This window comes from Amphiura filiformis, chromosome 15, assembly GCF_039555335.1.
Source record: "Amphiura filiformis chromosome 15, Afil_fr2py, whole genome shotgun sequence".
Classification (NCBI taxonomy): Eukaryota; Metazoa; Echinodermata; class Ophiuroidea; order Amphilepidida; family Amphiuridae; genus Amphiura; species Amphiura filiformis.
The window spans coordinates 44,804,734-44,948,912 of NC_092642.1; the positions used below are offsets into that span (position 1 = coordinate 44,804,734).

General features: G+C 36.8%; 2 protein-coding genes across 3 annotated transcripts; one reads left to right on the top strand and one right to left on the bottom strand.

The window, feature by feature from the left end:
• Positions 1–659: 659 nt before the first annotated feature.
• LOC140171710 (coiled-coil domain-containing protein 6-like) lies at positions 660–48,003 on the bottom strand. 2 transcript variants are annotated; one of them, XM_072195008.1, is made up of 9 exons: positions 47,781–48,003; positions 30,369–30,518; positions 21,788–21,844; positions 21,217–21,345; positions 20,041–20,144; positions 16,433–16,590; positions 12,949–13,200; positions 4,832–4,972; positions 660–1,880 (listed from the first exon to the last, which is right to left on the bottom strand). In XM_072195008.1, the coding sequence occupies exons 1-9, from the start codon at positions 47,991–47,993 to the stop codon at positions 1,870–1,872; spliced, it is 1,215 nt and encodes a 404-aa protein (XP_072051109.1). In that variant the 5' UTR covers positions 47,994–48,003; the 3' UTR covers positions 660–1,869. The 2 variants fall into 2 exon arrangements, with proteins under 2 accessions (XP_072051109.1, XP_072051110.1); XM_072195009.1 differs by lacking the exon at positions 21,788–21,844.
• A 2,308-nt stretch (positions 48,004–50,311) lies between these two features.
• Positions 50,312–72,687, top strand: LOC140171712 (alcohol dehydrogenase class-3-like). Its single transcript, XM_072195012.1, has 10 exons — positions 50,312–50,674; positions 56,374–56,475; positions 57,341–57,570; positions 59,177–59,309; positions 60,492–60,578; positions 61,309–61,438; positions 61,773–61,909; positions 68,333–68,468; positions 69,412–69,550; positions 70,509–72,687. Exons 1-10 carry the CDS (start codon positions 50,654–50,656, stop codon positions 70,531–70,533), a joined length of 1,140 nt encoding a protein of 379 aa, XP_072051113.1. The 5' UTR covers positions 50,312–50,653; the 3' UTR covers positions 70,534–72,687.
• The last annotated feature ends 71,492 nt before the right edge of the window (positions 72,688–144,179 follow it).

Below are 144,179 nucleotides of genomic sequence, written 5' to 3' on the forward strand. Positions count from 1 at the left end.
CTCAACAATCTTTATGTCACAAAAAGACCTTCAACTGGAGGTTTTTGAAATTATGTTCCCTTTTAGCCACAGTGTAACCTATGGTAGATATTCACATTGATGAATCTATCAATATATGCACTTTAGAGGGAAATATTCATGGGAGAAACACATTGCACTTTTATAACCATAATCCAATTTGTCTCATCACAGTTTTACAAAACTCATGCTCCAATACATGTTACCTTATTTTTAGTGCCAATAACGCTATTATTGCACCGCTGGGAATGGTAATGTTTCAACTGGTGATAGAGCAAGCCAAAAGACTCAAACAAGATTAAACTCTGCAAACTACCAGATTCCTATTGTTGCATTCCCAAAGGTACACTGCGGCTTCATTGATACTAGAGTACACATATCAGAATCACACATACAGTACACACATGGGTACTGGACTGGTACTTTTTTAGAGTAGCCACCTGGGCAGCAGTGCACCTCTAGGGTCGGCAGCAATAGGAATCTGATAGTGATGGTTTACATCTTGTTCAGGGTGTAACACCATTTTGAACCCATCTGGCTTGCTGCGTCATCAGTTATAGTTTTTCGCAAGGTTCTTCAGCGATCTGCTGATTAGGCAGTGCTGTTCACATTGAATCATGTCATCATCTGATTACTGCGTGACCTAGTTCTTTTTACGCAGTAATCAGGAACAGCAGGCGGACCCCGCTGAAGGACCTTGCCACATACTATATAACATTATCGTTCCCACCAGTACACCAATACCTGTATCAGCGCTAATTGGATGTCTTGGATAACTGTGAAAAGACACTGAAATAATGGCACCTTTAGTTCTCTCATGCATTACCACTAAAATACATACATCATATTATAAAGATCCAGCCATAAACTTTTCACCTTAGCTTGCTTCCTTTCAAAGACAGCACCTACTGTAACAGTCCTCCGCACGTTTCATCTTCTAAAGCAATGCCGTTCCTTATAATACCTCCTTTACCAGCAAATGGACATCTTCAATAAAGAGGGTTCCTCTTAAAACAATTTCAAGTTAAGTATCAATCTTTTCATCACGGTTTCCCTCGAGACATATTCCAGAGGCGTTATACGTGCTGGTTGTGCCAATTTGGTAACTTTCCGCATCTATTCATACAGAAGATAGGGTCCACTGTTTTTCATGAGTAGCTTTCATATTATACAGCAACCCTTCATCGTTCCTCCTCCATTTCCCGTATTTTTATAATCATGACATTTATCCAATCAGAACTTGTTAATATCGTAAAAAGCACACTTGGCAATAAATTGGCTCATGATCAAGGCGGCTCAAATTTTTTTATATCGATTTTCCCGCAATTCGATAAAATTTCATCTCTTGGCAGAGATGGTAATTGAGAACCTAGAAGAGCCTAAATCATGCATTGCGCTATTCCAATAGAAATCCATACACCTCTATCTATTAATCTTCCACACAGGGAGTGTGAATTTCAAATGGGATTACCTAAATGGGCGACTTCATTTGAAATCTACACTCTCTGTGTGGGAGTGTAAGGTTATGTCTTCCATAGGGGTGAATGCACTTCAACTAGAATAGCGCATTATCAGGTGAAGGAATCAATCAAATCAATTGACCTGCGTGTCAATTTGGCAACACTATTCGGCATATAATAGTCAACCATTTCCATCAATCAAACAGTCTGTGAGTCAGTCCGTCACAGGCGCTGTTTCTTTCTTGGCTATGACATCCCCTGGGGAGAGGGCACTGAAGATGAGCTGTGTGGAGAGGGCACTTGTCCACTGTAAGGGGAGGGGACAGACCCATGCGGGGAGGGCGCAGATGGCTTCACAAACTTCTCTGGCGTGGCTCCCACTGGTGGAGTTCTATGGTGTCTCTGTTAATAGAGGAAAAATAGAACAAAAGGAATACATCAGTGTTTTTTTTCTTTCAGCTATAATTTCTCCAAATTTTAGTTAACTTACAGGATGCCTACTATGGTTGCATAACTAAGTCGCCAATAGTCGTGACTTTCCAATATGGGCGATCTTTTCTTTTAGATCACCCGAGCTATATGAGGTTAAAATTACGAATTTGAGCTCTACTCTAGATACCTTAAATAAGACAATTATAATACAAAGAGTTTGGCAAATTGATTGTTTGACATCCATACAAATGTTGCTGAAATTGTTTTTATGTGCAAGGCAGACCTGTTGTATTTTCACTGTCTCGTGATCGTCTGTTGCATTGCCGCAGTTGCTGGCAGTTCAATTAATCCCCCAGTGCATCAAGATCCATGCATGTCGTGTGGTCAGTGAGCAGTTTGCAAAAGCAGGTTTTGTAATGTCCGTTTCAATACATTGTGTCTTTGTATGATATATTGCCAGCGTCATTCATTCTTTAAACATACCTTACACATGATTTTGATTTAAACTTTTGATCCAAACACAAAGAATTAATTCCTACCTGGTCAAAATCATGATTTATACCAACACAGATGAACTTTCATGAACATACCTCCACATGTTAATTTGTGCATTTTGGGCATGAAAGTGACTTGAGTACTCAATTTTTGACCTTGAAACAGTCAACAATAGTCTACTAGTCATGACTAATTGGTGCTGACTAGTAGACTACTAACAATGTTAATAGTCAGCAAAAGTCTACTAGTCGTGACTAATTGGTGCTGACTAGTAGACAACTAACAATGTTTAATAATAGTCAGCAATAGTCTACTAGTCATGACTAATTGGTGCTGACTAGTAGACTACTAACAATGTTAATAGTCAGCAAAAGTCTACTAGTCGTGACTAATTGGTGCTGACTGGTAGACTACTAACAATGTTTAATAATAGTCAGCAATAGTCTACTAGTCATGACTAATTGGTGCTGACTAGTAGACTACTAACAATGTTAATAGTCAGCAAAAGTCTACTAGTCGTGAATAATTGGTGCTGACTAGTAGACTACTAACAATGTTTAATAATAGTCAGCAATAGTCTACTAGTCATGACTAATTGGTGCTGACTAGTAGACTACTAACAATGTTAAAGTTGCACAATCTTAATGCATACTAGTACTTGTTTTATTTTACATTAATTTAACTTCATTTTTTCATTTTCAAAAGTGATATCCTTATTCAACAAACTGCTACACTACAACCTTTGACCCTATGGCAGCGGTTCCCAAACTGTGGGGTCACAACTCTTTTTGGGGTTGTGTCTTCTTCCAAAAGGGGTTGCGGGACTTGCCAAAAAAAAAAAATTTAAATACATCTCCGTGATTTAAGTGCATGGTACCATCCTATTGGTCATATCGCCCCATTGCGGCACATTTTAGCATTAAAAATTGCAATTGATTTGGACGTTTTGGAAATTGGGCCCCCTTTCGAAATTTTGCCCGGTAGGCCGCTAATATTTTGTAAAGTGACAGCACTTGTATTATGCTGTGGATTGCTCCAGCATTTTCTTCTGAAATATGGGTCATGGGAAAAAAGTTTAGGAAACACTGTCCTATGGCCTTTTGACATCTACAAGAGTAGACTGGAACCACACTCTATTCACACTATGACCCACAATGGCCTCATCCCAATGGCATAGTTCAATAACCTCAATTAAACAATCATAGTGCAAAATATGACCTCAAGTTTCAAGAGTATGAGCTTTTTGTACCCAAATTTTCAAAGGTCATTCAATGAATGTGCAAATGTATTAGGATTAAAGAACTGTGCCTTGATAGATGAGCATGTTGTGGATCCTAGTGTCACTGTCAAACTGTGATCACAGGAAGTGATTAAAATCATTATCAGTTAATTAATTAGCTGCCCTATAGACATATGACAATTGTGATGTGATCAAGTTTAATGAGTTTGTCGCTAATATTGATTTTCAGATACCGTAAAAACTTGGAAGTTAGCATGTGCTTACTATCGAGGGCTTGTAAAACATGCAAACAGGAAGAGCCCCATCCACATAGGCCTAAGTGTAAAGGGTTTTGAGCAAGTCATTGATACACATAGTTAGTTATATATGAACAAACCTGAAAATGTGTGTCGTAACCCCATTAGCTCGATTGGTAAAGTGCCGGACTTTGGTACAATTTCATGTTTTCAAAAGCGCTCGATAGTAAGCACATATGGCAACTATCGAGTTTTTACGGTATAGCCAATAATAATGCTCTTCCTTTGTATTTTCTTGTTCAGAGCAACACTAAAATGACCGTATCTCTGGAATCGTAAGTAAATAAAGCTCTGAAAATGGCACATATATTGAACTTTATTTTGGATTTGCTTGACAACGACTCATTTAGCGATCATGTCACAATGCTGGCATTTTAATAATATAACACCTGGCAGCGCCCCAGATGATGCCTTCCCTTTTCTAACCCCTCAATGGGCTCTTCCATTTAAATGCCATACTCCCCCTGTGGAAGATTTTGGAAATATCTTCCACAGGGTGAGTATGAATTTCAAATGGAATGAACACATTAGGCAGTTCCATTTGAATTTCATCCACCCTCAGAGAAAGATTCAACCTGAATCTTCCACAGAGGGAGGGTGAGTTTCAAATGGAGCTGCCTAATGTGTCATTCCATTTGAAATTATACTCCCCTGTGGAAGGTATTTCCAAAATCTTCCACAGGGACAGTTCCATTTGAATTTTATCCACCCTTGGAGAAAGATTCAACCTGAATCTTCCACAGAGGGAGGGTGAGTTTCAAATGGAGCTGCCTAATGTGTTCATTCCATTTGAAATTCATACTCCCCCTGTGGAAGATATTTCCAAAATCTTCCACAGGGGAGTGTGGCTTTTAAATGGAATAGCCAAATGGATGCATAAACTGACTTACCACTTGGTGTTGCTGGTGCGTTATCATGCTGACAGGTGGCGACGTTCCGTACGGATTGATTGGCGATGGATGTCCGCCGGAGCTTAGATAAGACGATATTCCTACTGGCTAGTGGAGATGGTGGAGAGAACATGGGCATGGCTATGAGTATGTAGTCAATCAATCAATCAATCAATCAATCAAGCAGTCAGGTGACAGGTACATATGCAGAAAGAAAGCAAAAAACAGAAAAAAAAAAACACAGCAAAAAGCGTGCTATCAGTCAATGAGAACATGCACACACTAAGCACAATGCATTGAATATGGGTGTTTTTTTAAAAGCCATAATATATGATTCCATCAAATTTTTAGTTTTATTTATGAAATATCAAGGTGAAAGTGAAAGAAACCCCATTGGCTATTTTGGCCATTTATAACATGGAGTTCTATCTGGGACTTAATGTATGAATATGACATCATGTCAAAATTGCTCTGCTGACCTGACAAACCCAACAAATTTGGCTAATTCCATTTAGGTGTAAGTTTGGACATGTGTAACCATTACTAATCTGCCAAAAAAAATCAGGTTAGAAATAACCCATTTCATATTAAGATCGTACATTATGGCTTTAACTTAAAGGAGTATTTCGTGATCCTAGCATCCTCTTTTTATGACATTTTTCAGTACATATCCACGAAAAAAGCATATTCCCAAAATTTCAGTTGATTCCGATTTTATGCGTTTGCGAGTTATGCATGATTATGTGTATTACACTGCTCCATAGACAATACGTTGTAATTTCGGTCTGGTGCGAAATTCAAATTTCGCGATATCTTTGCTAAATGAATTAATCTGCAAGAAATATTTTGTACATAAACATTATGTAGCCAGAGTATTCCAGTAATATAAAATCCTCAACTTTTTTTGAGAAAAGTGGGGGGATGTGGCTGTGGATCACAAAATGCCCTTTTAAGCGAATACAACAATGTAACGCAATCTGATCCACCATGACTTAAGGTAGCAATTTACCTTTTCGGTAAATCCCATAAGCTTTTGTGGGTAGACCTGAGATGTCGTCACGCACGAATGTGCATATAGGGAATGCGCACTTCATGGCTTTGAATTACGCAGTAACGATGTTTGCTAAATTATGCGGACATCGGCGTGGCATCAAATGACAACGTCTCAGGTCTACCCGCAAAGGCTTATGGGATTTACCGAAAAGGTCAATTATGAAACTGCGAAACAAGCAAAAAATATGGAGCAAAAATACATATGAAACCCGACATTCTAAAAGCTCATACCACTGCAACTAAGTATGTATGCTAAAATAGCCCCTGTAAAATGAGCTGGACATGGGATAGTGTGATTTGTCGCGGTACATAAATGCTGAAAATGAAAAGCAGTGGCATAGCCAAGGGGGCAAGGGACAGCCCCCCGGAACATCTTGTCTCCTTCCCCCTTGTGAACGCCATCATACATTTAGGCCTTTTTTGACAAGTTTTCACAATTTTCATCAAATCCCCCCTCCAATCCAATAAAGTCACCTTTCCCCCCTCCCTTTACCCCCTCCTTGGCTATGCCACTGCTGAAAAGTCACAAGTGCAGTTGGAAGGTGGTTTACTTTCAATGCGCAGCAAACTGATTTCCAATTGTTTGATTAAAATCACTTTACAGAGTAGCAAACACCATTTTATTTCAGAGTGAGCCACATGGACAAAGTTCTCACACAAAATAAAATAATCTTAGGAGTTATTTGCTTTGCCAGACTTCTGTTTGACTCTTGGTTCACCAAATCAGCAAATACTTCATAACTTTAAATTCACTGAACTTGCACACTTTCTTTTAATACTGATAGTCATACAGAATAGACAGTAATTTTGTTATACATTCATGCACACTCAATTACTGTAAGATATAAGTCACTTTTTGTCTTTCCAATTTTCCATGTTTTAATCGAAACAGTTATTTGCAGAAGGGGAAAAACACAAACTAACATGCACCGACACTTTACTCAGAGAAAATATCTTACACTTCCCACAATGCATTTCTTCCATTTCAATTTTCTGTACTGATTTGCTATGATCTAGTCGATAGAGACAAAATGTATCTGAATGAACGGAGCACATTCAGATCTTGCAAAGTATGTTTATTTCTTGACTATCAACCCATGTTTAGCCAGTCTATTCTCAACATGAAAACAAAGGGAACCTGTACAAAGTAACAGAAGTGTCATTTGATGTAAGGCTAATGAAAGTTGACTCCCAGTTTCCCGTTACCCGACTCCGGTCAGAAAAAAATTCCGATCAAATATTTCATTATTTTCCATTATTTCATTATTTCACATTTTTCAAGTTTTTAAGAAAAAAGGATAGTTTTAATGTCATCTTTCACGTATTTTAAGCACTTTTACGCCGACCCTGACCGGCCCGAATAGTCTTTGCAAACGCTGGGTTAAACTACCACGGGTAAAATGGCGATATCGTGAGGCGCATTTACTGGAGACTAGGAATTCCCTGCATCTAAGTTTCTCCTACCACTAAATGGATAGACCGAACACAAAGAGAGGCAGCCAAGTTCAAGGGAACCAGCGTATGAACAAATATGAAAGCATTTCTACCGTGCACTATGTAGCGCGCTATATAATATAGACAACATCAAAATAAATAAAATAAACAAAATTTGAAGTCAAATTTATTCTGCTTTTCTTACAAATATTTATGTATTTAATAAAATATACTTATAAATAAAATGATTTATTTGTCAATTTCTTGCATGGTTGTTTTATTATTAACACGTGCACCCTGTGATGATTTTTACCAGCAACCTCCAGTTTGTGCAAGTAGACAAACTAATTTCCGTATAAATATTGCTTCCAAAGATGTGCTAGTGGAGAGTAAGTTTGGTTTGTAAAAGTAGTGTGCAATAGAACACACAGACACCGTGTATTTATATGGAAAAGTGGTTCTCCAAAGACTATCATGGACTTCTGGTGCTTTCATATGTTGCACAACCTATAGGTTAATTTGAAGATTCCAAAGAAGATGTGCTTAATTAAAATTTATTTTGAAGTGAAGCATGGTCATTACTAACTATACTTTATTATTTTATTTGGGCCTCAAAACATAGCATTCCGTAATTAACTTTGCAATCGATAACTAAAGTTTGAAAATAATGAATAATGAATAATGAAACAGTCACCTACCCAGTCATGAAAAACTATGTAACGGGAAACTGGGGATCAACTTTCATTAGCCTAATGAAGTGATGCAGCATGTTGCAAAGGATTCTGGGAAGGGTAAGATATCTTGTATTATATGACAACAATGTGATGACACATTAAGTCAGGAATGTCTGACACATGTTTCACACTGGATGTTTCATCTAGCCATATTACATCATAATTGCATATTTAATAATAAATAACTCTGCCTCAATGAAATTGTAGCACGATAATCTTTGCTGTGACTAAAGGTCTGTTCATACTACCACCGCATTTGCGATGTGTTGCTTTGCGATGCCGATATCGATTACTTTTGCCGCAACTCGTCGCATTTCAGCTCATTTCCAAGTTGAAATGTATTTAACTTTATTAGCTTTTATTGCGATATCGCAATGCAGTAGTTTGTAGTACGATGCAGTGCAACAACGTACCACATCGCAAAGCAACGCATATGCGGTGACGGTGGTAGTATGAACGGACCTTAATACTGTCAGGTGCCAATTCCAGGCATGAAAACTGGTCTTAAAAAAACAAACACTGAAAACCATGTTTTTGTACCATTTTCTGTGAATTTGATTCAGAAATAGGCTGAAAAACACTGAAAACAATAACAACAAAAAAATGCTGAAATCAGCTAATAAATATGCTGAAAATTTTCCAAATTTTCCATTTTTGTACCATTTTTTTCAGCTTTGACGATTTGAACTCAATTTACTGGTTTGTATCTTGGTTAAAATTTTCTTCACCATACTTAAAACCTAGTGGGCTATTCCACTTGAAATTCATACACCTCCTATGGAAGACATGACCTTAATCTCCCACACAGACACTCCATCTGTAATCTACACCCCCTGTGTGGGAGATTAAGGCCATGTATTCCATAGGGGGTGTATGAATTTCAACTGGAATAGCCCATTTTACAGCAGACGACACTAAATGGGTGACTCCATTTGAAATCTACATCCCCTGTGTGAGACAATAATGTCATGTCTTCCATAGGGCGTGTATTAATTCCAACTGGAATAGCCCTGGACCTGAAGCAAACCACATTTACAATGCAAAACAAATAGTTTTGCAATTCAAGATGTAATTAAAGGACCTGGATAAATTGCCAAGATGGATTTCCTTAGTTTTAATTAACAGGCATGACCCAATTTCATATGTAAGTATGTAAAGTGAAGGGGATGTATTGAATCAGGTGCACATTAAAATGTCCGTAAGGGTGTTAATTAGGCAAGAGTGATAATTAATTCAATCAAATACAGCACTTGAAAAAAACTATGTAGACAATATGTGACACGGTCAAGGGAAATGAGTCGGATGTCGCTAATATTGATTTTGAGATATTGGCAAAGACAGTGTTAAAATTCTTTTGTTTTATATTGTTTTCAGCGATTGATAAATTGACGTAACTTCACAAAGAAAAGTCGTATCAACATGAGGTTTTCAGTTTCTGAAATGGCTAAGGCTAAATGTCCGCTTTAGAAACGTGTGTAAAACTCATTTTCGACCAGGGCCGACATGTGACTCATTCCCCTTGATCATGTCACATATTTAAGGTGTGGTCCAATTTGTATCATGTTGTTTGAGGTCTACCATTAAAACAATGTTTCCAAATTTTGAGTTGTATTACTCCAGCAGTTTTGATATGTGAATCAAAAATGTTAAACAAAACATATCCCAGGCGTTAAAATGTTACTGCAGTAATGAAAACCATTTGAGCTTTCTTCTGATACCAAAATCTCAATTCTGACAAAGAAAAATGGGGGACGAGACGGTCAATTGGGTCGCACCCTTTCAAGACAATCAAAATAATACAAAATTGTTTAGTAAAAAAAATATTGTTCATTTAGCATTCAACACACATTGATTTAATTCATAGGCCTTAAAATCATTCAGTGAATATGTATGTATGACTGTATGTGGTTTTGTTAATGGGTATATTATGCAATCATGTCTGTTCAAGTGCATTAATGTGAAGTTGCCTGGATGCATGCTGATGGGGCACATGACCCGTTACCTAGGGAAGTTACACAAGCTACAGAATCACACTAACAGAAATGTGTCAACTGATTGGCTAATCATTAGGCAAGTGTTAGACAATTTTAAGTGCAGAATTAATGGCTGAAAAAAAATTAGTTGTGCTGCCCTCAGCAACCAACCCTAAATCCTGAAAAATCAGGGTCACAATTTTTTTTGAATGCTGATTTTTACAGATATTTCAAAAAAATCAATGTTTTTCACTTAAAATTAATAATTTATTGAAAGACTAATTCTGAAATTGATTATCTAACAAGTATCCAGTAGAGGGTAACGCAAAATTTTTTGGGCCTAATTATGCTACAAAAAAAGCTTTGATTCTTAACCCTAGCTACCTTTTTGTTTTTTGCCTAAGAGGAAGTAAACGATTAAGCCGGAAGAAAAAAGATGGAAGAGAAATTTTGTTTTGATCGGTGCCCTTTTGAGCCACCTACAATTTTACTGGCATTGTAAGAAAATAATGAGCTTTCCTCTGTCAAAGTCTCTATTTTGATGGGGCGAATGGAGGGAGGGGGGTGAGGCTCTCGATCAGGTCACGCACCTTTAAGATCGGGTCATGCACCTTTAAGTAATACAACAGCTGAACACCAAACATGCTTTTAATTACATGATGAAACATAATACAACACCACTCAAAATTGCTTGGCATGCAGCACTTCCACAAAAACAAAATTACATTTTGCATTTCTACGGATTGAACAGATGGAAGTGAATATCCAATGGAAAGAAAGAAAGAAAGGAGCGATTGCCGAATAAGGTGCAACTCTACTAGACTTATTACCAGACTGCCCTACCCCAACCCTAACCCTAAACTCTGTAAACGAGGACTGGACTCAAGTCTAGCAAGTTGCACCCTATTTGGTAATTGTACCGAAAGAAAGAACAACCCAAGATCAATGACGCCCTCCCTTTAAATAAAACTAATTTAGTTTCTAGGCTGACCCCTATAGCCTGCCAGAACCGTAATCCTGAAATGTTGAAAATTCCCTTCTTCACACCGATATTTTTCACATAAGTAATTGATATTTAGAAAAAACCCTCCCCGGGTCAATCCATGTCAATTCACCCAATGAGTTAAACCTGACCTCCTTCAAATTTGTTCTAATTTGGTATACAAGTTGATTTTGGCTGCCAAAGCTGATATTTCAAGTTTGAGCTTAATCGGACTTATGGTTCTCCCCTTCGGCCGGCCCAATTTTTGCGATTTCTGCGAAAAATGGTAGCGGCTGACAGAGTTTCAATGACCATATCTCCGTAACCGTTTGTCCAAATGAGCTGAAATTGGTGTCATTGGAAAGCTAATGTCATAAAGAATCCAAATCTGTCATTATTTAATAAATATGAGCAAGTTAAAATTGTATAACATTTTGCCCTTTACTTTGACCTTGAATTTGACCTTGTGGATCACGCGACTCCGAAACAAAAGTGTGCTCAAATTACACCCCCATATGTTTTCTACAAAATATATAAAAATTAGAGGTATAATATGTTTTGTTTTCATACAAGCTTCTCTCAAAGTTAGGCAAAAATGTGATTTTCCATTGAAGCACACAGTAAACCACAATACTGAACTTAGCACTGAATAGTCAGTATGCAAAGTTCAGTATTGTAGTTCACTGTGTGTTTCAATAGGAAATCACAGTTTTGCATAACTTTGAGAGAAGCTGGGAGGACAACAGAAAATATTATATATCTAATTTGTTTATATTTTGTAGAAAACATATGGGGGTGTAATTTGAACACACTTTCGTTTCCGTGTCACGTGATCCACACGGTCAAATTCAAGGTCAAATTCAAGGGCAAAAGGTTTTACAATTTCAACTTGCTCGTATTTATTAAATACTGACAGATTTGGATTCTTTATGACATTAGCTTTCCAATGACACCAATTTCAGCTCATTTGGTCATACGGTTGCGGAGATATGGTCGGTGAAAAATCTGCCACCGCGCCATTTTTCGCAGAAATCGCAATAAATGGGCCGCCCGTAGCGGGATAACCATAAGTCTGATTAAGCTCAAACTTGAAATTTCAGCTTTGTCAGCCAAAATCACCTTGTATACCAAATTAGGACAAATTTGAAGGAGGTCAGGTTTAAAATTACATTTTATGGGTGATTTGACATGGAATGAGCCCCCCTGAAAAAAAAATGTTTGTCTCAAAGCTCACAAGTGGTTTGAAAAGAAATGCTAAATGCGATTTTTTTTTATTCCTGACTTTTTTGGTGCTATGACTATGAGAATAAAAATCAGATTTTCGCCGAATTTTTCCGGGAAAAAATCAAAATTCAAAAATAAAAAAATAAAAATTTTGAAATAAAAAAAAAATTTGCATTTCTTTTTTTTCCAAATGCATGCACGAGCTTTGAGACAAACCTTTTTTTTTGGCCTTATAGGACATCATTGATCATTTGGGTTGTTCCCTAACAAATTTACTTGAAAAAAAAAATAACAATCATTACATGCATGCCATATGTCACATTGATTGCAAAGTCAGTACATTGAACCGAGCCACAAATCAGCTTTTTAATATCGCATATCAACAGTTATACAAAATGCTGGTATGTTTTATTACACTGCCAAATATTTGCAAATTTACAATTGTCATTAACATCTAATTATCGTCTGCAAACAAAAAAATCATACATTTCTTCCAAGTTAAATTTTTTAACAGATTTGTAGAGGAGACAATGTTTTGAGAAACTATTACAACCAGTATCACAACCAGTATACCTTTTCCATGTATTGGACTATTCCATTTAAAAATCCACACTACCCCTGTGGAAGAATTTGGAAATATCTTCCACAGGGAGAGTATGAATTTTAAATGGAATGAATTCTAACCAGACTTGCGGTAGAGACTAACAATACACTTACCAGGCGAGATGGGTCTATTCGGATTAGGCGAGTAAGGAATAGGACTTGATATAGTCCTTGGACGTATTCCATGCGCCGTCATCTCATTAAACTGCCTCTCATCGTCCATCTCTAAGCTGGACTCGCTCTCGGACAAATGGCGGCTCAGCGCTTCCCTTCTTTCCTGTTCTAGGAGAAGCCTTCGCTGGAGTCTAAGGTTTTCTTCCTTGATTTCTTTCTCTTCTTGTGTGAACTGAGCTAGTTTTTGTTGGTCTGGAGAAAAAAATGTAAATTAGCACATTTGGTTAAGTTTTTACTATCTATAACAATGGGCAGGTCTCGCATACTATAGCGTGTCTTCCATATTCCGGGGAGTCACCGTCACCCAGGGTATGGTATTTTTTGGAATTTGATAGCATTTTTGGCAAAATCTCACTTACTGAAGTTTGCCGAATTTGGCATGAGACCACAAATTGTGAAAATTCATGCTCACAAAATAGTTGTCTTTCATTCCTATTATGACCTTGCCTATATCTTCCACAACTCGAGTGAGTATTTCAAATGGAAGTTACCCAATCGTCTATTCTATTCAAAACTCAATACTCCCTCTGTAGAAAATTTTAGCTAAATCTTCCACAGGGGTAGTGTAGATTTTAAATGGAATAGCTCATTACCAATATCATCAGACATTCTTGTGTTTAATGAATAACTGCTTTTGTCTACACGCCTGGCATATTACATTGTAGATGCTGACCTTTTTGTAGGCATTTGAAAAGTATGTCTGGATCCAGTTTATACTGATCGTAAAATATAATACCCTTCACCCTGTTGCTTGAGGGATGGGGTATGAACGTTTGGACATTATTTATTGTGGGACATTAGAGCACATCAGACATATCGAATTGCGTTCTGAATACAAAGAATGTCCTTCTGACGTCAAATAATTTTGATTTTTTGAAATTTTTCAATGTAATACACATTTTATGGCAAATGATTAAAAATTGATATTTTTGATATTTAACAGTACTCAAAGTAAACTTTATAAATCTGTAGGTGAAATGAAAAGCCGACGATCAATTGAAGATATGGATTTTTATCCCAAAACACAAAAAAAAAGGAAAATCCATATCTTCAGTATGAAAGGTCAAAATTTTCAATTGATCGTCGGCTTTTTCTCCCAGCTACATACACTTTAAGAATATATCATTAGATATATAAAATTTACTTCGAGGACTCTTATATATCAAAATGTGAAAAATATCAAATTTTAATAATTTGTCATAAAATTTGTATTATATCGTGAATTTCAAAAATGAAAATTATTTGACATTAAATAAATAAATAATAAATTTCAATGACATTAGAAAGACATTCTTCGTTTTCAGAATGAAATTCGGTATGTCTGATGTACTCTCTCATGTCCCACAAAAAATACTGTCGAAACACTCAAAACGCTTATTCCAGATCCCTTAACTTGCTTTAACATAAGTATTTAAGAAAAAAGTTAACTTGTTATTTTAATTATAATCCTAGCCCATTCATTAATATTACTATATTTTTGGGGTATTTTTTCGGAACACCAGCCGCACATCCAAAATCAAGACCCACCCCCCCCACCCCCGCTTCAAATCATAAAATCGATGATACAAAGGGACTTTTGGAAATGATGCCCATATGACTGGATAAATATTTTCCTTCGGTAGGTATGTTTGTAATCACAGAAATGGGTTACTTGAGTTGAAATCCATACACCCCCTGTGGAAGACATGACATTAATCTTCCACACAGGGAGTGTGAATTTCAAATGGGGTTACTTGAATTGGTGATTCATTTGAAATCCACATCCCCTGTGTGGAAGGTTAAGGTCATGTCTTCCATAGGGGGTGTACAGATTTCAACTGGGACAGCCAAATGCATCCTTGGGTACAATTACTGAATAAGGTGCAACTTAAAAGTCCAGTTCTCGTTTACGGAGTTTAGGGTTAGGGTTTAGGGTTGGGGTAGGGCGGTCTTGCAACAAGCCTCTAGAGTTGCACCCTATCCGGTAATCGCTCCTATCCATGAGTATGGAGCACTGATGGTTCAGATATATAAGTCTGTGATTTTGACATGCAGTGTCAACTGTGATGAACATATAGCATAATTTATTACATGGGGTGAGGGAGACAATTATGTCTACAATGTTTTCATGGGGTATGTGAAGCATGTCTATGAGCAGTGTGGTTGAAAGGCTGACAGAAACATAACACATTTTCAGAAAAAATTGATTTTTGCATCGTCTCAAGTTTCTGACACATCTATCCATTGGTCCCTTAGACAACCTTGCAATTTTTGATTTTTTATAAGTTGCATTGTAATTTCATGCAGAGAATACTGCAAAAACTTGCAACATTATTTTTGTCAATGCCAAAAGTAAACTTCACAGTGAGGTAAGGACTTTTTTGTATTATTTTTTTTACTTTTCAAGGTGTAAATTGCATTTGATAAAGGCCTTGGAACTTTTTTTTTTTTTTTTTTTTTTTTTTTTTTTTTTATTTTTTTTTTTTTTTTTATTTTTTTTTTTTTTTTTAAGTCTAGGGTCTGGCCTACTTTTAGGGTCAGTCAGGTTACGCCAATCAAACAATTTTTTTAAGGCCTAAGTTTGCAAACATTTTTGAACACCTCAAAATCAGGGGTGCATTTCACCAAACTTTACAATGCATCGCGAATCTCAAAATCTATCTTTAGTTGAAAATGTATTGTGAAGTCCATTAGCTTGTACCAGATTCACAATCTTAACTGTAAAACCTCATTTCCCAGGGAAAGATTCGACAGCAGGCCAGATCATGGCCAGATGGTAACAAGAGTAGGTTTATTTCACCTTGAAGACATGGATAGTCTTGCACATACCTGGCTTACTTTCACTGGGTAATTTGTGCCATGAATATAGGAGTACAACTGGTTGCTACTGGTCATAAGTCAAAACCTTAGGGGTGGTGCAATAATTATGTGTACCCCAGGGTGGTGAATTATAGGGGGGTAAAGATTTTTGGAAGGCCAAAGAGGGGGCAAGCATTTTTGGCAGGTCGAAAGGGGGTCAAGCAATTTTGGCAGGTCGAAGGGGGGGTTTATTTTTGGCACAAATATTTTGGGCACCGATTCTATATTACGCCCTTAAAAGGTGTAGGAAAACGTTAGGAACACGTTCAAATATGCACAATTTCCTGCTCGCTTCGCTCGCAAATATATGATAAAACAATTTAAGGGTTTAAATTCAGGTTCTCAAAAATCTTGCATGTGTAGGGGGAGGGCAAAGGTTTTTTGGCACGTCGAAAGGGGGGGGCAAAGATTTTTTGGCACGGCCAAAGAGGGGGACCATTTGAGAATTCACCACCCGGGGTACACATAATTATTGCACCACCCCTTACCCATTAGGCCACAATGCTCCTGGGGGCCTAAGAAGTACACTAAAATGGGTTAAATATTTAGTGAAACAAACCTGGCTGACTAATGCCACTGAACTTACGTTCTGATTTAGTGGTGCTCAAGATGTTTTTGAGTTTGTGTACTTCGCTGCGTAGCTGCGCTATGTAGATTGTCAGGTTCTGTGTGGTGTCGCCGTTCTTGATGTCTCTTGGAGACGCTGGCGCAGACACCGGTTCATCCAACTTCTCTTGAAGCATCCTGAAACAAATTCAGCAAAATGTTATTGTAATTCATTTCAATCACATTTGGAATAACCTGTATTTCTTTACAAGTGTTATTTTTAATATCAATTGAAAACGCCACACTATGGGTCTTTTTATCTTTTCAGTTTTTGTAAGTCTATTGTTCAGAAATGAAAATAAAGGGATTAAGTGAGTTGGTATGTAATTTGACTTCATTATGTTATGCTTCTCATTTCAATAGGTTATAATAGGGGCTGTCAATCACACTCGTGTCTGTCAATAAAGGCTGAATAAGTCAATTATATGAAACACCGGTGCTTCAAGTGGCAATCTTACTCATGTCTAGGCCTACATCAGGTCCGAATGCAGATTTGATGTCAGTCTGGTCTATGTTAATGTGACATTTAAAACAAAAAGACCCCCCCCCCTCCTCTCGCTTTCTTTTCTTTCTAGTCTTTCAGTCTCTCCCCCTCCCTAACTCTCACTTGTGTAATCTTTTGAATTATGTGGATATCTGAATTTTATTGGTTGTTGTATTTGAAGTCTCTATTTTGTTAAGTTCCCCTTTTATTTACCCTTCTCCCTCTCTCATTGTCATATGTTGGTTTTTTTGTGTGTGTTTTTGTCGTTTTTTTTTAATTTTAGGGCTTTCTTTATTTATCTGTTTTTTGCTTGTGGTATTTTACCCTGCTATGCAATTTGTTAACTTTAGCAGTAGGCCTATGCTCAACATGGAAAAATTTAAATAAACTGAATAGAATAAATTGAATTCCTCCCTCCTCTACTCACCCTCCGGTTCTCTCCTCTCCTCTACTCTCCTTTCCTCTCCTCTCTCATCCCCTCCACCCAATCATCTCCTCCTCTCTTCCCCCTCTCTCCTACTTCACAATTTGCAATCTTTAACATGTTTAACAGCCTAGTCAATGAATGAAAAATAATATACATTTAAAATAGATTTGAGTCTGGCAATTTTACCTGAAGCAATCATCAGATTACCAATTCCAATTGTTAGGCCAATGAATGAAATCAATAAGTTTCGCTTCAACACAATTCTTTGGTGTTGCGTGACACACAAGTTTTAAGGTGTATTTGGGCGAAATAATTCCCTGTTTCATCTCTGGTACATAATCATATGACCGTTTTTTGCGTGATTGCACAAACAAGTACACCCACAAGGCCACATGCCTAAAGCCACCCAATACTTTTTGTCAACACTGATTAATATATATTTTGATGCTAGACTATTTTCGAGAAAGTCACACGTAAGTACACATAAGTAAATGAAGCTGTGCAATTTCTCGTGAATTTTGGACTGTAAAATTTAGAAACTTCTTTTGTCTAAATGAGCACGTACCCACTTGCCTGGAGTTTTGAAGTCAGAAATTTACGTAACTTACGAAAACAAATCTGAATATTCAATTGCTTCAAGTTATTAGTAAGTGACAAAAGGCTAGAATAAAAGATTGGTCACATCTGGGAGGCTAACACTTCAGAATAACAATGACATACGAAAACGGAAACAAATATGGAAACAGAAACTGAAAAGATAAAAAGACCCATGTTGTAGTTCAATCATGCACTACAAAGTTGAACTGATCACCTATTTCAGCCAAAGTGGCCAAGGTCCAATGTCTAAAAACGTTCTTAAAATATTGTATTCTATTACAAAATGTACAGTACAGACATGACCAACCATAAACAGACAAGTTTTCCCCCATTTTCTGTGAATTTGATGCAGAAAGAGGCTGTAAAACACTGGGAAAGTGACAAAAAACCATGACCCTCACATGGTGCAAATGTTATATGGTGACTGGCCAGAGGTGCTCAGATGATACAAATATGGTGTACAAGAAGTCATCTGTTTATCTCTGCATCACGTCTAAAGGAGGTATCATACTTGTTTTCTACTGGAAATCACTCTAAACCTCCATTATGATATGACCCTATCTTTTGTGGAATTACACAAGTGAATTTCAAGAATATTAATTGAGATGGTCACTACTTTACTTTGTGTTTTTAAATTTCCAGAAAATCGGACTTGCCCTTGGCCAGATGGACGAGCCCTTGTGCACATCATCAAGTAATTACAGGAGCTTGTCCGGGGAATAGACCAGAGGGTATAACCCCTCTCCCTACAAACATATGCTTGCTCTTTTTATGATGAAATGTCATTATCCAATTCCGGAAAAGTAACAAAAATATATGCATCCCTGTTAGACGGTTCCACATAAAAAGTTCAAACTTGCAGGAAAGAAGCAGAAAATTGATCAGATTAAATGACTGCACTGAATAGTAACTTCCTCCATAGTTATTATTAGTTATCATAATCATTAAGTCAACTTTTCTTTTCAAATTCCTATTTCACTCCACCCAACTAGACATGACACGCCTTACAGCATGTAATTAAAAACAATAATGCTACTTGTTTTTCAAATGGTTGAAATACTTAGCGGAACAGAAACCAGAGTAATTGACTACATTGTTTGCTAATTCATGCTTTCCACCATGAAGTCCCTGTCCTTCTATTTGTATACCTGTGACATGATCTGGTCAACTCAGGCAAAGGTTGGAAATATTGAAACTTTAGTTATTATCATTTCTAACTTGCTCAGTACGTACCCTTACTGATGTTGAAATACACACTTACCGTATTTCCTCGAATAGTCGCCCCCACGGGCGTTGCATTTTCAAGTAGAATTTTGCGGTTCTCGACCTGCACGGTTCTCGATGCAAAGTGTGGGGGACGTTTATTTGAAGGGGGCGACTATTCGAAGAAATACGGTAGTTGCAAGTTATGAACATTATACATGTTCATTTTCATGTTTTGATTGTATTTTTGTCACTTTTTTTCTATATTTCAATATCATTATTACTGACTTTTGGTCTGATTGACTGAATAGATTATCAGGTTTGTAGGTAAACAGACTGAATATATTTCTTTTGCACAAAACCAGAATTTTACTCCCCATTGATGGTTTTGTCTATCATGGTCGATAGATATCTTCAGAATGATGGTGGTAGCTCTAGTATAGCCTCTGCCACTACCCATAAATACACAAGCAAATATTATGAGGTGCGCTACTAGTACCATATCCACAATCTGGGGCACTGGGCAGATGTTGGCGCTACGTGCCTCTTATCACCTCGGCGCGCACGGTAATGGCACTATACGCCTCTGCTCGGCTCCCATCCCAGTTGGACATCACAATCCGAGGGAACTGGATCGGCCTCGATGTCGGCTCTGCTCGCGCTAACATGCTCGCTGCCCAGTTGGACATCACAATCCGAGGGTATTGATCAAGTTCTAAGATGGCGGTTGATCATCACTTCCGGTTTGCCGGATCCTGACTGTAGATGGTGAATTTTGAACAGGCAAGGGATCCTATTTGGTCTGATTTGAATCAGATCATGCCACACGTCTAAATTCCAAGCGTTTATTTTCATTCCACTAATATTTATTTCTTACCTCTTCTCCGCCTCTAATCTGTCCATTCTCTTCCACAGTCTGTTCACCAAGCCTTCTTGTTCTTGCTCAAGAGCATTCTCCAAATCCACCTTCTCTCGTCTTAACTGCATTCAAATAAACCAAACAAAAGGAATGTACATTACATGTATAAAATCAACTTCCCTATATACTACTTCATTTTTAAAACTACCTCCCCCCCTGGCAATATTACAGATATAGTGGATTGAAAATGCACTAGCCACATGCATAAATTTTGCAGGGGGCTCAATCCAGATTTTCTATAACAAATTTCAAAAATATTTTCCCCATAGAAAACCAATGAGCACAGAAGCTTCAGTGTTTACGATAGCAGCGTGGCTTACAGATGAAAACGTGTAGAAACGATTCCAGCTGTGAAGGTACCAAAGCTCGAGTGCATTAAACTTGGTAATCCCAAACTGGCGGTGTAGTTGAAGCAAGCATACCGAGATGTTATTAGTGAAGTAGTCGACTCTCAATAATGTTTGCTAATGGTATGGTTACTTTTGAACAGGTGCGAAAATTAGGCTGTTCAGTCGATATCCATACACCCCTGTGGAAGACATGACCTTAATCTTCCATGCAGGGGGTGTCAATTTCAAATGGAGTTACCCATACAGGTATTCCCCCATTTGAAATTCACACCCCCTGTGTGGGAGATTTTAGATCATGTCTTCCACAGGGGGTGTATGGACTTCAACTGGAAAACCCCAGACTACCAGTCGTACAGCAGGTAAATTCAGGACATACAAGCCAAGTGACATTATTGAATACAACGTCACGCTCAAGTTGACCTACATTTCGTTTCAACCTACTTCTGGTTTTATTTACCGCACAGCAATCAAGAAGTCTAAACATGTCAATAGGCATACATTTACATTTAGCAGACTGAAGGAAATCAAGCCAGGTTGCCGACAGAAAGCTACTCCGACTAGTATGTGCTCATCAAAGGTTTACAGCAGAGAGTAACCAACTTCTTACCCAGGCATGAGAATAATCATCCATGAAAAAACCTGAAAAGTTTAAAAAAGCCTGAAAAGGCATGTAAAATAAAAATAAAAAGGCCAAAAACGGGCTGAAATTAAAAGAAATGGCGGAAATTTGGACCAAAAAAGCCTGATTTCAGGCTTAAGTCTGAAAATTCTCATGCCTGTTTACCTCTTCGAGTTTTCTTTGCTTTGATCCTGTGTCATTTTCCAGTTTTTCTATTTTCCTCATGAGTTTGTTGACCTGGTACTCCTGCTCCTGCTCGAGTGTCCTCTCCAATTGAATCTTCTCCTGTCTCAGCTGAAATAAAAACAAAAATACAGGGTGTGTCAAATACATACAGGGTGTGTCAAATATTTCTAGCTCAATAAAGTCTTGGATAATTATGGATAATGGTTCAACTGCATGTATAAGCCAGACATAATTTATTGCTTCCGCTATGCAAATAAGATACATTCCCTTGTCAAATATTTGCCATGCACTTCTAGTAAAAGACTAGTAAAAGCATTCATATGGCAAAACTGTAAAAAAAAATCACACTGTGTTAGAAATGTACAGGGTTGTATTAATGTATACAGGGTGCATCAACAAACTGTGCAGGGAGTTTATAGTTAACACATGTCTAATACCAACACATGTGCATTTTAGAAACATGTCAGAAACTGCTTTCACAAGGCATGTCATAATACTACTAGTATTAAGAGCTAGTAAAGAAAAGATGGTGTTCTTTTAGTATATCGACCTGTTGGTCCTGAGTCTCCTTTATGGTTTTCTCCAATTGAGTCTTCTCATCTCTCAGCTGGATACAGAAATAGATAAAAGGTGTGTGTGTGTGTCAGAGAGAAAATTATGTCAGACAGCATAAAAATAAAGGTACCAGTTATTTTCAGCCCTGCATATCCTACACAAAACAGCAGCCAATAGCTACATCTTTTAGCTTGGATTTAAGACCTCGTTCATTGAAATCCAAAGTTCCAAGGAAGATGCAAATTCAAAAGTTGCAGTTTGCTCTAGATATTGGATGCTCTATTGATTTGTACACAAAGTGATGTTGAAAAAGAGAACTAGTGCTATGTTTTCCATTGATTAGAACATTAAAATGCAAGTTTTGATTTTGTTCCTTCCTTGGGTTTTAGACCACCGTTTTTTCTTTAATTCACAACCGATTAAAAAAAAATGAGATCTTAAATCAGAGCTAAAGGGTACATATGTATTGGCTGTTGGTTTTAATTTTGACTTTTTTTTCTTGTTTAGGATCTAGAGGGGTGAATATAACTTGTACCTTAATTATTTTGTGGTCTGTAGTCTACAGGTGTTAAGGCTGGGATTTTCGGGTAATTTTGTGCCCTTGTAACCTATGTAATTTACTGGCAGATACCCTGGGCGCCAGTATCACCTAGGATCAAATGAAAGTGGAGTGCGAAATTTGCACAATTTTATAAATGGTCCCCAAACAGTTGTGTGTGAGTAGCATTTATATTTGGTGAAAATATATATTTGCAAAATATTTTAATGTGAACAACAGCTTTGTTTGACATGGTTCAATTTATGCTTTAGTTTATCCCATGAATTGGACTCTGGCCTCATGTGACTGAAATGATTTTGTGGCTAGGGACCAAGTTTATCAACTTGTCCGCTGCCATTGTATTTTTCCACCCAAACTTATCTTCCGGTAACCCGTATCAGAAATTCAGAATCCAATAACTTTAATAGAGACGGGCGCATCGGGCGGGTACCCGAGAGCCCGCCCGAATATCCCAGCCTTAGTATGTGTTAGAACAGAAGTTAAGAGGCAAGTGTACTAGCCTTAAGGTTAGGACATTCATCTTTGGTGCATAAAGTTCTGGGTTTAATTCCCAGTGTTGGCAACTTGATGGAGAAATACATGTAAAGTCCAAATTTAACTGGCAACATAGATACATCTGTAGATAAAAATGTAGGAGTCTCTCGCAATAATATTGTTGATTTAGAAAATGGATAAATGAACCATGAGAATACTGTGTCCTTCAGGGTTTGGTCTCATGTACATTACAATCATACCTCAGGCCTAGAAATCTGTGGCCGTACGAGTGAATCCATTTGGATTCTCGCAAGAGAATTTTGCGAGATTCCTTGATTCTCGCAAATCTACCTCCGGCTCTCACTGCACAATGATTGAAACAAATACGGCCCTCATAAGTCTGATTTAGTCATCCAAGATGGCGGCTTTAGCAAATGAAAGATTGGCATACAACCAATGGCCGTTTTTGCTGTGAAAATGCATGCTCAAATCAGTATTATTGTACAAATTAGTAATGATTTAAGTAAATTTTACCATAATTCATCATTTTGGGGGTTCATCAGTTGCTTTTAAGAATTTAGTCAAACCGGGAGTCAAGCTTAGAACATATTTTTGTCTTTCTGTAAACTGCCAATTCATTAAAATGCATTATGCAAATGGATTCGTCCGGTTGATGTTTAACAAGAATCTTTGCACGAATCGATTCGCATCGGATTTCTGAGCCCGAGCCTATTATAATATATGTATCACACTCAATCTACCTGTATCATTCGGAAAATACCCATTTCTTGGCAAAATCTGACACCAAAGAAGGTGCATGTAACTTAAAGGTCAACTTACATTGGGCAATTCCAGTTCAAATCTCTCCACCTGGTATATAGAAGACATGAATTTAATCTCCCATACAGGGAGTGTGAGTTTCAAATGGGATTACCTTAATGGGTAACTCCATAAGAAATCTACACCCCCTATGTTAGAGATTAAGGTAATGTTTTCCATACGGGGGTGTATGGATTTCAACTGGAATAGCCTATATATTCATCAGATAAAACAACACGAGTTATCTGTTCTTATCATGCATCTATAGATAACTGTATGACATTGTATTCAGTCATTCGTTTTAAGTACACTTCATTAAATCAGATAAAATTTATTTAATACAACAGATGATATCACCCATATTATCGCTGGTATGTGTCATGCATAAATTATGGACAATTATAAAATATTGCAGACTCCGAGTGATGTACTTATAGTAGGAATTTCAATTGAATGAACACAAGCGGTACTTGATCCAACCGTGATCGTATATCGCGTATTTGAAACTACAACACGAACGCATGACCTTGGATACAATACTAACCAATCACGAGTGTGTTGGTATGTTGGATTCGCTTCCGCATTCCTTACATACAGTCGCACTCGCTGGTGTCCATCGCGCAGTGTACGCAAAAAATCATCACGCTATGTCAGGCTGCGTTCATTCAATTGAAATTTCCACTATAGTTGGTCTTTTGTACCAATTATGATAAGGTAAAAAAAAGATTTGTATTAGCACAGGTTTTTAAATTCACATTTTAGCACTTTATTTTTTTTCATATTTTTGAATATTTTTTGGTTTATCTTAATCGTCAGCAAAAAATTAAAAAGAGACCACATGGCCACAAACCAGCCAAAAAATATGAGCCAAAAATACAATAACAAATAAAAACACATTTGCATGGCCTTTTTTTTTTTAAACATATCGCTTGCAGCATAACAAATTATAAACTGCCTTTTTTACATCAACAACTTTGTTCTTGTTTGTATCAGTCTATTCACCAAAACACCTTACATTGATTACTTCAAATTAGACCACAATCTGCTCACGCACCTTTAATTAAGGGAGTACTACACCCCTGGCCAATTTTGTGCCTATTTTTGCATTTTTCTCCAAAATTATAGCACATTGGTGGCAAGTAATATATGTATATTATAAGGGCAAGGACTACAACTACTGCACTGAAAATTCAGCAGCTCAAGGCAAGTAGTTATTGATTTATTGATCAAATATTGGTTTTCCCTCATTTTTGACTGTAACTCCACAACTATTGTCTGTGTTGAAATAAAATTTCCACTGCAGTAGTTGTAGTCCTTGCCCCTATAATATACATATCTTACTTGTCACTAATGCGCTATAATTTTGGAGAAAAATGCAAAAAAAGGCACAAATTGGCCAGGGTGTAGTACATAAAAAGATACTACCTTACTCCATAGGGCAGATGTACTTCCACAAAACAACAAATTATTCATTACCAGTATTTATCTAGCTATATTGATCATGGCTCACAGAAGTGTGTCAAACAAATAATGAAACCATGTATCTCACAAAATACAGTCCACTGAAGTATTAAATAAACAATGAAATCATGTATCTCACAAAATACAGTCCACTGAAGTATTAAATAAACAATGTCACAACTAAAAAGAGCTCGATCGCTGAATTAATAGTGATAATTGGGAAATATGTGTCTGATTTGTATGGACAAGTGTCGGCGCATATTATGTCTTGTTTCTGCATTTACCCATTTTATACATACGTATGTGTACCAAAAAAACCATGTATCTCACAAAATACAGTCCGCTGAAGTATTAAATAAACAATGTCACATCTAAAAAGACCTCACATTGGATTTTTGAATAATAAGTGATTGGGAAATATGTGTCTGATTTGTATGGAGAAGTGTCTGCGCATATTATGTCTTGTTTCTGCATTAGATAAGACCCGTTTTATATGTGCCACAAAAACCATTTATCTCACAAAATGCAATCCGCTGAAGTAAAAATAAACAATGTCACAACTAAAAGGAGCTCACATTGGATTTCCGAATAATAAGTGATTGAGAAATATGAGTCCGACCTGTATGGAGAAGTGTTAGAGCATGCCGTTTCAGCATTTATGTTTTATGTACATACATCCAATAATGGGGGGGGGGGGGTCTGGCTCCTTTTGGTGCAAGTCCTCCTGCTGAAGCTGAAATTTTAAAACCAGTATGGTCCACATATTGTTTTTTGATGGAATCTATTATCTACTGATTCAGAATCTGCATGATGCCACTGTGATACAGGGGTCAAAAATTAATCCAATTTCAGTGCAAAATATATCAAATTATACATGTCTTATATTTGTTTTTACTCAATGCAACCTACATACAGTACCTACATTCAGCAGCTATGTTACGCTGCTACCATGGGCGGCAATCCCGGGGTTGGGGTGGGGGGCAGAGGGGGATGTGTAGGGCAGAGGGGGATGTGTAGGGCAGATTGTCCCCCCCCCCACATTGCAAGCCGGATTGCCGCTAATGGCTGCTACACATGTACCGTACATAAGTAGGGTTCATATTTTGAGTTACACCCGGTGTAAGCTAACATTGATCAAAATTCCGCAAATATTTTCCCTACTCATACCGCATGTCCACACCTAGCCTACTTGTAGCACTACACCAACCAGTTCCACCAAGCATTCACTTCTGATCGGCGTAAACATCGGCTACCACTTACAGTGCTTCTGTGACCTTTTTTCAACCATGCGATAAGTAATTTCTTAGTTCCGATCAGAAAAAGGTCACAAATTTACATCGGGTGCCAGGAGTAGCAGCATTCACATTACTACATCTGGTGGAGATTACACCAGCTCGCTACTCCTGACTTTTGTCAGGAATAAATCATTTGACATACGTTTTACGCTGACCATCGTTCACACTGCCACTACTCCTGGCAGCGCCGACCGCTACTCATAGAAACTTGTGCCGACCAAGTTCTGCCGGGCGTACATCCAACAATGTGAACACAGCTATACATGGTTAACCAACTGAAAATGGTGTTATATCGTTTAGGCCTAAACAAAACAAACACAGACATATGGACAAACAAAAACATCTTCTCAAACAAAATTCCACGGGGCGAACGTCCAACAATGTGGACACAGCTATACATCATATACATAGTTAACCAGTGCATCTGATAATGGTGCTATCGTCTAGGCCTAATGTAGCTCTGTATTATTGCCCTTTAAACATAAACAAAACAAACATAGAAATATGGACATTAACATCTTCTCAAACAGATCTGAGGAATGCCCTTCGAACATACAACATGTCAGATATTTACAGTGACACAGCTGTTTATCAAAATAGAGATCAGCACTCTGCATGTATTGTATGCATGTTCAGGTTTCAATTTCTACCTTTACAAATCAACAGATTTTAAATGAAGTTTATAGGAAGGGAAGTAGTTTTGTTAGTGTAGAAAAGGATTTAATAATGTTGATTACATGTAGGCCAACATAATTTCCATTTTGTAAGAATAGCAAATCTGTATCAGGCTGTGTATGCCCGGCTGTATGGTCCAGTTTCAACATCTAGAAGGTAGTAAGGGAACAAACCAAAAGATCGATGACGTCCTATTAATAACTAGTTTAGTTTCTCAGCCAACCCCCTCCCTCCCTGCCAGAAACGTAATAATGAAATGTTGAAAATTTTGACATAATAATAATAATGACACATTCTTCAGACCTATATGTTTTTGTACAAATGTAATCAAGTATTTTACCAGGACATCATCGACCATTTGGTTTGTTCCCTAAGGCAACAAACCAAAAGATGGATGAAGTCCTATGAACGGAACTTGTATGTTAGGGAAGGAGAGGATTAAAAATACAGATTACATTTCTCCTATGTAGATGCTCATATAAAACATTGCATGGACTGCCTTTTGAGGAGAGCAAGAGCAATTGCTCTCTACTGCTCTCCTTAAATCTGATATAGGAGAGTGATTTTTAGCTCTCCTTAAATTACCATTCTCTCCTTACATTCTATTATAATTGCTCTAAACAGGTCTCCTTGAAGGCTCCAGAAGAGCTTTTTAATGCTCTCCTGCAAATTTCAAAAGACAGTCCCTGCATTGATGTTATTTGGACCCACTTCAGTTTTGTTACAGGGGTCAGCTATAAAATGAAATTATAATACATCACAGACCCTAGAAATATGAACACAAAAAGTTACATCTTTTGGTTGATGATAACACCCTGCACAATGAACATTAAAACTAGATTTGTTAGGGACGGTGGAGATCAGTTTGTTAGTTAGGTTTTATTTTTTTAGACACATCTGTTTATTATCTTGAGCTCCACAATCAATCTGTAGTCGGGTTTCAACATCTATGTAAATTGTAAAGCAACTGAAAGTTGATGTCCAGTTTCCTGTTACATATTTCTTGTCGCGTGATGAGGTGACTTTTTCATCATTCATTATCATTAGCAGTGGCGGCACCAGGAATTTTTTTCTGGGGCGGCAGGGGGGAAAAGTGAATTTCAGGGGGGGGCAAAATCAACAAATTTTGCGCAAAATTGCAGCAAAAAGTGCAAATTTTAAGTAATTTTGAGGGTTTCACCTCAAAAGTAGGGGGAAAACTGGGGAAAGAAAAATATTGGGAGGGGGGGGGTGAAATGCTCCTACTTGCCCCCCCCTAGTGCTGCCACTGATCATTAGCCTAAACTGGCAGAAACAAACCAAAATGTTGATGAGGCCCTATAACACCACTAGCTTTCATTTGGGAAGGAGGAGAACTTCAAAAGAAATTATACAGGTGGAGAGGAAGGTTTTATAACGATGAAAATTATGTTTATTGTTTTATGTTGATCTGTCGATTTGTTCCTAATAAGCATGATAGACAAAACATTAAAATGTCTAACATAACATGTAACCACCTCATGATGTGATCAATAAGTATCATCAGTATCACACTAGCCACAGGATGACTATAAAACAAATGTCAATTTCATACACAGCTTGTGAGTACACTCACAACATTAGTACACTCAAGTTCCAACATCTGACTTTATGGCACCCGTGATAGACGTACGTACGTAACATTTGCGTGATGATACCGCATGAAATAGATGCAAGTTCAAACGTGGAGACACAGTTTACAAACAAGTAGACTTCATGATAGACGTAGGTTACATTTTACGGATGGTCGAGTGCAACGATGTCGTAAATACTTTTGTTTAATAGTATGCACTTGCGACCTACTCGAATTCTACTGGCGTGCTAACATAGCATGACAATGCGCAACATAATTTGAAGTCATGATGTCATCTCTTGCCATCATCAACGTCATCATCATCACCATTGTCATCATCATCTATAGAGGCCAAGGTCATTAACGCAAATGACAAGTTGGGCTATTCCAGTTGAAATCCATACACCCCCTATGGAAGACACTTGAGACAGGTCCCACACAGACGGTGTGCATTTCAAATGGGGTTGTAAACCTGAATAGTTGATTCCCATTTGAAATCTACACCCCCTGTATGGGAGATTAAGGTCATGTCTTCCACAGGGGGTGATGGATATCAACTGGAATGGCCCAATGTCATGGATACCTTACTCATCTGATAGACATTGATAACATTTGTGTAACCTCATATCTGAAATATACTTTGATCATCAGTCTGACAGAAATGGCAGGCCTCATAATAATAATGCAGTAATTGCACACTGATGTTTTAGTAGGCCGTTGATATCTCGAGGCGCAATGTATTCAATTTGGAGGCTGTATACACGTTTTGATGCTCCCACGAGGTAGGATTTCTTAGATAGGTGATACAGTAGGATAAAATAACTCATGCTTATTTAGAACTGATCAGAGTATACAAGTTGACAAGTTCAGGTGAAGTTTAAAAGTTACACAAGTTTGTGATAAGACATTCTGAGATGTTTATGTTATGGCATTTTTATTGATTCATGTACTATCAAAAAATGTACTGAATCTAATCTTTGGTGTAAACAAATTGGGGTGGATAAAAATGTCACTTTCCCTCGTTTGAACTCTGAGAGATGTAAGAGTTGGCCACTAATTTTGTTTCACAGGCGTATGTATGAAACAGTGTGAAAACCATACACAAAAAAATATATAGACCATTTATTTACCAACAGTCTCACAGACGAAGTCCCCCTGCTTTGTATGCTGAGAATTTTATCATATTCATGAGGGCTGATCATTCGAACGCTTGTGTTGGGACAAATCATGTACACGCTGTTTATGGCTATCATTAAGCTGTATTATTGTTTATTATCAGCTCTATCTATGGTGCATATGTACATTTATGTGAAAGATGTCAAAACTGTGCTTTGAAAAAATATGGAGTAGCAGGCGCACAATGGGTGTGGCGTTTTTGTGTGCGCGCTTCATAAAATGACTGGCCCTCTTAAAACAGATAACACTGGACTTTGCCTGTTGGTGAATGGTCTGTATATTTCTTAGTCTATTGTGAAGCATCTCAAACATGACAATCTCTAGGACACAGTTCCTTAACCCCAATATGCTTACACACACTAGGATCTCAAACATTATAATCTCCAGGACACAGTTCCTTAACCCCAACAAGTTTCTACACTCAAAGAATGACCTTTGGATGTGTTGGGTACAAAAACTGAGCTTTGCTTGTAATGGGAGGTCATTGAACTGTGCCACTTGTATGAGGCCATTGTGGCCATCTTACCTGCATTAATTTTCTAGAGAGATCATTGGTGAGAAACTCTTCTTCCTGCTCATAGTTGACGGCAAGCTTCTCTTTCTCTTTCTTCAGGGCTTGGATTTTCTTCAGTAGAGTGTTGCTAATGAACTCTTCTTCTTGTTCTGCTTGTGCTTGCTGAAAAGACAGTCAAATGATATGTGCTGGATGAGTAAATTGGAAAATTATCATGGGGTGTTTGGTAAACTAAAGCAATAAAGTGTGATTTCCATAAAGAAAAGACTCTTATTTGTTTTCCACAAAATGTTACTTTTCATTATGACATCCTGGTGGCCCTTTAAGCAATAAAGTGCGATTTCCATAAAGAGGAGATTCTCTATATTTGTTTTCCACAAAATCACATCCCCTTTTAATTTTGAGCTGAACAAATGAGATAAAACAAATAAAATTGCCATTTCATTTCATTGAGACTCTTTTCCACATTGAACAGCCTCTTTCTTGTCTTTTCCACATTGAACAGCCTCTTTCTTGTCAACTTGTTTAAAACACTATGGACCACAATAGCCTCATCCCAATGGCAAAGTCCAATAACCTCAATTACATAATCATAGTGCAACTTTTGACCTCAATTTGTAGAGTATGAGTTTTTGTACCCAAATCTTCAAAGGTCATTCAATGAATGTACAAATGTATTGGGGTTTAATAACTGTGCCCTGATAGATGAGCATGTTGTGGATCCTAGTGAAACTAGCCACAGTTTGTGACCCTCACAGATATTGACTTGGACCAGCCCAAGTTCAGCTGGACTGAGCACAACATGCTATCAAAGGCTCAGTGCAACAAAGCCTCATCTCCATTATGTAGTTGGGCAGGAAAAACATCTTATGTGTCATTGGCCCTTGAACATGTTCAAAGTAAAACCTCCCATGTAAGCTATTGGCAGTTTTGTTTTAAACATGTTCAGGGGCCACAAGCACATACATGTAGGAGGTTTTTCCTGCCCAATGATGCAGTTCCCCTGGGTAACTTTATTCATAAGCACAATAATGCATTTAATACACAACATTGGAAGCTGTTATGGAGATTGAGATTTAGTTGCACTGATCCCTCGACATACTCTCCTTCTATGTTTGAATAGTGGACATTTTCGCACAATTAAGTTGTTGCGCCTTTGCTAATTTTGTACCGTTTCCCTTGTTTTTGAATTTGCGATTCTACATTGACCTATACACAAAAAGAAAATATTTGCGGTTTGTTATTTTCGCGGTAGCACCTGAAGTTAGTACTACTTATTACTAATCAACACCATCACTTGTATTGGTGACAATATTGGTGACAATTTAATATGACTATGTCGCAGGAAATTGGGTGGGCAATTCCCGCTAGCTCTTCGGCTAGAACGTGCGCAACATGCTATACGCTCTCTGCCTTGATGGTATGTTTACATGTATGCCTGGATAGTAGATAATTAATAAAGCGACATGGCCTAAAAAGTAGTGCTACTTATCAACACCAGTGCTTGTATTTAGAGTAGGTATCTTACACTTCCCATAATGCATTTCTTCCCATTTTAATTTCCTGTACTGATTTGCTATCTAGTGTAACATGGGTCGATAGTGACGAAATGTACCTTGGTGAACGGAGCACAACTAGATCTTGCAAAACATGCTTGAACATTGGTAGAATAAGAAAGTACTTAAGTCCTCATGCTACTGAACAAATTGTTCACAGTTTTGTAACCTCCCGGCTTGATATGGGCAACTCCTACTTGTTTGGCCTTCCTCAAGATCAGATTGCACATCTACAGCGTATTCAGAACAATGCTGCGCGCTTGGTCACTTTAACTAGAAAGAGATCTCACATCACTCCAGTTTTAAGAGAGTTACATTGGCTGCCGGTTGGTTACAGAATTGTTTACAAACTGTTGCTCATTGTTTTAAAATCACTAAATGATCTTGAACCAGAATATATCAAAAGTCTCCTCCAACCATATAACCCTCCTCGTATGCTCCGTTCTAGTGACAAATCGCTTCTCTACGAACCCCGTTCACACCATTCATGGGGGGATAGGGCTTTTTCAATTGCTTCACCACGTCTCTGGAATACTCTGCCAACCCACATTAAACTAAGTACATCTTTAACACAGTTTAAAAGTTCTTTAAAAACTCACTTAATGAAAGAAGCATTTTACTGATGTGCATCACCATATTTTGTTCACCTATTGATTGTTGTTCATGTGTAGATTAAGTTGTAATGAAAATTAATTTGTATTTTGTAGTTTAAGTTAATCTTTGTATCGCGCCTTGAGCGCCATTGATTTGGTGGAGATGTGCGCATTAGAAATTCACATTATTATTATTATTATTATTATTTCTTGACTATCAACCCATGTTTAACCAGTCTAATCTCAAAATCTACACAAAAGGAACATAAAGTAATGGGAGCATCATTTGATGAAATGAGGTGATATCATGTTGCAAAGGATTCTGGGAAGGGTAAGATTTCTTCTCTGACTTGTATTGGTGGCAATTCAATACAACTACAGGAAATTGGGTGGGCAATTCCCAATGCAATGATAACAACACACTTCCACGCTAACCTACTTCAAATTATCCTGACACACAGATAATTCGGGACTGTCAATTTGTCCAATATGTACTATGCAGACTTGATCAAATTTATACAAAGTTGGCTGTGAATTTTAAATTTCAACCAGAGAACAACTTCTCTACTGCGATGGAGTGACAGAGTCAATATAAGATGTGATTATTCAAGCAAAATAAGTCAATTTGTTGAGCAAGATGAATTATACTCTATATATTTTTTTCCTATTTTTTGTCCATTCAATAACTTTTTAATTTGATTTGGAGCACTGGTTAAACTATCTTTGTGTGTTGCTTGTGGAGTATCAATGGCTCAGTGCTGTCAGATAGTATTTGGGAACAGGTACGTTGCAAGGTGACAAAAAGTGGGGCACCCAAAGTTACACGAAGATGCAAAATAAAGTCTGCACAAAAGGTAACGCAGCTGTTATAAATACGCCTAGAGATTCAGAACTAATAATTGTTTCCACAATATTTCTACATAGAAAAGAGGAGGATTTATTTACGTGCATTTTGATACCCCATTGTCAAATGTCGTTCAATATCAACAGCACAGTAGTGCTTTTAAAGAAAAATACCCGAATTTAAAAGTTGCAGTTTACAGCGATCAATGGTTATTATGCAAGCATTGTGGTACGTAAAACCCTCCATGATCTTCGCGCTGCAGACTTCAAATAAATACAAATAGCTGCAACTGTTAAATTAGAGTATTTTTCTTTAAAAACACTGCTGTGTTGTTCATATTGAACAAAAATGGACAAATTGGGTACTGTATTTAGTGGTCATTTTCGCGTACAGTTATTATCTTGATTTGGAGTGAGAGACACATTTTCGCGAATGTTATTTTCGTGATTGCCCAGTCCTTCCCTATACTTGTAATACATTATTGCATACATTCGCGAAGTGTTATTTTCGCGGTTGGAGCTCTAATCGCGAAAATCGCGCGTAAATAAATCATCCTTCATTCTATGTTGAAATATTATGAACACAATTATTAGTTCTGACGGTATAGGCGTATTTATAACAGCTGCATTACTTTTTGTGCAGTCTTTAGCTCAAAACAGTGCAAAAAAGTGGGGTGCCCTTGGACGTATTTGGGATACTGAACAGTGGTGGTGCCATTAAGGCCGTTGTCGACATGCCTTATGTCGACATAATGTCGACATCAGCACATATCCCGACATGTCGACATAAAAAATTCTTTTTAATTTTCAAAAATATATTTTTAGCCAAAAAAGCAAGTTATAGGCCCTAAATTACTTGTTATTCAAGGTTGGAAACCGTAGAAATACTGCTACTAAAAAAACTTGTTTGCGGGTTAAAAGCAGTCATTAATTTGGTAATAAAATACATGTCTTTTGACTGATTTTGCAATTATAATTCATCAGGTTAATTTAAATAAATGGGAGCATACCCTGGAAAGAGCTTTTTCCAGGGTCTATAATGGGAGTGTTGTACTATGCATGAATGAAAAGGCGGTAAAAATTCATATTACTGTGCGGCTACTTAATTACGTATTACGCAGCTGTGCCGCATTAAATAAATAACCAGCATGTTTGTGACCACTTAAATTTCACCAGTTAATATAAAAAAATTTCAATGTCATGTAAGTCAAGTTTAGAATTTAAGGTTAAATTTATTTATTTTAAACAACTCTTTGAACAGCATCCTTGCAAGATACCCCTCCATAACAGGTACCGAACATTGTAGGCATATATAGTTTTGCCATGTTAGTCTGCTCTATTAGGTCAAAGGGGGAGTTTTGTTTGAAAATATTCTTAACCCCCCTGTCAAAGGGGTAGATGCAATTATATCACTCATACATAAATTCTAGACAGTTCATTGGTTGATAACCATTTATCATTTTTACCATCGGCCTCTCTGTGTGATAGTTTTTACCATCAGAGTGCTGCGCTGTAGTGCGCCTGCGCCAAGCCGTGTGCTGACTCTTAGACTCGCCGATTAAGTTATAATGGGGTGGACACCAAAATGTTAAATCACGAGGTGAAAGATGTATTGTTCCATTCCACTCGCCGGTCCGGCTCGTGGAATGGAACAATCCATCTTTCACCTTGTGATTATATTTCGACCATCACACACGTAGACAGTTAATAATATTTGTATACCATATCATTTTGGTGCACTAACATTAAACATGGTGGGATTTACCAGCAAATGGCTATAATTGTGAGACCATCCTTTGCACTAAGCTGAACAAAAACGTAACCAACCTCTAATTTACCCATGGGTAAGGCTGACCGTCAAACTTTTAAAAATATGTAGTGAGGTAAGGATTTCTTGAAAAGTGACCGAGGGCACACTTGACATCATAGCGACATTACGTGGGGACTGGGGAGTGTTGATACCTATTGGTATCACTGCATAGAGGAGACACAGAGAGCTTGATAGCAAATCTGAGCATACAGAAAATTCAGAGGGGGTTGCATGCCAACCCCCCCCCCTTGGTAGACATGTTTTTTTAATGCCCTGGTACTCGGTGGCTTTTTAAAACTCACACAAATATTTGAAAACAGACAATTTCTGGAAACTGTTATTGTGAACCCTGTTATCTATTTTCAGTACATCCTCCCTTCACCCATTTTAGTTGCTCAGTCTAGACAAGAGATGTCAATCACAAATAATCTACCCTGAAAACACAATTCACATTTTTGTTCACACCATCTAAACAAAATATATTTCTCCAGCGTGGCATTTAATTTTACTGGCCAATATAAAAAAATGAGCTTTCTTTTGATACTTTAGTCTCTGTTTCCATTACGAAAACTGGGAGATGAGGCTATTAATCAGGTCACACCCCTTTAAAATACATTGGTTTTGTGTGCATGTCTTAATTTTTGTGTGTATTTCTTAATAATACTAATATTAATAGATTTAATATGAAGTTTCCTTCGAAAATATGCAAGTTGCAGCGCAAAATTTTTTTTTTTTTTTTTTTACAAGTGGTAAAAGTTTAGATGTTTGTTTTTCAAAAAAAACTCAATTCCCCCTGGAGGCTGGAAATCAAGTGGTGCACCCTTAATCATTCCTATTATCACACACCCAAGTACAAGTTCATCGACCTAAAAAGTGACCACTCATACAAACTGCCATTAACTGAACATCACCCTCTGGAGATGGGCACATCATAGATCAAAGAGATACAGCAACCAAAGTGACAGTTAATCAAACCACAATCTGACCCTTTCACACCGGGCTATTCCAGTTGAAAACCACACACCCCCTATAGAACACATGACCTTAACCTCCCACAAAGGGGTATAGATTTCAAATGGAGTCACCCATTCAAGTAACCTCATTTGAAATTCATACTGATGAATGGGTGACTCCATTTGAAATCTACACCCCCTGTGTGGATATTAAGATCATGTCTTCCATAGGGGTTATGGATTTTAAGTGGAATAACACATTCTACCTGAGCTGCTGACTATATAGTTACCAATGACTCATTTTTGTTTTCCATCAAAAGAAGTTGGTGAATAATGATTTCAATCTTTGATATGAACTACAGAAACTACCCCACCTCTCTCAGTTTCACATAGTTTCACCACTACCCACTACCTCAAGTTTTAGTCACTATTGTAAATTGTAGCTTTTTAATAATTGTTTTTTTAAGTGTTTAAAAAAACTTTTCAGAATATTTGTAACGCAAATCTTTCACTCTAAGTTCCCACCATTCTGGCCACCAAACGTAAGTCAAAGCTTGAACGCTATCTTATGCCTATTTTGAAAGCAAAAAAAAACAATTTGTGCATTTTATAATCTTCACAATAATATTTCACCTGCCCTATTTGTTTTCATTGTCCTGTTCAATTTCCAAGAAAAAAAGGTCTCAACTTCAATTTCACCCTGACTGGCTGGGAACTTGAATAAATGTGAACTATTTACCCCACCACATTCATGTCAAGTAAACACGTCATGTTGAAATGTATGCCAGTCACAGCAAAGTGATTTCACGCCTCATGAATGACAGGACCCAGATCTGAGTTGAGCTGAATATGTACAGAGAACTTTCTCCCATATTGATCAGCGGCGGCTGCGGCAATGTTACCCAATTATATTAACAACGTTCACACTACCCAGAAAGCTGATTTGTCAATTTCCTTATTCCAAGTACATGTAGCATCAGGAAGGTCAACTTTGTCAGGAAATTGAGGCTAATATCACAATTGGAAAATATCAACAAGCAACTGCCTCCAGATTCAACCCTAATCACTGAAGTCACGTCTATAGCTAGAAGGGACTGGATGAAGGCATTCCCCAAAGCCTTTGCAGAAAAAAATGCTGCAAGTTCCCTTCATGCTCATCAAAATAATATAGAGCCTAGTTTTAGAGACATGACAAAATTCCAACCAGCAAGTATCAATCAGAGATGCCACTCAGTTTCACTCAAAATTTGAAACTGGTGAGAAAAACCTGAAAAAGCACATAAACATGATAAATGCAGGCCAAAAAGCGCCAAAACGGGCTGATAATAAATAAAAACATGGGAATTGGACTCACAAAAAACCTGAATTCAGGCTAAAACCTGAAGAGTGGCATATATCTGATCAATAGCCAATAGTATAACACACATAGGTTTCGCACTGCTCACAATTCGGACATCACAATCAGAGGTAAATGGGCCATTTCCAGCTCCTCAATAAAGTAAACTTGCAAACATTTGAGGGGGAACTTGCTAAGCCGACCAAGATATCCTGAATTTTGGAGTCGTCATTGGTTATGAATATTTGACACACAATTCTAAAATGTGCGATATGTTCTGAAACAATGTTTTTTTATTCTAAATTTGTTGCGGTTAAAAATAATTGTGTGCCCAAATGGGCTATTTCCATTTAAAATCCACAATATCCCTGTGGAAGATTTTGGAAATACATTGTATCTGCCACAGGGGGAGTATGAATTTCAAATGGAGTCAACACATTAGCAGCTCTATTTGAAACTCACCCAGGCCTGTAACCAGGATTTATTTGGGGCCGGATTTTGAAAAATTTGACCTTTTTTTTTACAAAATGTGGATCTTTTTGACCAAAAAGGCATAAAAAACTCTTATTTTATCGCTAGCTACACTCACAAATGGGACTTTTGGGGTCAAAAGGGGGCTATTAAGGTTAAAAGATTCAGGATGAATCTTCCTCATCAGAGTGTGTATGAAATTCAAATTAAGCTGCCTATAATGTGTTGATTCCATTTGAAATTCATACGCCCCTATGGAAGATATTTCCAAAATCTTCCACAGAGGTAGTGTGGATTTTAGATGGAATAGCCTAATACACACCTGGCCTGTCAGGAGCCGGATCCCTGCCAGGGTTTTAGAGGTAAGAGGTCCATATATTTTGTAAGGGTCCAACAATGAGGCTACCATCATCTGCTTATTCTGCTAATTAACAGGCAGTATCAACAAACAATTTTTGTCTCCGTCCTAGCGCCTCACCCTTGTTGGAAAACACCCAGGGAATTATCCTTGTAGCATCAGTTACCAAGTACAAAAGTTTGCGTTGTTTAGCTACACCCTGAACTCGGTGTGGAAACTTACGAAGTGACAAAATTTTTATCTTGAGGTATTTACATGTAGCTACTCTACCTCACAACAAACCCAGCTCAAAAAATTACCACTAAGGTTTATGGGAAGGCTTGCAAATATTACGTCAGCGTTTCTATTCCGGCCAGGGTTGCCAGACCTGCAATTTGGTAGCCCAATTGGGCAACTTTTGAAGATTTTCCACACAAGTTTGGACAATTTCCTGTCCCATAGAAACCCATGGAAAGAAAACAATTAGGCAACTTTTCAACATTGGCTCCCGCAACTGGTAGTTTCCTAATAGAAAGCAATTATTAAGAGAATAATTAGATGACTTTTTGATTACAAAACACGTGATTCATTCAGGCAGAAATATTTAGGCAATCCTCATGCCTCCACACAGAGCAAGCAAGCTTACAAGTTAGCATGTGGTACAATACATTAGACATGACGCATCTCCATCCCCACATGAGGGTAATTGTGCTTGATAAATGTCATGGTCGCAAACTCTCTCTGCCCTTTGATGACTGCATTTGTTATTGTTTATGGACGATCCTGAAACGTGATAATTCTGATTTGATGATCTATGATATTGCATTCAGGTAAATGAGAGATTCAAGTTGGTCATCAACAAGAAAATGTGCACCATACTAAAAAGGCAGTGATAAAGGTCACCCCCCCCCATGCTAACTACAACAGGCTCACCGCTCACAGCCAATGTGTTGGGCCTTCTCATTTACAGTTCTCCAAGTGCTGACTGTGAATGATGCTTTTTTTCCATCACAGCATTGTACAAATGATTGATGAAATTGGAAAGCGTAGCCGTATTGTTTGTATTAAACGATCCCCCTCTAATAAATGCCCCCCCCCATTTTTCAATGAAAAAATGACAAAAATGCAAAAAATGTCCATGCCATATCGTGTGAGTTATCTTAAACTTGCATCAGTCATGTCGATGACGATTGCTAAATTGCATGGACTCAAACTATTATCACTCAAACTTCCACCCAGTGCATTGTCTAATAATGGTAGAATTTCACTAATTTCATCAGATTCTTTTATGCACTTACGGATGTAATTTAGTTGTATTTACCGGTCCCCGACTCCCCGTACCACGAAAATGTCATGTTCCCATGTACCGGGCGACTCTGTGGGCACCGCCATATCAGTAGCAGTTAAAGCAGTATTAGTATAGTTGCAAATCCCTCCTTTCTACAGGAGTACCATCCGGTATTTTAGTTTTTCCCTGAAAATTCATTTCTAATAAACACCCCCCCCCCCCCCTTTTTGGAAAAACAATATGGTATAATACTCAATGCAACAGCAATGTGTGTAAATAAATTGCCAATTAATTTGGCCTTTCATTTCATCCCTTTAATTAATAAGGCGCTAATTAATAATGTTGGTTGAAAATTGTAATGTACTGCCTGGTGTGCATATAGGGGTAGCGGAGGCTGAATCCTGTCCAAGAATTTCCCAAGAAACTTAGAGTCATTTTTACGATGAGATCACATTGTAAGTTAGTAGGCCGTAAGTTATGCTTGCATAAAACTTGGAATATAAACAATCATAACTTGACGGTAAATAATCCATTTGGCAGATCCATTGAGCAGTCCAATTTTTAAGAACGCATGATTTTTATTTACTTGCAATTACTCATGTTGATTGCCCTCATGACACACACCTTTAACTTGATGAGGTGAGGTGAGGTGAGGTGAGGTGACCAATTGAACTAAACCTCATTAATGTTTGTGCATGTCATCAGTATCATGTAAACATTATCTACAAATAATTATGTAAGTACCCAGTGCCCAAACCATGCATGCCTGAAAAAAAATGTGGAAATCAGGAAGCTCTAACTATCCTGGGAAATGTTGGTGTTTAAAGGGAATTTAATTAAAGGGAAAAGATTCCATATGCTCACAGGGTTGTAGCTAGCCCAAGTTGATAATTATTTTTTATGCCAGGCAGTCAGCGTCAGTCCTGGGCTGGGCCGCCCAGCACCGCCATCGTAGCTACAACCCTGTGAGAATAAAATGAAACCCTAAACATATACTTTTTGGGCCTGGCAAAAAATGCAGAAGATACAAAAAAAATAAAAAAATTTGAATCAACCACAAATAAATAGCAATTGTCTTTACATGTAACAGGCTCAAAAAAAAAAAAAAAAAAAAATCTTGGAACCCAAATGCACGATTTGTGTTGTGCTGTTGTGCAACAGCAAAGCGCAAATTATGCATTTTTTGCTGGGCCTTGCCTATTTAAGTATTGATCCATACATTTAGGTATTTAAATTTCCTGTTTTTCATGCCTGTAGTTTTGCTAAACTTTTGATGCATTTCAATGATGCCCCTGGATGTTTTAGTAGTATTATGTTTCACAAATTCATTGTTACATTCATTCAATGTAACTTCCAGGTATTACATTTTGCCTGATGAATTTAATTATATTGAATACTCCCTGAAAATCTTTTCTGATCAATTTGTATGCACTAGTAATTAGGGTTGCACAACTGAGTAGCCAATAGTTGTAATCGCAGTACATGTAGTTATAGTCGTCACAGTCGTGACTGTTTAGGGTTTGGTGCAACTAGTCAATTTATAAAAAAAGTTGTGCACTCCCGAGTCCCTATTCCAGAAAATACAAAATTATCTAGTATCAGAAAGAAACGTTTGCACACTATTTTTTGTGGGACCTGAGAGCACATCATCTGTGTTGGTATAAATCATGATTTTGATTCAAACTTTTGATCCAAACACAAAGAAATAATTCCTACCTCTGAATTTTCAGATGGTACTCCATCTTTCATCTGCAATTCCACATACTCAACAGAGACAGTACATGTACAAATGTAGGTGGTTCCAACTTCCAACGTGGAGTCAAAGAAGCAGTTCACATCAAAGCCAACCAACCATCTCTCAACAAAGACGGGGGGGGGGCCGGTTCAAACTTTCAGGTGTCTACGAGTCTGTTATCAGGTCAAAGGTCAAGAAAATCGCGACCTGATACAGTCACTCACTCGCTGATGAAAGATGGAAATGTGAACTTAGATTGGACAAAAATCGTCAAACCAAAGGCAGGGCTGCAGGGACTGTCTTTTGGAATTTGCAGGAGCGCATTCTGGAATCTTCAAGGAGAGCTGAAAAAGCATTTACAATTACCGTATGTAAGGAGAGAATGGTAAGGAGAGCTAAAAATCACTCTCCTATATCAGATTGAAGGAGAGCAGTTAGAGAGCGATTGCTGCTCTGCTCTCGCTCTCCTCAAAAGGCAATCCCTGGGGCAACAGAAAAATAAACTCCAAGAACCAATCTCAAATCGTGCATGTTGTGGAACATGAACAGCAGTTTGTAATACTTTCTACGAGCGTGGAGGCAGAGCACAAGTATGAACAGGAAAGGTCCAGGCAAAGCCCCACATTCATGATTCATTTACTTAACCCTAACCCTACCCGAGGTTTTTTGGCTATCGGAAGGGAAAGAAGGAACGAAAAAGGAGAGAAGATGAAGAGGAAAGTCACTTGGCACCCCGGGATTCAACCTCGGACCCTCGCATGCCACGCAGAAGATCCCCAGCATGTAGCTACACAGGTGACGTTGGCCCGCCAGCGATTCCCTGGGTATATATACTTGGTCTGATTGCGTCATCAAGTCCCGTGGAATGCATGCACGCAGAGCGGTTTTAATAGTGAGCTTTAGTGAGTCCTAGTTCTGTTAGGGTTAAGAAGACATATAGGGAAAATATGCATGGTCATTAACCCTAACCCTACCCGAGGTTTTTTGGTTATCGGAAGGGAAAGAAGGAGCGAAAAGGGAGAGCAGATGAAGAGGAAAGTCACTTGGCACCCCGGATTCGAACCTCGGACCCCTCGCATGCCACGCAGAAGATCCCCAGCATGTAGCTACACAGGTGGCGTTGGCCCGCCAGCGATTCCCTGGGTATATATGACTTGGTCTGATTGCGTCATCAAGTCCCGTGGAATGCATGCACGCAGAGCGGTTTTAATAGTGAGCTTTAGTGAGTCCTAGTTCTGTTAGGGTTAATTCTAAATGAACCATGGGGAGAGCGGAAGCCAACATCTCATCAAACCGCCGCCAGGAATTTAACCTGCCACAAGCACAACCTCTCCGTATTTCTGACACTGTGTCCAAGTTTGATCAAAAAGTCTATCCTCAATCCTGGCCACTGATAACCGACGATGGATATGAGGATAGAGCTTGGAGCTATCTCAAAACGCGTCAGATTCAGTGTCAAAGCATTTGCCTCCCTCCCCCACCCAATATTTTTCTTTCCCCCAAGTTTGCCCCCCCCCCCAAGGGTGAAAATAAGAGAGCTTCGCCTTGTACCACAAGCCACTTTGGCAAAGAAGTGGCCCCTGGTTCACCAAGATTTGGAGGAACCAGGGACTAATTCAATATGTTTAAATGAGAAAAATAGGATCTCTCATTTGATATCAATTTATTACATGATCGTGATGATTATCATTTTAAATAAAAACACTATACTACCAGTATTACACTGTATAAATTAGTAATTCCATAATGAATTAGTCACATTTACAAGGAACTTTAAAAATTTGATGAAAGGAACGACAATCACATTTTATGATAAACATAAGTTTTAAAGAATTTTATTTTTTCAAATATATCACATCACCTTCCTTTACATACATGTGTATTTCCATTTATACTACATCCTCTACCCCTACAACTAAGAATAACTGCTGACTATGATCAGCAGGGGATGTCAGATATTTTGAGAGTTTGAATTTTGATTATTTCCATCTCAATTTTCAGATAATTGACTTTTTCATGAAAATAATGAAAGTTTCAAAAAATGGTCAAATTGAAAAGATGATGCAGGCAGGTGATGGGAAACTTGGAATCAACTTTCAATAGCCTAGCCTCAGGTTTATATTATAAAGTCAACCTAGACAGTTAGGGTTGGGATTTTTCGGGTAATTTTGTGCCCGGGTACCCGTTTATTTTTCGGGCGGGTACCCGGGTACCCAAAATTAATGATTTCAAAATGCATTGAATTTGAATGCATTTTGAAATCATTAATACAGTATGACATGAATACAAATGATCAATTTTCATATTAAAAATACAAAACATCTTAAATTTTTTATTTTTTTGTTGGAATTTCGGGTATCCGGGCATGGAATTCCTGCCCGGGTACTCGGCTACCCGGGCACTCGGCTACCCGGGCGGGACTCGAATTCCCGGGACTCGGTCCCTACCTTATAGACAGTCATGATATATTGTTGATTCAACATCTCTTCATATACGGTACCTTTATACAGGAGTCAACCGTTGTTAATCCGTGATGAATCCACACTTGTACAGTTGTGTATGCGAACGCAAGCGAGAATACATGTTATGCATGAGCAGCGAGCGCATAAATTCGTCATGACTGGAACCAATGTGTACTGTCAGGGCCGTGACACTCGTATTCAATCCCTGTACAAAAAGCGAAGTTACTTTACCGCAGTTTGATTGACATATCGGCAGTTTGAGTGACGGTTGTTAGGGAGTTTGGTACCAAGTTTGGTACCGTAGTAACTGATTGACAGTTTTGGTAGTTTGGTACCCTAAATTTTTCCAAGATGGCGCATATCGACTGCCAATTATTCAACCCTTTCCAGCAAAAAATACAGCTTATTTAGCCAGTCTCGTCATGGGGTCATCGGTTATAATATTTTCCTAGCATATTGAGCTAACTCCTCAGCTATTTGGTTTTTCATGATATGATAGTAATGGAAAGATTCAACCAAATGTTCGCTGTTTTTCGCCATTTAATTTTTTTTTTAAACGATGACGTAAACCTGCATCATCTCTTCCACAGGTTATACACTCCTACACGTACAGGGGTACAGCTAGGCCATCACATGCATGATTGCGCATTGGCTGTGTGTGACCGACTTCATTTACGCAAACGAGTGGCTTATCCTATTATTATAGTACCGTATATAATTAGTACTCGAGAATCCTTGGTACTGTGTGTAACGGCATACCATCGATATTAATTGACTTCGGTAGCGTTCCGCATATAATGGCTGTATACATGTGGACATATCAAATGTTAACAAATAACACAGAAAGCTCATAAACAGTCAAATTCGGCAACCTACACGATGGCACAACACGCTGCGGGAATACCATGAAAGCGATACGAACTGGCAATGAACATGCATGAGATTTTTCCTAAAATATGACCCCCGAGATCAATGTGAATCCGGTGAAACATTGGGGGCGTAGGATGTGCCTATTATGAATCATCAGGCAATGTTTACGAAAATGAAATTGATGAAAATAAAATACCCCTAAAAATTAAAGCGATAAACACGAGTCCAGATTTGCGTCTCCTTCTCTGATTTCGTTTTGGCGCTCGCTAGAATTTAATATTATTTATGCTATCGTATGTTGCGAATGTACAGTAGTTGGTACAGAATCAGATACAGAGAAAGGTCAAATCGCAAATAAACAGCGTCTGTGATTGGCTCATATTTTACCCATTTCGCATAAATACCCAATCAGTGTGCTTGTTTCAATAAATAATGACATCATCAGTTGATCATCAGGGACTTTCCTGTTTGCCAATGTTAACGTGACAGCGAAAATGGCGACTGCCGAGTGAAAGAATTGGATGCTACCAGCGTGCGATAGATCGAAAAAGTCACCATGAAAACGCTAAAGAAACACGATGAGAACGTCAGGAAATCGACAAAGATATAAAGAATAAGAGATCCCGAAAATACCTTGGTAAATTTTTGTTATGATGTTAAACTTTTCGAGCATCCTCAGCCAAAGTTTTTGCTTACTTTTTGTCGATACATGCAGACCTCTTGTCGACAATCGGCAAAAGTGCTTTTGTCGACAAAGCCTTGTCGATACCAGCACTAAAAGTAAAACATACAATCATTCAACATATTTCTTTGTCTCATCAATTCCGTAAAATGAAAAAGTTTTGAATTTGATTATGATATGCCACATTTCAGTTAGACTTCTAGCAAAAACTGGCAAAAACTGTTTTTGCCAAGCGGATAAAACCACGGTTTAACTGCAGGTTTTCCCCCTGCATCAAAAACCTGAACAAGTTGAATTGCATAGTTTGGAAGTACTCAAGTAGGTAGTGGCTAAACATTGGCACTTTAAAAATCACCAATCTTTTTGTAAGGCTAAGTACGAGTGGCAATGATTTTAGTTAACTGACATTCACATTCCTCATGAAATAATCCTTTGAATTATACGGAATTTAGATTGTTTTTGTTGTTGAAAGGGCTTCAATCATGTTTCACTGTTATTCATCGCCATTTTACAACTCGCGTCTGGCACGCGTCTGCATGGTTTGCTTCGCTCCCGGGGCGGCAGCTAAGCGAAGTTTGCTCGAGAGGTCTAGCCAAGAATTTGCTCACCGATAGCTTCACATTCTAGGCTAGAGACCATTGCCTTCAAAATCTAGTCGGATTCACTGAAGCATGACACCGTGTAAAGCAATGGAAGTTGACAAGTAAATACAGCCGATTACGACAGGCGATCGCATCAAAAATGTTGCTAAAATTACACTTCAGCAAAATTTTAGACTGTCCAAAATAGGTAAATCTTGCTCGAAAGATACAGTCGACTCACGATCGAAATAACTTTCATCCAAATTTCAACATTAACAGAATAAATAACCTCCGGTGCAAAAAACTACACCGCTGTCTGACCGAAAAACCATAGCACATCACTCTAGCATCGAATGCGTAACTATCGTGGGCACATTCGAAGCCACCCTGAGTAAGGATAAACACTTGTGCTTAACGTCTAATTGGTCACTTATCGCTCACTGTTCAAAATGTGACATCTACACCAATTACAGTCCCCGAAACGGTCTACTTTTTAGCCGACCTCAATTCCGAAACATTTAGTGATCTAGTTAAAAATGCGATCCCCAACCCTTTGGTTACCTTTGGACGAATTTGTAGAAATCTCCGCGGAGTCTCTGTGTCTAAAATTTCCCGGTACAAACATCGAAAATGTCGCATTTCTCAGTCCTGGTGATGATACTATATCCGCATCGCTGTTTTCATAAATGAATATGCATATCTCTGACCCCTGTAAGCAGTGTCCGAAATAAGGAAAATATGGAGGTTGTCCCGAGGACAAGTAAAGCATGAATTCTGCTTGTCCTCAAAACATTTTGGTTGTCCCGAAAATATATATATCATGTTTTTAAGTGCAAAGAATCCAAATAGTGGTTGTCTAGGGGATAAGTACATAAATACCTCAATATGGTTGTTCCCAGTGATTTTTGGACAAGAGGACAAGAGGATAAGTGCTTATTTCAACACTGCCTGTAAGGTCAAAAACATGGCGTTGATTTCAACCAATCCGATCCACCGATTGTGACCACATGGTCGGTTTCATGAATATTTAATAAGCAGCTTGATACTGACGTCATATGAGGTGAGGTGACAGGAGATACCATTTTGGTCAACTGAACTCGACTCGTGCCGAGAAAGTCGTATGCGTTCTTTTGATTGACATAAATCGAACAAAATTTTCAATATTAAACAGGTATTAAATAGTAGGATTTCAATTTTTTATTAATGAAGTTACTTGTAGTTTTGAGGAATAACAAAGTTGCTTTTGGAAACTTAGATGTTTGTTTCAACTGATGATGTAGGATCGCAAGGTGAGTGAATTCGTGAAGAGATTTGCTTGTTTGAGTGATAGTAGGATACGGGATGTAGGCTAGTCCTGTGTTTGACCTGCTCCGACATCTCAATTCACACGGAATTATTCGTACCTGCTTACCAGACAGCAATACTGCGTATTGCTGTGGAACCAGACATAATTCGAACTTAGAAGCTAGAGTTCTCGAGCAAAGCGAAGTAAACCATGCATGCATGCAGACGACGTGCATGGACGCATCGTTGTTAAACGTTAGTTGATGAACAATGTTGAAACATGATTTAAATTATTTCAATCATGAACTGAGTTTCAGAGGTAATTGCCTTTTCCATGCTTCTCTATCTCATCAATGCTGATGGGATTCATGATCATCTTGCCAGTCTCAATCATCATGCCAGTCATGCCAGTTGTTTTCCTTGCATTTTCGAGTTTTTACAGAGTACAAACTGCCGTTGTCGACTCAGTTAAGAATTGTCCATATCTATCCAAGCACGGAGTTAACAATGCAGCAGCCTTTGAACTAAATACAAAACACAAAGCAAGTTGAGCAAAAAAAAAAAATACAAGACACATGTCCGTAAAAAAATGACATTCAGTTTTCACATTCACATTGACTTACAATGGTGACGCTGGCCTTCCTCAGATCGCGATTTTCATTCTGCAAAGACTTGCACCGCATTTTATACGTCTCCAACTCAATCTTGAGCACTTTATTTTCCTGCTCCAAGGATGCAATTCTATTTAACAGCTCCTCTTTACGAGGAACGATAGGCATTTTGTTAATGCTATCCGTATCACTTTCTATCTCGCTGGCACTCGCACTGTCTGCCATGTCGGAGGCCATTTTGAAACTGATGTTTTTCTCCCAGGCCCTCATTAACATAAATTACCATAATATACGGGGGGCTCCAGGGTATTATATCACGGGTATTAATCATATTACATTATAAACCGTCCCCCTGACACTATTCTTATTAAAACTTCAGATAAAAATATTTAAGATTCAAAATTTGATTTCATATTTAATTTGCACATGGTGATATTTAAAAATTTCCATTCGAGAGTGAGAAGTAGAAACCTGAAAATATAAAACAAATTTGTCCTGTCAAATAAAACAGACAGAGGCTGCTGTATAAAGTTTCTGACAGGTTTCTCCCAGGCCAGGGTTTCTGCACCAACCGTGTCATTTTCTGCAGAATAGTGAAATAGGATATTTCAGAAAATTGGGAAATGCTCTGAGCATGTAAGGCCGTATAAAATTAATGTTTTGGTTCTCGTCCCCTCCCTCCTCAATTTCTGGGATTTGTCAGATTTTTTTTGATTTTTTAGATTTTTCAATTATTTTTGACTTTGGAATGATTTATGAATTTTTCATACATATAAATAAGTTTATTAGAGAACAAGGACCACTTCCAAGTCTTTTTGTAGTACTCTAGGGGGTTTATCCCTCAGAATCTAAAAAAAAAAAAAAAAAAAAAGTGCCTCATCGTTTCCTCGAGCACTGTTGGAAAAGACCGAAAACTATACAGACAATGCTGATTTTACACTGAAAAAAAAAAAAAAAAAAAAACACCTCCCTCCCTCATCAATTCATCTCTGAAGACAGAGTCTATGGTTAATTACAGAGCTTTTTAAGTAGAGCAAAGTACATTCAATTATACCTCTTGTTTGAAGCAATATTTTCTTTGCCAGCAAGTTCAGGGTAATGCAAAATAAAAAGGTTTGGACATATACATTGATTTTGAGCAAAATATTGGCAAAAAATTACATATTTAGTATTAAATGGACATTTCTTAATCCACAGCCTCATCCCCCACTTTTTGTTTAAGTTGAGATTTTTATACCACTACATTGATTTGTTATATAAAAAGGAAATAGGCCTATCAATTATGAAAACCATATGTCCGATTTGCTTCATTGGTGTACTTTGGCCTCTCAAAACTTAAAACATGCTCAGAGCAGGCCCGTAACCCCCCCCAAAAACAAATCCCCAAATGCCCAAAAGTTCCCCTTTAGACCGACCCAAAAAGTCCCTTCTTGACCCACAAAAGTCCCATTTGCGAGCAGCGCGATCGAAATTAAGGTCTTTTTGGTCAAAAAGTCCACATTTTGAAAAAAAGGTCCACTTTTCAAAATCCGACCCACCATAGTACACTTTTTCAAAATCAGCCACCAAAAATCCTGGTTAGGCCAAAAAATAAATAAATTGTTTGGTTGCCCTTCAGTCCATCCACTTTATGTATGGGCTCCATTCCTCCATTTTGAAAAGGCTACCGGGTACCGTACCGTACTATTGACAAATTCTTGATCATTTTACATTGTGTGCTTTTGGACAGAATTTTTAAATTTTTAAAACTATTTTTCAATTTAAAATGGAAATACTTCTTATTTTTAATCAAATATGCATTTAATAAATAAAATGAGTGAATTTCAAAATATAAAATGTCCTTGATACTGTCCAAATTTTAAGGTTTCTTCTTAAAAAGTAATTGGAAAAAACCCGACCCAAGATTTTGGGTCGGTCTCTGAGAGCTTCTGAGGGCAACCAAACTTTTTTTTTTGCCTTATACACATATAAATATATATAATTTTGATTTTTTTTTTAATCGCGATATAAAATACACATTTTTAATGGCAAACGATTTATGATATTTTAACAATCCTCGAAATAACTCTAAACTTTATAAATTTAATAATAATTAATATGTACTTAAAGTGTAGGCCTATGTAGCTGGGATGAAAAGCCGACAATCAATTGAAAATGTTGATCTTCCGAATTGAAGCTATGGATTTTCCCAGAAACACCAAAAGAATTACCGGGGTACCGTAGGTCTTTTGGGGAAACCGGTAGGCCTACGGTAGGCCCTATATCTTCTATGCAAGGTCAAAATTTTCAAATTGATCGTTGGCTTTAAATATCAAATTTTAATAATTTGTCATACAATTTGCCCGACAATTTGTACCGGTATAATATATCGAGAATTTCAAAAAATCAAAAAAAATCAGAATTCAACTTATCTCGTGGACTATCCCTTTAATGTGACCTATATGTACATGTGTTTGACCTCAACCCATGTGTTACATCCACGTGCACTCGCTGTACCACGCTATGCACACATACATCAGGGGTGCACATGTGATATAGAGCATGGGCCCAATGCCCTTTGGTCGATTCTTGAAAGAATTAAATTCCTAACCGGAATATAATCGTCTTTATTGATACAGATTAGTTTTACTGTAAAATGTAAATGTGGTAAAAGTCAGTAAACTGTATAAAAATGATATAATCATCCCTATGTGGAAATTCAAAATGTCCATGCTTGTAGCCCCCGGGATTTCTCCAGGACCAGTTCCAGCCAGCAGTACTCGACTCCACGCCATCCACAGCAAGTTTGCTCCGCTTATATCACTTTTTGAGGTCTTTCATACCTGTTTTAAAGGTAGTTTGGAGAAGTTTTAGCAAAAGGCTGACAAGGAAACGACTGGAGAAAAATGTCTGATACTGCAGGAAAGGTATGTACAGTAAACTAACTTTTTAAATAAGCTTACCCACACTAGACTCGCTGAGTCTCATGGACGCCGTTCCTATGTCCATCAGACTCGTATTTCCCATTTTGGATGTCAATGGGAAATACACACTTAACGATTTGCGCCAGTTAGAAACTTGAAAAAAATCTTAAAAATTTTATCAATGTATATAAAAGTGGTACCAACCTTATTGTGCTTGCTAATTTAAGACTCGGTTGAAACAAAATTAAGGATCGAATGCATTTTAGTGTCAAAAAAGTAGGTATAAGGCCATATAAAATTAATGTTTTGGTTCTCGTCCAGAGGCTTTTCATGAATTGATGAGGGAGGGAGGTGTTTTTTTTTTTTTTTTGTTTTTTTTTTTTCAATGTAAAATTAGCATTGTCAGTTTTTTTTTTTTTTTTTTTTTTTTTTGAGGAAACGATGAGGTCCTTTTTTTTTTTTTTTTTTTCAAATGTGAGATTCTGAGGGATAAACCCCCTAGAGTACCACAAAAAGACTTGGAAGTGATGCTTGTTCTCTAATAAACTTATTTATATGTATGAAGATTTCATAAATCATTCCAAAGTCTAAAAAATTGAAAAATCTAAAAAAAAAAAAAAAAATCTGACAAATCCCAGAAATTGAGGAGGGAGGGACGAGAACCAAAATATTAATTTTACACGGCCTAATACAAAAAAAATTTGAACTTTTTTGATTCTCATCAAAGTAATCTCATATTAAAGAGCTAAATGAAAGAAAACTGATGAGGCATAAATGAATGTCATACGACATGTGGTTGCGGAGATATGCTAATTTAAATGTCTCAATTTTTCAGCCAATTTCCTGTACAAACTTTTTGTGCATGCACATATTAAAATGCTTATAGACCTATACTGTGCATTGTGAGTACACAATTTTAAGAAACAAGCACTTGTCATTTACCGATACTGAACTGTAAATGTAATCCTAGATTGATTGAATTTGTATTGATGTGAACATAAGGGCCTGGATCATTTTCCTTGGAGGCGAGGGGGGGGGGGCCCAAATATACACAGGGGGGCGGGGGTCCTTTCTTTTGGAAAGAAAAATAGGGGGGTCATACAATTTTTGATGACCAAAATGTAGGCAGTCTCAAGATGACCACAGATAGTGTGTTTATCTTATTCAAAAAGACTGAATACAATTTTAGCCTCTTCATGGGGTACATAGGCCCTAAGGTGTATCAGTGGGTGGTGGGGGAGGGGGTCATAAAATTTTGTTGCCGAAATAGGGGGGTCGCAATTTTGTTGATGCTGACTTTTTGTAAATTTGGGAGTCCCCTTCCGCAGAATATGATATTTCCCTGATATACAAATGAACATGTATGAGTAACATTTTGTTTTATTTCTGTTTTCTGATGCAGATTCCAGCTTTGACAGAGGATGGTAACCAGGGACTGTCTTTTGGAATTTGCAGGAGAGCATGAATTAAAGAGCAGTAGAGAGTGATTGCTCTCGCTCTCCTCAAAAGGCAGTCCCTGGGAAACCACAGAGAGGGCCAACATCATGCAAAAATAAAGAAAAACTGAAATTTGTGTTCAAGTGTCTTATTTTGTTTTGTCATTGAAAAACTCACGGTTTCTATACTACCCACCCGAGTACACCTTTTCACTGATACAAGGGGGGGGGGGTAATTAATTATTATAAGCATTAGCTGATGCATTCACCCCCCCCCCTCCCCCAGGAAAATGTTTTGAGCAGGCACCCTTTGGAGCACTGGCTGGCGATGCTCCCTATTCCGAAGACCATTGCGGAAACTCAAGGGCCAGTTCACTTGATCATCAGAATGGGGTCACTCCTGCTCAAGTATGAACCCCACTGCCCCCTTCCCCCAGCTTAAGTTTTGTCTTTGAGCAGGCACCCTTTGGAGCACTGGCTGGCGCATGCTCCCTATTCCGAAGATCATTGCGGAAACTCGAGGGCCAGTTCACTTGATCATCAGAATGGGGTCACTCCTGCTCAAGTATGAACCCCCTGCCCCTTCCCCAGCTTTAAGTTTTGTCTTTGAGCAGGTACCCTTTGGAGCACTGGCTGGCGCATGCTCCCTATTCCGAAGATCATTGCGGAAACTCGAGGGCCAGTTCACTTGATCATCAGAATGGGGTCACTCCTGCTCAAGTATGAACCCCCCGTCCTTGCCCCCCGTGGAAGTTTTGTCTTTGAGCAGGCACCCTTTGGAGCACTGTCTGGCGCATGCTCCCTATTCCGAAGATCATTGCGGAACCTCGAGGGCCAGTTCACTTGATCATCAGAATGGGGTCACTCCTGCTCAAGTATGAACCCCCCTGCCCCTTCCCCCAGCTTTAAGTTTTGTCTTTGAGCAGGCACCCTTTGGAGCACTGGCTGGCGCATGCTCCCTATTCCGAAGATCATTGCGGAAACTCGAGGGCCAGTTCACTTGATCATCAGAATGGGGTCACTCCTGCTCAAGTATGAACCCCCCTACCCCTTCCCCCCAGCTTTAAGTTTTGTCTTTGAGCAGGCACCCTTTGGAGCACTGGCTGGCGATGCTCCCTATTCCGAAGATCATTATTGCGAAACTCGAGGGCCAGTTCACTTGATCATCAGAATGGGGTCACTCCTGCTCAAGTATGAACCCCCCCTACCCCTTCCCCCCCAGCTTTAAGTTTTGTCTTTGAGCAGGCACCCTTTGGAGCACTGGCTGGCGATGCTCCCTATTCAAGATCATTGCGGAAACTTCGAGGGCCAGTTCACTTGATCATCAGAATGGGGTCACTCCTGCTCAAGTTACCCCCCCCCCCATGACGTAGCGTCATAGGAGTACGTCCCCCCCATCAATTTGAACATTTAGAAAATCAAATAGGAAAATGGCCAAAAATGGCCTCCCCGGCCATCATACCCGATGTGCCCACCCCAGTCATTCAGCATCTATCATAGCAAAAATCTGCTAGCGCTATGCATGATGGGATAGGAATAGGAAAGGTCCAAATTTGCTTCTTCCCCCTACTCATAGTCGGCACAGAATGAGAATCTATCCCAGCATTCACAGCATGAGCCCATTCAATTAGTATACATAAACCATGCCGGGTTAAACATGTTCACTCACTGGCAAAAGTCGCCGAATTAATTACTACACAAAGTCCCCAGTTCACTCACTTTTTGCGCAAGGCATCCATCAAATCTCATCAAACCAACCTTTTATATGTACAAAAAATACCTTTATTCACCGCGTGCTCCATTTAACTTACCGCTCAATTCCGTTATTTAGATATTTGGAGAGTAATTTCCGAAAAAAATTAGATCGAAATCGTCACTTTCAAACCCACTAGAAAGTCGCCAAAATTTGCCTCGACCACGCAATGAATCATCTGACCTCTTCCGGTTATGATCAAGTTTAACCTTTTGACTTGGCCTTGTAAGCTTTGGAACTGTTTCTAACTCGATCTAATTCCAAAAAAAAAATATTTTCAAAAACATCGCCGTCAAATTTACTACCGGTAATGAATTTCCAAAATGGCGCCGGGGGCGCGATTTCCCCTATGCTGAGAGAGGCTGAATATTATGCGCATGCTCAGGTAAGGAATGCTCACATACCTAAAAAAGGCAAAATTATCGTCAAAGTTCTGCGAAATCGGCACCCTTGCGAAGGGTTCAGAATTCGAATCGGAAACGAAAATATCCGATCTTTGCGATCAAAACCACAAAATTACAACTTTAAACATACTATTGGCAAAAGACATTATTACCAAACAATATAGAATAGAAAATTTGACATCATTTTCTCAAAATATTGAAGAAATTTGCTCACTAGACATCGAAAAAGTACGCAATCCAATTCCCGTTCAAACGCGTGAGAAACTGAAAGTGCATAATCCCGACTAACCCACACTGTCATGACAGTGTGACTGAATGTACAGGCTACAGCCACCAGGCCACAGGCCACAGCACTGCCCCGGGCAGCACTGCAGTTTCAATGAGTTTGTTCTGGTTCTGGTTCTGGTACAATACTCCAACAAAACGGGTTCCCGCATCACGTCGGAGGTGGATGACCTGTAGTTAACTTGTAGTGTCGGTGTCGTCAAAAAGGGCGCGGAGCCTTGATTTAAAGATTGTTGGTATTCATGGAATCATGGTATAAATTCAGCATGTTTTAGGGGTTCATTCATGATATATTTTCATGACTAAAGGGTTGTTTATGCCCGAGGCGCCATTATGCCCAATGAACCCGTTCATACATACCAGAACATTTTGTGATTCTTATTTCATCAAAATAATTAACAAAAGATAACAAGGAACATCATAAAAAACGATGAATTTCCTTCGTTTTCATTACCCCGAGATCGCACATCCGGGCCACCGGGCATAAACGCTGTTTATGCCCAGCTCTCGACCAATCCCGCGCGCCGTTATATAGCGAGTAGGTATGAACACATGTTCAGGTGGTATTGCATTGGGAAGCTGGCATGATTGAGTACTTGCTCAATTGAGGGTGGTGCAATAATTATGCGTAATATGTAATTATTAGGGGGGGCAAAGATTGTTTGGCAGTCAAAAAAAAAGGGGTGGGGGCGAGCATATAATTATAAATGTATAAAGGGAACCCCCAATAACTTTAAAAAGTAGGCCTATACCATATGTATACTTACTGGGGTACTTTTTTGTGTAGAATTCAAATCTGGCATCAGAAAACTTGTAACTCCTTTACTTAAAAAGATATAGGGCCCTCAAAATGCAACTTCGTACATCCAGGACCAACTTCGGGGTGTCAGAACTCCAAAAGTAAAAATAATTTTATTGTCCATTTTTTGCCAGTCAGAGCCCTTTGGTAGCATTATATATTATTCTTATCCAATAATTGAGCCTATTGGAATACTTTTAGCTGAGATATTACCCATGCAAAACTCCAATTGTACATTTTTTGTACATTTTGACCCCCCTGAAAAGCAATGTCAGACATTTTGCCCCACCATCAACTTCAGGTATGTTGAAAATATGTTCTTGGACAAAATTTCTGAGAGATATTGGCTTTGGGTCTCGATGACTTTGCTTTAAAATGATGGATTTTAGCAAAAATATATGAAGAAGAAGAAAAAAATTTTTGGAAAATGTGACAGCTCCACCTTTTTTGGGGGCCCACCTCAGAAAACATGACCACAGAATGATTTTTCATATATACACTGTGCCAAAGAAAATTACAGCCCCTTCAGGCTTTGAGTTTTTCAATTTTTTTAAACTCAAAAGCCTGGCCCGTACTCGTATGTTAAATAATATGTTTTGTATCTTTGTGTCATGAGTGGTACTACTACTGTCAAATGATATGAATACTGCTGTCAAGTAAAAGTAATAAAACATGTTAGTGATGCTGCTACAGAAACCTATTTTGTTTATAATTATGTGTGTCTGATTATGGATGCAGTAAGCAAAGTCAATGACACACATTTCATGGGTGTAAACAGGCCCGTAACAGGGGCTGGGCTGAGGGGCGGATGCCCCATCCCAAAATGCCCCCATCCCAAAATGCCCCCAAAGTTCCCTTTTTTGACCCAAAAGTCCCATTTATGCGAGCATGCCTTTTTGGTCAAAAAGGTTCAAATTTTGGGATAAAAGTCCTGGTTACGGGCCTGGGTGTACATGTTTATGTAATAGCAATACCAAGCATGCCAAATACTGATATTTAATGTGAAATGTTTGATTTACTTTCAGCCCATCAAATGTCGTGCTGCTGTTGCTTGGGAACCAAAGAAGCCACTCAGCCTTGAAGAAATCGAGGTTGGCACACCCAAGGCAGGCGAGGTTCGAATTAAGGTAAGACTAAACTGTAAGATTTTTGTGCGTATGTGTTTACCGACAAACAAGGACATGCACATGACATTTCACATTCAAACCGTGGACCACTCTGCAAAGGGGACCGTTTTCAGTTTCGAGGTCTGCAAACCGACCACAATTGCATGTATAATATGCATTTGCGAGATACGCCCTCTATTGTGCATTAAATATACCATCTGCAGTTGCTACATGTAGGTAAAATGTCCGCGTTTGCATAGTCCTAAACTGTGTCCCCCGTTTGGAGGCGAACACCCGTAGGGGTGAACTTGTGAGTGCACATAATGATGGAGGACCATCATGAGAAGTTAAGTCGCTGAGTGGGCGCTGAAATCATAGGGCGTGTATGGTCAATGGAACAGATGTGGTACAATATTGCATGGGGATACATACATGTACATATTGTACTAGAAAACTTGAAGCTGATTGTAACAATTCCATAAAATTAGATTAAGTAATTCTTTTCAATAAATGTTAGCTTTTACTGTCACTATCAGATATGTCCCCTTTTAATTTTGAGCAGAACAACTGTGCTAAAGCAAAGAAAATTGGATTTTACTACCAGCGCCTATGTCACTCACCAATGTATGTACTGTGTTATGAACATCGCACATGCATTCAACTAATGTTTCCATCATAATAATTCAATGACGGTTCCTGCGCTTTATTCAAAATATCAGATTTTGACAAAACTACAGCACCTAAAGTCTTGATTTTTGCAGGGTATGTTAGTTTACTAAAGTACATTACAATCGTGTAAAAAACAGAATTTTGAAAAATATTGAGGGCGTGCTCCTCAGCAAATGTAACAATATGGCTTTAAAACCTGATTGCTGTTGCTTTACAGATCCTAGCCACAGGGGTATGCCACACCGATGCCTACACATTGGGTGGCCTCGATTCTGAAGGCAAGTTCCCATGTGTCCTCGGCCACGAAGGAGGTGGAATCGTAGAGAGCGTCGGAGAAGGAGTGACTTCACTGAAAACCGGGGATCATGTGATCCCACTGTACATACCACAGTGCAAGGAATGCAAGTTCTGCAAGCATCCTAAGACAAACCTATGTGGTAAAATCAGGTAAGGTTATTCCAGTTGACATCCACACACACACCCTATAGACCACTTGACATCATTGTTTATCAACAAAGGCGAGGGACTGGTCTATCGATATGCTTGAACGAACCGCTACTCTGTTCAATGACTTTCTTGTACTATATGAAATGTGGTGGGTGATTTAAAATGCACGTGCCCTGAGCAAACTACAACACATAGGCACACTGCAAGGCAAAGAAGAATGAAAATTGCCATACTGCCGGGCAATGACATCACATGTCAAGTGGTCTATAGAAGACATGGCCGTAATCTTCCACACATTTAGTGTGAGTTACAAAGGGGAGGGGTTCCTGAATGGGCAATTCTATTCTCTCGGTCGGGGCCACGTCACATCCATTCATGCATTGGAGTGAAAACTTATTGCATATTTTTATTTGCAGAGAGTTGAACCTGGCACAATAGTGTGATAGCTTGTGATACACTCCAGAGTTCAGTGAATGCGAGTGTTGTTTTCACTCCAGTGCTATTGTCAGCCGGTTCATGCCCGGATGTCCGACCGACAGAATTTGAAATCTACACCCCCTGTAGGGGATTAAGGTCATGTCTTCCATAGGGAGTGTATAGATTTTAAATTATGGAATTGCCCAATTTGTGTAAGGGCTTAGCCAGCGACCTGTCAAATAAAACTCCCAGATGAGATCAATTTATAGTAGAATTTCCTTCAAAAAAATGTGTAAAGCCACTCATTGAAAAAATAACATACGAGGAATGGGAGTATAATACTGACCCCTGGCCCCTAAACATTTGTAAAACAAAACCTCCTATGTAACCTCTTGGCAGTTTTGTTTTAAACTTGTTCAAGGGTCACAAGTACATAGGAGGTTTTTCCTGCCCAACAATGCTATGTTTCATTGATTAATTGTTATATATTGTTGCTATTTGAAGAAATTGCATTCAAGGATGTCCCCCTCATCAAGCCACCATAAAAGGGTAAAATACCAATGTTAACCCCCCTGAGCACTACCTGCCGATCTAACATTGCCTCTGATTGGTCAATTACGTGATTTCTTCACTTTAATCACCAATCAGAATGGAGCTTTGCAAATAATTCACCCCAATTTTTTGTGTGGTGAAATTATTCTAACAATGTTGCTGATTGGTCCAATTGATAATGAAAACTTCTTTTTGGCCAATCGGCAGGTAGTTCTTATGGAGTTAAGCTTGTTGGATCACCACTCTATAGACACTTGATTGCCAGGAGCTCACGCAGTGATGTGCTCAACTCCTTTTGTTTGCTAGATAGTGCCATATTTAGTTTGGAATCTTATGGTATAAGATGCAGGACATATTGCAGGTTAAAATATTGAAGTTGAAGCGTATCTTTTTAGTGAACGCTAGGGATCGGGGAATAGGCTTTGAGGGTACCACCCACCTAAAAGTATTTTTTGCTCTTTTTATGATGAAATATCATCATCCACTTCCGGAGATGTTTTTAAAAAAATATTAAAAAAATAATTAAAATGTTGTTTTTTGTGAGTGCCGGATGGCCCTGTCCAGCGCCGTCTGGCGTAGTGACAACCCTAATATTGGCATGAAATTCCATTCACCATTTTTATTTGCTTTTCTTCAGATCTACCCAAGGAGCGGGTGTTATGCCAGATGGCACTTCAAGATTCACGTGCAAAGGAAAGGAACTTGCTCATTTTATGGGGACGTCAACTTTCTCCGAGTTCACTGTGGTACCAGAGATTGCTGTAGCAAAGGTAGATGTATTCCGTAAAATATCTGTGCGGGTGTGGTTGGGTATTTGAAAAGACATGCAATCAAGGATGCACACCCGTAATTAGATGAGAATGTCTGCGGTTCCTTCTACCTAACAGCGTATCACAAACAACGTAAAAATGGCATTATAGGAACATGTCTCGTTTGCCGTTGAAAAGTCAGGTAACGGTTGGATAGTAAAAAGTCAAGTGGCTCCATGGAATGGAGCGTACATGTAGCTTCTGGTATGCAAGGTCCTCGGTTAGGTACGAAAAAGTTGAAGGTCCTTGTTTGCCGGTTTTTACAAGTAGGGGTGTGTAAGAGTGGTTATCATACCACTAAGGGAAACATCAAAGAACACCGCTAACCTGATATATTTTCAGTATCTAGTCAGTGAGTGCGTATTTTACGCTTTATATCTAGGAAGTGAGAGCGTATTTCGCATGGCCGATACTCGTGTACGGCGAGGTACGCGTATAAGCGATTCGTGTAAAACGGGCGCGTAAAATGCACGCAATCTGTAATACGCGGAACAGTCATCTATTTTTTGTAATGTTTTTCCTATTTAAGCTTATTTAGCAGCAATTAAAATGTTTAAAACGTAATTATTTCAATATTTAGAATGACTTAGTGGTATGATAAATTAGTTATTAGGTTCAGCGTCGGTATGGTGCGGAAATTATCGTGCGCTCAGTGTCATACTGGGTTCAGCCTTCGGCTTCACCCAGTATGACACTTCACGCACGATAATTTCCCGTACCATACCGACGCTGAACCTAATAACTAATAGTATGTGGATGCCTGTGTGGGTGTGGTTTGATACGGGTATAATGAATATGAATGTGACTTATGCATCGTGAAGAAATAATATGCTACCGTCAGAATATTTGACATATTTCAAAAGACAAAATAGTGATTAAACCAAATCAGAAGACCAGATACCAACCAATCAGGAGTGAGTTGGATTCACTTTTGCGTCACGCAGCGAACACGAGCATTCGTCACGCTGTATTCATCCACTGGCCATTCTAAGTGCAAGTCTAACTAGAAACTGTTTGCAGTGGTTGTTATTGCCGCAAAGTGGCTTTAATAACAGCCGGCCGTTATGTTGTGCCATTGATATTCTACATTGAGTACCAAGTGTTTGTAAACTAATTAATGATAATGTTGTTTTTCTGCTGTAGGTTGCAGAGAGTGCCCCATTAGATAAGGTGTGTCTGCTAGGGTGTGGTATTTCTACTGGATACGGAGCTGTCATGAACACCGCAAAGGTAATATTATTAGTTATCCTCTGTTTGTTTATTCATGCAATAGGGGCACGGTGGCGCAGCGTAGCAGTTTTGTATGTCACACTTCATGGAAAGATCAGCCCTCATTAATGGGTGATACTGAGACTTAGGCTGTTTGCAAATAGTCTGTAGTAGTCTGTGATGTCAGTACTTTGATTGTAAATAAGTAGCACTGGTACAAATAAGCCTTTGCGAGTACGTTTGAGATGTTGTCATTTGACGTCCCGCCGACTTGCAATGCGCAGTAATGATGTTCGATAAACGATGTGCACATCAGCACAGATCGGCGTGACATCAAATGATGATATCTCCGGTATACTCGCAAATGCTTATGAGATTTTCCGTAAAGGTCAATTGGGACAATCCATGGTGCAAAGCATTATGGGAATGATGAGATATCCCCATGGACACTACTGCATTTCTTACAGTGCTCCTGATTGGTTCATTACATGATATTATCACTTGAGTAACCAATGAAAATAGAGCTTTTATTACATGTACTATCATCTGGGTAACGAATAAAATAGAGGTTTTATTACATATTATCATCTGACTATACCTTACCTCATCTCCGGCTCAATATAACCCTCTTTGTAACCAATGAAAACAGTTCTTAGAGGCCGATAATTCTACCATTTTGCGCACATTATGAGCAGACTGTGATATCTCCTCAACTTTCTTGCAATAATTGTCAGTTTTGTGTTTCCGCTAGGTTGAGGCTGGGTCTACCTGTGCTGTGTGGGGTCTTGGTGCTGTAGGCTTGGCTGTTATTATGGGTTGCAAGGTGGTAGGAGCTTCACGCATCATTGCTATCGATATCAATCCAGCAAAGGCAGAAGTTGGTAAGATATAAACATGTGGTGTATTATTAAGACATGTATCATATGACATCAGTGTGATATTGATGCAAGGATTAGATTCCGAGGAGAAAAGAGCATAATTATAGGACTCATTTTCGTATTTTATTTCAACATGTATATCATGTATACTGTTCAAGGTTTTGACTATCTGGAATAACTGCCCTATACACATTTGGATAATTTCAGATTGACAGATGACGTCAGACGCAAACTAGTCTTTTTATCTCTGTCTTCCAGTATATATGGCAGCTATTGCAGATAGGGCCCATCTGGCACTAATTTCTCTATTTTATATATTGTTTTGTGTACACCCCAGCCAAGCAGTTTGGTGCCACAGAGTTCTTCAATCCCAAAGATCTTAAAGACGGCAAGACTACCACACAAGCCCTGGTTGAGATGACCGATGGGGGACTTGATTATACATTTGAATGTATTGGCAATGTTAACACTATGGTAGGTACATGGATTACAGGTATCTTAAAAGATCTTGAAGATAAGACCAGTGGCGTAGCGTGGCCGCTTCTTCCCGGGGGGCTACATAAAGGTCAATTTTGCCGCCCACTTCAGCAACAGCCCAAAAAGGTTGACCAAGTTTTTTTCCAGTCAGGACGGCGCTCAAGAATCTACAAATTGGGGATGTGGGGTTAGTAGATAAAGAGTTAGAGGTGTTACCCCCCCTAACCCCCACCACCTTGAGCGGTGACATTAGATACGCAACTTTTTTTATACCTTTACCATAATTTTCCACCCTTTTTTCATTAATAATTCTTCTTGCTGCCCCTTTTGCCACTCCTTTTTTTCAAATAATTATTCTTTCTGCCCCTTCATCTTCCGCCACCCCTCGTTTTTTCTCGCCCATCTGCTTTTAAGCAGACTATCACGCAAGTCCTTCAATCCCAGATCATGTCACATTATAGGACTTGTAAAATTGCAAACTTTACAATCCTGATCCAGAATTTTGGTTAGGGGAAAGTTACTGTTGATCTGGTAACTTTTATTGGTCTCCTACCTGACTGGCTACAGTCAGAATAGCAAATAAATGTACACCCCAGCAAAGTAAACATGTTACAGAAAATGTTTAAATGTTGGGTTATGTAAAGGATATATAATGGGTAAAAATATTTTAGAAATATTCAAAAATATTGAGTAAAACTTACTGCAAAGCATTTTAACATGTTACTTCAGCATTGCCCAAATATTTTGCCAAACTGTTTGTTAAAAACATTTTCGCAACATTTTAACTGCTGTTGTTCTGTTTTGACCAAAACCAAAGTTTGTGTTTAGTGGAATGTGCTATTTTAGACATGGGTGTAATTGCATGTGTCTCCTGCGTCCCTGTGGATGCATTGTCATGGCAGAGCTGCCAATCCTCCTTGATCCTGCAGAATACTTCCTTATTTGCTGACAATCTTCTCTCTTCTGCAAAACATATTAGATCTTCTGCATTTGCAGCCATCTGGCTAAAAAATCAAAACAAAATCAATTGAATACCTGAGTGGAAGAAGGGCCCAACTCCATCAAAATTGTTTTTGAGATATTAAGAAAAAACTTAATATTTGGAAAAGTTTTATAGACAGAATGTTTTCATCTTCAGGGGACCTTTAATACATGAACGTACAATATTACATACATTCGAAATTATATATGATGTTTCCATGGCAACGGTACAGGTCTTAATCTGAGCTGGAGTTGGGCCCTTCTTCCACTAATATACTGAAAGTGCCAGTTTAGTGTTATAAATAGCTACAGAAATTAGGTAATCACCAATAAATGCACAAGTAGAACTCATGTAATATGTTAGCAAGAAAGTTTATAGTAGTGAAAAGCAGATTTCATGGATAAACAACATTCCTCTTTAACCCTATATTTGTGGAAGAAGGGCCCAACTCCACGGAGTTGGGCCTTTCTTCCATGAAAACCATGATTAAGTGTACATGCAAGACTATTTAGAGAGTGGATTTTGGCTTATCTTTCACACATACGGAAGAACAGTCTGCTGGCAATAAAATGCTGGGTCTAACTCATTTTTGTAAAAAAATGGAGTTGGGCCCTTCTTCCACTCAGGTATTCAATTATACGCCCACTGTCCTGTCCTTTTGCGAGAGCACCACATCCTAAGCTTTTTTTACACTTCACAGAAATCTTCTGCATTTACAAATTCCAATGTTGTCAGCTCGGTCATGGACGTGCGGCAGGAATACAAGTGTCCGTTATGCTGCGTTCATTCAATTACCATTCTCACTTTAGTGTCAAAAAAACATAAGTTACACCCTGGGTATTCAGATATTAATAACACCACTTTCTACTCATATCTTTGCTAAAATTGTTTATTGTTTAAAAACCATTGTTTTTTTGTTTAATATTGATTTAATCTTTATTATTATTGCATTTTCATTGTATGTTATTAACAGGGATTCAAGTTCCTTAAGAGATCAGATAGCAACATTTGCACAGTAGTTTTTGTGGGACCTGAGAGCACATCAGACACATAAAATTGCATTTGAATATGAGGAATAACCTTCTGATATCAAATATTTTTTTGAAATTTGTGATATACAAATTTTATGGCACATTATTGAAATTGATATTTTTTTAATTTAACCGTCCTCGAAGCAAACTTTATAAAACTAATAACAATTATATACGTAAAGTGTATGTAGCTGGGAGGAGAGCCGCCCATCATTTGAAAAATGTGACGTTTCGTATTGAAGATCATACATTTTTCCCCCAAAAGATCTAAATTATTTCCTTGTATTCCTCGTATCCAGATTAATGCAATTTTGTGTATCTGTTGTGCTCTCAGGTCCCTATGTCAATGTCGCTATCCGATCCCTTAAGCTTTGTTTGCAAGAATCAAAATACACACAAATTTAATTCAAATCAACAGATCACAAGTATGCTGTATGGAGGAGGTTCATAATTTTAAATAAATGAAAATAAATTATTATGCAAATTGGCTCTCTGATTCTCCCTAAATAAGAACTAGATGCTCAGTTTGGTTGCACTTTTCATGAATCAAAACTGATTCTGACAAACTCATGGTAAGAACAAAGTGAGAATTGACTGACTTTTGTAACTTACTACTGTGAGCAGAATGGGTAAGGCTAGGAGCATCAGTTTTGATTCTTGCAAAATGAAGTTGAGGAGAATCAATGCTGTGATTCTCACCAAATTTGAATCTCGGTGAACCCTTGGTTATCTAAATGCACTCATTCGCACTAAATTTGAATCCCTGAGAACCTTAGGTCACCCAATTGCACTCATTCTCACCAAATTTGAATCCTTGAGAACCTTAGGAGGTTGGCATTTTCTTCGGAAGGGGTCCCAAATTTACAAAAAGTCAACGTCAATAAAATTGTGACCCCACCTATTTCGGCAACAAAAATTTTATGACCTCCGCCCACCACCACCGATACACCTTGCCCCTTAAACAGGATAAAATTGTATTGAAATCAGTCTTTTGAATAAAATAAGCACACTATCTGTGGTCATCTTGTGACTCCCTACATTTTGGTCATCAAAAACTTTATGACCCCCCTATTTTTCTTTCCCAAAATTAATGACCCCCAGTATATTTGGGAACCCCCCCTTCTGAAGAAAATGCCAGCCCCCTTAGGTCACCTAAATGCACTCATTCTCACCAAATTTGAATCCTTGAGAACCCAAGTTCATCTAAATGCACTCATACCCACCAAATTTGAATCCTTGAGAACCCATGTTCAACTAACCAATTAATGTGTACATTCTGTTAAGTGTTTTACATTCTATAGACTATTTGCATTGGCTAAGGTCTTCTTGCCTGGTGCAACTACCTCTTTGGTTGCGAACATGTCTGGGCCCCCTGCCACCTGTTATCAGTTATAAATTTGCACCCTTCCAAACATTTCTGGGCCCCCACCTGTCCATTCTTGCAGAGATTCCCCTACACTGATTTGCGTGAATCTGGAGAAGTTATAGGGAAGAATTCTCGTAAAGTGTTATTGCCAGCATCCACTATTTGTATACCTTTTTGTTTTGTACCCATCTACTTCCACTACTGGTGCTAGCTATTCTATTGTTTTGTTTTTTTTGTGAATTTTTTTATGCTTGTGTTAGTCTCTCACCTATTGTGATATGTCCTATGTCAATTGTCTTTACCCATGAAACTGCAGTGTTGGGCTTGTCTGCATAAATTGAGCTCAGTTCAATAAGGGCTATTCCAGTTGAAATCCATATACCCCTCGTGGAAAACATAATCTTAAGGTGGTACTACACCCCTTTATAAATTTTGTGATTAATTTTGTATTTTTCTCAAAAAATAACTACACACTTTTAACAAAAGTTATGTATATTATAGGGGCATGGAATCCAATTACTTCACTGAAATTTCAGTGATTCGAGACAAGTGGTTCATATGTTAAGAAATGAGGTACGTTCTATCCTTACCTCTTTTCTTATCATAAATAACGTACCACTTGTCTTGAGTCACTGAAATTCTAGTGTAGTAACTTGATTCCTTGCCCCTATAATATACATAACTTTTGTTACCAGTATGTTATTATTTTTTGAAAAAAAGGCACAAATAGTCACAAATTTATCAAGGGTGTAGTACCACCTTAATCTCCCTTACAGGGGTGTAGATTTCAAAAGGAGTGACACATTCAGGGAACCCCACTTGACACTCGCACTCCATGTGTGGATTTCAACTGATATAGCCCAAAGTGTGACCTGCCATTCAGCAGTTAGTTTTCAGCCTTCAAATATCTAAGTCCTCATGTCTTGTTGGATCTTACATAACACTGAAGTCCAATTTTGCACAGTCATCAATCCATTGTTACATTGGGACCATCCTGTTCTGTTTGTTCTTTCATGGCTCCGTGTTTGACTTGTTAATCTCTTTTGTTAATCTTCTTATGTAAACCCCGTGGTTATCTCTCAGTTTATCAGTTGACAGGTTTATCTGGGCTATTCAGTTGAAATCCATACACCCCTGTGGAAGACATGACCTTAATCTCCCACACAGGGAGTGTGAATTTCAAATGGGCTTACCTGAATGGGTGACGCCATCCGAAATCTACACTCCCTGTGTGGGAAATTAAGGTCATGTCTACTATAAGGGGTATGGATTTCAACTGGAATAGCCCTATGTTCTATAGTCCAAAGCTCTCTTTTCTTTTGATGCACAGCATTCAAATCCACCATGCCACATAGGCAGCCATGTGTGTTACATTGCACAAATACCTTGAGTTTGGTACTATGTCAATCACTATGTTTATCACCCGCGTAGAAGAAAATAAGTAAAAAGAGTGTTTTTTTGTCACGCCTGGTCTTGATACACCAAGTATTTCGCTTATGGTGGTACTACACCCTCTGATAAATTTTGTGACTAATTCTGCATTATTCTCAAAAAGTAACTACACACTGGTAACAAAAGTTATGTATATTATAGGGGCAAGGAATCCAATTACTTCACTGAAATTTCAGTGATTCAAGATAAGTGGTTCATTATATATGTTAAGAAATGATGTACATTCTATAGCGGTACCTCTTTTCTTATCATAAATAACATACCGCTTGTCTTGAGTCACTGAAATTCCAGTGTAGTAACTGGATTCCTTACTCAGCATCAAGATGCTTACAAAAATCAATTCAAATGAAGATTAAGTTCAGGGTGAAATTGTACACAAATCTGTTCAAAATGTTTGCTTTTTTTCGTTGGTTTGTCTTGATTGCTAGCGGTTTTAGGTGTGTTCATCACAACTCATGACACTAAAATACTTGCATAGGGTAGGAAAAGCGACCTGGTAGTACTTGCTTTGGGTCCATTTTACACAGGAGCGTAGCTGGGATTTTTTCAGGGGGGCAAGCCTGTATGGGGCGGGGGGCCAAATCCACCAAATTTCCCTGCACTTGGGGGGCCCAAATAGACAATTTTGCCGGGCTTATTGATAATAATTGTATGGTATTGCATATCATATGGATTCCCCATCTCTCTGCCCTCCTCTCCCTCTCTCTCTCTCTTTTTCCTCTTTCCCCTCCTGTTTTTTTTTTCTTTTTTCCTTGCACTAGGGTGGGGACCCGAATAGGCAATTTTTGCCGGGGGGGCCCGGCAGCTACGCCACTGATTTTACACTGATGAAAAATAGTTGCTTTGGGTGCTTTTTGAAAGTCATTGTACGCAGGTGATATACAACTTGAAACACAAGTGCCTCCCTCCCCAGATGTGATTCTAAGAACGGTGCATGTTTCGAAGCTGCGCAACCTAAAACACATAGTGGCGTCACTACTTATCTAGGAGCGGCACAAGGTATACATAAAATGTTGCTACTAATTCTAACAAAAGGTGCTACTGAAGCCGACACATAAGATGTGGTTAATTATGTTACTCCGCTCTTGAAGATGCAGTATCCCAGATTTTTCCCAGTTCCCATTGTTTCTCATGTGTAACATTAGGGTTGAGTTGACATGTATGTAGCTAAGGACTTACAGTTACAGTGTAGGGTTATCTGATTGGATTGTTTAATAGAATATGTGTACATCCATATCAAAAGGATGCACTCTTCGGCTGCTACATGCGTCTCTTTTTACACAATAACTAGAAATAAATACCGGACTCTTCTTCAAGAGAAGGTCATTTGAAATCAATCCAAGTCACGAGGAATACAGAGAACATTCCTAAACCATGTGACTTAGAGAATGGAGATGATTTGAAGTAATCTCCACTTGAGATGAATCTGGTATTTACTTTGAACTATTATGTAAAAAGAACATGTAACAGCGGACAAGTGCATCCTTTTGATATAGAGGTACACATATTCACTTTATAGCAGGTCAATTTGAGTACACGCCCCCTGATTATTCTCTCTGTCTGTCCGTTCCTTGATCCTATCCTAATAGCGTGAGGCTTTGGAGTCTTGTCACAAGGGCTGGGGCGTGTCTACAATCATAGGCGTGGCTGCGGCAGGCAAGGAGATAGCTACCAGACCATTCCAGCTGGTTACCGGGCGTGTCTGGAAGGGAACCGCCTTTGGAGGTGAGTGCAGGCCTGTAACCAGGAATTATTTTGGGGGCTGATTTTGAAAAAGTAGACCTTTTTTTTCTTCAAAATTTGGACCTTTTTTGGACTAGGGGCGGATTTTGAAAAAGTTTTTTTTGACCAAAAAGGCATTAAAAAACCCTAATGTTTTCACTCGCTACGCTCCCAAATGGGACTTTTTGGGCCTTTGGCAATTGGGGGGGAGGGATCCCCCAGCCCCCCCTGGTTACAGCCCTGGGTGAGTGATGGCAAATATAGATTTGAGCAGGTTTATGAAATCCACAGTGTTGTGGTATCAGCATTTCCACAACAGTTCGCAAAGCCCCAGAAAAAATCTAAATATGGGAAACGGATAATGGAAAAATTAAGAAAGGGGGAAAAAGAACAAATTGCTGAGCATTGTGAGACCTACTGGTGACAAATGGCAAAATATGACAAATGAACAGTCAAGATATCTTACACTTCCCATAATGCATCCCATTTTAATTTTTTGTACTGATTTGGTGAAACGTACCTCAATGAACAGAGCACATCCAGATCTTGTCAAATGTATTTATATCTTGACTCTACATGTTTAGCCAGTCTATTTTCAAAATGAAAACAAAGGGAACCTGTACAGGTAATGGGAGTGTCATTTGATGAAATGAAGTGACATATCATGTTGCAAAGGATTATGGGAAGGGTAAAATATCTCCTCCGACGATTGGGGTTAAGATAGTGACTGGAATGGGCTATTCCAGTTGAAATCCATACACCCCTGTGGAAGACACAACCTTAATCTATCACACAGGGGGTGTGAATTTCAAATGGGGATACCTGAATGGGTGACTCCATTTGAAATCGACACCCCCTGTGTGGGAGATTAAGGTCATGTCTTCCATAAGGGGTGTATGGATAGCAACAGGTATAGTGCAATATTAATTCTACATTAATTGTACAGGTTTCAAGAGTCGTGAAAGCGTCCCCAAATTGGTAGAAGAGTACATGGCCAAAAAGATCAAGGTCGACGAATTCATCACCCACAACGTGCAGTACGAGGAAATCAACAAGGCCTTTGATCTCCTACACGCAGGAGAAAGGTAAGGGTATATGTATTTTTTTAGGCCATTCTTAATTTAATAGTTTGTCTCAAAGCCCCCCGCACGCATTCAGTAAAAAAACCCATTTTTTGCACGTTATTCCAACTGGATTGAGTAAATTTCAGTTTTTTTCAGCCTGTTATATTTTTTTCCAATCCAATCCACCACATAAAAATCTCATGTCTGACGTCAGAATAGCCTAAATCGTAAATCGCAATAAAATTCTTAATCTTGACCATGAGAGATGAAAAGGTGATCTATTCTTGTCAAAAAGCTCGTTCCACAGATAAAAAGAATAAAATTAAAAAAGACCTTAAAAAGCCGCATTCCGCATTAGGTTTTTAACTTGGGAAGGGCTTTGAGACTAACTATTAAATTAAGATGGCCTTATGAAGTGTTTTTTGTACATATAATTTAAATTTAAAAAATAAAGGGTATTACATTATCCTTTACACCCAAATAATGTGTCTGAGGCAGTAAAAACATAAAAAAGGGTGAGACACACCGAACCCATTATCAAAACGTTTTAATGCAGATGACACATTATTTGGGTGTAAAGGATAATGCTGTACCCTTTATTTCTATTTTATTAGCACAAAATAGTGCGAAGAGAAACGTCACTTTTTTCACAAATATTTTAAGTTGTTTACTTCCGAGGGAACATTTACTCGTAGCCAAATGCTTGGCGTAGAATGTGTTATTGTGCTTATACTGCATCACGCTTTTATGGGCGCTGTTGTGCGAGAAGAACATAAGTACCCATGGTCTGGAACCTGTACCCGTACTCATGGCTCGGGACCTGTACTGTCCCAATACTACGAGTCTGACTGCAACTGATGAAGAGAATGTTTACATGCATGCAATTTTGGTGAAACTTTGTACAAAAAACATCACGCTTTACAATATCTCCAGATTGTGCTAATTCTCATTTATTTATTTGTTTTCTCTGTTTCCACAGCATTCGTACTATCGTGCACTTCTAAACAGGAGATGCAACAAAAACAACCTTACAAAAGAAAACATGGTAAAGGCAACCGGCATTATAATGGGATGATTTGGTTTTGACTTCCAGGGAGCGTAATCACTTAAACCCATGAGAACTACCTGCCGATTGGCCAAAATGAATTATCAATTGGACCAATCAGCAACGTTGTTAGAATAATTTCACCACACAAAAAAATTGGGGTGAATTATTTGCAAAGCTCCATTCTGATTGGTGATTAAAGTGAGGTAGTGCTCAGGGGTTAACTAAATGAAAACTGAAATCGTGGAATTGTGTTTCTTATATATTTGATGAAAGAGGTTTTATGTGATTTTGTTTTTAAATTCTATTCTGTAAGAATCTATCAGTTTCTGTGTCTTGAAAATCAACTGTTAGTTACAGTAACTTTGCCAAAATATGATTAATGCTTTATAAAGCATGTGGTGTAATTGTGAATGGGTCAACATTTATGATAATTATGACAGTGTTTTGGTTGTACTATTACCTTCATGTAAGCTTACTCAGAGTAGTCTAATATCAAGACAGGGATTATACAGCTTATGGAATGAAGCTGTCTAATCCCTCAATGAAGTCTTGGCAATAGACTAATTTCATGTATGCTTACATGAAGTATTGTAGACTCTACTTTGAGCTTATAAAGTAGTTTCAAAAGTTGTCTTAAAATCAAGAGGAAGAGTCTGAAATGTTCTTATGGGCTGAAAAACAGCTTTTGGGAGAGACAGTATTTTGTTAGCAAGATATCAAGTCACAATAGGGTGATATGTCACTCTTATGTGTGGTATATCATCAGGGGAGTGGGTGTGACAAATTGCTCAGTGCTCTCCTAAAAATACACTGCCATACAAATAGACAGGTTGAAAGATTTAAATATATATAAATGAGGTAAATACAACTTGATTTGTGTAGTCGGCTGTTACCAAAGAGATGAAATACAAAGAAAACAAACTCAGGGCTCTGTGTAAGAAAAACGTTTTAGCTGATCAGGCTACCCTGAGCAAATATGATGTAATAAATAAATAAATACTGTTTGTAAACCAGGGTGTTAAAGTAAATTCACAATCAAATTATCAATTACCTACCTCATGTTTAAAAGTAATCAGACGATTAAACAATCTCTCAAAAACCATAATTTCCTGTCCGTCCCTCAGCTGAAATCGTAGCAATATGTATGTAATATTATGTTATTGACTAGGACCACTTTGAATGCCGAAAATAGGGAACAAAACTATTGTAATTATTTCATGTTTTGTTTAGCCATTGGTAGCACTGCCCTCTGTCACTTAAGGGATTGAGGAGCATAGACTGAGCATAGACTCACTACATGAGTAATATTTGGAAGTCCAGGTGGTAAAACTTGGGAGGTTCTGGACCCCAAATGCATGTAAGTGCCAAGCCTGTTACTAGTATAATTGATTTATTACATTTGCCTGTGACTTTCATTCATTCTTCAGCAGCTTACTTTATTTTAAAAAAACCTTGCTTGTGTACTCTAAATATAATTTGTTTTATGCAGGTTTCATACTTTCTACAAGCGGAGCGGCAGCGGAATGACTCTGAAAGCCAATGTTGCCGCTCTGCACCGCTCCAAAATCGTATCCTGTTCTCATACGTCAGAGCGGCACTCCGAGTTGACTTGAATTCAACTCCTGGAGATGCTGCCGCTTGGGCAAAGCGGTGGAGTGATCAATATATGTGATGCGATCAAGCAAAATCAGTCGGAACTCGGAAATATTAAATTTTCAATTTCTTATAGAATAGTTAGAAGCATTTACAAAGCTGTATTTTGCAGAAAGTTCCATTAAAATTGAACAACTAGTTCCAAAGATATGAGCAATCAGAGAGTTTCCAAAACAATAGGAAACAAAGGGAAATATTTCCTTTGTTCGGCTATATCTCAAAATCAATATTTCCGAGTTCCGACTGATTTTGCTTGATCGCATCACATATTGGCTTGCCGCTGGTCACCACTAGCGTTTCTGGTGCGACTGCGCAGTGAAGCAAAATCATCTTCAGGGCGGCAAAGCAGCAAGCGGCAGGAAAGTATGAAGCCAGCATTACTACTATTTTTGTAGCCAATGTAAAAACACAAAGATGTATTGTGTCTAATAGAATAAAGGCGGTATGTAAAATACAACTCGTACAACAGGGTTTACTTTAACGCACAGGATGTAAATACGGGTTTGCACACTTTGTGTAGCCCCTTCAAATCCAAAGTACAAAGTCCAACACGTACAAAATCTTGAAAACCTACGCGTTCATATAGTCCATGATATGACATAGAAATACCCCATATTTTCATCTGGAGGTGAGTCAACAAAATTTACCCATGTTATTATGAGAATGAATTGTTTGGTTAGTTACTATTGGGTATGAATTAGTAGTAATGCGAAAATTCAAGAAGAACATTTTTGGTCTGCACCAAATTCGGGTCAACAATTCAGTGAACTTTAGACAGGCATTGGTAAAATAAAAAATTACCCTGGACAATGTGTTATACCCCTTCAGAGGAAAAATTAACAATTGAAAGTGTACAAAAAATTACCCCTTCAGCAAGAAAACCCTGTTGTTCTTAATCAATTATGTGCTAAATGATCCAAGAAAAACAACTTGACCAAAAACAATAATTTAGATACAAATATTCCGATAATTAATTTTAGGTTAATTTTGGTTTGTACAAGGAGTATGTTGCCTATTATTTACTAGTGATTAAAATGAATATGCATGTAAATGATTTGACCTCAATGTTTATCAACAAAGGCAAGGGACTGGTATATTGATATGCTTGAGTGAACCCCATGTACCCACTACACTGTACAATAGCCTTATTGTGATGTGGCGGGAGTTTTAAAAACACGACCCCTGATGTGCGCGCATACCGCCAGGCAAAAAACAATTGAAATTGTGATGATGCGTGCGTATACTGCCAGGCATTGACGTCAGAAGTCAACTCATCTATAATACACCCCAAGTTTTAATTGGTGTGAATTAGCAGCAAGTGGTGAACATTATACAATAAATATTGTGCACTATGTACTCCAGTAGTGTTTTGATGATATGTCTATGATTGTATTAAATACATAATCAATGATAATAAACTAAATAATGAAATAATTTAGTAATGTGTCGTTTATTTCTTGATCTTCTCTTTCGTTACTATCGAGGAATATGGCAAAAATGCAGATGAAATGCCTGGGTAGATTGTTCTGAGAAAAAAAGAAAAACATTGGAAACATATTATTTTCAAGAGTTCCTGTGTACAAATCCAAGAGTATTTTGGTTTAAAGATAACTCAATGACGTTTCGTACTACATCGTAATACTTTCTCAATTGACTGATCAACTCTCACACTCCTCGTCGGTTTCCTGTTGGAACTCAACGTTGGTGGCGTCTGGCGTTTTGGAGTGGAGTTGGTCGTAAATATGGGGTAGGAAGTGGTTGCCCTCGTCTCGGTTGAATGTGTTGGCCCCCTTTAGCCGGCAAAAAAGAGAAAGTACCACGATGTAGTACGAAATGTCATTAAGGTATGTTTAACATCTTTATACCGAAATACTCTTGGATTTGTACACAAGAACTCTTGAAAATAATGAATTATGGACAATCCTGATAAATGTATTTACAGACATTTGAAACATAGTACTTATATAAGTGTGATGATGTGTGATCTCATACTTCTTTCTGGGCTTTTCCACGAAATAGGTTCACACCCTCCGATACAGGAGTAATTCTTCAATAACAGAGAGATGTGGAATTCCTAGTTTATTTTTTAAACACTGATGTAATTCCAATTGCCATTGTTATTGGGAAACACTTTTAAATGCAATTTTAAAATGTAGGCTTATGTGACAGAAAAACTATTTTACGGGACGGATGAACTTTTTAAGTAGGGTCGGTCGATCAGGGGTTTTTTTCTGGAGGCTATAATGACCCTAAAATATTACTGAAACCTTGAAATTTGAAGAGATTGCGCTATTACGATCGCAGAGTAGGCCTGGTGAAGAGCGACATTATTTGATGCGGCATTGATCCAAAAAGCTGCTTTGTCGATCAAGGAACCAGGAATTTCATCGATAAACATGGTTTCTATCTTATTAAAAAAAATATAAAAACAGGGATGGTCTTTTATGATCCCTGGAAAATCTAGTGCGGTAGTTGCAATTGACACTTGTTGTAAGTGTTATTTAAAATATTTACCTTTACAAAAATCCTTAAAATCCCGTGCGTATAGGCTTGTCATCTTTGTTTGAAATACAACATTATTGGGTTGATAAAAACACCCAATAGAGGGTATGCAATACTACGTCACTCATGACAGCGTCATCCACATTTAAATAAAGTTCTGTCCTCCGTAAGGTACCACAGGGCAATTCGCATGATAATACAATAAAACAGAGAATAGGTATGAATGGTTGTGGAATCGATCTAGAGACCTGTCCCTCTGTCATCTTAAGCTATCTTAGAACTGTCCTCCAACATGTCTGCCATTTCAATTGTTATACCGTTCCGGTTGGTTTATTGCATAGGGTCTATACACCGTGACTTTTGTGTCACTTAAACCATAGACCATTGCTTAAACATGTTTAACAAGTTCAAATGCTCTTAAGGGTATACGTTGTATTGTTGGTCGAAGCAGCAGAAAAAAAAGTAGTTCACAGCATCTTACGAATGGTAGTGAGCTTTAGCAAAAATTGCATTGCTCAATTCATAGCGAGCGTGTAGAAGAATTCAAATATCACAGATATACTTTTGTAGGTCCTGTGGTTCTTGAGGTATGTTGTAAAAGGGCTGAAACAACAACACTTTTGTAAAACGTACATAACTCATTAACAACAATAAATTAAGCAAGTTTTCAAAGTATATAATTTGTAGAATGAACTTTTGCAAAACACCAACGTGTTGTTTTTCAATGATATATTGATTCAGATAATGAGAATCGATTTTTTGGCTGCTTCGACCAACAATACCTCGTATACCCTTAAAACCTGATATCCGTGGCGACTTTCCGTTAAATCAATAACCAGACATTGCTTCGGATGACTCGGGTCACATAATAAGCTGATACCATGCATTGGCTTTTGCGTGGTCAATTCGTAATTTGTAATTTTTAAATTGCACGAAATTCCAAACAACGGCTCCTATGCTGACGATGATTAAACTTTTGATATCAAATTTGGTACAGGAATCATTGTACACTTGCCTGCGCACAATTAAAAGAGCGGTGTATTTGATTTGCATTTTGACATGCATGGGTAAACCTTTAACATGCCGGCCTATTCAGGCGACGTAATTCTTGGCACTCACGCTATCTCTGTCGCGTGAATCATACAACTCCCTATGTCATTTTTAAAATTACACGAATTTCGAAACAACGGTTCCTATGCTCACGATAAATTAAACTTTCGATATCAAATTTGGTATCAACCTTCGAAGAAAAGTGTATAGAAAATTATTATATAAATTATTTTGCCATAAACTCATCAGACTCTGCTTAAATGGGGATGGAACTAGTGGCGATTTTTAATTTGGCTGTATTTATATCTATAGTGTCACGACAAAAGGGCAACGCGGCAAGATGATAATGATGATGATGATGTTGATGATGATGATGATGATGATGATGATGGTGGTGATGACGATATTGATGATGATGATGATGATATTGATGATGATGATAATGATGATGATGGTAATTATGACAAGGATGATGAGGATGATATGATGATGATGATTACGACGACGACGATGATGATGATGATGATGATGATGATGATGATGATGATGATGATGATGATGACAGGGCCGGATTTACCATGCAGTGTGCATCTTCCATTTTAGCCGAAAAACACCATGTTTTTGGCCAAAATAGGGTACGAAAATTGCAAAATTTTGCGCGCTTCGCGCGTACTGGCCTACTATATAGCAAAATTCAGCTTCAATTTGGGCCAAAATAGTTAATTAATATTTATTTATTTATTAATAAACGTTTTTTGTTTTGTTTTTGCTTTAAAAAATAATAGTTTACTAATGTCAAGTCAATACTATAATTCGTATAGCTGAATATCATTTTATTTTATTTTCTGAAACGTTAGTAGTTGGTAATAATCTTATCATTAAAAAACCATTCATAAAACCCGCAGTGCTATGTACCAAATCTTAAACCTTAACCCTAACCATACGGGTATCTGTAAAAGATGTAATGCATCGAAACGGGTCGAAACGGGTCGAAACGGGTCGAAATGGGTGAAAGCAAAACAGGAATGGGTCCAAAATGGAAGATAACGGGTCTAAGTTATTCAGACAACAATTATACCATCAAAAGCAGTAAATAAATAAATAAATAAATAAATAAGATATATAAATAAAGAAATAGGCCCCGAATAAATAAATAAATAAATAAATAAATAAATAAATAACTAAGAAGATATACAAGTAAATAATAGGCCCCCAAATAAATAAGAAAGAAAGAAATAAATAAATAGATAAATAAATAATAAATTTATATATCTTTTTATTTATTTACTTATTTATTTGGGCCTATTTATTTATTTATTTATTTATTTATTTATTTATATATCTTCTTATTAATGTATTTATTTTGGACCTATTTATTTCTTTATATATCTTATTTATTTATTAATTTATTTATTTATTTTGGGCCTATTTATTTATTTATTTGTTTAATTATTTATTTTGGGCCTATTTATTTATTTATTTATTTATTTATTTGTTTATTTATTTATTTAGGACTATTTATTTATTTATATATCTTCTTATTTATTTATCTTGGGCCTATTTATTTATTTATGTGTCTTATTTATTTATTATTTATTTATTTATTTATTTATTTAATTGGGCCTATTTATTTATTTATATATCTTCTTATTTACTTATTTATTTATTTGTTTATTTATTTATTCAGGACTTATTTATTTATTTATTTATCTTCTTATTTATTTATCTTGGGCCTATTTATTTATTTATTTATCTGATTTATTTATATTTTATTTATTTATTTATTATTTATTTATTTATTTATTTATCTGTTTATTTATTTATTTGGGTCCTATTTATTTATTTATTAATATTTCTTCTTATTTATTTATTTATTTATTTATTATTTTTTTATTCATTTATTTATTTATTTATTTATTTACTCTATAATTGTTGTTTGTTGAATAACCCGTTCCATCAATTTTAGACCCATGTCGCTAATTAATTATGAATTAAACAACAGGTGCATGCCTCTGCTCTACCGCATTCTCCGCATTCCATCAGGACCGCGACACTCCGGAGGACAGCAGAGGACAGAAAAATGTGACTCTCCTGCTAGTCTCCTACACAACCAGTTAATTATGTTTTTGTTCATACCGCATACAGTCTGGCCCGCGCCCGAAACTAGCAGTAGAGTCACATTTTCTGTCCTCACATCGGTATAGGCCGTCTGCACGTTAATTGTACGGAGTGTCGCTTCTCTACCTTTATTTTCTCTGATTCCATTCTCCGTCGGCGTCCTGGGCGGTGCACCAAAGTGAAACTTTATTTTTCGTGTTATTACGCACGGAAACAAGTGCCATTGGAATGTTGGATATGAGTCAGATTGAATTAAAAGTCATTCTTACCCATCTATAACAACAGGTAAAATATTGCAGCAAATTGTAAGAAGATTCTTTTACTTTTAGTGTCGTCGGCTTCTTGTAACCTATCTGTTCACGTTTGAAACATTGGGCGCAGCAGACGCGGGAGCAGACGACACTAAGTAATGCGGTCGCAAATGCAACGCAAACATTTCTCGAAATGTTGTTATCCGAATCGGCTGCTTGTTAAAAAGCGTCTTCCGTAATTTCTATTCCAAAAACGTTGTGGAACGTTGCTCTATCGAGAACATATATCACAGGAAAACTTGACCTGGACGATGCATGAAGAAGATGTGGCACAAACGGTAAGTATTTTCGTTTTATTGTTTTTTAAATTATAGAGGTTTAGGCCCAAATGCATTTGAGGATAGAACAAAGCTCCCGGGACCGAGGGGCCTACGCTACGGTGAATGAAATGTACCCAGAAAATGTACCGTACTGACCTGGCTGACTTGCTCATCTTCTCTGCTTGCATAAATAAACACATCATACAAACTGTTAACTGTTGATATTTTTCTAATCAATTGATTGATTAAAATTTGCATATTTTTTTTAATTTATTTATTGGAACATACACTTTTATATCAGTGGCACACGCCTAACCAGCGGTGCGTTCAAAAACAATATATATATAGAAACAAATTAAATATAGGCCTACATTGAAAATTATAAAAACAAAAGCAAAAGAAATTGCCTGTCGCAACCCAAGTTGACTTGAAATGGGTTGTAAACAAGAAAATAAACAAAATATAAAAATACACAATTATACAGTTTAGCTAGCAACGCAGAATTCATCACATACAAATAAATACATTAAATATCAGTACCGTTCAAACTCAATTCGGATCTTGCCTTCCATGCTCTTTTTACGAAGGATTTGCAGAATTTATCAAATCTTCTGCCTTACTTATATTATCAAACAATTTTACACTTCCAAGGGTCATATTATACTTTACGTCTAAGTTACCAGAGATGAATAATTCCCAAATATCTATCATTTAAATTGATTAGCTCTTTCTCATAGCAATGGGAATTATTCAGTAGTTATTGTTTCAGTTATTTTCTTCCAGCCGTGCCTCAAATTTTGAAATATTGAAATGTTGCTTCCAAGGGACCTTTATCGAATCGAATTTGAGTGAAACTTAAGGGATCCAAAATGAGCGTTTATTGCGTTTCGACAGTATTTTTTGTGGAACATGAGAGCACCTCAGACCTATCGAATATTGATATTTTTCACATTTTTGATTATAACAGTCCTCGAAGTAAATTATATAAATCTAATGATATATTCTTAAAGTGTATGTAGCAGGGAGGAAAAGCCGACGGTTAATTGAAAATTTTGACCTTTCATATTGAAGATATGGATTTTCCCAAAAGACCTTATTTTTTGTTTGGTGTTTTGGGAAAAAAATCCATATCTTCAATACGAAAGGTCAACAATTTTAATTGATCGTCGGCTTTTTATCCCACCTACATACACTTAAAGTTAAAATTATCAGATTTATAAAGTTTACTTCAAGTACTGTTAAATATCAAAAATATCAATTTTTAATGATTTACCATAAAATGTGTATTAAATTGCAAATTTCAAAAAATCAAAATTATTTGATATCAGAATGACATTCTTCGTATTCAGAATGCAATTCGATATGTCTGATGTGCTCTAATGTCCCAAAATAAATACTGTCCAAACGTTCATACCCCAGCCCTTAACGTCTATCGCATGATTCTGCAAGAGCTGCTGATAGTGATGTAAGTAAAGCTCCACGTATACCTGTGTGTTGTATCCGTAGAAACAATGTGAGTTTTGCATCGATTTTCGTTAGGCATCATGCGTAGTTGACACAAGATGGGAAAACATCTGTTGGTGAGTTTCTTTTTCATGTTTTTATATATTATTGTCTGTCCAAATAACTTAGACACCCGGTTTTAGGATATATTTCGAAAAGTTTTTACTTTGGCAAAAAGTCATGAAAGATAAGTTGCTAAACACGGTCAGACCTAACAGAAATTATTAGTAAAAAAAAAAAAAATATTCTTCCTTGTCTACTTTTATTCAATTTTGACCGATTTACAGCAAGATATCTGGGTCCAGCCGAATATTCCTAATGACTTGAAACTTTTGATGGGATAATCTATTTACAGTAAGGGGTGTTTGAACATTGTAATCATGCATATTGATCAGTGATGCCACCCTTTTTTCTTTGATCCTTTTACTAATTCACAATAATGGCGGTCTACTCAAATGTATTCAACAAAAGCATGTTTGCAATCTACCGCGAGAGGTCGTCTCACACGCATAACAAAATACACTACGATCAAATAGGTTGATGACAATATTTGATTGAATGGACTGCACTGTGCCATGATTTCACCGGTTTTGTTTGGAGCCAATCAATAATTTCAGTTGGTGCATTATAACAAATGATAGGGCAAGTTACTATGCGTCTGGAGTGTATTGTGAATTATACTCCTCACCAATAACATCAGAACATTCATAGGGCATACATATTAATTTGTATTTTCTTGGAATTGGGTCAAGCCAAAAGCATGCACAGAACAAGATTCAAATACCGCGCCGAATTGTTGTAATTGGTTGAGGGACAGCTGGGATCACTGAGTTTTAACTACACTAAGAATAAATATGCCAATTAAACGCTGTCTGCATTTTATGAACTGAATTATATTTTTCATTTTTATAAAATGTTTTTGGTGAGGAGTATAATTAATTTTTTATTCATCCATTCACTATCCAAAATCACAATACCTACAAATTTGTATAATGAGACCTTCCAAAATAGTGGTACCCAACTTCTACCGGATTATTTTTAAAGTGTTGAGAAAAACCTTCCAATTTCAATAGAATTTCTGGTAAACTCTCACTCAATGCTTTGGAAACACAAAAATCCCGTTAGGTCTCAGCGAATGTTAACACTTTTCTTTCATGACTTTCTTTGAAAGTGGATATTTTTTCAAATAAGTAACAAACACTGGGTGTCTAAGTTAATTGGACAGACAATAATAAATCACTGTAACATTTTACTTTAATCATGAAATCAAAATAAAAGACAAACTTATAGATTTATTCGGTAAGGTGTGAGCGTAATAAGACCTTGGCACAGGATCGGATTTTCCGGGGGGCACTGCCCAGCAAACACAAAACGTTTTCGACATCATTCGCATTTTCGTCTCAGCGCAAAAGGTTGTCAGAAAACGTTTAAATGTCCGGTTGTATAAGGCGAGTGAAAGTCGATTCCGAGTTTATCGTCCCCCGCCCGCGTCACTTTTTGGTAACCAAAAACACCCGCGTCAAATTTTCAAAAATGCCAAAATAATTCATTATTTTCAAAGTATCAGTGTTTCACCAGTTTTAGCAATTGGAAACATATATTTTTGTTTGTAAAACATATAAATTCATAACTTGAAAGCAAAACGAGGCCCTTTTCTAACTTTTCTAGTCCCTACCCATATAAAAACATGTTTATAAACAACATGTATGAGTGTGGCTTTAAATCAACACGCATTTTAGGTCAATAATGAAATCTGATGAAATAATGAAAATGAAAAATGAAAAAGTCACCTCACCAACCGGGGAAAAAAAAGGGACGATAAACTCGGAATTAACTTTCATTGGCCTAAAGGGTATATTAAGGGTATAAATCATTAAAAAAAAAATTTTTTTGATAATATACTGCCAAGCAAGCACAAAATGTTTTACAGAGAACGTTTAAATGTCAGGTTATATAAAGGGTATAAAAACGTTTTAATAACATTCCAAAAACATTTTTGAAAACTTGATACAAACCAGTAAATCAGAGTTCGTAGTATCTGATCCAAGAAAATGCACTTACTGAGTACGTTTCAACAACCACTGTTGTCTTTGTCAACACTTGATGAGGAGTGACTGCATCTACTGACAACCAACACTAGAGGGATTTCCAGCGTGATTTTTTGGGTTGCCAGTTGGTTTTCCTTTGAGGATTTTTAGATCCCTGTTGCAGAAACTCATCAAAAATGTGAGTAAGCTGGTACTGCCCCTCGTCTCTGTTCATAGTTGTACGCCCCCTCTTTCTAATTTCCACAGCTTCTTTGATCCAGCGCTTATATCTATCTTGCTCTGTGCCAATGACCTCAGCTTCCCCCCACCCAATTACATGGTTCTTATCAACAACATGGTCTGTTATGGCCGACTTGTGCGTAGTAGTTCCTTAGCAATTTGCAAAATTGCTAAGGTCTGTTTCTGTCAAGTTCTTTCTTTCTTTCTTTCTTTCTTTCTTTCTTTCTGTCAATCTTATAATGAGCCACCGTAGCCATATGCTTTGAGCCATGTTGACCATAGTTGGTCATTAGGACCATTGGGTGGGGGGACAAATGAAACATGATCAACTTCAGGTCAAAGGTCATCCACTTCCGGCCAATGGCCAAAAACGTGATTTCACTAAAAATGCTACTCCTTCCACAAATTACACAGCACGATGATGGCACTTTGGTACATGCATCAGCTATACCCAGTGTCTAAAAGTTATTGTCCAGAATCGGGGTCAAAGGTCATTAAGGGGCTGCTTCCGGTATATGACCAAATACCCTAAAATGCTGCTCCTGTCGCAAATATATATAGTACAACAATGTTACTTGGTCATCAGGACTAATAGCTGGTGGCACAAATGTCACATGACCAACTCAAGGTCAAAGGTCATGGAAAGGTTATTATGGCCGAAAATGTTATTTCCTATTATTTTTACTAAAACTGCTACTCCTTACTAAATTACACAGCAAGATGACGTCACTTGACACATGCATCAGCCTTGAGGTCAAAGGCATACGAAGGTCATTATGGCTGATGTGATTTTCTGTTCTGTTACTAAAAATTCTAAGTCAATCACAAATAAATTATAGCATGACATTACTTGCATACAACCATTGGGGTCAAAGGTCATTGGGTCAAAGGTCATTGGTGTCAAAGGTCATGTAGGTATTACTTCCAGTATGTAGCAAATTACCTTAGGAAGTCGCACTATAATAGCGCATGACCAAAGTTGCACAGAAATATTTACATGAATATTGAATAATTTTTGGTTAGGCCAAATAAAAAATAATCATGTTTCGCGTCTTCTCCCGCTTCCTTTTTCGAGGTTTCTTCAATTATATTTTTATTTTTGAAATTCAGTTATAACTCTTGGGAGTAAAGATGCTTTCTATAGCCTTGCCAATATACAAGAAACACTTTTGGAAGGTTTTGTGATAATTAGAGGAGGCCTATCTCTTTGAACAAGATATAAAAAGAGGCCTCCTCCTTTTTCCAGGCATTATTGTGTGCGCTAAAACAGTTCTAATTATGGGTATTTGCACCAATTTTACGATAGAAAATAAAAATCCCCCTCTTCCTCCTTTTTGAAACATGTTTTTTATTTTACTTGGCCTTATCAAAATGATTTCACATACTGTAATATTATGGAAAATAATTATGTAATATAATTTATGATTATAATTATAATACTACAAACTCTGTTCATACATGATGTATATTCCAATGAATTATACATATGCTGGACATTTTGAACTCGCATATGCTATAGGTGAGCTAACGAATTAACCTTGGTCTCTAGCCAAATTCCAAAGTTATAGTGCATTTCAAAAAAAGACCTCTCAGTAAAATCAGCATAATATACTACCTCTTACATGCATTCATGCTATATAGCTGGGCTAATTAGCTATAGGCCTAGGAAATTAGCTATTGCTAAGGTCGCGTATATGTGTATGCGCAATTAGCTCTAGTTAAGGACTCTTTCCTCCCTGCTCTAGTGACCACGGTGCTGCTGACTTTTTCCACTTCACTTTTGTGCTCTTCTAACCGCGTGCCGAATTTTCTACCTGTTTCTCCAATGTACGATAAGTTACAGTTTCTGCAGGGGATTGCTGGCAACCCAAAAAATCACGCTGGAAATCCCTCTAGTGTTGGTTGTCAGTAGATTGCAGTCACTTCTCATCAAGTGTTGACAAAGACAACAGTGGTTGTTGAAACGTACACAGTAAGTGCATTTTCTTGGATCAGATAGGCCTACTACGAACTCTGGTTTACTAGTTTACTCTACCGATCCTGATGAATTTGTTCAATCTTGATATAAACCATTCTAAACAGAATGTTATTTGGGGGTTGAAAATAATGTTTGCCCAAAATATTTGCAATAACGTTTTAAATGACCTTTATATAATCCAACATTTAAATGTTTTGAAAAAAAAAAAACATTTTAAGAACATTTCTGTGTTAGCTGGGTGCAAATATTTTAACATAATGTTATTCAAGTGTTGACAAAATATTTGGCAAACAAGGTTTGCAAAAATAGTTTACAATAACATTTTGAAAACATTTAAAAAATATTAATGAAGTGTGTTTTCATACAAAACGTTTTAAAACGTTTTCATGACCTTTATATAACCCGACATTTTAATGATATTAAAACCAAAATTAAACCAAAATGCAATATATAACTTATTTAAAACGTTTTTAAAACGGGTGGGCCAGGTCAAAATTTGGAGGCCCATAACTCACCATCATGTGATGTTGAGGTCCGTAGGGCGAGATGGAAAGCGCACAACGCGAACCTTTCGGCTGTTGGCATTCATAGAAACTGATAAGTGACATGCAGAAATGGCACCAAACTTTGACACATAGGCCTACTGTGCAGATAGGAATTACAATTAAATACACCATATTTTTTTGTCAAATATATTATTTATATTCAAGTATTTCAATATTAACAATGAAATAGGGAATATCTTCATTTTGGGGCCCTTTTCAAGATTCGGAGCCATGGGCCCGGATCCATCTGGCCCAGTGGTAAATCCGGCCCTGTCTACATGCCCTATTATAGGGCCTACATTTTTACTTTTAGTTAAAAGAGGTGATGCATATTTTTGTCGTTTCTGAAAAAAAGATTTACAAATAAAAATTTGGTTATTTCTTTGCATTGCTATCAAGTAGCTGAGGTGTTAGCTCAATATGCTAGTAAAATATTTGAACACAGGCTCCTATGATGACTTTGGCTAAATAAGCTCTATTTTTGCCGAAAAGGGTCCGAATTAATGGCAGTCGATGTGCGCCATCTTGGAAAATGTTGGGGTACCAAACTTAGACTGCTGCCCTCAGTCGTCAACCGAATATACACAGTACATGCGAAGTGTAGACGGCTGATTGGAATTAAAACGGGATAAGACCCGGATAGGTCTTTCACTATTGAAGGAGTACGCAAAACGTTGTCGTGCACTGCACACGAACGTAAATTTAGGCTAAAGCGTTACTATGGTACCAAAATCCCTAGCAAATGTCACTCAAACTGCCGATGTGTCAATTTAACTGCCGTGAAGTGACTTCACTTTTTATACACGAATTGAATACGAGTGTCACGACCCTGTTTTTATATTAATGACTAATTTTCTTTCCAAAAATGAATACTTTTACGCATCTTGCATGAATAATTAAGGCTTAAGGTAGAAACATCGGCTACGGTGTCATGCACAGATTTGGTTTAAAATGATACAGGATGTGTAGTTGGGTGAGAAAAACTTGCCTGCCTAGTTTTAATTTTTGCCAACAAAGCGTTTTTGAGTTATGCCATTTTTTATCATTAGAAAGCCCCATTGACTTTGCACATAAAGTGGTTTTGACACTAAGCCTCGTTCACTAAAATTGGTAAAAGTTTGAAAATGGATACTATGTTTAAATATTATTTTTTTTTTTTTCTATCCCATTTATAGAACTGCTTTTTGGATCTTTTTATTACAAAAATGTTACCAAATAATATTAGTGACTTTTTTCCAATATATTGGTCAGTAATATAGGGATATTTGAAGGTAATGTTAGTACTTGCTCAAATTTTCTTGATTTGATCTAGAAACACTGAATGACCCAATTTCATAATTATTGTCTGAGCTAACCATAGGGCCAATTATAACAAACAAGGTGTCATATGAAAGGTTATTAAATTTAGAAACTTTTCTCGCCAGCTTTTTATAATAAAGTGTTTCTATTTTAAGTTATGGGTGTTTCTAGATTTCCCTAATTTAAAAATAGAAAAAAATGATTTTTCTCAAAAAATAAACACTTTATCCAAAAAATCTGGCGAGAGAATTTAGATATTAGGCTTATTAACCACCCCACAAACTATGGAGACCATATCACATTCCCTCTAGGCTAGCAATAATTATTAGTAGAAAAAATTAGGGAATTTTCAAAAATAAAGAAAAACATAAGAATTGTTTAAATTTTCATGAAACATTAAAAATCAGTGGAGTAAAGACTTATCTTCAATTGGTTATATATTTGAAATGGATACATAATTCTGATTTGAAATAGTGGCTACTTTCCTGCAGGGGTCTATTATCCGATGCTCCTACCTTAAGTCTAAAAAACTTTGTCTCAGGAACTTTTGGCTAAAAAACTAAGTGCTATGCTTTTTTTTGGTTGAAAAACGGGGTATGTCCTATGCGATTTTTTTTCTTTTCTTTCCTTTTTTTTTGGCAATCCTGTTTTAGGCGCTTTTTTTATTCAGCAAGAACGCCACCCCAATTTTAGGCCTATATGCCTACGAAAACGTAGTTCTAATCTAACTATTCTAACCGTCACTTCCTAAACCCATTACCCCGGCATGCTAACTAAATCCTAACCCTGACTAAAAATATGCTATAGAGCCTTAATCATTCAAACCCTTAAAAACTTGCAAAGTTCTGAAAAATCTCGATCACATGGCGCAATCAGCGTTGATGAAGTAATTTTCATTTCACAATTAGCTAGGCTTACATATCGGCGTTGCACTTCATTTATTCTGATGTCGGTGTTGAAGAACTATTCGATTTATTATTTTTTGAACTATTGATCAAATAAGCCATTGACCTTTTAATTAATGTATATCTGAGAGTGCTATCGGCATTGATGAAAATGTTTTCATTTGATCAATCAGCTATATATGCTGATATTGGTGTTGAAAAACAATTTGATTGATTATAAGCAAGCTGTCTACTGCTGATATCGGCGTTGATAAAGTAGTTGTCTTTTTTGATAAATAAGCTATGCTGATATTGGTGTTGAAGAACTATTCGATTGATTATAAGTAAGCTATCTACTGCTGATATCGGGGTTAATGAAGTAGTTTTCATTGGATGAATCGGCTATGCTGTTATCGGTGTTGCAGAACTATTTGGTTGATTATAATTAAGCTATTTACACTGATATCAGCTTTGAACAAGTAGTTTTTATTTTCATTTGATAAATCAGCTAGGCTGATATCGGTATTGAAGAACTACTTGGTTATTTATGGTTAATTATAAATCTATCTACTACTGATATTGGCGTTGACGAAGTAGTTTCAATTCAATAAATCAACTGGGATGAAAATGGTGTTGAAGAACTATTTGATTATTTTTTTGGGAGGGAGGATGGGTTTTTACGACGGGAGTTCACAACACTTGATTGATTATAAGCTTTCTATTGCTGATATCGGTGTTGATGAAGTAGTTTTCATTAGATAAATTAGCTAGGCTGGTATCCAGGATGTTAAAGAACTATTTGGTTAATTATAAGTAAGGTATCTACTGCTTAAATTGTCGTTGATGAAGTAGTTTTCATTTGATATATCAATAGATCAATAAATTAGCTTGGCTGATATCGGTATTGAAAAACTATTAGTTAATTATAAATATGCTATCTACTTCTGATATCAGCATTGATGATGTAATTTCCTTGTGATAAATAAGCTAACCTATAGGCATATATCGGTTTTAAAGAACTATTTGATTGACTATAAGCAAGCTGTCTACTGCTGATATCGACGTTGATATAGTAGGTTTTATAAATAAGCTATGCTGATGTTGGTGCTGAAGAACTATTCGATTGATTAAGCTATCTAATGCTGATATCGGTGTTTATAAAAATAGGTTTGTCTCACGTCCCCCGCGCGCATTGGATTTCTGATGGTGAAAATGTTTAAAAATGAAATTTTATTTCACAATTTTTATTTTATTTTCAAAATATTAAGACAAATTGCCATTGACAATTTAACGCAATGGGCCAAAACTGGTGAGCTTTCAAGTGAACACTTGATATAAAATAAAAAATAAAATAACGCATTGGATTTGTAGTCGCACGCAGATTATGAGACAAATTTTGGCCTATATAAAGCTATACTGCTGATATCGGTGTTGATGAAGTAGTTCCAATTTAAATACATGATGATTGAGTTGAAGAACTATTTATTTGTTTGTTTGTTGGTTGTTGTTTTTTGGTGGTTTTTTTGGGTTTTTTTTTTTGGAAGGGGTATGTTTTTACGACATTAGTTCATAACAACAATTGATTGATTATAAGTAAGCTATCTATTGCTGATATCGGCGTTAATGAAGTAGTTTTCATTGGATAAATCAGCTAGGCTGATTAGTGATATGGATGTTAATTTGGTTACTTATAAGTTATAAGTAAGGTATCTACTGCTTAATATATCGGTGTTGATGAAGTAGGTTTCATTTGATAAATATGATTAGGATAAGAATGGGGTTGAAGAATTATTTGATTGATTATATGTTATTTATTGCTGATATCGGCGCTAATGAAGTAGTTTTCATTCGATGGATCAACTAGGCTGATATCTGTTAAAGACCTATTTGATTTATTATAATACGCTATCTATTGATGATATCGGTGTTGATGAAGTAGCTTTCATTTGATAAATTAGCTAGGCTGATATCGGTGTTAAAGAACTATTTGGTTGATTATAGGTAAGCTATCTACTGCTTATGAAGTGGTTATCAGCTAGGCTTATGGTGTTAATGATTGATTATAAGTTTATAACTGCTTAATTGTTGATAACGGCGTTAATGAAGAGGTTTTCATTTGATAGATCAACTAAGCTGATACTGGAGTTGAAGAACAACTTGATTGATTATAATTATAGCTATCTATAACTACTGATATCTGTCAATGAAGTAGTTTTCATTTTATAAATCGGCTAAGCTGATATTGAAGACATCTTTCATTGATCATAGTGAGTATAGACAGCTGACACAGATGTTGATAAAATTAAAAGTACAGTTATCCACATATTAGATGAGCTCATAATTTTCTACTGTTATTGGGTTAACGGCGTGCATATTTAAATTAAGATATTCATGGGCGGATATCGGTGTTGCTAAACTATCTATCCATACATTCGATAATCAGATCAAAAATATATATTTGCCTTAACCATATACAGAGATTAAAAAAGAAAAAAAGCTAAGACAGTTAATGATCGATGGTAAACTATAGGCCAACATTTATGTAGTGCTACTGGTATCCATTCATTTTAGTTGTAAGCAACTATCCGTGGTAAAGAACTATTGAGGTACTAATCAATAACTTATCTGCTACTGATTTAAGCCGCCGACTATCCTTCGTGTAAAAAGCATGAAAGTCCGGTTTCATTCAATTACTTATTCATTCATTATCGTTCGGTCATTAATGAATGAATGAATGAATGAATGAATAAATGAATTAATGAATGAATGAATGAATGAATTAATTAATTAATTAATTAATTAATTAATTCACTTATTTATTCATTCATTCTTTCATTCATTCATTCTTTCATTCACCCATTCATAATGAAGCGGCAAGACTTAGCTTAGAACGGAGTTCTGCTTCATGCACTTGTTCGTTCATTCATTCATTCATTCATTCATTCATTCATTCATAATGATTCGTCTAGGTTACGTCCAGACTAGAGTCCTGCTTTATTCATTCACTTATTTATTCATTCATTCATTCATGTATTATTCATACGTTCATTCACACAATCATTCTTTCATTCACCCATTCATAATGAAGCGGCAAGACTTCATTCATTCATTCATTCATTCATAATGACTCGTCTAGGTTACGTCCAGACTTGAGTCCTGCTTCATTCACTTATAATTCATTCATTTTCGTTCGGTCATTGATTAACTCATTGATGCATTCACCCATTCATAATGAAGCGGCAAGACTTAGTCTAGAACGGAGTCCTGCTTCATGCACTTCTTCATTCATTCATTCATTCATTCATTCATTCATTCATTCATTCATAATGATTCGTCTAGGTTACGTCCAGACCAGAGTCCTGCTTTATTCATTCACTTATTTATTCATTCATTCTTTCATTCGCACATTCATAATGAAGCGGCAAGACTTAGTCTAGAACGGAGTCCTGCTTCATGCACTTGTTCATTCATTCATTCATTCACCCAATCATAATGACTCGTCTAGGTTACGTCCAGACTTGAGTCCTGCTTCATTCACTTATAATTCATTCATTTTCGTTCGGTCATTGATTCACTCATTCATGCATTAATTCACTCTTCCATTCACCCATTCATAATGAAGCGGCAAGACTTAGTCTAGAACGGAGTCCTGCTTCATGCACTTGTTCATTCATTCATTCGTTCATTCATTCATTCATTCATAATGATTCGTCTAGGTTACGTCCAGACTTGAGTCCTGCTTTATTCATTCATTCATTCATAATGATTCGTCTAGGTTACGTCCAGACTTGAGTCCTGCTTTATTCATTCATTCATTCATTCATTCATTCATAATGATTCGTCTAGGTAACGTCCAGACTTGAGTCCTGTTCCATTCATTCATTCATTCTTTCATTCACACATTCATAATGAAGCGGCAAGACTTAGTCTAGAACGGAGTCCTGCTTCATGCACTTGTTCATTCATTCACTCATTCATTCATTCATTCATTCATTCATTCATTCATTCATTCATTCATTTCTTTCATTCACACATTCATAATGAAGCGGCAAGACTTAGTCTAGAACGGAGTCCTGCTTCATGCACTTGTTCATTCATTCATTCATTCATTCATTCATTCATTATGACTCGTCTAGGTTACGTCCAGACTTGAGTCCTGCTTCATTCACTTATAATTCATTCATTTTCGTTCGGTCATTAATTCACTCATTCATGCATTCATTCACAAATTTCATAATGAAGCGGCAAGACTTAGTCTAGAACGGAGTCCTGCTTCATGCACTTGTTCATTCATTCATTCATTCATTCATTCATTCATTCATTCATTCATTCATTATGACTCGTCTAGGTTACGTCCAGACTTGAGTCCTGCTTCATTCACTTATAATTCATTCATTTTCGTTCGGTCATTGATTCACTCATTCATGCATTCATTCACTCTTTCATTCACACATTCATAATGAAGCGGCAAGACTTAGTCTAGAACGGAGTCCTGCTTCATGCACTTGTTCATTCGTTCATTCATTCATTCATTCATTCATTCATTCATTCATAATGATTCGTCTAGGTTACGTCCAGACTTGAGTCCTGCTTTATTCATTCATTCATTCATTCATTCATTCATTCATTCATAATGATTCGTCTAGGTTACGTCCAGACTTGAGTCCTGCTTTATTCATTCATTCATTCATAATGATTCGTCTAGGTTACGTCCAGACTTGAGTCCTGTTCCATTCATTCATTCATTCATTCATTCATTCATTCATTCATTCATTCATTCATTCATTCATTCATTCATTCATTCATTTCTTTCATTCACACATTCATAATGAAGCGGCAAGACTTAGTCTAGAACGGAGTCCTGCTTCATGCACTTGTTCATTCATTCATTCATTCATTCATTCATTCATTATGACTCGTCTAGGTTACGTCCAGACTTGAGTTCTGCTTCATTCACTTATAATTCATTCATTTTCGTTCGGTCATTGATTCACTCATTATTTTATGCATTCATTCATTCTTTCATTCACACATTCATAATGAAGCGGCAAGACTTAGTCTAGAACGGAGTCCTGCTTCATGCACTTGTTCATTCGTTCATTCATTCATTCATTCATTTATTCATTATGACTCGTCTAGGTTACGTCCAGACTTGAGTCCTGCTTCATTCACTTATAATTCATTCATTTTCGTTCGGTCATTAATTCACTCATTCATGCATTCATTCACACATTCATAATGAGGCGGCAAGACTTAGTCTAGAACGGAGTCCTGCTTCATGCACTTGTTCATTCATTCATTCGTTCATTCATTCATTCATAATGACTCGTCTAGGTTACGTCCAGACTTGAGTCCTGCTTCATTCACTTATAATTCATTCATTTTCGTTCGGTCATTGATTCACTCATTCATTCATTCATTCACTCTTTCATTCACACATTCATAATGAAGCGGCAAGACTTAGTCTAGAACGGAGTCCTGCTTCATGCACTTGTTCATTCATTCATTCATTCATTCATTCATTCATTCATTCATTCATTCATTCATTCATTCATTCATTCATATGACTCGTCAAGACTAACGTCCAGACTTGAGTCCTGCTTCATTCACTTATTATTCATTCATTTTCGTTCGGTCATTCATAGTGAAGCGGCAAGACTTAATCTAGAACGGAGTCCTGCTTCATAGGCCTACACTTGTTCATTCATTCATTCATAATGACTCGTCAAGAGTAACGTCAACACTTGAGTCCTGCTTCATTCACTTATTATTCATTTATTTTCATTCGGTCTTTTTTTTCACTCATTCATGCATTCATTCATTCTTTCTTTCACCCATTCATTCACTCATTCATTCATTCATTCATTATTATTATATTCATTATTATTATAATTATTCATTCATCAAATTATTCAATACTCACACATCATTTTGAAAATAAGATTGAAAACACCCAAATAAATAAAGAAATAATTTATTAAATATATAGAATACCTAAAAAATAAATACGATTGTGAGTCAATGTACTTATATTGTGCTAGGTATTAATGAAGAGCTTTGTTTCAAAACCCTTACATCCACTTTTGGCTGAAATTGAGTTATTGACATGACATTATAGTGTGGGTAAAAATACACATTTTGATGGTTGTTTGACCTTCATACCACTTTCCTTCCGGAGATACGGTATATTTCCCGTTTGGGAAATCTTAGGGAATTTCCGGAAATCTGAACATAAAATGAACATAGAATTGTTTTGTTTAAATTTTTTGATGTATACTAGTAGCATGGAATGTTCTTTACCTATTAAAACCAAAGGGAACTGTTTTTGGGTCACTATTTTTGAAAAAAATCATTTTAATTAACAAAAGGTGTAACTTCAGAAATATTCAAAAATGCTATTTTCCTGAATTTAATTAAAAATCATAATTAAAAAACTAAATGAGATATTTCAATTTTTTTTTTGATTTTGAAAGCATTAGTCAAGTTACATAAGTAGTGCAAACAAATGGGCTCAAATATGATTGCAAAGGTGGTTTCTAGAATAGGGGTAAATTTGTTTTGTTGCAAAAGCCCTTACATCCACAAAAGGCGCGATATAAAAGATATAATAAAATAAATAGGGAGGCTTCAAAATTGTACCAAACCTATTCTTTTAGTTTCTATTCATCAACACTTTATCAAAACCCAAATTGAATCAAATCGAACCAGTAATACTTGCACAATTAAAAAAAGCAGTTTTTCTCAAAAAGTCAAAAGTGGATGTAAGGGGTTTTGAAACAAAGCTCTTCATTTATTTATAAGCAACGGAATTTTAAATTTTAATAAAATTCCCAATATTTGACAGTAAGAACATTGTAAAAATTCTGGAATTTTTTAATTCCTAATATTTGACAGTGAGAATATTGTCACAATCCCGGAATTGTTTTGATTCCTAATATTTGACAGTGAGCATATTGTCACAATTCTGGGAGATTCCTAATATTTGACAATGGAGCATTGTCACAATTCTGGAAATGTTTTTAAAAATTACTTAAACTTAAAACTTAAACTAACTTTAAACTTTAACTTAAAAGTTACTTATTTTTAACAGTGAGAATATTGTCAGATTTCTGGAATTTTGATAGAATTAGATAAGAAGCACAAAATGCGTGAATAAAAGAAGGAAAGTGATAGTAGGCCCATTCTTTTTAGTCGCTTACTTTAATAGTAGGCCTATTTAGAAATTGTTCCCAATTTTTGACAAGTTTTCAAAATTCCTTACATCTGTTTTTGCAAGATTTTATTTGCGTACTTCTATAATTAGAAGAACTTATCCTACATCAATTTAGGGGCATCCGCTACGGCGGGGCCCCTTATTTGGCTTGACTTTGCAAAAAGCTTCTAATTTCGGTCTTGCTAGATTTAAATCGCAACTGTTTGCTTAAAAGTATGCCCAGCTTATAAATAAAAACACAACTTGCTTGGTTTTGGTTTTGATTTGGATTTTATTACTGTTTACTAATCAGTATGCATTGAACGCAAGTAAAGTAGTTCTATATACAGTGGGAATTAAGGGGGTACTACACCCATTGCATTTTTTTTTTGCATTTTTTTTTGCATTTTGTGAAGAAATGAGAAACAGAAATTGGACAAAGTGGTATGCAAAATGAAGGGGCAAATCTTCTCGTTCAATTGGTGGCATCGGTATTAATGAAGCGTACATGCTTCTAATGGTATAAGCCAAAAGGTGGTACATCACTGATGTTTGAAATTCACTTCATTTTGGAAAGCTTACTATCAACGGATTTCGTTAAAATTTTGGATATGTGTTGCTAACACATTAGGGAAATAATGTTGATATGTAAAATGGGAATAAGTGGTCCCTGATTTCTTTTATGACTTCATGAACTTGGTGTTCCACAACTATCAAAAACGAACCGGTTAAAATGCTTCTATTTTCAATGTTGAGCTATATTTTGTATTTTGAACTTGCGACATTATTTCACTGAAACTTAATTAAGCCATAGGTAACAGGTTACCACAACCACACTACAGCAATGTTGAAAAAGATTGTATTTTTTGTCACCTATACCACCATATTAGGTAGTTTTCCGTAAGCTTCATTTTTGTGATTTTGGTAACTATTTTATATTTATTTGCCCAATCCATCTCAACTAGGCAATCTAAATGGTACTCACCATTTACATCCCAAGGTATTTTAGTATATCCACCTCACACATTTCCATTATATATCCAGTAACAGACAAAATATCAAAATTGATGCCTCATTATGACATGTATGATATCACAGACTATCACATGTATTCAAAATTGATGCCTGAATTTGACCTGAACCAATTGACCTATAACCTGACCTTTGATGACCTTATAGCCTTTTTAAATCTCTTTTCCTAACAACACATAAGATAGGCCTACATACATGGTGTAGTATTAAATTGTCTATGTGGAAGAGATTAGGCCTATTTAATTTATTCAGTGTTATAATCAGTGAGTACATTTCTATAGATGATGAAAATCAGGGTATTATACCCCCTTAACGCTATAAAATACGAAGTTAATAAAAATGCCTTTTGGTCTTCTAATAAAAATTCCTTTAAAAAAGGAATGGGGCGCCCAATGTGAGCTGGACGGGATATGATGATCAAATACGAGAGAAATACTTCATGGAATGAAGCTTTCGTGTCAATTTGCGATTATGTGGGGTGGGAGTTCTGTTTTGGGGGCCTATTGTAGTGAGGATATTGCTTTGGATATTGAATATTGTTGAATTTTGTTATGCAGGGCCTAGGGTATATGATGGATAGTATAGAAGATACAAATAAGTAAGCTCCCCCCCCCCCCTAGTCATCTATACACGGCTTTTGACTAACACACGCGTCGCGTCACGTCACGTCACGTCACGTCGCGTCACGTCACGTCACGTCACGTTGATATCTTCATGAGCGAACGAACTTGCACCCGCTGGGCCTGTTGAAATCAAAACAAATCTTTGCCGGGGGTCCACTCTTGCAGTAATGTTCATGTCAAATCCGACCCCATTTAATGGGTTCTCTGGGTTCAAAAATCCCACTCAATCAGGCCCAGGAAACTCCACAAATTACCCTCACGGAGGCTCCCAATACCGTCTAAAAAAGAACCCCAAGTGCCCCATCTACTGCAAGAGTGGACCCCCGGCAAAGATTTGTTTTGATTTCAACAGGCCCAGCGGGTGCAAGTTCGTTCGCTGTCGATATCAGCATGTGTATCATATGCAATAGAGCAGGCCATGGAAAACACGTGTGCAACAATGTGACCAAGTAAAACAAACACAGCTGTATGGAATTTTCCATTGAAAACTCTGAGGTCGTATTCTTGAAGACGGGTCAACCTTAGGCCTGGGAGGCTCTTTGGCCATGTCAAGTGGGGTGGGCTGGGTCATGTTATGTTATTGCGCGGTTGTGTTGTTCATTTTTTCGTGGCGTCTGCGGGTTTTTCTGCCTCCGCAGGAGGTAGTTTGCTTTGAAATTGACACCTAAAATGCCGCACATTGCGCGGCATGTAGGCCGATTATACAAATTTATATTCTGACAAGTACTCTAATTTCCGCCCAATATTGAGAGCCCAATATATATCCCCACCTCTCTGCGCCATACATAAATTCGCCTATCGCCATTTCCGAATGTTCAAAGGTAATCACGCTTCCTCAGCATGTGCAATAAATTAGCATTAAAATTAATCTTATTCTATAGGGATTCTAGAAACACATAGCACGTGGTGCCAATGGCGTGGGTCTATCAAGTTAATGAATTATGCATTAGAATATTTTCAAACTCATATGTTGTATAATTGAAGACCGAATTAAAAAAGACTAGCTTGCGTATGCCGTCCTGTAAACCAAACCAAAAATGCCATAATGCGCAGGTCAGCAACCAATCACGGCGCGCCTTTGTCATGACGTCAGACGCAAACTAGTCTTTTTTTAAAATTCGGTCTTTAATTATAGGTTGTAGCCTCAGCGCTCATCAGCAGCCACACCACCTCAATGCCTTCGGTGTGATCAGCAGCTTTATCGTTGAAGACAAGTTGGAAAACCGTTATGCTGTGGCAAATGGGAATACACATCAAACAAGGTTTAATTTCATGATTACATGAAACCTGATTATTAATGCAAAAACTTTGGCTGGAGAAGTTGAAGCTGACGTTCATGGCGACACTTTGGATATGATAATTTGACATCATGGATTGTTTTGTGCAAAATTTGAGGTATTTTTGTGCCGCGGCGAGTCAGCAGACCGACTGGCATGCATGCTAGGCTCGACTAGGCCACAATCATGATCCGATGCATTTGAACTGCAATGTATGGTATGATACGCCTAGCCGCGCCTATGGCCGGCTTCATTGCTGCCCGGGCATTGCTGTTCAAATACATGTACTAACGTATTGCAATTTTATTGCGTTGATATAATTCGGCATAATTCGTTTTAAAGTATTTGCTTCCCAAATTCCCATGCGTGGTTGTGTTTTATGTTCTACTGAGTACTGTTGCAATATTTTTGCATGCATACCCATGACCGTTTCAAGACTTTGACTGAGAAATTTGCTTTTTGTTTGTTAAGATAAAAATAAAAATAAAATAATCATCTTTCCCCACACAATACTTCTTACAAACAAGGTGTTGATATTGGCCCTTTCGATGCAAGACAAAGCACAAATGAAGGAAACAAAACAAAACAATAATGTTTTTAATTTTTTATTCAATTACACATACAAAAGAGTAATGGCCTATAAAAAGACCCCCTAAATATAATAATATTAATATTATTTTAGTCCTGAATACAAAATATAATTAACAAGCATGAAAAAAATCTGATACGAAAATTTGTTACTCTGAAACGTTACAATCGTAATTTTCAGTCAAAAAATCCACGAGAAATGACTCTTGATACAACTTGGGCATATATGCAAATAAAAAACAGAAACGGCTGCCTGCATCTGGAACTCTTCATATCTGAAAGTTTGAAGGTCTTATTTCATACATCAGAATTATCTGCAAGATTGCAAGATGGCTTTAGGTGACCGTGGTCCTATTGGCTAATGCACAAATTTAGATTTTCTTGCTATTTAAATAATATGTTAAAGCTTATGCCCTGTAGATTACATTCGGTTCTTGAGATATGGCCTGTCAAAATGGTGCGAACCCAAAACAAAAAATTGGCAACAACTTTCTTTTTATTTTCTATATTTTTGACAAGTCCAGTTGCCAGATGATTTTCTAATTACATGTATGAATTATGCAAAGTAAAGATTTCAGATAGGCCTACAATTAAAAGAGCTATAGTAGGCCTACTGAGGCATGGTACATGGGTAGAACACACACTGTAGACCTACTACAAAATTACGGTTGCGTTTTGGCAAATTTCAATTTGCATAATTAATTTGGGCCACTTAGGCCTATTAGAAAAGTTGATTAGGGCCCTAATTAATTATGCAAATGGAAATTTGCATGGAAAAAAGGCATTCATGGGTTTTTATATCTTATTTTGTAGCCGATCTGAACATTCTACTTTGTACAATTTTGCATATATAATTAGAAAATAAGGCCTACCTGACATCATTGCATAACAAAAATAAAAGAAATTTGTTGCCAACTTCTTGGTTTCGCGCCATTTTGACAGGCCATATATTTTGGTAACCGAATATCCGATTAAAATAAAATTTTCAGTCTTGTAATCAGGAGAGAATGGACTCACATATTTCAATCAGACAAAAATCTATATCCAATAGCGTTACCTTAAAGCTAGCATTATAAGTGTCTCCTTAACTAATAACAAAAGGTGCCCACTGGTATCTTGGAGGCATTGTCTTTTTTAAAGACATTTCTTGTTCTGCGGGGCCGGGGTGTGTCCTGGGACGGGTGTTAGCCCCTTTGCGAGAATACGGCCCGGGGTATTTTCCACAGTTTAAAAATAGCCACGCGTATCCCATGCATTCATATCGGGTCTTTTCAATGGAAGTTCCTAGTGCATGTTCATGGTATGTGCTAAGCGAAACATTGATTGGGGTGCAAACAAGGGTCATGTTGAGTTCTGGCTTGTTTTGGGTGATTGGATCGGGTTGTCAAAAAGGCAGTAAATACAGGTGGTTGTCAAGCATTCTCAATTGGCAAAAGAAATACAAACTAAGTGGCGAAGGGAAAAAGTTTCCGGGAAAGTTTTTATCAAATAAAAATAAAATAGGAAAATAGGAGTTGAAAACAGAGAATTGAGGGACCAAACGGTACTCACAATCCCCGAAAAATGTCCTTGAAACCCTTTAGGCATCTTGAATGAAATCAAAAGTGTATTTTTAATGTGGATAAAAATGTTCAATATTTGGAATTAGAAAGCTGGGCCATCAATTAACACTTTTTCCTTCCCCACCCCCATCATTCAATGTTGCGACACTTTGGAGACACGCTGAACACATTTGCACGTTTCAACATTGCACGGGGGAGTGGGGGGACTTATTTTCCCCTAAAGACGCTTTAATATGTTTCAAGACATATTTCGGGGATTGCAGTTCGTTGGGCGGGGTGTTATGTGGCCCACCTCGGGTGCATTCACCCAATGCCCCCCAGCTTGATAGAGGTCAAGGTTTGTTTGTAACTTTTAAGAAGATATCAACGTGACGTGACGTGACGCGACGTGACGTGACGTGACGTGACGTGACGTGACGCGACGCGTGTGTTAGTCAAAAGCCTCTATACACTCATTCCTGTCACACGACGAATTTCGACAAAGTCATGTAAACGTAATTTCGTTTTTCACCCGACCTCCGTCCACAAACAATCCTGAAATGTTGAAAACCTGGGGTCAGCGCACTCATGCCAGTTTATCCTAAGGTATACTTTGTGTCTTTTGTAGCCAACCCTGTGGCTATGAGAGGCAAGGAAATACTTAAAACTTAAAACAAAAAAATCATACCCTCCTTTCATATCAAACAATTCCAAGAAATTGACAGGCCTGTTAATTCAAGGGTAAGATCGATCGTTATTCTTCATGAGACGGGCACAGCCCATTTTTATGTTATTAATTCTGCTAAAAATAGTAATTAATAAATAACAAAATTACGTCATAATTATGACTTTAAATCAGCCATAGAACTCTATTTTAAACGGACAAAATAGCCATTGGGGTTTCTTTCACTTTACCTTGCTAGGAACCCTTCCCAGCAGTTAGGCATATTACAATAAATATTATTTCATTCAGCATTTGGGTAAACACTAACAAAATAATGTAGGCCTAAATCGTACATTATTGCTTTAAACTGCCCAACAACGGTGAACCACGAGTTAAAAGTCGCATTGGGCTACCATATCGCGGGGTTGGCAACTCGGGTTGCAAATACACTTCTGACCTTCAACCATGGAGGTATATAAATAAATGGAGAATGATCCAGCCAAGCCTCTTTTGTACTACGTTGGTTATGACCAATTATTGTTGAATAGGCAATTTCAGGTTTATATTGATTATGCTAAGCTGATTACATTGTGAAGTCTGTTTCACTGGCCATTGATTTCAATGGGGTAAAATGAAGTTTATACTTATTGGAAATTAAGTGCTCATGTTTCATAAAATTTTGATATCAAAATCTCATTTTCGCCAAAAATTGAGTGCTTAAATTGCATCAAGAAATCAGTCTTTTTGAAAAAAGAAACACCTTATCTGTTGTCATCTTGTGACACCCTACATTTTGGTCATGAAAAATTGAATTATGACTTTTTTTTCCAAAAAGTTTTGACCCCCCGTATATTTGGAACCCCTCCCTCCAAAGAAAATGATAGCCTCCTAATAATATTAATAATCATTTAGGCCTAAATACTGATAATTATTTATTATACAATGAGAAGTTTAATGATTATGATTTAGGCGGCCTATACGATTTCATGACAATAGGCCTACAGAATTAAAAGTTTAAAAAAAATAACATGACATATCCGTCATGGCACTCAATCAATTTGACCCGAAGCTTCAACCAAAATCACGATTATCATACACTAAACTATGAGAAACTGTTTAAACAAAGTATATAGGGCCTATAATACATTATGTAAATCAATTTCTCTCTAGAAAAGATTGTCTGATCATCACTTTTGCTTGAATTCCGAAGTACTTCCGGTAAATTTTGCTCGCTCGTAACTCAAATGGCCCAAATTGGCCCAACATAATTGTTTCACAATCGGAAGGTAAAAACGTTTTGCTTTCATTTGCACTATATTTGAACTCCCTCAGACCCCTTAAAAGCTTGATATATGAACATGAAAACTAAGTATATTTGTCAAGTTACGGCACAACTAGTGTAGAAAACAGTTTCATAACTTGAGAACAGAACATCCGAATTTCTTCGGGTTTTCGCACGATCATACATTGAAACTATAAGCTATCAAAACTGGTGACTTTGAACTAGCTGATTGACTAGCAGACGTCATTATACAGTCTCTTTTACAAGGCTTCCGGTACGGGTCAATGTAGGGTCAATTCCTATGAGGAAATTTTGGGAGTGACAATCAATGAACCATGGTAGAGGCTCATAACCATCGTGGATATCAATAGCTTGGCTGAAGTGGCTGGTCAATTCAAGTTTGGTGACTCATTGAATAGAGGTAACGGGATAATCTCCACTTAGGAGATTAGAATTCTGGCGATCATTCTCCATTTATTTATATACCTCCATGCTTCAACACAATCATGTCTTTCGAATTTATTCCTTTATCTGCTGAGCAGAATTGAAATTCGTTAATTAATGTTTTTTATCAGAGATAGTCACCATAAAGATACTGAGCTGTGTTCTATAATATTTGGTCACAATCAGTTAGCAGTGAAGCATATAAACCAATTAGTGATTTCATGATTGGTCAGTGGTTGTTTTGTTTGGTTGAAGGATTAGGTGTGCAAAGGTCACTATGGACCACAATGGCCTCATTCCAGTGGCATATTATCAATAACCTCAATTAAACAATCATAGTGCAAAATTTGACCTTAAATCGCAGAGTATGAGTTTTTTTACTCACATTTTCAAAGGTCATTCAATGAATGCACAAATGTATTGGGGTTAAAGAACTGTGCCCTGATAGATGAGCATGTTGTAGATTCTTCACACTGTAAACAACTAGTTCATGTGCAAACATGTCCAAAACATACATAATTAGAATGGTCAAATATCACCGTCCATCGGGTTCTAAGAGGCGGTAAACTGCAGTTTAACCATACCTGACCATACAAAGGTCACGGTGTATTTGGTGTTTTTATAAGTCCATTAATTTTGTATTTTAAACAAAGAATATACGCACAACATTTTACCCCGTGCACATCAGAAAACAATAATAAAATAAAATCCAAGCATATTGTGGTTTTATTTCTAAGCTGGGCGTAATTTTAAGCAAAACAGTTACGAAGTAAATCTAGCAAGACTGAAATTAGAAGCTTTTTGCAAAGTCAAGCCAAATAATGGGGACGCCGCCGTAGCGGGCGCCCCAAAAACGCTTTAAGAGATGGCGCTATTACGATCGCAGAGTATGATCCAGGTGAAGAACGGCTTGATTTGAAGGAGCCAGGAATTCCGGCGATAAACATGGTTTCTTATTTAAAAAAAAAAGATGGATGGTCTCTTATCCCTGGAAGATCTAGCGCGGTAGTTGCAATTGACATTTGTTTGTTAAGACATTTACCTTTAAAAATCCCGTGCGTATAGGCCTATGCTTGTCATACCGTAGAAACCCGTCTATAAGGAATAGAAGCGACTGTGATGATAGCATATTTCACGCTAGCGCCCTCCACAATATTATATCATTATGGAATTTGAGCAATCATTTACCGACACAAGCAGGTATACAATGTATTATTTTATCTTTATTTCGCATCTCACGAGCATAGCTCACTTGGCAAGGCATAAGACTTTGGTTCTTTAGATCGGAAGATGGTGAGTTCGAGCCTCATCACGGTCACACAAACTTTTATAAACAAAATATTGTTCAAACTTTTCATTTATATTTTCTTGCATTTTCTAAAGACTCCTTTCGTGATCATTTTTTTTTCATATTTAGTTTAATTTATTCTATTGTTTTTCTTTTATTGTTTCTTTTCTTTGTCTTTTTTTCTTGTTTAATTTTATTTTATCTTTATTTTTCTTTGATTCATATAATATTGGCAGGATAAGGAGAGGAGGGAACTAAAGACCCATTCAGTGATTTGCTCATCCGGACGATCGTAAAAATCATCAAAATTCACCTTTGTCATTGTCATAGATGTGGTAACCGTGAAAACCGTGTGACACATAATATACATTTGGCTACATTTTATTATACGATAAATACGAATTTATTAAACATGGTAACAAATATTCTCTAGCAGATCGGTTATACGATGGAACTGGTAGGCATAGGCCTATTATAAATTCGGGATATTAAATATCTTCCTGACGAGACAGATCTGCGCATGTGGTCAAAGACGATTCCTTACTAGCCACAGACCGTCCGCTGGAATTAGTTGAATCGCTATGGCTGTTGGTCGGACCTCTCATCTCTCCACATCGATTGTGACCTATCCCCGACATTGCCCTTATGAACTCACATCCTCCTGTTTTATTTCAATACGCTGGCGAAGTTACGTAATAATCGGATTAACTACCATAGCAATAGGTGAAAACAATTTTTGAATATACCGCGTTATACACTGATACGTTCAGGCGGTACCTCTTCATTGAACCATATCATGCTGCACCTGTAAGATCTTTGAAAAGACCAGTATTGTATTCAATCTATGATTGCAGACATACACAGTAGGCTACAGGTGATGAGTGTAACCTGCTTGTAGCGCAGCGCGATATGTTCAAAATTGTTTTCACCTATTGCTATGGTAATTAATCCGATTAATTACGCAACTCCACCAGCGTATAATGGCCGAATAAATTCTGACCATCGCTTGGCTTGTTGGATTCGTCTATACTACAATTCGCTGTCGAAGTGACGTAATAATCGCAATAACTACCATCAAGCAGATTGCACTAATCACCCGCGTATGTCACCAAACATAGATTGAATACCACTCTTTTCATAAATACTAATCTTACATGGCGAGTGATTAGCATTTCTTTGACAACTATGGTTTAATGCATAGGTGCCACGTGAACGATGAAGTGCAGGGCTATATATTCGAAATTGTATTCATCAATTGCTATGGTAGTTAATCCGATTAATTACGTCACATCGACAGCGAATATAGTATGGGTTCAAGTGGAACAAAAAATAGTGTATGTCTATTGCTAGCTATGGTAATTAATCATGTTAGTGTTTACATCACTACTTCGGTGAAGACAAGAGAAGTGTGCCTTCTCTACCAACGCCTGTGATATAACAGGTGCAAGCGAAACAAAATTGAATGACCAGAATAGTTTTCTTTGTCAGATAAATTGATTGAAGTTTTTGAAGACACTCTATTCTTGATGGGACAATATATTCAAATATGGAATAATTATTATTCCTCATCTATTTTTTTTTATTGAAAAAACTGCAATTGTGGCAACAGAACAATATATATTTTGATTTCATTTCAAGTAGAAACAAAATCGTGCTTAAGCCAAAAACGCACCCTACCTCAAGAATTGGGATGGCACAAAGGTGCAACATAGGTTTTTATTGCAAAGACGAGGACAGACAAGTAGTTACAACACATCTGTCTAACCGTGGGTTTCGCTATTATTTAGAATAAATGCTTTTACTAGTTTCTATAAAACCACAAAATTACTAAAAAACTATAAAAAAACTAAAAAAAAAAAAAAAAAACGCACCTAAAATTAAAAGTAGAAAGGTAGATTTGAAGAAAGATAAAAAGAACATGTCAAAAAGTTAAAATTAAACGAGAATGAAAAAACGGAACCGGTGCCCGGACCATGCTCTCTTCAGCATGTCTTCAGTTCCAAAGTCTGACGCTCTATCAATTGAGCTATACGATCCTGATATACGAAACAGTCGTTATTATGTCAATACAATTGATTGGTGTTACAACATACTTAGATGGAATGCATAGCCACCCAGTGCCAGTATATATTTGCTCAAACTCCAAATACAACAAGCAACCAATTTTATTGAGGGCGTTTCTTAGGTATATCCTTGTAGACGGGGTTTTACGGTATTTGTTTAAAATACAATTATTATTGGGTTAATAAAAACACCGAATACGCTGTGACTTTTGTGTGTCGCAGTTCAAATGCTCTTACGAGGGGGTATCCAAAAGTTTTTGACATCACCCAGAAGGAAAAGAGCTATATTGATGAAATTTTGTCAGTGTAATCACTGGTCCTTATGTACATTATGGTCCAAAATGGTCTCCTAAGTATGTTTACCTTCTTTACAGGTGGCGCTAGATGGGCAGTAGGCGCATAACCTGCAAGTTGATGAAAATTGAGGCACGCAGCGTGATTAAGTTCCTGCATTTGGAGGGTTAGGCCTACAATGCTTAGAAAATCTATGATGAAATGAAAGCTATCTACGGTGATGATTGCCCATCATATGGCACTGTTACTTTTTGAAAAAGGAATTTTCAAACTGGCCACATGTCCCTCACAGATGAGCCAAGAAGTGGACGTCAATCGTTTACGGATGATGTGGCCACAGTGAAGAAACTCAAGAAAGTGGAGGATCTTATCATGAAAAGGTTATGCGCCTACTGCCCATCTAGTGCCACCTGTAAAAAATTGAACATACTTATGAGACCATTTTTAGACCATAATGTACATAAGGACCAGTGATTACCCTGACAAAATTTCATCAATATAGCTCTTTTCCTTCTAGATGATGTCAAAAACTTTTGGATACCCCCTCGTAAAACCTGATATCCGCGGCGACTTTCCGTGAAATCAATAACCAGGCATGCAATATTTGTCAGGTATTATACTACCGACAGTTATCATATGTCCACTTGGAAAACAATCCTTAAGAATTAAATATGCAAATCTATATTCTAAATAAAATAATTCTGCTCCACCACCCCCCCCCCCCCTCCACACACACAACATGATTTCCTAACAATAGTAACCGAAATGGTAACCTGATCTTTATTCCTTTTTATTTGAAACCAACCGCTCCCAATGCAGTACGATTTTACACCTCTCTCACTGCAATAAATATGCTTTACGTTTCTTAATCTTTCTTTGCTTACTATGCTAATGTTACATTATTGTTTTAAAGAAAAACCTTGTATCCAAACGGTTACATTTTAGCCCCGGGGTGGCACTTCAATATGAAATGGATAGGTGTTGGGCTGTGCAGTAAGGGGCATCCGGTGAGAGCAAGCGTCATTGCAAGCGTGAGAGCATAATTTTTGCCATTCGGTGAGACCAAAATGTACAAAATATGGGGTCATTGGGTGAGAGAGTAGATCCGTTTGGATCTAAATTATGGGGAGGGGTGAGAATATGAGTTTTTAATGGGGTCTTTGTGTGAGAGCCTAAGCCTCGAAAATTGAATTTCTAGTTCTAAATGACTAGCTTCAAATGGCTTTGTTATTTCAAAAGAATTAACCAAATCAGTGATAGACGAGGCTCGTTGCTGTTCAGATGGAAATATAATTATGTCTGGGTGAGAGATTTAAGGAAAAATATGGGGTCTTTGGGTGACACAGCATGTAATGGTAATGGGGGCTTTGAGTGACAGCGATGGTGAAAAGGGGGGTCTTAACAGCACTACATACGCGTCACTTCCATAGTGGGCCGGGAGTGCCCCAGCACATCACATCAAAGCTCCCATTGGGCGCCCCATTCCTTTTAAAGGAATTTTATTAAGTTCATAAGATTTGTTTATTTTTTTTTAATTTGTGGCAATATTAAATCTCTCCGGCGGTGTCAACTGCAGAGACAAGTTGTTGGTTTTTTTAATTCAAAAATATCAGAATTGTAAATTATCATGACTATATCTGCATGGAATCAGTATGAAAATGCATTAAGGCCGGTCTTAACTCTTAACCCTGGAATTATGGACATTTTGGGCTTCATAACTGCTATATTAATATGTGAGGTCAAATTTTGGCAAAAAATACTAATTTTTTGGAGAAAATCCCTAAAAACGTTTCTGGTTTTTATTGGCTCAAATTTTATAATAAAAAAAAATCTTGAGTAAAATAACAATATTAATTTTTAAAAACCATATGGAAATAGCTAGGGCCCGTTTATTTATTTATTTAAATTTTAACCAACTTTGAGAAATCTGCACCAGAAATGGTTGAAAAATGCTCAATTAAAAAAAATCATAAAAAGCCTGATTTTCGCTCAAATTTGACCTCACAGATGAATTCATCATCAAGACTTTGCCATTCTAAATAAGTATACTTTATATACTTTAAATCAACAATTTAGCAGTTTGTGAGGGTCTAAAGTTTCCACAATTCCAGGGTTAAGACCACCCTTAAAATGAGTACAATTCCAAAGAACCATATAGTATTGGTTCAGTGGTTCTTAAGATAGCTCTTGATATTTTGAGAAAATAATTGCAACTAAAAACCCACCCATAGGCTACCAAAATCGCTAAAAAGGTACAGAGAAACTGCTGAACTTTTCAAGTAGGGTCGGTCGGTCGGTCAGAATTTTTTTCTGGAGGCTATAATGACCCTAAAATATCACTGAAAGCTTGAAAATTTGAGGATATTTTCAAACATATTTTCAAAATCTTCTGATTTTTTTTTTCTCAAATATTTTCAGTCAAAATCAATCAATTTTGATCCCAAAACGAGTCTGATTTTACATGATTTTAGTGTAGCAAAAGTAAAAAAAATCTCCCAAAATACAAAAGCTGAATCGGTCGGGCCAGTAAAACAAGGTGTGTTTTGTTGTTGTTGTTGGTTTTTTTTTTTGTGGTCTTATGGAAAATCACTTGAACAAAAAACCCTCACATTTAGGATTTTAAACAGAACTATTTTTGATGGAATTATTAAGTTGCTTTTTGACACTTTTTAAAAGTTTGTATTTCCAGTGGTCATGACTGGGGCCAAATCTGAAAACCCGAACTCTCCCACAGAGGGTGTCTGTGCACCTATTTTCTGGAATATCAGATTGTATCCCGCATTACTGCTTTCTACTGAAGATAGTAAATCTGCCACCGTTTACGAATCGAAATAGCGCCATCATTTGACAGGACAGGAACGGAGTCTAGTTTTGAGGCATGGGACCTTTTTCTTCTTCCTATACGTGCATACAGGCCCGTGCGCAGGATTTTGTTTGGGGGGGTGCTGATTTTGAAAAAGTGGACCTTTTTTCCAGGGGTGGGGGGAAATTTTGAGAAAAGTGGACTTTCTTCCCAAAATTTGGACCTTTTTTGGCCAAAAAGGCGTAAAAAACATGATTTTTTTGCTCGCTACGCTCGCAAATTGTGATATTTTAGACTCTTGCAAATGGGGGGTGCCGTCGCCCCCCCCGCCCCCCCCCTGCGTACTGGCCTGCGTGCATACCTCAGTGGTTGGCGTGTTTTGTAGATATCCACGAAAAAAGTTTGTTCCAATATTTCAGTTTATTCCGACTTTGCGTTTGCGAGTTATGCATGATTGCTCCATATACCACTGTGTTATAATTTCGTTCTGGTGTTCCAGAATGTAATTCAAATTTGACCATATTTTATTTTTGCAAAACGAATTAATCTGCAAGATTTTTTGGTACATAAACTTGTTCCCAGAGGTTTCCAGTGTTATAAAAAATCTCAACTTTTTTGAGAAAAGTGTGGAATGAGGCTGTGGATCACGAAATGCCCTTTTAAGATCTGTAACATTGACTCTTGAAAAAAGAAGTCAAGAAGTTTTTTTGCAGATTCGGTCGCTTGACAAAGATATCGTCCATTTATGTTCCCGTTATCGAAAGCCAGAAATTACAACACAGAAGCGCATGGGGCGGTGTTACACGTAACTAGCAAATTCAATATTCGTCCGGTCATAATCAACTGAAACTATCGATCTATACCCTAAAAAGAGGATGCTAAAATCACGATATACCCCTTTAAAATTAGAGAAGGGTGCCATTTCAAGAGGAACATAAACTTATAATTTCACTTCATTTCAGCCCAACTTCTACACATTTTGAAAGAGTGGACTCCTAAAGGCCCTAACAGATGCTAAATAGGAAATGCCAGAGTGACTCCAGTTGAAATCTACACTCCCTGTGTGGACGATTAAGGTCATGTCTTCTATAGAGGGTGTGCGGATGTCAACTGGAATCGCCCAATGAAGAGCGTCCACTCTGTTAAAATGTTACGAGTTTTGTTTCCAGTTTGCTGTATTTTTTCCACATCAACTTGTGTTTAGGCTAAAAAAATACTTGTCTCAAAAATGGCAGTTTCGCAAACGAATGCGGAACTGCGTCTTTTTTTAAAGTTTTTTTTCTTCTTTTTTTAGATTTTCTAAAACTTAATTTTGAATTAAGATGTCATTTTCGAGTGTTCAAAAGTAGGGCTATACACAGCATAAAATTGTGGTTGATTTACACATTTGAAGTACAAATTTTATACCTAAACAATACGAGTATCGAATAAGGTAGATTTTCTTCCAAATAGGCTATGTCTCAGAATTTCATGATTTTGCGGCAAAAAAACTTTTAAACAAAATAAATAATGGAAAAAATGAATTTGCTGTTTCAGCTGACATGGACGCGCTAAGAAAAACTCGCGCGGCAGCTTTCAGACGTACTTTTTTGGCCTTATTTTGGATATTTTACAGGAATATGCCTCAAAAGGGAGACATCAGACTATCATCCGTAAAAGCTAGAAAAATTTACCGAACTTTTTCATTAATTTATAATGTAATAGTACCGTAGGCATGAGAAATAATTATTACTCCCTAATAAAATGGTAATCGTGTGGGCAGCAAAGTTAAGGGACTAATTTGCTGGGTTTTTGGTGGGTTTTTGTTTTGTTTCTTTTTGTTTCGTTTGTTTTTGTTTGTTTTGTTTTTTGACGGACGTACGCTTTTTTAGAAACTTGTTTTCCCATTTGATTCTAAAAAGATTGATAAAAAAAGAAGAAAATTCTGTTCAAAAACCAAGAAAATGCTCGCTATTTTGCTGCCATCGGTCCCGTTTTTTAACATAATTATTTTTCACAGATCAGGACACAAGGGAAAGAAGAATTACGCATCATTTACAAATGGAAACATAACATGCATAGGCAGATATACCAGTGTAAAAACTCCGGACATACCTGCCTGTGCGGAGACTTTGAACCCCAGCCCTTTCGCTTGTCGGGCGAGGGCTCTACAGTCAAATCAGGACAGTCAAATCGTTAGATGCCAACAAAATCGATCACCAGAAAGCCAACATCTTGATGTATGACTCTATATCTTCGTCACCTTTGTTCTTCGCACACTCCTATAACAATGGAATCAAACTATTATCGCAAACAATATTTCATAAAGAAAATAATATAACAATACAATTCTTCTAGTTACAATACCTTCATCGTCCAGCGATATTATGTCTTCATCTATTAATTTAGTCGCTCGAATGATTTATTTTACTCGAGGTGTGGGAACGGACATTGCATTGATAAAAAAAAATTTAAACATTGATAATGCGTAAACAATACAAAATTATGAGACCTAACAACACAATTTTCAAACATTCACGAATTGTACGTAAAATATGAACATGCTGAATGATGAATTATGAGACAATGTTTGAAACGTGTACGAAGAATTTATCCAAATGAGCTTACATACGTCCAAGATTAGGCCAGTGGATCTTAGGATAAAACATTTTAATTACTAGTATTACTAATATCTTGGTGATGTTTTGTATCAGAAAGCATGGTCAATCAAGCAGCAAAAAAATGGTTCGTGATTTTTTGATTTATTCTACTACAAGATAATTTTTCACACACCTTCCAAGCGGAAAACCACCACAATGTATATGAAATAAGCTTTATTGTTTATATCATGTTGACCAGTACAAACAAAGCGTGGTCATTAGTATTTATTTAATTATAGTAATTTGTAAAGGTTTTGTTCTCAAACACCAACATGTCCGCAATTAAAAATGGCTGACCCAAATGCTCAAAATCATCTGAAATTATATTGGCGTTGGTAATATTTTGAAAGAAAACGAAGAAAAAGGGGAGACTTGATATAATTAAGGGAAGGGGTATGAACGTTTGGACAGTATTTATTGTGGGACATTAGAGCCCATCAGACATATCGAATTGCATTCTGAATACGAAGAATGGCCTTCTGATATCAAATAATTTTGATTTTTGAAATTCGCAATGTAATACACATTTTATGGCAAATCATTAAAATTGATATTTTTGATATTTAACAGTACTCGAAGTAAACTTTATAAATCTGATGATTTCTACCTAAAGTGTATGTAGGTGGGATGAAAAGCCGACGATCAATTGAAAATTTTGACCTTTCGTATTGAAGATATGGATTTTTTCCCAAAACACCAAAAAATTTTTTCAATTGATCGTCGGCTTTTCCTCCCAGCTACATACACTTTAAGACTATATCATTAAATTTATAAAATTTACTTCGAGGACTGTTAGGCCTATATCTCCAAAATGTGAAAAATATCAAATTTTAATAATTTGTCATAAAATTTGTATTATATCATGAATTTCATAAAATGGTAATTATTTGATATCAGAAAGACATTCTTCGTATTCAGAATGCAATTCGATAGGTCTGATGTGCTCTCATGTCCCACAAAAATGCTGTCGAAACGCTCAAAACGCTCATTCCAGTTCCCTTAAGGGGTACAACACCCTGGTCAATTGTTTGCCTATTTTTGCATTTTTCTCAAAAATTATAGCACATTGGTGACAAGTATATATGAATATTATAGGGGCAAGGACTACAACTATACTGTACTGAAAATTCAGAACTCAAAGTTAGTAGTTATTGATTTATTGATCAAATATTGGTTTTCCCTCATTTTTGACTGTAACTCCACAACTGTTGTCTGTGCTGAAATAAAATTTCCAGTGCAGTAGTTGTAGTCCTTGCCCCTATAATATACATATCTTACTTGTCCACAATGCGCTATAATTTTTGAGAAAAATGCAAAAATAGGCACAAATTTGGGCAGGGGTGTAGTACCCCCTTAAGGCTAATTACAATAAATCGAATTCATTTATATTGGATTCAATTTTGGGTGCATGATTCACAGCGAGCGATATTTAGGCCTAGTGCCTATGGCGAGTGGAAAATCGCTCACTAGAAATTGAGTTTGGGTGAGCGATCGCTCGCCTCAAACGGTAAGGCTTTCTTATAGGGGTGGGGTCACTGGGGTGTGCCAGTTAATTGCTGATACTGAGGGTCAGTTTCCCCTTTCTTTGCCCCCCCAGTTTGCCCCCCCACACTTTTGAGGCAAAACCCCAAAAATCACGTCAATTTCCACTTTTTGCGGCAATTTTGCGCAAAATTTGCCAATTTTGCCCCCCCCTCTGAAATTCACTTTGCCCCCCCCGAAAAAAATTCCTGGCGCCGCCACTGATGGGCATGGTGCCACTGCAGATTCTTAACGGGATTAACCGGTTTAGATGGTTCAAAACACATCCACTATTTATAATTATAAATGGCTCGCGTTGGCACGTGCAAATATAAGATTTGAAAAGCGCAGCGGTTAACCAAAGCAGAAAATCCTAAAAATACCAATTTTCTACTTAAAAAATCCAAACAAGAAAAGAACGAAAATTATTCAATTTCAGAGGATTTTCTGTCTCTGTTGTGGTTTTGTTAAGCTTTGCTCATACCCACCCCACAGCCACTATAATAGTTCATACCTGCGTAAGAATTATACATTTATCATGATTATAAATAATTATTATTTTCAGTCGCGTGCGGGACATAATAGCTGTGCCCAATTATGGTCATTAAGGGGGACAAAACATTTGAAAAGAAAGTCTTTTTACATGTTTAAATAAAGGCGATTTGTTGCAGACAAATCTCCAAAATACTTGGATAATAAGAAGATTTGACTAGCTCCCCTCCTCATAAAGCTGAAGATAGGATAATTGGTAGACATTTTGCATAATTATAGGCATCTTAAGATGGAGTAATTGGTATAAATGAGGAGTCAATTACTTGGTACCCCCGGGGAGAATATCATCGTGGTTGTCATGGTACATCATCATTTGGCTGCGATACTGATTAGAGGCCTATACCCAGAGATTTAGAGAATTATTTTATTTAAGCTCATCACGTTATTCCAAACTCAGTGAACAATTTTTAGGCCTTTTGCACTCAACTGATTGCATTTTCAATTCTTTCTTTTTTTAAGTTCATAAGATTTGTTTATTTTCTTTTAATTTGTGGCAATATTAAATCTCTCCGGTGTCGACTGCAGAGACAAGTTGTTGGTGCAAAATGGGGCCCTACCACTAATTAGAGAAGGCTACTATCAGAATTGTACATTGTCATGACTATATCTGGAATCAGTATGAAAAATTGCATCAAGGCCGGTCTTAACCCTGGAATTATTTTGGGCCTCATAACTGCTACATTATGTGAGGTCAAATGTTGGCAAAATAAATCTCATTTTTTGGAGAAAATCCCTAAAAACGGGGGGTTGGTGTTGGGGTTTTTGCCCAAATTTTTTGGACCATAATAAAAAAGTCTTGAGTAAAAAATATTAATTTTTAAAAAGCAGATGAAAATATCTAGGGCCCGTTTATTTATTTTTTTAAATTCTAACCAAATTTGCACCAGAAATGGTTGAAAATGCTCAATTTAAAAAAGAATCATAAAAAGCCTGATTTCGCCCAAATTCGACCTCACAGATGAATTCATCAAATCTTTGCCTTTCTGAATAAGAATACTTTTATTTTGATCAACAATTTAGCAGTTATGAGGTCCCAAAATTGCCACAATTCCAGGGTTAAGACTACCCTTAAAATGAGTACAAACAACCCCATCGATACCAAAATCATCGCTGTACCCCAAAACTGTGGCACATCCCCGTACACCCAGGCCCGTTACCAGGATTTATTTTTTGAGGAGCTAATTTTGAAAAAGTGACATTGAGGGTGGATATTGCAAATGTGGACCTTTTTGTAAAAAAAAAGTGGACTTTTCAAAACTGTTGACCTTTTTTGACCAAAAAGGCATAAAAAAACCCTCAATTTGTTTGCTCGCCCCCTCTCCCCTCCCCTAGTTACGGGCTTGCGTATACCTTCAACCAGGGATAACCCCCTCCGGGGCCTCACAGTTTTGGTGAATCCGACCAAGCGCCATCTTATACTGCAATTATCTACTAAACCATTGTATTCGACATAAGCTTTAAGAATTAATTTAGAAGACTTTCATTTTGGAGAAAACTTAACAATTTAGTTTTTGTATTTAGTATTCTTGTAAGTTTTCTGTCTCCGGCCCAGTTCACTTTTTGTATCACGGTATACGTGCAGTGCACACTAATAATTTGCGAGTTAAATTGTGATGTAAAATGATTTCTTGCATTTGATCACATTCAATGAGCTCAAATAGTCATCTAGTCATATCTCTAAGTTTTAAGGCGGGTCTGAAGGAAGCATGGCCTATCGATGTTTACGGCCAAATTATTGTATGAGACATATAAAGCCGACACACAAGAGGAATATAGGCCTATAATTTCTATAAAGAAAATTCCAAGTCTCATATACAAGGCTGACATGGTGAAGGGGCAAGAAAAATATTTGATATCCCCCTTGTCCCCCTCCTCTCCCACATATAGTGCCGTCACTGTGTAAGCGTAAGTTTTATAGGTGACCACAAATTGAAACCATCAACATCAAAAAGGCCCATCATCGGTAGTCATTATTATCTGCACGAGACGCAATTAAGGGGTGGCACTGGCACGCGACATAACACTTGAATCCCAACCGTGCTGCTTGAAAGCCCTCTCGCCAATTACCTGGTTCGCTAAGCTTATAATAATCATCAGATAATTGAAATATAGGCCTTCAAAATGAAATGACTTTGGATGATAATGAGCCTCCTCTTTTTAGGTCATTTTGTGTTTCAAGTACGTCAATTTCCTACCTCCATTAAGTCCATTGTTCGGTAATCAGAAGGCGTTTGTTCGTCCTAAGATAATTATTATATTATAGGCCTACAATGTATAATCTTTAGAGCAAAGTAGACCTGTAATTTTCTAGATTTAGCTCATTATAGGCTCAAGTAAATCCTGAAACATAAATAAATTAACATGAATAACAAGATCTTGAGTTTAAGTCGATTTTGAGCTTAAAATGTGCACTTGTCAGAGACAGATTATAGGTTATAAGGACATTTTGAGCTGAAAATGACCTTTTGAAGTTCATTATAATTCTATTAGAGATGAAAAGAGTTAATTACCGGCTTTGTATTTAGTTGTGAGTTTGAAGAGAAAAGGTCAAAAGAGCAGACGTCTTATAAAATCTAAAGATGAAAATCCTACCACAAAGACACGAAGAGGCAGGTGATAGGCTTATTCATGATATTGCAAACACAGTGTTTGGAAAGTGGATGTCAGATGTTTAGAAATTGAACACTGCACCATCACTGACCAATGTTCAGAAATTTGATACACGATGTTTAGCAAACGTGTTTAAAAAGTGAAGGCAAAGTGTGTTTAGAGAAATGTTTAATTTCTAAACACTGTTTTTTTGCAGTGTAGGAGTAGACAATTTACAGCTTTTAAAGTTTGCGCTTGAGTGGGATAAATTAGTCTTTCTATTGTTGAAAACGGGAATATTCTTAATTACATAAGGTCTCAAAACAAAGGAAAACCTACTTTCAAACTATGTCTCATGATAAATGGTAGGCCTATATTTTTGGCAATTTAAGAAAGTCAAATTCCCATTGCAATATCCCATAGGTATATACCTTGTAATATAATTAGCTCTTATTGCGAATTGATCTAAAGACTTAAGGGGATAATACACCCTCGATAAATTTGTGCATTTTTCTCAAAAACTAATAACACAGTGGTAAAAAAAGTTATCTATATTATAGGGGCAAGGAGTCCAATTACTACACTGGAATTTCAGTGACCCAAGACAAGCGGTTCGTTATTTATGATACTAGCGGTCACCCGTCTTTCTCGGTCAGGGTCTTTCGCGGTTGGTAAATTTTGTACATTTTGTGTACATGTAAATGTTTTATTTAATGTGATTAATGGTATGAGAGGAGATGATCATTTAGAACTTAGAAGTATAATATTTAGTATCTTCTCCATATAAATCAATGGCTTGAAATTGCAATTAGATCATGTCTTGCCCCTGTGGGATGCTGGTCGCTCTGATATTTAAGATTTTTATGCATTTGTTTCTACAGTACTTTTTAGCCCATTTTGGACAAATTTGTTGTACCTTTTAGCCCATTTTTTATCATTTTCATCCAAGTTTGTCCCCCACCTTGAAATGTACCTTCTGCCCCCGCCTCCTGCAAAAGTCGTGGCTACATCACTGAGCAGATAAACACAATTTTATTCATGCCTCTTGGCCCCCTGTGGCCTGCTGGCTGATCTGATATTTTAGATTTCTATGCATTTGTTGTACTTTTTATTTGTTAGCCCATTTTGGATAAATGTGTCGTACTCTTTAGCCCATTTGTGACAATCCCCCCATGAAATTTGCCTCGCCCCCCCCCTCTCTCTCTCTGACAAAGTCCTGTCTACACCACTGTGCAGCTGAAACAATTTTATTCACATTTCCTTACACTCTATTTCATATAAAGTTATGATCATACCTGATCATACATTATGCTGATAACATTTATATACAGCTCTACCACAAAGCAGAGTAGGCCTATTCATGGTGTGGTTTGGCAACCCTGATTAATTTGTCCTTCAAAAGTTTCACTTTAACTATAGGTTCTCCATAAGAACACAGAATACATGCTAATGTTGATCAATTAGTTGAATAAACAATAGATGTTAATTGAGTTTCTACTGTGTCATGTAATAGTTGCTTCTATTGTGTCATGTAATAGTTGAGACTACAGGCATAATATCCTCACACCGATGACAGGATAGAAGGCCTAATTCAGGCTATGTCAACATTAGTGTATGTGAAAAGTTGTAGCATGCAGGTGCGCTGCCACTGCCTTTGCCCTGCCTTTGAAACTAATTAACATAATTTGACACCCTTAACGTAAACAAAAACAAAATTGGACGTTTTATTGGGGTGCGGACAACTTTACTCTACGCAACGCAAAAATCCGTTTTCCGAAATAATGTCAAACGTAGAAGTTTTTAGCCTTACCAATTCGCCAAACTCAGTAATTTATTATAGATTAAAGAAATAAGGTAGGCCCTACCGCTAGGATGCATTTTCTTATACTGAACCGCTTGTCTCGAGTCACTGAAATTTCAGTGTAGTAATTGGATTCATTGCCCCAATAATATACATAACCTTTGTTACCAGTGTGTCATTAAATTTACCACAGGGGTGTAGTACCCCCTTAAAACAGTCAATTAAGGAAATACAAAACAGCAACAAAACACGACAGTCAACATGCCCATACAACAGATATGTCTGCTACCAGCCACGAAATATAGATTTAAGGCCGTGTAAAATTAATATTTTGGTTCTCGTCCCCTCCCTCCTCAATTTCTGGGATTTGTCAGATTTTTATTTTTTATTTTAGATTTTTCAATTTGTTTAGACTTTGGAATGATTTATGAAATCTTCATACATATAAATAAGTTTATTAGAGAACAAGCATCACTTCCAAGTCTTTTTGTGGTACTCTAGGGGTTTATCCCTCAGAATCTCACATTTGAAAAAAAAAAAAAAAAGAAGGGCCTCATCGTTTCCTCGAGCACTGTTGGAGAAGACCGAAAACTACTGACAATGCTAATTTTACATTGAAAAAAAAAAAAAAAAAAAGAACCAAAACATTAATTTTATACGGCCTAAACAATCATCATAAATATTTCGACCCATAATACGTCAATATCTTATTATATAGATGTTTCCGTTGTCAGTTATTATGATAATTTATCTCCTTGTTTCAGACGCGTGCATAAGATAATATGATAATATATACCTTCGATTTTCATCACTTAAGCAAGTTCTTGTCATCTTCACATTTGGCACGCGACATAAGGCCAATCAATATATAACGAGACTTGATTCTAAACAAGATCTATAAAATAATGACTTCCTTTTTATTGATATAGGCCTAATATCAAATTCATTTGATACCTTTCAACTTGTACAAATCTTCAAAACAACAATATCAACAATAGAGCAGACAAAACAACAAGGGAGTAGACAAACGAACGGGGACGTACACACTCAGACAGGCATGAGACAAGAAGCGACTTCAAGAGATGACGAAAGAAATAAGCACTCTCAAACACACACAAAGAAACCAAAAGTGAACGACCATCCAGACACATCAAATCATACAGAGAGATAATCATGACAGCTTTGCCAAAGCATGATGATAGTAAACTGATTATTGCATGGAAATCCGAAAAATGGAAAATCTACATTACCACTGATTACAGCAATAATTATTTCATCGTTGTTAAAACAGCATGCACTTTACACACGCATCGTGTAATTATAACAGGGTAATTAGAGAAACGCACACTTTAACACTATCTTGTGTTAAAAAACATAAACATCTTCATATTTTAGTGTTTATTATAAATTAACACCCCTATATTCCTTCACTGTACAAACAAGTATTTATTCAGTGTTCAAGAGTGTTGCTCTGCTGTTTTTGCAGTGTAATTTAAAAATTAATGCTAATCTTTTAATAGTAAAACATGGACATAAAAATATGAATGTGTTTGGACAATAATCGAAGCAAATTTGGTAACAAAGATTGATCAATGCATTTGTTACACAATAGTTTTAGGAAATGTGCAATTGCTAAAAGGAAATAGAGTTATAGCTTCAAGCAGGTGCTTTTGAATATATTGATTAGGTACTATTTGATTGCCGAGCCTAAGTGTTAACCCCACTCCCCCTCCTTAAGTTCAACACCCGTGGCACCACACAAACATAATGGAAAAGTCAAACAAATGTATTTTAAAAGTCGGACCCTTGTCTGGGTGGCACGCGACCCCGTTAGCATGATTAGGCGTCTAAATCGATTCAGAAAGGACTGGAAATAATAAATAATATGGATTTGTCGCCCTACATTGAATCAACCCCGGGGTGTGACAAATACATAAATGAGTTCAACAAACGAAGAAATCACAAGTTAAAAGGGTATGTCTTCAGGCGAACTTTTAAGGGATCTAGAATGAGCGTTTATGGCGTTTCGACAGTATTTTTTGTGATTTTAGGGGTCCCCGTTTTCGGGTCCCCGTTTTATATCTCCCGTATCGAATTGCATTCTGAATACGAAGCATGTCTTTCTGATATCAAATAATTTTCATTTTTGAAATTCACGATATAATACAAATTTTATGACAAATTATTAAAATTTGATATTTTTCACATTTTGATATATAACAGTCGTCGAAGTAAATTTTATAAATCTAATGATATATTGGGGTATGAACGTCTGGACAGTATTTATTGTGGGACATTAGAGCACATCCGACATATCGAATTGCATTCTGAATACGAAGAATGTCCTTCTGATATCAAATAATTTTGATTTTTTGAAATTCGCAATGTAATACAAATTTTATGGCAAATTACTAAAAATTGATATTTTTGATATTTAACAGTACTCGAAGTAAACTTTATAAATCTGATGATTTATACTTAAAGTGTATGTAGCTGGGAGGAAAAGCCGACGATCAATTAAAAATTTTGACCTTGCATATTGAAGATATGGATTTTTTTCCCAAAAAGACCTAAATGGACATTGGACAAACGGGGATATCTTCCACCGTATATCCTCCCTCTCATTTAAGATCTATGGCTCTTATATACCAGGTGCTTGTAACTTTGTACCATGAAATCACAAGCCGTGCCTCAATTTGTACTCTAACATAATTTTAATAGGCAATTTTAGTCGCAAGATCACAGAACCATATCATTAGATCACAAGAAACTGTGATCTCCACACTAGAATCCACAACATACTCATCTATACAAGGCATAGTTCTTTAACGTCCCCAATACATTTTCACATTCATAATGAACTTTGAAAATTTGGGTACAAAAACTCACACTCTGCAATTTGAGGTCGAATTTTGCACTAAGACTGTTTAATTGAGGTTATTGAACTATGCCATTGGGATGAGGCCATTGTGGTCCATAGTGCCAGTTAAGCTTAACACGGAATGTCTGGTAGAAGCAGACAGACCGGGGAAAACGAGGGTAGGCAGATTTCTTTCATGCTTTGATGGTTGAGCAATTGTCCCAAGTTATGCACACTGGTGACATTGAAAAAATCTCACGACCCCTCTGTTACGAGATACAAGACCCCCTAAAATAACCCCCTGCCTCCCCCTTTCCAACAACAAAAAAGCTAGAAAATGGGTATTTTCAAGATGATCAAATAGAAAACCATTCACAATCAAAAATATACTCTGCAGGTATTAAGTTGACATATTAATCTTAACGGATATGAAAGAAAAAGTAAAAAAATCTAATTGGGTTGTTCCATTTTTTAGGAGGGGTGTTTTCCTATTTTTCACTTTTTGAGAAAAAAGTGAAAAATTAGTTTTTACCCACTTTTGACGGAAAAAATAAAAACCTTCATACCTTTTAATTTTTTTTTTTATTTTCACATGTAAACTAGTTTCATACAAGACTAATTAAATAAAGAAATAAAAATCATGGAGAGTATTTTAATTTACGAGATAGAAGCCCCGGAAGTGGACTACTTTTTCCATATTCTAGCATGCAGATGTTGTAAAGATATTGAGTTTAAATGGTTTTTTGAAGTCTTGATTGTGTATTTTTAATAAACAGAAATTGTTTTTCCTTTATAATGTCTAAGATGACAATCAAAGGTATTTTGAAGGCCGGGCTATTCCATTATAATACAGAGGTATCACCCTAGAACATCTCAAGTTTGCTTATAATGGGGCCTAAAAAGCTAGAAAATGAGTATTTTCACGATGATCAAATAGAAAACCATTCACAATCAAAAATATACTCTGCAGGTTTTAAGTTGACATATTAATCTTAACGGATATGAAAGAAAAAGTAAAAAATCTAATTGGGTTGTTCCATTTTTTAGGAGGGGTGTTTTCCTATTTTTCACTTTTTGAGAAAAAGTGAAAAATGCGTTTTTTACCCACTTTTTGACGGAAAAAATAAAAACCTTCATACCTTTTAATTTTTTTTATTTTCACATGTAAACTAGTTTAATACAAGACTAATTAAATAAAGAAATAAAAATCATGGAGAGTATTTTAATTTACGAGATAGAAGCCCCGGAAGTGGACTACTTTTTCCATATTCTAGTATGCAGATGTTCTAAAGATATTGAGTTTAATTGGTTTTTTGAAGTCTTGATTGTGTATTTTTAATAAAAAAGAAATTCAAATTGTTTTTCCTTTATAATGTCTAAGATGACAATCAAAGGTATTTTGAAGCCCGGGCTATTCCATTATAATACAGAGGTATCACCCTAGAACATCTCAAGTTTGCTATAATGGGTCAATAACATCTAAAAAGCTAGAAAATGATTATTTTCACGATGATCAAAGATATAGAAAACCATTCACAATAACAAAATATACTCTGTAAGTATTAAGTTGATGAATTACCATTAACAGATATGAAAGAAAACATAACAAATCTAATTGGTTTGTTCCATTTTTAGGAGGGGTGTTTTTTTCTATTTTTCACTTTTTGAAAAAAGGGAAAAATGTGTTTTTACCCACTAGAATGCAGATGTTGTAAATATATTGAATTTAAATGGTTATTTGAAGTTTTTGTTTCTCCTTTATATTGTCTAATATTACACTCAAGGGTATTTTGATGTGTGGGGTATTCCAATATAATACAGAGGTGTTTCTCAAGAAAGTTAGCTTATAATGGTCCAATAACATCAACAAAGGTAGAAAATTGGTATTTTCATGATGAACAAAGATATAGAAAAACCTAAAAAAAAAAAAATATAATCTGCATGTGTTAAGTTAAATTACTCTTAATAAGACTACGAATATAAGAGAAAAGGTAAAAACCCGAATGGTTTGTTCCATTTTGGGAGGGTGTTTTCCTACTTTTCACCTTTTGAGAAACAGTGAATAATGTGATTTGTAACCAATATTTTGATGCAAAAATAAAAACCTCCATATATTTTAATTTTTAATTTTCACAGGTTAACTAGTTTAAGGGCTCGGATAGCGATGTTTTCACAGATTTCTTTGTCGGAATTGAGAGCACATGAACCTTCTGATATCAAATAGTTTTGCTTTTTTGAAATGTGTAATATAATAGGGTTTTTTTCAAATACCAAAAACATTTTGATCTTTTTGGGAAAATATGTATATCTTTAATATCTATAAGATATTATGAAAGGTCAAAATTCTTAATTGATCGTCGGCGTCGCTTTTCATCCCAGCTACATATAGGCCTATACTTGAAGTACATATCGTTTGCCATCAAATTTGTATTATATCGTGAATTTCAAAAATCAAAATTAGTTGATATCGGAAGAACATTCCTCGTATTCAGAATGTAGTTCGATATCGTTAAGATGCAATGGTTGTCTCAATGATATGACTGCATATTTGTGCAAACAGCAATTATACTAGTGGAATAATGTTTACAAAACAATAAAATATTTTCCTATAAAGACACACAAATTAAAATAAGGAAATAAGGCATTTTGAACATGGAGACCTGGATATTTTAAAAAAACCATTTTTAAGTCTTTTGTTGCTTATTGTTATATATAAATAACCATATTAAGTTTGACCAAGTTAATGCAACTCTCCTAATTAGCATCATATTGTAGAGATATGAGCATTTAGCATACCGCACATCTATTATCTGCTCAATATCAGCCATTTTAAACAGTGGAATATAGCAAAAACCATGATAAACCCAGTTTTCTACAAACACCCCTTTGAAAAAATGGACTAACCCTGGCTAATATCACATGTTTGTGTCACCGTAGTCATGTGGTATGGAGTGATAAACAAAATATTGCAGTTTTGAATTGAAGTCATTTCCATATACAGTTCCTAAAATTAGGAACAAAGGCATTTTGAACATGGAGACTGGATATTAAAAAATATATATTTTTAAGTCTTTCGTTGCTTATTGTTATAACAATATTTGTCAAGTTTGACTAAGTTAATGCAACTCTCCTAATTAGCATCATATTGTACAGATATGAGCATTTAGCATACCGTACAGCTATTATCTGTTCAATATCAGCCATTTTACACAGTGGAATATAGCAAAAACCACGACACCCCAGTTTTCTACAAACACCCCTTTGAAATAATGGACTAACCCTGGCTAATATCACATGTTTGTGTCACCATAGTCATGTGGCATAGAGAGATAAACAAATTGTTGCAGTTTTGAATTGGAAGTCATCACTATATGCAGTGATATGGAAGTAAAAGTGTTAGTAACAAAAATGCCTCAATTGACTAAATTGTTAAAAGTGCCCTGAATTGGTGGATATGTAAGTAAAATACTAAAGAAGTCTCCATGATTTAGAATGCATTTTTGTAAACATCAAGAGTGGGGTAGTTTATGACAAAAAAAATAAAAAATAAAAAAAAGTATGAAGGTTTTTATTTTTCCCTCAAAGATTGGGGAAAATTAGGCATTTTCAACATTTTAAAAATACAAGAATATAGTCTCACCCCTCATGCTGAAAATGGAACATTCCAAACATTTTTACAGCTTGCTGTGCATTTTTATATTGTAAAAACATGTAATATTACATGACAGAAAAAGTAAAGTGATAAACCATTGCGTTATATTCAAACATTTTATCTGAAATGTGTGCAAAATTCAATATTTTCAAATTTGTCAGGGGTTAGCAGAAGCCAATTTTAGGGCGTTTTTAGGGGGGGTCTGGTATCTTGCTCAGGGGGATATGAGAATTTTTCAGCACCATTTTCATGAATACTTTAGGGAACCTAATGAAACTTCAAAATATGAGTAAAAAATGCTGACCCCTCTTTTCCTAGATTTTGCTATATTGTACTGTTTTCTGAGATATGTAGTGTTAAATGATTTGCCGGTTGACTTCTAGCCGCAGATATGAACATGATGAAAGGAGTGGTCACGCGCAATCCCGACAACACAACAACTAGTGGTGACCACGCCTGGTGACCATCTATAGCGTCCATAGAGTCCTTTGTCTAATTCGAAATGACAACCATCGAAATATAATGTACAAGATAGCATTTATTACTTCAATTTACTTGTATGTTATAAAAACACAAACAAACAATTAATACTTTATCATATTCAGATTGTCGAGGTCTACAACTTTTTAGCCACCTCAACCACTATTTCATTTCATAAAATCATTATGAAGTTGAATTCACAACTTAGGGGCCTAACTAAGGTTGAAAAGTATACAATTTCAAATGACTTATGTTCGTCAGATACTTGAGCTTCTATGCTCCCATTGACGTTCGATGTAGTGGAGTGAAAACATCTATAATGTTCTGCGTGCTCAGCGTGCGGGGTGCGAAGCACCCCCCCCCCCAAAAAAAAATTCGGAAAAGTATACAAAAAGTCCCAAATTTTCAGAATTTGCGAGCGTAGCGAGAGCATAAAAAATCAGGTGTTTCCAAATGTTGTCCACTTTTCACAAAATTGCCCCCCCCCCCTTGGCAAAAGGTCCACCTTTTCCAAATCAGCACCCCCAAATGAAATCCTGCGTATATGTATGGGCCTGTGCGTGCTAACCATAGGCTTTAAAGTATAACTTCCAAGTTTTTGTTTTTTTTGTGTTTTTTTTTGTCATTATATTTTTTATTGGAAAAAGCAAACATAAGAATAAAATAATCACAGAGAATCACAATTACAGCTGCAAATGTGTGCATGTATATACATACATGGCATAGTGTACTACATAATGCACAAATAATGAATAATGAGATACATTTTGTATATCATACAGAGTCAACATACATGTGACATAATGGCAAAACAATATTACAGTGCTGATGCACCTTGTACATCAAATGTCAAAGCACCACTTTTTAAAGTGATTACTTAATTTACCCTTTTTATTTATAAGCAATATCATATTCCATTTTTCTTTTCATCAAAATGAAGTTTTTCAAAGCAGTAAAGTTTGGGTTCACTTCCTGAAATCTACATCTGTAAATGTAGTATTTACTGCATAATATTAAAAAGGAAAGTAAATTATCATTGGCAATACCAAACATAAGGTCAAAACTATTAAACTGAATATTCATGTGAAGTTTGTCATTTAACATGTTAAATAACTCATTCCAGATACATTTAACTTTATCGCATTCACAAAAAACATGAACCACAGTTTCGGGAAATTTGTCACAAAAGAAACAAAGAGGAGAATCTTTTCTTCCAATTTTGTGGAGAAAGCTGTTGAAAGCAATTGCCTTATGGAATAGTTTAAAATAAAATGATCTTAATTGAGTCTCAATGGTACATTTGAAAAACTTCCAAGTTTTGAGATGTTTGCTCCAAATATCAAGAGCCTTGTTAAAAATCACTGGACCAAAGATTTGTTTGTACTCATTTTAATGCATTTTTCATGATGATTCCATATATGGTCATGAAAATTTATAATTTTGAAATTTTTTAATTAAAAACAAACAAACTTGTTGTCTGCAGTGTAATAAATATAATAAAATAAATGGGCCTATCTGAGTTTCTTCTGGTTTGAACCTGGACACATCTAGGAAAAACAAAATTAGGCTAGAAAACTTTGTTCCTACATGCGGAGCGCATTTCGTTTTGGGAGCAATTTTCATTTCATTTGATTATTTGAGAAAGCCTGATTCAACTGTATGCATATCATGTAGGGCCTACTGTAATGTTATAATTATACCCAAGAAGGTATAATTTCTAAATTCAAACCTATAGTAGATCATAATTTTTCACAATTTCGAACTCTTGTTTGTTGAACCGAGCGTAAGTAACGGTATGGCATGCATCTTTTTCTGTGGGAACAAACCTCGATATCCACCGCACACGTATACACACCAACCTCTTCCGCTAAAATAGCTCCGCATCATCCGTCACCTTCACCGCCTCGATTGTTTGCTCCCATCGAACTGTGTAATTCGGGAGATATTTTAAATCGAAATGGACCAAAATTTCTCAATTTTCCCATTACCCATGATGCACCTCTAAATACGTGACACATATCGTCTGCACGAGATTGCTCAGTGTGCATGTGTGGCGTATTTAGATGTTAAAATCATGATGCATTCTGGGAAACAAGTAAATGGAGAATCGGAGGAAACGCAGTACACCTCATTGGACAAATCTTGCGGATACTTTTTTTTAAAAATCAATCTCATCCTTAAGGGTATAGGAGAGGGTTTGATTCCGCCTCAGGGTACTGAACTCTATGGGAAATATGTTAATATAAAGTTCAAGTGTTGACGTTGTGGGTTTTTTAGAATAATAATAGGGTGTGATATTGTCATCATTAAAGTGTTGATGAAAACACAAAAATAGTATTGTATAGGGTTGTTTTTAGCGTCCAAATCACACTTGATGCGAGTGTTTAGATTTACACACGTCAGTAAGTCATTTAATTGAAATCTAACGAAGAAGGGGACAAACCGAAAGTTCGATGACGTCCTATAAAAACGAAAATCTTTTTAATGTCTTCCTCCCTCCAACGTATAGCGTGAAATGTTGAAAATTCAAACTCAAAAGATCAACTTTGACCGACAATATTCTGATAGTTTTTCGAGACCATCAAGGGAACGGGCTTGGCAGAATCAGCGTGGAAAAAGACCCGGTTGAATCGGACTTTTTGACCGACACCAACGAAAGAACTTCCGTTTATAGGACGTCATCGATCTTTTGGTTTGAGAGTAAAAAGAGCATTGATACATTACTAACCATCCATTTAACATCTCACTTCATACATCAAAACATTATTTTGCTTTACCATGACAAAAGGAACAACTGACATTTGGGCCATGGGCCAAATTTGAGCTTTTCACTTTTTTCACTTTTGTTGGTTCCATGTCTTGGTTCCATGTTGATGGTATAATAGTCCTACCCGGGTAGGCCTATAACCCTAGAAGCAACTACTTTATTGTTGGAAGATAATGGCATTTTTTGTCCTGTCCCTGTACCAAAGTAAGAGTGATCATGGTGATATGCCATTACATGCAAGCACTGATCTGCAAATAAAACTATAACTACAAATTTGCTATCTACTGAAGACGGCAACTTTTGACTAAGAACGGCCGTATTAAATGATGAGGCGGATGATTTGGTTTATGTAGGCTATGAATATAGAATTTGGACAAATATAACCAATGTTGTCACCAATGTGCTATTCCAGTTTTAATCCACACCCCCTGTGGAAAACATAACCTTAATCTCCCATAATCATACCTTTTAAAATTCACACTCCCTGTATGGGATATTAAAGTCATCCTTAGGGGGTGTATGGATTTCAATTAGAACAGTCCAGTGAGGTTCCTGTCGCTGTTCCTCCTACTGATGACGCAATACAAATGTATTGGGGTTAAAGAACTGTGCCCTCACTGCAAAAAATGGTGTTCAACATTAGAACACCACCTGTGCAAAATTTGACACACTGTATTCAATTTCATTATGCTTGGTGTTCGTAACCATAATGCTTAGTGTTCGTAACATAACGTCAGAGGAAACTTTTAAACAGATAGTGTTTGAAGTGTTCAGCATTAGAACACCACCTGTTCAAATTTTGACATACTGTATTCAATTTCAGAACGCTTAGTGTTCGTAACATAATGTCAGAGGAAACTTTTAACACATAGTGTTTGAAGTGTTCAGCATTAGAACACCACCTGTTCAAATTCGACATATAGGCCTATTTGACATACAGCATTCACTTTTGTAATGCTTAGTGTTCGTAACATAACGTCAGAGGAAACTTTTAAACACATAGTGTTTGATCATTCACTAAATGTTCGTAAAATGAACACTGTATGTTTAATCTACAATTTTCACAACACTATTAGGCCCTATAGGCATATAGCATAGGGGAGAGCGGGGAGTGTTCGCCCTAGGGGCAGGTTCGCCCACCCCTTGTTTCTCAGCACTACGGCTATCGGGGAATTTGGTAATGGCAAAATTAGGTGACATAGGTCATTATAAACTTCTCATATTAGCTACGCGACATATAGGGAAGTGTTCATCGAACTGCAGCCAAAACAAAAAAATTATACCAAAACGTAATTTTTTCTTGCATTAATATTGTTGTATTATCATTGATACATAAATACAGATGGTTTTAATGGAAATCTGTATTTGGAACATATGGGATTTGTTGAGATTTAATGTAGTTATAAACTCCTTATTCGATTTGTATTTTGCATACCCTGAAGAAAATACAAAAATGTGCACAAGGGGCACGTTCGCCCTTTTGAGGATGGGGCATGTTCGCCCTGTATCTTCCCCGGGCGGACTTACCCCAAACTGGAGGGCGGACCTGCCCCATCAGCGTATTATGCAAAATATTGATAATTATGCCATTAAACAAGGTAAAATTACTGAAAAGCATGTTTTTAAAAGTTATGTGGTATCAGTATTACTCATACCACCGTTTATGTCCTAATCCATAATCCCCCCGAAGTTGTAAACATGATACGTTTAAGCTCACTTTGGACCCCTACATTTTACCCTGACCCGACCCCTGCAACAAATTTAGTGACTCCCCAGAAGAGAATGAATGTCCTGTATACTCTTGCTAAATGTTTGCATTGAATATGTTATTGTTATGCAATGTTTAAACCTTTTTTTGTGATTGGGGTGAACTTACCCCACCATATGGGCGAACCTGCCCCAATATGGGGCAAGTTCGCCACTTTGCAAAACTTTTTGTTTGCTCTATCCTGTTGCTATTGTAAGGCCTGTAGTTCTGGGATTGTGCTAGTATATAGCTAAGACATAGGGCTTTCACATGGGCTAATCGGGTCATCCCTAACCTTAAAATTGACATCGCTAGGCTGGTCAGAAAAAAATAGGGCGAACACTCCCCGCTCTCCCCTACAATGCTCGCCTGATTGTAAAACCATTTTTATAATTGGTTACTAGGCCCCCTATTATTTATGGAGATCATCAGTTGTTCTCATTTTATTTTACACAGGCTTGCAGCTTGCACGGAATGGAAGAACATTGAACATGTTGAACATTTTGCGGTTTATAGAAAAATACCTGACAATAGGCCTATTATAGGGGTAGGCTTACGTCGAATATTGAAATTTAGGCCTATACCGTACACTCCAAATAACTCTGGGTGCACGCCCATAAAATCGTGTTGTAGGCCTACAGCTCAGGTGTTCACAACTTTTACACTGAATGAACATGTAATGTGTTCGTTTTGAACACTGTATGTGTATAGGCTATATTTACCACGTGCTGGGCCACGTATGCGTCGTTGCACCGTTAATCGGAGTGAGAAACCGTGATTTGGACGGGGATTTGGAGGTGAGATTTTACCCACAAAATACCATTTTATTTAAAAACAAATATATCGAACGTGTTCTCCACATATCATAAACAGAGACTAAAAATGTAAATTCATCGTTTTTGTATTGCATGGTTTTAGTGCATTTTAATGAATGCGCAGTAAGCTTATCAATCATGACCATGCAATAGTCACATGGTCAGACAGTGTGCAAATAGTCTGCAATTTGATATAGGGCCTAGGCCTAATGTGAATTATACTGTAGGCCTAAACCTCTGACGAGTGTGTCTTACAACTGGTCAGTATGCGGGTCGAGTTCATGCCATGGCATGCCTGATGGAATAGATGTAACTGCGATGTTGCACTCGTCAAACATGCATATAGGCCTAGGTTTGCTGTAATTTACTACTGAGTCTGTTGTTACAATTAAATTTCGGACAAAGGTGTAGGGGAAAGTGGGGTAATGCCGGACTGTGGGGAATCCCGGACACATCGATTGCAGCTAAACGGAGAAGGGTGGCACTATTATACTACCTTAGGGTATTAGCTACCTCAAGGTGTACCTCACGTGTACTACTACCAGCGCTTTGGGTTTCGTCTTTCTTTGTGAAAATTACGAAAAAACAGAAATTGTCATTTTTTTTTTTTTTTTGAAAAGTGATTTATTAGCTGGGTGATAGTTAATGCGACAAGGGACACAGATGAAGTATGGATGAAAATTATGTTTGATATTTGATTGTTAGCTGGATGTATGAATTTTGGTATCTGAAAAATGGATTAGTAGAACAAGCACTGAAAAATTAAATCGGGACCGTGAGGGGTAATCCCGGACACACATGCGTCTCTATATAGATGGGGTAATGCCGGACACTTGTTATTTCGAAAATATAGACAACAACAACAGCTCCCATAGTTGTATGCTTGAGGTAACAGAAGTACCTAATACATTCTAGGTGATTATCATCCTACTCCACTTTCCCTCTTAGCAACAATCATGTGTCCGGGGTTACCCCGTGTCCGGCATTACCCCATCATTTTTTAAAATTTTGTTTTTTAATTGTAACTTATTAACCATAGATGTTGAGTTATTAAAAACTAGTTACTAGTTAGAACATTACTCCTACTTTGCATTGATATGATTTTTACTGATGAACTTTATTTAATCTTGTACCTGTGTAGCCTTAACGAAAGGTGCCCGGGATTACCCCACTTTCCCCTACATTTATACATTGACCCATTGTACCTTGCTTTGCGTAGCCGTATTGCATATCCCTTTTTGTAAAAACACTTATTGAACATATGTAGGCCTAAGTGTCATATGTTCCAGACTAGAACGCTAAGTGTAGGCCTATGACATTTGTGAACATATCTCGGTGTTCAATGATTAGAACACTTGTACATTTTAAGTATGCATATCAAGTGTTCTAAACATGAACACATTTGATTTTGAACATGTCTATGTGTTCTTAAAGTGTTACATGGCATTGAACATGTTCATGTGTTAGGATTTTGAACATTTTGTGTTCAAAGTTTTAACATTAGGTGTTCTAAAGATGAACACACCATGTTCACAAAAAGAACACTAATATCAAACATCAAGTGTTCAAAAGGTGAACACATAATGTTCACAAATTATACTGTTGTGTTAAAGTCTGCAACATTTGGTGTTCGCAATCAGTACACTTAAATATGTTCAATAAGTGTTACAATTTTTAGTGTTCTAATTCAGAACACTTTTTTTGCAGTGCTGATAGATGATCATGTTGTGGATCCTAGTGAGATGTCAAAATTTATCAACGTCACCTTCTACCCTTTATACAGGGTGTATCAAAATGATTGGTACCCATCAATTTTGATGTTTATTGAAAAGCCTACCTCTTCCAAATACACTTTTGGATACATTTGAAATATCCAGAATGTATAGTTTACGACTTGTTTTTGCAATTAATTTACAAATTATTTGGATCTTATTTTGAATTTTGATGTGTCAGGCTCATCCATTATCGATGAAAACTGATGGGTACCAATCATTTTGATACAGCTTGTACACCATCATCACCATCATCATTATAATAGTAGGCCTATAACATGATTAATGATCATCGTTAATGGCAAGATCGTCCATTTCATATCATTCGTGTCAATGTTTTAGACAATTGTTTCAACGGCAACTTTTAAAGAAGTGTTAAATTGTAAAAGTTCAAACAACGTTGAAAATATGCACTGAATACACACATATATATACGGTGGACATACAACGCCTATACATGGCACGCGACCACACAATCCACACGTGCAACAAATTCAGAAAACCAAGTCAAATTAGCGGTCATCAAAAACAATAGACAAATAGATTATACCGTATAGTCCAAAAAATGATTGATTAAGCAAAATGGTGTGGTATTAATATTTGTTTTATAGCAAAACTGAATGAATCTTAATGATGGGGGAATCACCCATAAACATATGATAAATCACCGCGTGGCGTGGTCAGTATTATTGTCCGTTGTTCAGGCCAATTTTTATGATCATAATTACTCATTTTGTAGACATGTTAACATGGTCAAATTGTGTAGTTTACGCATCTGGACAAGTATTGGAGTGCACGCTGTCAATGTTTTTTTAATTATTATGATGACCAACACCGCGTATGCATAATGATAGGCCTACATGTAGGCTAAATAAAAAGTTTTAAGTTTCATCAGATTATGACCTATACGATAACTCCAGGCCTGTATTAGATAATAAGCTGTCCGTAGAATCATAAAAGCGCAGTGATTTATAATAGTGCGCAACGCACAGGCACGACGCCTAGACATTGATCCACAAGCCTCAGCACATTTTACAGGATGTCGCTGACCACTACGGCACCACATCATTCCATAAACCATTACACAACAAATCAGGGACTTTGCTGCTTCAAAATCACACACCCTAGACATATCTACAAACAACCTTCGCAACCAGGATCAGCTCCCCGAGTTTCGTACGGGTTACAACGAGACAAATTAATGTCAGTTAGTTCCTTGTCCAGGGGAATTTCAAGGTAACTTAATTTTTCCACGAGAGCGTACTAGGCACCGCCTGGGTTCGATCGAACCCACAACCTCTCGACTCATAGTCGAACGCCTTAACGATTGAGCTAACTTGACTGCTGTTAATGTATATCTTTTGATGTGAAGAGGTTTGATGTATAAGATGAGATACTGGAATATTTAGCTATTTGAAATCCACAGACCTCCTATGGAAGACATAACCTTAATCTTCTACACAAGGAGTGTGAATTTCAAATAAAGTTGCCAGAATCGGTGACTTCATTTGAAATCTACACTCCCTGTGTAAGGTCGTGTCGTTCATAGGCATGATTAAGGGGTGTAGGCCTATCGATTTCAACTGGAATCGCCCAGTATCATAATGTCCATTGTATACACTGTTGTTTAATGACTTTATAACACAAACGTGAAATGGTAAAATGGTTAAGTTCTTATATTTTTAATTATACTTTTGAACATGCTGGATATAAATGCTCTGTATCTTTTGCACAAAAATGACCTATATTTGCATATGGGCCTAAATCTTTGCAAATCACCACGGTTCTTTCGTTCCCCCTCACTTCACATGCTTCAGATACTTTTGTTTATTTTTATACTTTATTATTATTAATTTATTTAGTCCATCTGCTACGAGTAACTTGCTAACTTGTTAGTCATATATACTGTATAAGGCCTTATGCCGGTTATACGAACAATTTGATTTATGTTTTTTGTGTTCGCCTATAGATAGTCATATATCTAAACCGCAGCCCGGTATACATCATCGCTGCTATCTTCAGTAGAAAGCACTTGCTCCTTGACATGGCCGTGTTCACTGTGTGTTTACATCACACGTGGACAAAACAAGAGTGTCCATCAAAACATCGTTTTTATTCTGCCATTAATTGCCAGATAGCTTTGTTTGTTTATTTATTTGCTTGCTTGTTTGTTTGTTTACTGTGTGTTTAATTTGATATGCGCACAATCGCAGACAGAGTGCGCAAGTTTGACACTATACTTCGTCAAAGTCTTATAGGCAATATCGATATGCTCTAGAACCACATCATAATACAGGTTATATCAAAATGATTGGTACCCATCAGCATTGATGGTTATTGAAAAGCCTGTCTCTTCCAAATGCAAAGTATCTTCTTAAAATGACCATACTTTATAGTTATATGACTGTTTATCACATTAATCAACAAATTATGTTGATCCTTTGTTGAATTTTGATGTGGCGGTGATCACTGAAAACGTATGGGTACCAATCATTTTGATACAGCCTGTATCGACTACTCTCATTCTGTTATTTGAGATAAGAAGATAATAAGTACTGAAGTGCAATATAGCCTCAGGACAAATATAGAGATTTCAACAATAGCAAACTTGTCTTTTTGGTAAAATAATAGTGATTATAAATATAAATGAATCAATTTCTAAAGCCTACTTTGACCTATGTATATAGATCATATCATAATAGGCCACTCCACATATGTCAGTTTTTGAGAAGATATAGAAGTGGCTTTTTGATGACCACAGGTGCGGTCTAGTAAATCCTCGCGTTTACTATTGGAGATAAACTCGCCTGTTAGCAAATATGAATGCCACGCGACAGCAATCATTGACCATCGTGATGATACAAAATTTTATCTTAATTACTTTAATGACTATAGAATTCTAATTAGGTTATAATTGGACTATTAAATAGGCCTGTTTAGTAGAGAAAATAGTCAATTCGGTGATTGATGCTGAAAGACAATCACTTCTTTTTGAGTCGTAGACCTTTATAATATTAAACTAAGGCATATTCAGCGATTTGCTGAAACAGAGCACCAAACGTTGGTTAATCAAAAGTCAGATTTTTGCATTTTAGAACAAGCATACCTGCTACTGAAGCGGACAAATGGCAAACGTGGTAGAAATCTGATAAAATCAAAATGAAGATTATAGCATAAAAGTTACGTCCTTATTATGTGTCCGAACTGTTTCTGATAGCACAGTGGATGAAGTAGAACTACCCCTGATAGCACTGTGGATGAAGTAGAACTACCTCTGATAGCACTGTGGATGAAATAGAAATATACCTCTGCTAGCACAGTGAATAAAGTATAACTACCTCTGATAGCACTGTGGATAAAGTAGAACTCCCTCTGATAGCACTGTGGATGAAGTAGAACTACCTCTGATAGCACTGTGGATAAAGTAGAACTCCCTCTGATAACAGTGGATAAAAGTAGAACTGCCTCTGATAGCACAGTGGGTAAACTATAACTACTTCTGACAGCACATCAGTGGATGAAGTGGAACTACCTCTGATAGTACTGTGGATGAAGTAGAACTACCGGTACATCTGATAGCACTGTGGATGAAGTAGAACTACCTCTGATAGTACTGTGGATGAAGTAGAACTACCTCTGATAGCTCTGTGGATGAAGTAGAACTACATCTGATAGTACTGTGGATGAAGTAGAACTACCTCTGATGGCACTGTGGATGAAGTAGGACTACATCTGATAGCATAATGGATGAAGTAGAACTACCTCTGATAGCACTGTGGATGAAATAGAACTACCTCTGATAGCACAGTAGATAAAGTAAAACTACCTCTGATAGTACTGTGGATGAAGTAGAACTACATCTGATAGCACTGTGGATGAAGTAGAACTCCCTCTGATAGCAGAGTGGATGACGTAGAACTACCTCTGATAGCAATGGATAAAAGTAGAACTACCTCTGATAGCACAGTGGGTAAAGTAAAACTAGCTCTGCTAGCACAGTTGGTAAAGTATAACTACCTCTGATATAGCACAGTAGATGAAGGAGAACTACCCCTGATAGCACTGTGGATGAAGTAGAACTACTCCTGATAGGACTGTGGATGAAGTAGAACTACCTCTGATAGCACTGTGGATGAAGTAGAACTACCTCTGATGGCACTGTGGATGAAGTAGAACTACATCTGATAGCATAGTGGATGAAGTAGAACTACCTCTGATAGCACTGTGGATGAAGTAGAACTACCTTTGATAGCACAGTGGATAAAAGTAGAACTACCTCTGATAGCACACTGGATAAAGTAAAACTACCTCTGATAGCACTGTGGATAAAATATAACTACCTCTGATAGCAACAGTGGATGAGGTATATATAGCTACCGCTGATAGCACAGTAGATGAAGAGGAACTATCCCTGATAGCACTGTGGATGAAGTGAAGTAAAACTACCTCTGATTCTGATAGCAATAATAAGTAGAGGAACGTCGCTGATGTTCCGTGATCAAACCATTGGAACTACTGTTTGAAAGTGCTGCTGATAGGCTAATTAATGCAGTTAGACAAAATATTATGTACAGAAAAGTATTTTAATACAAGCCATTCAGGCCTTTACTCGTACATTAAAGTAAAATGAACCAAAAGTAAAAGCTACAATATTATCGTGTTAAAGGAGGATGACCAGATTGTATCAAATGTAATTTTCACCTTGGTTGAATGAACTTGACTCCCAATCCACACCTGAAGTTTCACGCCGGTATCAATCCATTTTGCAATGAGAGCCAAAAACGTGCATGTTATAATTATACAGCCCCGAATCGAATAATAAACGAGTTAATTCACTTTTTAGACACGATTTGGCTTACAAAATCCACACAAAACATCATTCAGCCCTTCATATGAGAAACATATGGGCTTTCCAATAACAACAAAATGAATATTTTGATGGAGAAAAAGTGGAGATGAGGACCATTCTCCTTTAATTACCGTGCATGCATGATTACAATCAGCTTCAGATGTAGATATCCTATTTTTTACGCACAAAAAAACAATTTTCCGATAGGTCAGAGGGCAAAGTGTCCCAAAACTGCAAAACCTGTCCCGCAATGCATTGCGAATTTCAATGCCGATTTGGCTTATTGACCATATAATGAGCTATTCCATTTAAAATCCACACTACCCCTGTGGAAGATTTGGGAAATATCTTCCACAGGGGGAGTATGAATCTCAAAGGGAATGAACACATTAGGCAGCTGCGTTTGAATGTTATACACCCACTGAGAAAAATTCGACCTGAATCTTCCACAGAGGGAGAATTAGTTTCAAATGGAGCTGCGTATAATGTGTTCATTCCATTTGAAATTCACACTCTCTGTGAGGTCAAGAGGTCATGTCTTCCATAGGGGTGTATGGATTTCAACTGGAATAGCCCAACTTAGCAATTTTCTTTCACTGGTATCAAATATAGGATTGTCCTTGACAATGGCATAATGAATTAAAACTTACTCGAGCAAAAAGGCCGATGACTTTCAAACCTTTGTTTGCTATTGTGCTTTTTTGACACATACGCACGTGGCCACAAGAAAATGTATACGCATTAGTAAAGCGCTTTTCAGATATTCAAAATAATCATTGTTAGATTAATTTTTGATTTTATCTTATCAATCTTTAATGTTATATCATTATAATGTTATTTTACTGCTGACAAAAGAACCAATTAATAATAACCTATCCCATTTTGATTTTAATACAATATTTTGTATCGATGATGAATGGGAAGAATATTCAATTTCATGTCATTGAGGTGATCAAACCGGCCTTTTTTTTGACACATAATTCATAACAACGAGATGATTTATGGTCATAAGTTTCCCCGTATTGATGATAGGATCGTCGTCCCATTCATCATGCATTCATTGGTCTACAGAAATCGCTTTAGTTTCTCAGAAAAAATCTGTCCTCCATTATTGTTCAACGATTCTGTAACAATATGTTTTTCAAATTGAAATACGTCTACAAAGTGTTAAATAACACATTTTAAGAACCTAAAAAGGCTCTTTCAGTTTAAAGAACCTTTTTGCTTGTGGATTCCATTAGGATAAAAAAATTCTTTAAGGCTATTTATAACCTTTATTTCTGAGCATGTATTTGGTACTATACGACTGGTATGTAGCCTATATAGCAGATATTTGCGCTCTTAGCGAACATTGCCCGATTGTTAGAAACACCGTGCATCCCATGCACTATCTTCAGAAGATAGCAGATTTTTGTTTGCAGAATTGTAGGCCTACCATTTTTTATACTTATTTATTTTTGCACTTATATGCATCATTTGTATTGAGTTCCCCGTGGTTTCATACAGATATACCACAAAGCAAAGCCTAAAGCTGAATTGATACTACATCGCTGAACGATAGCGATTTGATTAGGCCTATATAGCCAATGAGGTATCGTGCTTTTTGTTTCGTAGTGAAACGCACGCTACTTCATTGGTCAAATGCACAAATCGCTCGTCACATAGCGATGGCATATAAATTAAGCTTAAGTCTTAAGAGCATCAATTAATAACTAAAGTAAATCTTTCCATAATAATCGGAAATTGGTAGAGTTTAATAATGGTTAATATCCGTATAAAAACTAATCATTTTAAAGTTACACAACCCAAGGCGAGGTTTTACTTTATAGTACTTACCAATATTATTCAGATTCAATGCAAAAATATTAGCCGCAATTTCCTAACGTATTTTGAGTCTCACTTTAGGGCAAGATTGCGTGTGATCAGATCGTATGGTTAGATTAAGTGCGATATTGCTCTTAGATTGTAAATTATGATTAAAAGTTTGGTTCGGCCCATACAGGCTTTGTAACCACATAGAATGACCACATCACGACGGTTTGCTTGTATATATCCAACGTGCCAGCATCATCTTATACCTTTTTGTAAGCAAAATGTTGTACTTTTAGGGTCAAGTTGAGCTTTTTGGACTAAAAGATGATCACTGACTTCAAAACATCGAGTTTGACGGTAGGCATATTCCATATATGAAACTACAAGAAATGGGCTATTGCATTCAAAATCACTACCCCTGTGGAAGAGTTTGTGGAAATATCTGCCACAAAGGGAGTATACATTTCAAATGGAATGAGCACATTATAGTACTCCATTTGAATTTCATACACCTTCTGAGATCCAACCTGAATCTTCCCCTGAGGGAGAGTGAGTTTCAAATGGAGCTGCCTAATGTGTTAATTCCATTTGAAATCCATACTCCCCATGTGGAAGATATTTCCAAAATCTTCCACAGGGGTAGTGTGAATTTTAAATGGAATAGACAAATAACTGTTCTGCTGACCCGACGCCACCAACCCAGATTTGCGTTTTGGAATCTTTCTTTTCTTCTTCTTCTTCTTTTCTACTTTTAGCAAAAAATGTGAAGAACCCTATTAGAACCCTTTCTCTCAGAGTATATGCCCGGGTTGTTGTTTTTTTTTTTTTAAAAGAATTAAGATTGAATTAGACTTCAAAAACGCGAGCGAAACGAATGCACAAATATAGCAAATATATAAAATTATTACAAATTTTAGTGATATTTTTGGGTCATTTCACAACAACAAGCGCCCGAGAGATCGAGCGACAGATCTTATTTTCGTGGCCTATAATCAGCAGTGATAATACCTCCATCAACAAAGACGCACAATCGTTATTATGCTATCTTCAGTAGATAACTTCTAGGCTATATACGTTTTATACATTATCCGCCTTGTTCAGACCAGATGTTTGAGCATGAGCATTTATTTTATATGTAAAATGAATTATAAATGAGCTATAGGCCCTAATCACTTGAATGATTTGAATGATGAATATTATCCATATATTCATCCCAAAACTACATCACAATAGTCCTTGTGAAGATACAAGTTTATTATTTTCATTACACCCATTAAAACACCTCTTGTCATACGATACAAGAGTCCCTGCAGTATTCTTGACACTGTAACGCCTTTTTCTTTGTCACGCGATCATCAACAAAATATCTCTTTCAAATGATAAAAAATGACAATCAACGATACCAAACTAATCAAAACTTCAAATCATAATAATTGTCTAAAATAAGGTCGCCACGGAAACCTAGGTCCCGCTTATATTGCTGAGCTGCTATTCAAACGGGATTGACTGCCCCAACACGGGAAGCGACTTATAGCGAACAATTCGGTCAACTTTACCGCGAGCTTCACCGGTAGCAAAATTCAACGATAATTCCACTCTATGAATGAAAGTAAATCAGTGAACAATACATTCAAATAAAACTTCATTGGACGGCTTTTCACCTCTTGTGTGTTTTTTAATTATAATAGCTCATAAAAAGCGTTCGCCTATGAACTTGATATCGTTCTTCATTACCGGATATATAAGTGAGACGATATAACCTAGAAACATGCCTTTGGACTTAGGCTACTCATTTTACTCAATAACTACAATAATTGCCATGTTTATTTGGTTTTTGACTTTGGGGTATTCGTGGTGTTATAAGGGGAAGAAGAATATTCAAGAATTAAGTATTTATAAAGCTCTCTTTATATACGATAGTCGACCTATAAAATGCACATGATCTGTTTAACTATATTTTCAAATGTTAATTTTCTTGCATATGTAATTAATATATATTTTAGGTATATTTAGTGTCTATATTAAAAACCGGCAAGTTAACAATAAATAACAAAAAATAACACACCAAAAAACAGCAAACATCTTTCAATCATCGGCCCCTTCTGGAACATATAGCCCGTGTCATCAATTCTACAATGGTCTATTAATCGCTAATAATTGATCTTTTCTGAAGGAAAATGTTATTTTTTGTTTAAATTATGCGTATATCAATGGGTTGTGAAGCTGTATGATTGATGATTGTTGAACCACTAAATATAATTAATCATGTTTGGCCTTCTGTCGTCACAATTCTATTATAATTGAAATAAAAGACAAATACGGTTGGTCTGAGATGTCCATCTGAAATCCATTATATTTTTAACATTGAATTTTCTAGTTATCATTATCGCATAATCAGCGGTACAACCGTTTTTAGTTTTAAAAAATGATATTGAATAATTTTCTAGTCTCATGTTCCTTATGTCACCCATGGACCTATTTCACGGTCCAGCGAAGATGCAGCGTGATTTGTTTTATATTTTTTTATCGGGGATGAGCAAAATGATGAAAAGTACGATTACAATTTTAATAAATACCAAAAGCATCATGTCCTCTTTTGTTTCTAAATAAGATATAAAAGACCACTCTTTACATTTTTGCAGGACAATCGAGCCTCGTTTCACGCTCTTTTGATCACTGATGCACATACATGTATGATAAGTTGCTTTATTTCGGGGTCGGATTAATGCTTTGCGTATGACCAAAGGCTTCAACATTTATGAGTCCAAGTTTCTCAAAATATCAAGAGCTATCGCAATAACCACTGAACCAATACTAGGCTTGTTTGTACTCATTTTAATGTATTTTTCATGCTGATTCCAAATATGGACATTCAAATGTACAATTCAGATTTTTTTTAATTTAAAAAAAAAAATTTATAAGAAAATGTTGAAATTGTCGGCTGCAATCGCCACTCGTGTGTAAATGGTTTAATTTGTAAAAGTTTGAAAATTCAATGGTTTCTTTTACCATTTACAGGTCGGGTTATAAAGTTGACGAGACTTAGATGTTATTTTTGTATCAGTTTTAAGGTGCTTCAATGGCGATGTAACGTTAAACGTGTTGATAGTTGATTCGGTCGCTTCCATAGCCTTTGCGATATTTAGATAGAAACTCCGTAGAAAAAGACCATATGCCGTCACGCTATGGGCTAGTGACATGTGAAGGGAGGGGAAACACATGTTTGTTGGGTTTCAGCAAGTTGAACTACTTTTTAATGATGAAAAATTGTTACAGAATTGGGCTATTTAATTTAAAGTCCACACCCCCACTGAGGAAGATTTTGGAATTCTAACCAAAATGATAATTCCACACACTTTATAGACATAACAATTTGCATTCTTAAAAGTGGAAAAAAGTGTGGCTGATTTTGCAATTCCAAACAAAATTAATTCATTTTAGGCTAAATTATACCTATATGTCATTTAGAGCCATAAGTTTTCCGTTTTCTACTTTCATGACTTTTGAAATTCCGTTTTGTTGTCAAAATGTCACTTTCCGTGTTTTTTTCCGTTTTCTTAATATCACTGAAAAAAATAAAGGTGTCATTTTACACCACTAGAGGTGTCGCATATGGGTCCCCACATGAGCATGCTATGGTGTCATTTTGACAACTTCGTGGTGTAATCTTTAACACCTTAATAGTGTCATTTTGACACTTACGTGGTGTCATGATTAACACCTTTAGGGTGTCATTTGAAAGTGACACCATTGGGGTCTCGTCTCAGGACCCATTTTGAAAGGTGTCAAAATGACGCCTTTCAAGGGTTGGGAGACCAACTAAAGGTGTCATTTTAAATTGACACCATTAGGGTCTCGTCTCAGGACCCATTTTGAAAGGTGTCAAAATGACCCCTTCCAAGGGTTGAGAGACCAAGTAAAAGTGTCATGATGGTTGATATGTGAAATCACACATTGCCAGATAGGCCTATCCTGTAGGGTTGTAGATATCAGGTGCACTCAACTGTATGATGCTGAAAAAAATCAGACAAGAACAGAGTCAGACAATAACAGACTAAATGCTACTGTTGCTACATGGACCGCCGTGACTCGAGAGTCGTATGCCTACATTAACATTACATGTATAAGCTTACTGGGCATACGTGCAATTGATGGGGACTAAAAATATAGGCCTACTATAACGCCTTAGTTTACACGTTTTCATGAATTTATACGAACACTGTATAATCTATCCATATTTGTCATTGCACTTTTTTATTATACCAAAAACATGAAATTAATGATAATACTCACATTTTAGACGAAACTCCCGATTTCACACAACCACTTCGCTGCGCAGACGATCACTGTTATAAAATCAAAATACGCATGTGCACAGCGTGGTAAGCTCAAATTAACACTCCAAAGGTGTCAAGTGACACGGGCGTGTTGACACTGCAGAAGAGTATGTAGTAGAAGCACACTCCCTTGGGGTGTAGTGACATACTCCCTTGGAGTGTAAGTGACATGTTCTACTACTGGAGTAAATCGGAGTGTCAAATGACACCCTTGAATACACTGCTGGCGTGTCAATTAACAACACACTGGTGTCAATTCATTTTGGTACTATTATCAAAACACTTTAAAGGTGTCAAATAACACCTCCAATCTTTTGTGGTACTCAATTTCAGCATTTCATGGTGTCATTTTCAGTAGCTAAGTGTGTCAAGAAAAGAAATACACGTGAAAAGTGTCATTTTACACCCCTATATTTTTTCAGTTTTACTAATAAAGATATATTACAAACTTTGCCGCACTTTTTATACGTTTATTTTATTGAAAACAACAACAGGTACACATTTTTTTATTCGTATTTTATTCACTTTTTTCAATTATTTGAATTTTATTTTTCCAACTACATGAAGTCCTGTTTTCCGTATACCTCCGATTCCGTAAAATTCGTCCGTTGCCATCACGGAAAACTTATGGCTCTAACCTGTTATACACTGTAAATTGGCCAGAACACATGGAACGCGTTCATTAATGTAAGGGTTTTTTAACACATGACACGTGTTCAAAGAACACTAGTGTGAACACCTGAGATGTGTTCATAAGATACAGTTGAACACATGACACATGTGTAATAAGTATTCTAAAATATTTCAGAACATCAGTGTTCAAACTACAAGAACACCAGTGTTCAAATGAAACAAAGAAATACATACAGAAAATAAGAACACGTATCAAGTGTTCAAAAGGTGTTACATATGTGTTCTAAGTTTTGAAAATGTTGTCTTATTTTTCAAAATCACATATAAATGTAACAAGGTTTCCTATTTGTGATAGTGCTAGGTAAGGAGACACTATTTAAGGCAAATTTTAGTATGGATATGCAGACTTTCATAACTAATCTTGGAAACAGAGACAGAACACTAGTGTCAAGTGTTCTATGAATTTTACATTGTATGCGTGTCAAATTCAACTGGATTTTATACATTCAACAATTTTCAAATAGAATTTAACACACAACTAGCAGCAATTGCCTGCTGAATTGAGTGTAAATAAGATACAAAAGGAATTGAGATATAAATGGCAGTGAAATCTTCCACAGGGGTGCGTGGAATTTAAATAGAATAGCCCAATACGGGACAGAAAATGGAAAGACTGTTGGTTAATTTTGCATGAAATCGGTAGACATCGGAATATATAATGATCACCATTATGCTTTTTACAAACACGGTACTCTAAATTCTTAAGATAAAAAAATTGCGATGGAGGGAAAAAATAAAATTTTAGATTAAAAATTTGAAAAAGATATTTAGCTAAAATGCTTGCTAAAAATATTTTGCAATAATATTATAACAACACTTTAAAATGTAGTTGCAGTGGTGTTTTTTAATAATAAAACGTTTTTAAATGTTTTCATGACCTTTACATAACCCGACATTTAAATGCTATTGAAACGTTTTGACCAAACCAAAACGTTTTTATAACGTTTTAAAAAACTGTGTTTGCTGGGAATGCAGGTTTTGATGCTCTTCGATTGCTACAAGCAACCCAAGGGTTGGAGTGTTTCTTTCCCTTATCGAGGGCTGCTCGTATTGTATGGCACTGGACGCACTTTAAGTTTAACTTTCACATGACGAACATGAGAGAAACTTTATTGATGTTCTGCGCGTGTTTCAGTCCAATTTTCTCATCGTGTCCAAAAAAAGTACACGAATGAAGAAAGTCCTATCTTCATGATACTTCTTATCATATAAAGTTGCAGAATATTTATATTGCCTGGAAGGTAGTCTAGAAACA

Bases quoted from the DNA above. Each gene is read 5' to 3' on its own strand.
- LOC140171710 (XM_072195008.1), bottom strand. From the start codon at position 47,993: ATGGCAGACAGTGCGAGTGCCAGCGAGATAGAAAGTGATACGGATAGC. The intron at 20,145-21,216 runs GTAAACAGGCAT...ATTTGAATGCAG, and splicing joins AGCAAAGAAAACTCGAAGAG to TTAAGACGAGAGAAGGTGGA. The intron at 16,591-20,040 runs GTAAGAAATAAA...AATTTGTTTCAG, and splicing joins AGATTAGAGGCGGAGAAGAG to GATGCTTCAAGAGAAGTTGG.
- LOC140171712 (XM_072195012.1), top strand. From the start codon at position 50,654: ATGTCTGATACTGCAGGAAAG. The intron at 56,476-57,340 runs GTAAGACTAAAC...GTTGCTTTACAG, and splicing joins CAGGCGAGGTTCGAATTAAG to ATCCTAGCCACAGGGGTATG. The intron at 61,910-68,332 runs GTAGGTACATGG...CTATCCTAATAG, and splicing joins TTGGCAATGTTAACACTATG to CGTGAGGCTTTGGAGTCTTG.